The 113114-nt window shown below is 34.8% G+C and overlaps 1 protein-coding gene across 50 annotated transcripts; it reads right to left on the bottom strand.

Moving 5' to 3' along the window:
• Positions 1–34958: 34958 nt before the first annotated feature.
• LOC149780568 (uncharacterized) lies at positions 34959–92631 on the bottom strand. 50 transcript variants are annotated; one of them, XM_089937631.1, is made up of 30 exons: positions 92472–92631; positions 91356–91467; positions 80617–80837; positions 75265–75309; positions 74094–74114; positions 73368–73487; positions 71437–71586; positions 69335–69385; positions 68249–68365; positions 65468–65554; positions 63323–63400; positions 59977–60048; positions 58638–58709; positions 57236–57274; positions 56435–56545; positions 55234–55260; positions 54415–54441; positions 53596–53622; positions 52796–52822; positions 51976–52002; positions 51158–51184; positions 50340–50366; positions 49519–49545; positions 48747–48773; positions 43534–43656; positions 42875–42898; positions 42075–42188; positions 39253–39387; positions 37650–37761; positions 34959–35138 (listed from the first exon to the last, which is right to left on the bottom strand). In XM_089937631.1, exons 1-30 carry the CDS (start codon positions 92542–92544, stop codon positions 35012–35014), a joined length of 2247 nt encoding a protein of 748 aa, XP_089793757.1. In that variant the 5' UTR covers positions 92545–92631; the 3' UTR covers positions 34959–35011. The 50 variants fall into 50 exon arrangements, with proteins under 50 accessions (XP_089793757.1, XP_089793760.1, XP_089793762.1 ...); XM_089937634.1 differs by having other exon boundaries at positions 39253–39375; XM_089937636.1 differs by having other exon boundaries at positions 71461–71586.
• Positions 92632–113114: the final 20483 nt, after the last annotated feature.

Raw genomic sequence — 113114 nt, 5'->3', positions numbered from 1 at the left:
ATCTTGATAATGTTTTTTGGTGTTTGCAGAAGACACCACTGTTGCTAGCACTACGAAACAAATCAAGTTTTTCATTGTTACTGTGTTGCACATGCCCATCATCTTGAACAGTAAACGCAGTCGCTCCGCCTACTAAATAACTTGACTTGATCACCTGTGAATCTCCAACAAACATTAAGTATTTAGCAAAGAAATATGTTTCACTTTAAGTGACATGTTCATTGAAACTGATGTGTATTCTTCTTAAATTGTAAAATTACAAAGTTGCACAAATTATAGTGCGACAGACAATATTTATATTTGTAGTTCAAGTTCATATAACAATAACCTAGATGGTTTTACTTCAATAAATAATAATAATAATAATAATAATAACAACAACAACAACAACAACAACAACAACAATTTTAAAGCTGCTCGAGAACTTTATGTTGTAAAAGGAAATTTGCTCCAAAAATGCTAATGTATTTAGTATGTAATGTTACCCTTATTATTTTTATCTGGTTTATGTTCATGCTGCCTTGGAAGTAATCGAAGTACAAAATTAATTTTAAAAAAATCATAAATAATTACTGTTTAGAAGTATACCGTTGTACATAAGTTTTTTAAGTTCTACTATAATTGTCAGATGGAATTAAATCCGTCTATTGATGTAAACATGTAAATGCTTGCTGAAACTAGCATATGATAATTATCGGAAAACATTGTTTTCGTATTTCTTTATTATTACATTCGTTTATCCCTACCCCTCCTTCAGTCCAATGAGAAAGTAAACAGCCACGCAAGAGTCTGAAAGATCGAGATGATAATTCATTATTTTGGGGATATGGCAACATTAACATGTAAATTTTCAAGCGTTAACAAAATTCAATCAGGGATTCAGTGATTCCTATACGGGAAAAATATTATACATCAAATTGCGAAAGTTAGCAGGATCGTCACCCATGTTCTAGAAAAGTTTATTTTCACATATATGTTTCAATGTAAATTTTCTTTCTTCAAGCAATCGAGGGGACATGCTTTTCTAAATACTGTTATGCAAACAAATAATTTGTAATTGCCATCAGCTGATCGTACACGCGACCACAAAAAAAGTCTTTATCCATCGAAATTTCGTTTATGTTTCGGGAAAGGAATAAATTTAATTCCTCCATTTAGACTATCTGGTATCGACTGTCATAATTACGGGGCTAGCTCCCACGGGCATGTTTTCACTCTTCTCTATCGACAAGTCAACAAATAATGTCAAACTTTGTAAATATCATAATCAAATAATTATTGCTACAAGCAGCTTGTCTGAGGAACATTTCGGACGAAAGCAATGCCTGGAAGTGTGTCTAATTTACGAGTTAAATTACCAGCATGATTGACAAGTGGTGATAGGTCAATTGCGTTTTGGGAGAAAAATATGCTGAGGGAATGGTAAACTATAATGTAAATAATAGGGTCAAGTCTATTAAAGATTTCATCACGCTTCTGATTGTACATATTAGTGGATGAGCAGGCGCTTTAATTTTTGTTCGCTGAGATAGATCAACTCCTTCTATACCCCATGACTTTTCAATTTTTCTTCAACGTCATACGCGAGTGCAAGGGCTATGAGACAATGAAATAATATGATCTCCTCCTGTAACAGCAAATTTCCCCCGGAAAGAATTGGTTAGCTGATTCTTAGCTGCAGAGAGGGTGAACAGCCTCTAATTAACTTATCTGTCAAATCGCAAAATAAACCTTCATTGAATATCACAAAAATTCTAATTGACTCACTCTCGAATCGCAAAAATAAGCCTAGCAGAGAGGGTGAACAGCGTCTAATTGACCTATCTGTCAGATCGCAAAATAAGCCTTCCTTGAAGATCGTAAAATGTCTAATTGACTCACTCTCGAATCGCAAAAAATAACCTTCCTGAGAATCACAAAAAATCGCGGCGGTGACTGGGGTGCCGAGACAGTGCGTCGTTGCTGCTATCAATTAAAAAAGGTTATATCAAATAACAAAAATAGAAGAAGCTTATACAACACGTCTAGCTCGAGAGTGACTATAAGCAATTAATAAATATCTACCACTGAGATATGCTGTGAAGGAAAAACTACAGGCAAGACAAGAATCTCAAGTTGAATATGCAGTAGGCACATAACAATTATTTAGACCTGTTAGAAAAGTTACCGAATGAGTTACAATAGTCATTAGAGAGGGTCTTCTTCCATCAGTCAAACAAACCGCTGAACAAGTTGCAAAGATAGCTGCAGCTCAACCTCAACCATTTCCTCAACTTGAAGATGAAGGTGAAGAAACACTTAAAGGTGCTGTTGGTGAATAACCAAAAAAGGGAAAAATAGGAGTTGATTTTAGGGAAAAATTTACAAAAGAGGGTATAGAAGAAATACCACAAAAAATTGAATTTAAAAAAAAGGAAAAAGCCAAGTTTGGTGAGTTTGCTGTTGAAAATTATCATATAAGAGATAAATTTTTAAAACCCAAATATGCTATAAAAATAAGTAGATAATGACACATGGAACGATTGGGTGTTTAAAATATATCAAAATGTTGATCATGTAGACAAAGAAAATACTGCATATAGAATTTATTCAGAAGGAGTAAAAAGTTATAATTAAACATTAAAAGAACAAAAAGAACAAGAAAAAGAACAGAAACGAAAAGAAAGGGAACAAAAACGAGAACAGAAACAAAATGAAAAAGAACAAAAAAAAATTTCAGCGACAACCTCCTAAGCAAGAGTCTTCCTATCAACTTCCTCCACCTCTGCAACAAGAAGAAGAAATGTACTATCCAGATGAAGAAGAAGGAGAATTTCACGATGCACCTACAGGAAGTGGTTTTATTACCCAAGGAAGTGGTCTTACTCCATGCCCTAACAATATTCTCGATGACGTTCAACGACTAGAAGTTCTCATTGGAGGAAAACGAGCCGGTAACAATTCTCCAGAAATAATCAATGAAACAGCTGATGTTTGTCGACGATTGTTCACAGGTCGTGTCATGGATATTAACATTTATCGGAATGATTATAGTGACTAAATAATTAGATAAATAGCAAATAAATAAGATGATCATACTCAACAATGGTCACCGCAGACCCGTGATGGTCAGAGCAGTCAACTCGCGATTACCTGTTTACAGAGCGTATTACGGAGATGGACACGGTAATATTATTCAGGGATTATTTAGAAGGATGGCTCCCAAAGCAGCACCAATTGTAAAACAATCATCAGTGAAAGCTATCGAAGTCATTCGTGAAAAAGCTACTGGTGCAGTTCCTAGTGCTGCTGGTAAAGCCTTCACATCAGTCAAAGACAGAATAGCACGACTATTACGCAGACGTCAGACTATACAACCACAACAGCCAGTAAAACTACAGTCTACCGAGGTTATGCCCGCGGATGTCAGCAAAATAATAAATCAAGCCGCAAATCAAAATCTACCAACCTTGGTAAATCAAGGAGAACCTAAAGAGGAAAAAATAAACACGAATTTTATTTCAGGAAGCGGAGTTTCCCGAAGGTCTAGGTGGCCACGATTTAAAAACTGAGCAGTATAATAAAGATGTTCAAACGTATATCCGATACAGCATTCGACATGGATGAACCAGTTCAAAAGGATGAATCCGTGCGTGATTGATTATCAGTATTATTCTTATGACGCACGAGTACCCAATGCACGAGGAGGAACTGAGTTGCAGGTCCGTGATACAAGTAGATATTTTCTACCCGCTGAGGCCTTTATTGAGGTAGAAGGTGAGCTTGTAACAGATGTTGGCACCAATACAACATATGGGAGGGATGCCATTGTTGGTTTTGTTAGTAATGGTATTATGACGTTATTTGGCAGTGCCACATACATGATTAATGGAAAAAACTTCGAGACAATTCAAAAGGACGTTGACGTTGCCACAACAATAGTAGGGTTAGCAAGATACTCTGACGATTATACAAGATCAACCGGTCCGTCAATGATGTTTGCCAAAGATAACGCTGATCATCCTGATACCAACCCATTTCGTCATATACTTGTACCACGAAATACTGCGGTTGACCCACAACCACCTGGAACGATAGATAGACCAGCTGCTGATTTTTTTTATCCCACACAGAAATGTCTGAAAAGTTATCTTTGGAGCGAAATACACAGTTGTGCTTGTACGAAAGGGTAACGATAACGATGCCATTTGGCGATCAGATTCAGCTGCTGCTGGTAAAGTAATACTGTTTAAACTCTCACTATGGATGCCAGTAATGACTCCATCGATTGCTGAAGAACAGCGATTACTTTCTTTTATGAACACAGGCGGTAAATCTCTGTTGTCATGGTTTGCAGTATCCACGGATAGTATCCAAAGTAATGTTGCTGGGTTATTTACATGGCAATTAGCGACTCAGCAGGGTATTTCTGCACCGAGACAATATTTGTTGCGCTGCAAAATGCTGGTCGGCTGAATAGTCAAGAACGCAGCCACATGATATTTGACACTCTTGGAGTTAGTGAGGTTTCTTTACGAAGAACCATCCGAGATATAATTTTCAATTTTGAAAACAGTTATGTTGCGCGCTTATCATCGATTGCTGTCGTATATGGTACGTGATCAAATTATAGATACTGGTTTACAAATCTCACAGATGCATTTTACAACACTGTATCTATTATTTATCACTGGAACACTTTGATTTATTTAGGCAGTCTGTCGTTGATATACACTTCGGGGCTAACATGAATCCAGGTGCCGGTGCTTATTAGAGAGCAATCGCGGTCATACTTAGCGACAAAGCAGTGTTACTTGAAGGTGTTGGTGGCCGAATGAAAGTCGTTGATGCATCAGTGGAAAATCATAATATCTTACCTTAATCCACGTGATTTAGAAATACGAGTATTATCATAAAATGTCATCATGTCATCATGTTATTGTCAGTCTGACTCCTGGTCAGATTAAGAATCTTCAAACTGTATCAGTCAATAAAAACCAGCAACCACAATAACGCTAAAACACAGTCAGATTACAGATGGTGAAAACAAGCTATCGTTGACAGAACGTCAGCTTAAACATCTTAATAAAGCCAAACAATCCAAGACTGGAATACGACTTGAACTTTCCACCGGAGCCATTAAAGATACTGCTAAGATAGGCGGTCTATTTCCACTTCTTGCGGCAATACTAGCGCTGATAGCCCCTGAAGCTCCAGCCGTTGCAAAAGCGGCCGCGTTAGGTGCTGTTGGAACCGCTGCTGGAATGACATTAAAACATGCAACGGGACAGGGCTTAAGACTCTCAGGAACTTATCGAGGAAACGTTCTGAGACTTCCAGGAACACTTCGTTAAAAACCATTGGTCTTACGCCCATGTCAAATTGTGATTTACTTCATGCGGCCAAACAAAGAAAAATAAAAAAACTTAGAGGTGTTTTTATGCGAGATCAATTATCACAACCACCAAACAATATTGAGGCCAGTATTATTAATCTCAATAACAACACTAGACCTGAAACTCATTGGGTATCATACGGGATTGATCTTCGTGGAATTGTTTATTTAGATTCGTACTCGTTAGCTCCACAGCAGGAATTTATCAAGTATGTTACGCCATTACAAGCAAACGTTTGGTATTCAACACTACCAACACAAAAATTAACCGATCCACCGATATGCGGCCGTGAAGCACTTGCTGTACTCGATGCTATATCAGCGATATCATCGTTGCCCCCTCACAAGAGTGTGCACAATTCTACAAGTCAACAGTTTTCAATTTAGATCACCATTTGGAAAAACGACGAAGAAAATAATGGTAGATATTTACGGAAGATCCGGCGGTGATATTACTGCGAGTAAAAAAAAATCCGACATAGATCTGTCAAATTACGCGACTAAAGACGAACTCGCTGATGTTATGATCCTCTCTGGAGTTGACCGAGATGAAGTTGTTGTTTTTCAGGATAAATACGGGGTTTTAAAAACGAGTAATATCAAATGGAATGATATAGTTCGTAGAGTACTCGGTGATACCACGGATAACATTCCAGTATTTACTGGCGGGGGTAGAATCAGGGATTCAAATATATCATTTACACCCATCAGAGATAAAATTGCTAATCGTTTGAAGAATACCGGTGACACAATGACAGGCGAACTCAGCATGAACGGAAATAAAATAGTTGTGCTAAAAGATCCAACGTCCGACGAAGACACGGCAACAAAAAAATATGTAGACGTTAAATACAGCACCGTAGATGGTAAATTATCCACGTTGCGGGCCGAGTATGATGTTCACGTAAGTGAGTTTACAAATCTCAGTAGAAACTTTAGAAAACTTAATGAAATCGCAGATGATTTTTGGCACCCCGTTGACCGCTGACGTGAAACTTTCTGATGTCAAGACGAATACTGAAATGATTAAAAAAACACTAGAACATGTCGTAAGTGGAATTCCTGACGTCGTTAACAAAATTACTATGATTAAAATTCCTCACAAACAGATCACCAATATAGTATACACAGTGTCATCATGATTATCAACATGGTCACAGCAAAATAATACTATCAAACATACCGCGGAAGTCACTGGTGTATACAGGTTGTCTGTGTTCAGTGCTGCAAAATTTAGTATATACACTACATATCCTTGGCGTCATTCAACCGATAAATTTTCCGGAGTTGTGTCTATTGTGTTTAACCGCTGAAACAAAGAAACATTTATCCTGGAAGCAGCTGATAAGAAATTAACCGCAGCATCTTACTGGTGGTGTCTGGAATTTGTTGCTCGAACGCCTCAATTGGTTACTGTGTAAAATATAATGGCCGTTCAAAAATTTAAATATGATCAAGTACGTGAATGGCAACCATCGTTGACAAGTACACAAAAAAAGTAATAAAAAATATTGAAGACGTGCAGTTTTCATTGATGTTGTTGTTCATTTGGTATCCGCGCTCACTGCTGGTACTGGTATAGTGTTATCAGCGCTAACACCAGTGACAGCAGCAGTAGCAACAATATGTGTTTCATCATCAGCAATTGCTGGTGTTTTTAATATTATCGCGAAAAAGATATCCACGTGCACGAGCACCAAATTGCAAGATTATTCCGTAAAATTACACACGGCATCAAACGCGTATTCTAAATTGTCGTCGCTGATATAATCAAGCCTTGACGATACGACGATATCAGATTCTGAATTTGACACAATGCTTAAGACATACAATGAAGTAATTGATTTAGAAAACCATGATTTAAATCATGGTGGTTTAAATAATGACAGAACTACTTAAGCAGATAGTCGCAAATACATGTCCGCTGAAAACCACATGATATCAGTAAGCTCAACCAACCCTGAGTTCGGTATTAATTTTTCAACCGCGATTACAGTAAAAGATATCGCTTTTGCGCAGCTGCGAGTATACTACAGTTGGACCAATATCCGGTCAAGATAATTCGGCGGTCTCCAATCGAATAATTAGTTGGTATTTGCAAATAAAAATTAACCAGATGGAACACCTGATTGGGTAGTTGTTGGAATACCGAAAGGCAGTTTTCAAATCGAACAAATCAATGATGAATTCCACCGTATAATTAAATCTGTTACGAGCCGGGTATCCAAAATGACCATAACAGTCCATGAACCAAAGCTATAAATCGCGATATAGATAAATTCACCGGATTACGCAGCTGATATCTATCAGTCAACGATTAGATCAGTGTTAGGATGGCCTGAAGAAGCTCCGGAGGCACCACCGCCAATGTCTGAGCCTACCCAGGCTGATTTTACGACTGATAAACAATCATATTGGGAAATTACCCCATCATACAAAGATCATTTACTTCTATAAAAAATGCAATGTTGGGTAGTGATCTTTGATTCATTAGTAAGGACTACGTATGGTGGAATTTTATTTTTTAACGTAGTAATAGAGAAACTAAGTCTACAGTTGTTCACCTATATCAAATTATTGATTATTTTAAAATTATTAATCAAGAACATAAAATACGAGAGAAACTACAGCAAAGTTTCACTGAATATCTTCTGATATAACAAGTTCATATAAGGAAATCATTTTACAAATAGAAATATTAAATCAGCTTGTATCTGATATCGAATATATTAACCGAAGAGTAATTCAGGCAACAATTAATTATACTGACGACATTAATCGCTATAAACAACGATTTTTAAACGCATACTCGAAAACAGAAGCTGATCTACCGACATTTAAGCTTCCTGAATATAACGCAGGCGAAAAAAAATCAGTCAGTGATATCATTGGTGAGTTTTTTCGTAAAAAACTTGAACAGTGGAGAAAAACACTGCCGCCACCAAGTATTCTCAGATACAGCAATGGCCGCCACGGTGAAGGTCGCCTTATTTCTCCTGGAATTGTAACTATAACCTCAGCGATTGCGGTCAATCTTGTATGTGACGTAATTGATGGCAGCTATCAGACAAACACAGAAATATCAAATCAAGCGCAGCAAGGATATATTCTGTATACTTTTACACCGCAAGTACGACACGGATATATTTTTGTTCAAGAACCGATCAATCCGGTCTATCTACGATGTCATAATCCGCTATTATCAAGAATAGATTTCAAAATAACTGACCAGTCCGGCAACTTGCTTGACTTATGAAATATAATCCTGAATCTGAATTTATATGTGAAATCCATAAAATCTACGATTTTCGAGGATTTTTAATCTTAGCGATTACAAGGGAACATTACATACCTGAGAAATGCCACTGACGCGTGAGAGAGATCAGGCATATTAAAAACAGTAAAATAAAAAAAAATAATTCACATAATTGATTTTATCAAAGGTGAATAATTTTTTTACTGACGAGTCGACTAAAATCAGTGACAGAAAAACTAAAATCTGAATCAAACTTTCACTGTCATTTCCACGAATGACCCTAACTTTCATTACCACTGACAGTTTCTGATATATTTCTCAGTTGTTTTATGCTAGTATTGATTGTCTTTTTTGCCTCATATTCCCGAGACAGTTCTAATCTTTGTTTTCTATTGCGAGAGAAAGAGAGGGATGAATTGAAACATGGAATTTTGATTTCGTGTCACAAACTTGTATTCTGATGGTAGTGTGTATCCACCTTCGTATTTCCGTTCTTGTAATGTTTCAAAATCAGAAAGACTTTTTTCAGGATTTAGTTCATAGGATATTTTTATGCCGTCTTTTTCTAATTTTTGTATTGCAGAAATAATATCATTGATATTTTCATAGTTCATTATATAGTATATAATATATCTTTAAATCATATTTATCAACCATGTGATAAAACGCAGCCTCTAGATTAATGAAGAATTTTTTATCAGTTATCACATAGACATTTACATTGAATATTCGCGACTGCTACAATGACATACAAAAATAATTACTTAGTAACAAACGAGATAAATGCTTAATTAATCTACCGAAGAAAACATAGCCGGACGGAGTTATCTCCGTAGATTTTTATCATGGACGTTGTCCGTATCTAACACTATTGGAACATAATAAAATGAAATCCATTGTTCATTCTTCTACGAAAACGTAGATTTTTGTATTTTATCCGCAACATATTGCACCGCGCGGGGGTTGATACCAAAATACATGACAGCTATTTACATTGGCTGAAATTTTATTTCTTCGCCGGTCTCAATATTTACAGATTTAACTGCCTTCCTTTTAACTGTTCTGCATTTTCCAGTACTACCACGTGCAGAATTCTCGCTCTGTGTAATAGCTTGTAAGTTATTCAAAGAATTTTTTCCGAGTCAATATGATCGATCACAAGACAATCTCTGATCACCCCAAAAAAAACATTCGTATATAAATTTATGAGAGAGATAATTTTTCCCCTTTTCGGCGGTGAACATTAGATAACTAGTATTATTAACAACACCGACTATCTTTTTCCGGTGACAGTGTCTGATTATACTATCACGAGATGCTTCATAATTCTAGATGATAGGACGTCTGGCAATTCTTTTTGCTACATTTTATATACAATATTATTTGTCTAAATTATAATTTGTCTTCAAATCTAGCTATATAATCTTCAGGGTTTTTATAACCTTACCAAGAGCAGAATCCTTGACGAGTCAGGGTTGTTATAATTTTTATCATAGTATTTTTTTCAGTTCTCTGTATCTTTTATCACCACAATGCACACACAACTGCGTTTTGCTTCTAACTCCAACACCACACCGTAAACACGGTTTTGGACCAAGACTCACTCTTCGTACGCTTTGCAAATGCTGTCCGCAGAATTCATTGACGCAAGATTTGTTACAAGGGGTTGAAGACTAAAATATAATATGGAAGAGTTTGAGAGATTATCTACAATCAAGCCCTGGAAAACTTCGTTTCCTGAATCCAGATTCGATCTTGACAGAAGAACCCCTGACTTGCGGAGGCCAGCTTTGTTTGATCCAAAGAATAATCTAATTTATTAATAATTTTCGGAATCCTAAAAAAGAATTTCGTGATGATGGGGCATCTCACACGTGGTCGACAATCAAAATTATACTTGATGATAAAATCATTGATGCTACAATGAGCGATGAGCGGGTGAAAACAATGATCGATTATCTCAACGATGAAAAATATTTTTCAGAGTAAAATATTTTGAGCTATCAGAAACAGATTCCGCTGGGTTGATTATCCGTGACAAACGTGACCCTGTCCTTGCCAATGGAGAAACCGCTGTGCTAAGTAAAAATTCCAAAGCAGGAATGATGACTGGAATTGATAAACCATATTACGCTCGAGCGTATCCTATGACCGTAGTTATTTATGGAATTTATCAACTAAATGATAACTACAACATAAAATATCTTGCGCCAATGAGATTGAATTGGGTAGCCGAACTTGTAATCGAACATTTTACAAATGTGACGGGTTAACGAATCTACGACGTGAAAAAATAAACGAATGGGTCGAATCGGTCAAGGATACCGGAGCTACAAGAAATGATGGCGCCGAGTTAAGAAGTAAATTAAAATTTCCAATAAGAGTAAAAACGATAACCAGAGAGAATAAGTCGAGGGGAGCCCCAATTGAAATGATTGATCATAATGCGCACGCTTGGACTAAAGCAGTAGCAATATTTCCACGAGATCGGACTGTAAGAATTTACCACCACCCCCCACCCACCCCCCAGAGAACTCTGGATAAAACATGTTTAATTTTATTCACGAAATAAATAGAAAGGATCCTGTATCAGTATGGCTGTTTCAAAGTTCCGATGATGAGAAACATAATCAATTTGTACGACCTAACGGCGAAATATATAGTAAAGAATCTCTACACGAAGAAATGAAAAATATTGCGCAGAACGTTTCAACAGAGAATATTGAACAATTATTAAATAATTGTTTCACCGTTCCATCTGTTGCAGTTCACTTTGCAAGAGAGAACATTTCGTGGAAGCCGACACGATTTTAATTTCTTGAAGACGTGCAGCTAAGCTGCTGTGAATACGGACACGGTGGATTTTGGAATACTAAGTATAATTACAGCGACGTTATCTCGGTTGATATGATAGAGTGTTATCCGGGAAGATTTCTTGGTTACGGAGAGTGTTCCGGATATTTAAAAGATTTAGACACCCCACACTCGAGATGACTAGAGTATCGATAAATGGACCACTACCCCATTTTGATCTAACTGGATTCGCTCGTATTGTATCATTCGAGTTTGCTAAAGGTCTTCATTTGATCTGTTATGTTTGGTTTGGTAGGCACTTTTCAGAAAAAATGTGGGCACCAATAGTTTTATTACGAGATATACTTGATTGTAAAATATTAATATCGTTGATTGTAAGTGAAGCAATTATATCATACCGTATTCATACCGAAGTTTGGTTACCACCACCTGATGATGATAAAACCGCAATGGATCTCGGTAGAAGAATAATTGGTAATTTTTCTCAAGATGGGGCATATGATCATTAACGACATTGTGCACGATTAATTCTAGACGATGCTGAATATGATTTTATAATCGCCGATGCAACAAAGAGAGATATATTTGTAAGTCGACAAAATGCCTACTTATCTAACGGAACACGATTAGGTACAATTGTTGGTTATATTAATGGCGAGTCACCTCAGTTTACTCATTTAAGATCTTCAATGCTTGCTTATGTTTCTATCAATTTATTATCGATGATAAATAGATTCCCTAGCAATGCAGTCAGAGTTGCTACGGATTCGTTTTATATCGAAAGAAAATATACAGAATTGCTGACTCAATTTACAAGTGCTGATTCATCATGGGGTAAATGGAGAATAAAACAATGAATGTTATATAATTATTCTGAATCTGCAGATGTTGAAATCAAAGATATTTATTACGAAAATAATCAGATATCAGAATTATCGTCTGCGGCATCTGTGTATGATCCATCATCCAGACACAAGACGGTATATCTAAACGGACCGGGATGTTCTGGTAAAACAACGCGTGTTATTGTATTATTTCGACAGAATTCAGATTATATGGTTGTTTTAACACCTACACACAGACTCGCAAGAGAAATGAGAGAACGAGGAGTGCAATCATGTACTTATCATAGCTTTTTTCGATACAAGGGTGACGCATGGACTCCTGATCGAATGGGAGAGAAATATATAAATATATTCCAAAGATCATCATTTGGGATGAGATATGTACAGTGTCGCTAGATACATTAAAAATGTTTCTCGATTGGCTGTTATTATAAAATACAGCTTTGATAATGTGTGGCGATCACGGCCATCCACCTCCGTTTGTTGGATTATCTACGCAAGGGTGGCTGAAGAATTTTGTGGATTATTACGAGGAGATAACTGATGATCATAGATCTCTTAATGTAGAATTAAGGGAGTTAAAGAAATTAATCAAACAACAACCGAATAAAATTCAATGCGAAATAATGCGTAAAATAATTTCAGAAATTTCTATGAACGGTTTTCTGCAAGTGTGGAGACCAAATGATTTAATAGTGGCAAGTAGACAGATAGTTCATGATACACTTCAACAGCGGTTATTTCAGTTGCATAAAGAAAAAATTTCAGATCTACGTGTACCATTGTGTTATAGACCAGCAGATACACGACAACAGAATATCGATGTTGATATACCAGGACAGACTGAGAAACAGAATCTCGTATTAAATGATGTTGTTTTGGTTGATGTCAGTGTTGTTGAGGATGCGCTACGTGCTGATAAGACTCCATGGACACTGGGATACGCGATGACAATTCACTCATCTCAGGGGTTAACCATCTCTGATACTCGAGTTTAGACTGTCGATGATCGTGTCGAACGGTCAAACTTAGTTTATCTCGCAGTGTCTCGAGTCAGAAGAATATCTCAATTGCGGAGAATTGTCATAGACGCTACAGAAACCATTGATGATGTCCTCAATGATAGTGATATAGTAAGTAAAATATTAGCTGGTTATAAACAAAGTGACAAGAAAACGATACTTTGATCTCGATGTTGAATTTATCATAGCGCAAAAACAGCAGCAGAATAATCATTTGCAAGTTGTAATACAGTAATGTTGTGGCGATATTCAAATAATGATCCAAGACAACTTACCGTGGATAGAAAAGATAGTAGTCTTGGTCATACACGCGAAAATGTGATGCTAACCTGTCTTGAATGTAATCGGCGCAGAGATGCTAGTTAAGTGATCGCGGTGATAATTTTGTGTCTTCAGGAATTACTTGTCATTGTTCGCGTGTAAATCCACGTTGAGGACCACTTTAATCTAGTCTGTAGATTGCAGATCTACCCGCGGATCTTACCACGATGAAAATTGTATGTGTCGTAATACTGCAGATAGGATCAGTCGCTCTTTTTTTACCACCTTCAAGTTCACCGGGTTCATATAAATATCTTACAGTCACATTACCCAATACTGGTTGTTTCGAAAATTCATGTCGTTGTTTTGGCATATGCTTTTTGTGATCGCGCTAATAGGTTTCATAGAAGTTGCACGAGTAATTTCATTATTTAATGCAGCTATCACACTTGGTAATCTTGCAACCCATTCGCGAGATCTTTTGTCCTGAATTATTTCCTTCGCGTATTGATATCCAAATAACCGCTCAGTAAGTGTTCGATTAAATCGTTCAACAATTGCCTGATCACGATGAATTGCAGTATGTCCTCGTCGTATTTTGCCGTTACGTCACTTCATCAACGATGATACTACGCCCTGAAATTCCTTGCCAGGATCAACTTTTAGCAGCTGTGGCCATCGTAGAACACTACGTCGATAAATTCGTTCAAACGCAGTAGGTATTTCAGTTGCTGTCTTTGTTGGTAACGGTTCTGCTTCTTTATATCTACTTGCAACATCAAGGACAGTTAATGCGTATTTGTATGTTACACGACGTCTTCCAATTTGATAGTATCGTGTGGTAAAAAAAAAATATCAGCCTGATGAACTTCATTTGGCACGCCGACATCAAAATGTGCGTACTGCATTGTTTTAGGCTGTGGTAGTTAATTTGCCATATTGCTTGTCGTGCTAAAAATATTCAGCAAGAACACGTTCGACACCTGCTGCTTTAGCGAGCTTACTAATCGCTGCTCTACCCCTCCAATATCCTCTTGGACTATAATAAATCGACTCCATTATAATAATGCTAGTGTCCCCTTCATTGCAGCTCTTACTAACCGATTAGCTAATGATTCTTTGAAAGATTTATTTTTTATGGAATTTAGCTCAAGAATTAAATTCTCATCTGCAATATGTCCATCATGTAGGTTTTTACTTTTTAAGCTACATCATGAGCGTGACACGCTTTATCAATAACATGTATTGGATACTCACCGGGTTTAGGCTGATCTTGGCTTCAAGTCGAATATCAAGTCGAGTTGGCATCCGTTAGTCTCGAGAGACGATGGAACTGCGCCCATGAGAGATGTCCCGGTTGGTGGTTGTGCAGCGTCTGCTGTGGCTAAGTAGTCCAATGCGGGAGTGGCAGTCCCTGCTGCACTTTCTGCACTTGAAGGTTGTGTCAGGTGTTGGATGAAGTTGCTTCTTCTTCCTCTGCGATCGTCTTTCATCAGTTAGCAAGCGTTGCTTGTCCTGTCCGGCTTTCAGACCAGTGATCAGAGCATGTCGCCAGCCTGGGTCTGTCTAGAGCGAGCTCTTCCCAGGTGTTGACATCAATATCAAGGGCTTTCATGACATGCTTACAGACATCCTTGAAGCGGAGATGTGGCCGTCCGATTGACCTTTTGCCAGAGGCGAGTTCCGAATAAAGAATGCCTTTGGGGATCCGTCCATCAACCATCCGACGTAAATGGCCCAGCCATCTGATGCGGCGTTGGCGGAGGAGTGTGATCACGCTGGGAATCTTGGCACGCTCGAGCACCTCGTTGTTTGTTACTCGATCGCTCCAGGTGATCCTGAGTATGCGTCGGAGGCATCGCATGTGAAAGGCGCTCAGTCTTTTCTCTTGTGAGGCGTACAGAGTCCAGGTTTCACTGGCATACATGAGAGTGCTTAGCACGCATGCACGGTACACGGTGATCTTAGTGTTCATGGTCAGCATGCTGTTGTTCCACACTCTCTGCGACAACCTGGAGAGAGTTTTTGATGCCTTTCCGATCCGCTTGTTGAGCTCAGCATCGAGCAAGAGGTTGTTGGTGATGGTAGAGCTGAGATACATGAACTGACTCACCACCTCAAGTTCGTAGTTATTGATGATGATGCTTGGGGGTCCGCGTCCTGAACCATCACGTTTGTTTTCTTTAGGCTTATGGTTAACCCAAACTCATCACATGCTTTAGCAAAGCGGGCCATCAGGCGCTGAAGCTCAGCTTCTGTGTGGGTGGCTAGAGCAGCATCGTCTGCGAAGAGCATGTGCCTGATGGTTACTTCACGCACTTTGCTCTTTGCCTTCAGTCGTGCCAGGTTGAACAGTCTGCCGTCTGATCGTGTGTGCAGGTAAATCCCTTCTGTGGACATCCCAAAGGCGTGCTTGAGCAGGACTGCGAAGAAGATGCCGAAGAGCGTGGGGGCAAGGACACAGCCTTGTTTAACTCCACTGCGGATGTCAAAGGGGTCGGATGTTGACCCATCGTACTGCACTGTGCCTTTCATGTCATCGTGGAATGACTGGATCATGCTTAGCAGCTTTGGAGGGCAACCAAATTTCGCCAGGATTGTGAAGAGTCCGTCTCTGCTGACCAGATAGAATGCCTTGGTGAGGTCTATAAAGGCCAGGAAGAGGGGTCTGTGTTGTTCTCTGTATTTTTCCTGCAGGTACCTGACAGAGAAGATCATGTCGATTGCGAACCCGCACTGCGACTCTGGGTAAACTCTGTCAGCAAGCGTCTGCAGTCTGTTCAGGATGACGCGTGCGAAAACTTTACCCACGATGCTGAGAAGTGATATGCCCCTGTAGTTGTTGCAGTCGCTTCTGTCGCCCTTGTTCTTGTACAGGGTTGTGATGTTAGCATCTCTCATGTCCTGAGGCACTGCCCCCTCGTCCCAGCACTGGCAGAGGAGGTCGTGCAGGTGTGTGAGAAGCACGCTACATCCACACTTGATGAGTTCTGCTGTGATGCCATCCTTCCCTGGGGCTTTACCTAGGGACAGTTTCTCTAAGGCCTTCTTTAGTTCGTCTACAGTAGGTTTCTCATCCAGTTCGGCGATGAGAGGGAGGTTTTCAATGGCGTTGAGGGCATCATTGTTCACGTGGTTCTCTTTGGAGTACAGTTCGGAGTAGTATTCCACCCAACGCTCAACCTGCTTACCCTTGTTGTGGATGGTATCGCCTGTGGCAGACTTCAGTGGTGCTGTCAGTTTCCTCGTGGGGCCCATTGCTTTCTTTATGCCATCGTACATGCCTCTGATGTTTCCAATATCTGCTGCTGACTGGATACTCTGACAGAGCTGAAGCCAGTATTCATTGGCACACTGCCGTGCTAATCTCTGCACTTTGCTTCTGGTAGACCTGTATGCCTGTAGTGTCTTCTGACAGGGGGATCGCATGTATTGCAGGTGAGCACTGCGACGCTCTTCTATGGCTGGCATGAGTGTGGCAGAGTTAGCCTCAAACCAGTCATTGTTCTTTGATTGCTTCTTACCAAAGATCCGTGTGGCTGTGCTGTATACAGTCTCTCTGATGTAATCCCATCTTTCTTTGGCACTGCTGTTGGGGGGGGGGGGTCTGAGTCAAACGTCTTGGAAACAGCATATGTGAATTCCTCAGCCTTGTCTGGATATGATGTCTTGCTCACATCAATGCGTAGTTGACCCTCTTGCCTAGAGCGGTGGATCTTCTTTGGCTGAAGCTTCATTTTGCAGCACACCAGCGAGTGGTCGGTGTCGCAGTCAGCACTGTGAAAGGTACGGGTAAGAAGCACACCCTTCATGGCTGACCGTCTTGTAATGATCAAGTCCAGCTGGTGCCAGTGTTTAGACCTGGGATGCCTCCAAGACGTTTTGTGCTGTGGCTTTGTCTGAAAGAATGAATTGGTGATGCTGAGTTCGTGGTACGAGCACATCTCTAGAAGGCGCTGCCCATTCTCATTCATCTTCCCAACGCAAAACTTGCCAAGACAGGAGGGCCAAGAGTCATGATCGGCACCCACTCTAGCATTGAAGTCGCCCAGCAAAATCAAGTTCTCTTCCTTGGGAATTTTGTCAATGAGCGAGTTTAACTCATCATAAAACTCATCCTTGGTATCTGTGGCGGATCTTAGTGTGGGAGCGTTAACACTGATCAGGTTGACAGGCCCGTTTGTGGTGTGGAGGCGGAGGGATAGCAGTCTTTCATTTCCTTGTTGGCAGGGTTCTATCATTCCCAGCAGAGTGTTCCTGACAGCGAATCCAACACCAAACTCTCTGGCTTCATCTGCACTCTTTCCTTGCCAGAAGAATGTGTAGTTCTTTTCTCTGAGGGACCCAGAATCTGGTAGTCCTGTCTCCTGTAGTGAGGCGATGTCGACCTGGAGCCTTGCAAGTTTGTCGTTGATGACTGAAGTCTTACGAAGATCACTGATTGTCTGGAGATCATCTGAAAGCCCAGTCAGCATGGTCCATACATTCCAGGTACCTAGCTTGAGGATTGAAGTCTTCTTTTTTATTTTTATTTTGTTATTTCTTGGTGCAGTAGTTGCAGTCCGCTTGTCAGGTACTCGCGTACCTTAAGCCTTACGCACCCAGCAAGGCAGGCGAACTGTGGCGGGACGGTACCTTATTGGCTGGGGACTGCCCAGTTTGAGGCGGGAGGTAGCTGTCCAATGAAACATGTTGGTCTCTCCCACCGTCGGAAGCAACCCCTGGCGTCTGGCTCTACGCCAATCGAGCGGTGACTTATAACCGGTAAACTGCTGCTTCCAGTGTTGTGTCGACGCTATGGAGTGAAGCTGGAGTGTCCTCTCCAGGGCGCAAGCCTGGGCAGGGTGATATGGAGAATCAACTGTTGCCCATGCAGCTGATCCCCCCTCTCCACGCAGCTGATGGATCCAAGGGAAAGGACAAGCCGATACGTCATGGCACCAGCTGCGTCGTAGGAGTTGCCGAGATGACACTGAAATCAATGGCAAGTCGCCTTAGGGACTCCGACTCCGGATTTTCTGTTGCGGTTTACTCCCTTAGCCTTTCCTGTGAGACGGTATAGTCGCAAGGCAGCGAAGGTTTGAAATCGGAGTTTACCTTCTCCTAGATGGGCGACCACCCAAGGTTAACGAGCCCCATCTGCCCGAAGCATCTGGTTTTGAGGCGCCAGAAGCTCGCCTGTCATCCCTTCTCCAGTCAGTTTAAACAGGTTCCGCCACTCGTGAAGGCCTGGAGCTGGATTTGGTTGTCAGAGTCTCTATCAGACGCAAGCCATTGGGAGATTTCCAAGGGAAGTGGGTGCTTATCTCCCACAACCGCCCCCGCGATGACAACCCTTGGAACCCAAGTCGAGTACAAGGACCGCAATAGTTATACCCAGGAAGGTGTTTTTCTCCTGGACACTAAGCCCATGGTGTTCCTGGTAGTTTTGCTAACTGCGCGGCAATATCACCTCCTTTTTTGATACTGTTTGGATTAGGAATAAATTTAAAAAATTGTTGGTACCACATCGTTCTCACTTACCTGCAACTGCTGATCTGTTATTTTTTGTTGTAATAGTTGTTAGTCCACCTATGGGGGTACGCGTTCTGCATTTTGCACAATACAAATCCATATTATTTATTATATGTCTAAATCATGGATGTAATTGATTTTATCCGAATGATCATAACTGGGCCACCTGGAAGTGGTAAAACACAACTATTACTTAATTTGATAATGAGGTGGTTGAAATTGGATAAGTTATATTTAGTTGCTATGTCTGTGGATGATCAGAGATATTACGAAGTACTTAAGGATTTTAATGAAAAAGCAAAATTGTTGGATGAAAACGGTGATGATGTTATTGAATTTATTAATGATATTAATGAAGCGCCATCTGTAGATGATATTGATGGATTTATTAATAATTTAGTCGTATACGACGATACATTGCTGGATAAGTAATCAAATCTTGCTAGAATATTTTAACGCATATAAAAACACAGATGTAATTTATGTTACTCAGCGATATACACAAATACCAAAAGTGATCAGAGATAACTGCAATATTTTAACTATATTTAATGGTATTGATACACATACTTTGAGAAATATTCATCAGACTTGGTGCAGCGGAGATATGGACATAATTAAGTTTAGAAATTTATTTAGTCAGGCTCAGTCAACCCCGCATGGATTTATAATAATAAATTTACATGATTCAAGGTCGAGATACCGAGTCGGTCTTGATACAATTTTTGGATAGTAGCAGCAGCGAGGGTGCTGTCTCGGGACCCTAGTCACCGCCGCGATCTTTTTTATTGTTGCGATTTTCAGAAAGGTTTATTTTTGCGATTCGAGAGTGAGTCAATTAGAATTTTTGCGATTTTCAAGGAAGGCTTATTTTGCGATTCGACAGATAAGTCAATTAGAGGCTGATCACCCTCTCTGCTGCTTTCTTTCTGCCTCTAGTTTCTTCCCCCTTCAGCGACAACCAGTTATTTTCTTTTCACTAATAGACTGTTTGGTAATAAGCTTAATGCTCAGATGCGAAATGTCATACATGTAATGGGCCATTTAACAACTGAGGGGTGGGGGTTACAGAATCAGCTAGTTTATTATTTCCTCGCTGCAACCAAATAAGTTATTTTCGTTGATGAGCTCTTTGGAAAAACACTTCAGGCCTAGAAGTGAAATGTTTTACATATAATGGGTCACTTAACAAAAGAGGGGGGTAAGAATCAGTTATTCGATTCTTTCCTCACTAGAGCTCATTGGTTTCTTTTCATTAATGGACTCCTTTCCAATCTGCTCGAGGCCACATGTGAAATATAATACATGTAATATACCACTAGAGTGAAAGATTTTGCCTAGCAAAATCGGTGACACTGTCAAAACGCGGGCCTTTTCTAGGCAGCCAATCCCATTCCGTGCACGTGGTGTACATCGCTGAAGGAGATGCCCATCCCATACATATTGGACTTGCTGCACAAATGATTAGCCGTAAGCTCTGTGGTGAAAGTTACTACAATAGATGTGTATGCCAGACTCATATTATTGATTGTGACTATACTATGACATGTTCTGTTCAAGATTCTTGTACCGTGCAGTCAAATACTACAGCTAGAATAGACTTATTGTTCGCCGCACTGATTATCTGTGAGACTCATTAATTTTCTACGTGTAGCTGTATTTTTTACTGTGTGAATATATTGAAAGTGGCAGGGATTTTATAGGAATATTATACTAAACAATCATGTTAGTGTATCTATGATAAACCACAAGATAATAAAAAATGTACATAACGAGTGGTATATCATTAATACAGCGTATATACTATACATATATTTATTTATTTATATCCCCTACAAATACACATTTGCCCTTAAAACGAAGCTAAGGTTGAGTGTTGGTATATATATATATATATATATATATATATATATATATATATATATATATATATGTGTGTGTGTGTGTGTGTGTGTGTGTGTGTGTATGTATGTATATGTATGCATATGTATGTGTATAAATATGTATCTATATGTATGTATATGCATGTGTATGTGTATGTATATGCATGTCTTTTTATATGTATGTGTATGTATATGTGTATGCGTATATATATATATATATATATATATATAGATAGATATATATATATATATATATATATATATATATATATATATACATATATATGTATGTATCTGTATGTATATGTATGTTTATGTACGTGTATGTGTATGTATGTGTATGTGTATGCATGTGTATGTGTATACATATGTATGTGTATGTATTTATATATTTATATATATATATATTGTATGCATATGTAACAATATGTCTGTATATCTATATGTATGCATATATGTCTATGTATCTGTATGTATGCATATATGTCTATGTATCTGTATATATGCATATATGTCTATATATCTATATGTATGCATATATGTCTATGTATCTGTATGTATGCATATATGTCTATGTATCTGTATGTATGCATATATGTCTATGTATCTGTATGTATGCATATATGTCTATGTATCTATATGTATGCATCTATGTATCTATATGTATGCACATATGTCTATGTATCTATATGTATGCATATACGTCTATGCATCTATATGATACGTTTTCAGAAAATTGTTTGATCTTGACTCTTAGTTTATAAACACCAGGTGTTGATCTATATTCTGACCTTGTTTCAGAACTTGTAGCTACTTTCATAAACAAGTTCTATTTTATTTTAAAATGATTGGTTGTTTCCAAGGTCATGATGGGACTACATGATTTAAGATGTAAACAAATTATTATTTTTTATTTCTTGGAGTAAAATGATTGGTTGTCGTCAGGGTCAGTTTTGGTGTACGTGACATAAACAAGATCACGTGACCCCCCTTTCGATTTCGCAATTCCGGTTTTTTCATTACGCGCATTTGTTAGTTTTAATAGAGACGTTTTGGGCTTTTTACACTGATGTCAAGTTATTTTGTTGTAGCCAGATTTATAGTTCTAATTTTCTCCAGATCAGTTAGATTTCAAAAGGATTTTTAAAAAAAAATCTCTGGGAATATTTTGAGGAGTGCTCACACAGAAATTTTGGAAAGACATTGCTTACAAGCTTAATTTGGATTTCCAACACCGGAGTGCTATTATTTGTATTTCTACAAGGAAGTGTAGATAAGCATACGTCATATCATCATCGATCTTTGATTTTCTATCAGGGTTCGAACTTGAAATTATTAGAACATTTATTACTAGGACTTTTGCAATTTAATTCGTGGATTATTCTTAGATTATTTTTTTTTTTGATTCTTGAAACCGTAAGTTCTTCTCCTTTTTTCCATTTGTACAGAATTTTTCCAGGAAAATAAAGTATTTGTTAAATTTTGAAAAGGTTGTTGTTTTCACTCTTTCTGTATTACTGTTTATTTGAGCCTAAACACGTAACAATATGTCTATGTACTTATATGTATGCATATATGTCTATGTATATATATGTATGTATATATGTCTATATAACTATATGTATGCGTTTATGTCTATGTATATATATATATATATATATATATATATATATATATATATATATATATATATATATATATATATATATATATATGTGTGTGTGTGTGTGTGTGTGTGTGTGTGTATGTATATGTGACTAAACGTAATGTACATACATATATGTAGGTAGTTATGTAGGTAGGTATGTGTTGAATGTTAACGTAAAGGTACACAGCTACTAATTGGTGTACGATCTGGTACAACATTTTGGGTTCTTTTTGTCTGATTTATGATGAAAGTAAATTATATCTGTGTTGGGACCCTACTTATTTGGCCAGGAGTTTTAACGAAGAGCTAGTTCCTTTAGCAGAACCCGATGTGAGAATAACGATCGCATTTTTTGTGAAAAAAGTATCGTACAATTCGCGGCTATCAATTTGAGTACTATTTTCTGAATTATGAAGTGTTTACTCACATAACAATGTATCTAATACAGATAATGAAAAGAGACGAGACATCAAAGCAGATTCATTTAAGGACTAAACTTTTGCATATGTATATATATGTTTAATGCATTAGGACGCGTTCATGCATAGGGGAATGCCTTGGGATCGAGAACTTTTCACCTTAACACGTCATTAGGAAAAATGCAAATCGCAATTACTTGCAAATCGTGTCGTCCGTCCAGTATCCTACGATCGTAGAAACAACCAACCACGCCAACATCAACACTATCGATCAAAAGATATAATTGTCAGTGAATTAATACCCAGTATTGAAGTTATTGCGGTTTGTTATCCTGGTAAAATAAAACTGTACGAAAATTATTAATGGCTTAGCAATTAGGCAACTATTTCCACTAATTTATTAGTATGTCTACCGTCAATCAGTTGAGGCAACTCGCACGATAGCAAGCCGTCTGCGAAAAGTTAGTTTACTTGAGTTATTAGTGTTCGCAACTACTTTCTCCTGATAAATCATAGTCGGTTATAATTGTAACAACAACAGCAATGTTTACGGTACAAAAACTAAAAGAGTTCGCGTTTGAGCGTAACAAAAATTAGCAAGAGACCCAAGGAAAGCTGACAATCCAGTGTTGTTAGGACTCCAGTCGTACCGGGTCTTTGAGACAACTTCGTGAAAATGCATCACGCTTTATGTCAAAATATATCCACAATCCAAGAGGGCGGAAATTGCCTGTATAGTCGAGGATGAACAAAAACTGCCCGATATTGAAAAGATTCTCAGGCCGTTGGAAAAATAAACCTGCCCATAATTTGGATGGACTATTGAAAGATGCATGGAAATCGAACTGGATAAGTCCCCAAAATAAATTCCATAGATCAACTTACATACCAACACCTAAGTATGTTCCGCAACAGTCCATAATAAACGTAACAAATTATAGGAAAAAACGGTGCTTCGCGCATGTGCGGAGCAAGTTTGATCTACTGCTGCTGAGGGATATGAATTATGCAGAGCCGCGGTATCCTTACATACGGATAAAGAATCTTTGCTTAACTAATATAGTATGTATCATAGTAAAATTGTTTTATGCATATGTCATCTACTTTGAATGTTTGAATGTTCCCCTGGGAGACGCATTATCGTCCGCGTCCGCAACCGAGTTTTCCAGCGACGCTCAGTCTAATACAACTCAAGTTGCTGAACGAGCCACACGTGGGTTTTGTTTAGCTGTCTTATGTGAAACAGTGACTGATCAACCAATGTCGTGTCGTGGTCAGGACTATTACGACGCTGTTGCCTCAACTAAGTAATAGAAAAGAGCAAAAACCAACTAGTTTTGTAAAATTCAACGAAGAATTTATTTTCCTAGAATACAAAGTGAACATTTTAAAAGAACTTACAATCGTGCGAATTAAATCCCAAATAGCCACCAGTCATAATGAATAAAGTTCTAATTAAATTATAGTGGTCTTTGAAATAAGATCCAGTACTGAAGGCATCGATGTGTCTGGAGTCTTGAATGTACTAATGTATCAGTTCCCTGAAGTGGGATGATGTACCAACAGTCTTCCAATTAATCACAATTATATCATTCAAAATGTCCTTGTCTTTTTTCACTATAATTCAAAATTCCAAGTTGATGTTTTCTATCCAAGAATAGTATTTAAGAGTAAGTAAGAACACTTTGTGTTTCCAGTCAATAGTAATTTGAATAAAATAATTTCACTCAAATCAAATACACAAAACAACAATTCAAATGATTTTGTTAAAGATGTTAAATGCGAAAATGAATAACTTTTTCAAGCCAACAATATTCTTTTGGAAGACTAAGACACAAAAGAAGAACCTGGATGTTAGTCCGAAGTTTGTTTCTAGAAAATTCTCGGTTTTAGACATATAAAATATGTTACTACAATTATAATAAAGAATGTGCAATAGGTACATGTTCTTCATTTGGGGAACACTAATGTCCTAGAAGCACACCAAAATAAAGATGTTCACCTTTTTTGGTAATGATCTTAATATTTACCTCGCGCTGATAGACATATATTATTATGTATTATTTGTTTACCAAGGTATGTTACTGGTGATGTACAACATGAAATTGATTTTGGACAAGGTCAAGTTCAAAATACAAATATACAGAACATAACAGCTTCCATTTGGATTTGACTGTTTCCATATCGTCAAGTTTAGGAAATAGTTTCTATCACAGATACCCACAGAAAACTATATCACACGAATTCTGCTAACATGCACACACAAAGAAAATATCTATCAATCCCTCCTTAACAGAATTCTGTTAACTCAAGAGAAAATGCTATACATTTCCTTCTTAACGTAATTCTGATATTTGGAAGATCCAGAGAAAACAGTCCCACACAATTGTCTTTTAACAGAAGTCTAATATTAGACAGACCATGAGGAAAGATTATTAGAGTATCACTTCTTGACATATGTACACATTACAGAACTAAAAGAAATGATAGTAAAATGTTTATATGTCAGACATATACATCATGTATACATCTTATTGACAACTTTGTTATCATTATATGTAAAATTAAATTTCAGGGAGCAACTCTTGCAGGAAGTCATTTCTGTTGCTAGACATGCCAATAGAAAGGGTTATCTGAGTATCTTACAGCACAGCAACACAAGTAGGTTATTTCATGCTGAGGCATTCGGAGTAAGGAGCTTATACTAGTAAAAATATCCTTTCTGAAATAACGGATCACTGCCATCTCACCTCTGTCTGCGTGGGTTCGAGTCGCGGGTTCTGCCTATGTTGGTATGTGAGAAAGCTTGCCAGTAGCTTCTCGTGGGTCGGTGGTTCTATCCGGGGTTTTCCCGGGTTCTTCCTCCACCATTAATACTGGCCGCCATGTATAGCCTATCTTGTGCTGAAAAATGGCGTTAAACCCTACAACAACACCAACGACTCTATGGTCTTCAATTTGGTAACAGAAAAGAGCAAAAAACAACAAGTTTCTAAATTTCAACAATAATTTATTTACCTACAATACAAAGTGAAAATTTTAAAGAATTTAGACTAATGGGTCTTAAATCCCAAATATTCCTAAATGTTTTGTCACAAGTCCAAATGAATAGAGTTCTAGATAAATGTCAGGGCAGTTCCAAACAAAATCCAACAATAAATATTTTGATTTACCTATAATGCTAACAGTCTTTTTTATGCATCACAAGTATTTAATCCAAAAATGTCCTTATCTGAATTAATTATATTCCGAATGAAGTCGAAGAATATTATTGAATACTTTGTGATTCAAGTGAATCATTTAAATAATTAAATCCAATTAAAGTTAAAAATTGATAAGACAGTAACTCTGATTCTGCTTCAGATGTTAAGGCAAGAACGTGTAATGCTTCAAGTTAACACATACATGATGTAGGTCAGCTGCTTTCAAAACCTTTGAAAGTTGTTAATAAGTTTAGGATTTTCCAACTGAAAAGCCAATTTTCTAGACTCAGATTTACATAAACATGTTTACCTCCATTATTAATGGTCCTAATACTTAATCTACGCTCACAGAGAAATATTAATTCTCTATTATGTTGTTTCCAAAGTAAATGCCACTGGTCATGAACTTGATTTGGGACTAAGGGGGTCAAATACAGCTTAAAAATATACATATCTGCCTGATAGCAGAATTCTGTTTAGGAGGGATTGGGTGATAATATATTCTCTATGTATGCTTGATAACAAAATAAATCAATCTTCGAATAATTTTACTTATGTTCGGTATTTTTAGAACTTTACGTTCTTTCTTCTCTGGTCCTGGATGTCTTTATTTTTTGAGAACTTTCTTTTCATCTTTGTCTGTGCTAAATGAATAGAGTTTGAATATTGAATTACAGAACTCTCTAACTGGTACGTTATTCATCTCATCCTTGGAAGTCCAATAACTTTATTATTCATCTGTGGTAGTATATTTTTGTCTTTGGTCTTGTTAGATGCATATAGTTTGGATATTAACCAACCTAACTCTCTAACTGGTATGCTATTCATCTCATCTTTGAAAGTTCCAGGACTTTATTAGTCATCGGTAAACCAAGGACATTATCCTTCGAAATATCACAAGTATCTTAGCAATTGATGTCATGCATCATGTCATCAAAGTAGGTTTTAGTTTCAACATTAATGCATGGCTTTAATATATTTTATTGCCAGAATAAGATACAATTTGTTTGGGCACAAGCTCTAACAACCTAAATTAGCCCTTTCCCTCCATGATGCAAGTATTGCAACATATTCAACATGACAACAAGTATCATTATAATGAAGGATGATTGGAGAGAGAGAGTGAGAGAGAGAGAGAGAGAGAGAGAGAGAGAGAGAAGGGGGGGGGCTTAATGAGAGTAATCACGATTTGAGTCCAAAAGCAGTTATATAATTGCATACATGATGCAAAATTCTATAATTGTCATTTGCATCTCCCATTTCCCAAAGCATTAAATGTCAAAGTTAATAGTTGCATATGGAATTGAAAGTAAATTTTTCATCAGTTCAGTTCGTTATCTATTGTACTTGGGACAGATTATGAACAAGTGCAATGGCGGTTTCGTTCCCACCGCAGGAACAAAAAGGAGTGTCAGCAAGTTGAAAACGGTAATAAAGATCAGCTTATAATGAACTTACATTATATCGTAAACTAGTGTGGACAATATCCAGTGTTCGATTAATAAAACTTGGCATTTTGCTTGATACAACTTTTGGACATAAACACTTTTTCAATGCACTGTACGACGTACTACTTTGAGTATCCTGTTCGAGATTGTTCCACAAGATAATGTTGAGGGTATAAAAGATGATTGGATAGAATTTAGCCTGAAACTGCAAATGACCATGTTTGAACGACGAAGGTTATAATTTGTTCGGACACAGGGTGAGCGAGTGGTTCAATGATATAATGTGGAGTTTGGCTCGTTTTAATGTTTTACAGTATTACAATTTTTCCACTTTTTATGAATCAATCAACAAGCATCAGTCTCAGACTATAATTGAATATTCTACGTTAGGCCTGATATAAGTTCTATACAATTTTGACAAAATGTGCCGACTTAGTTTGAATTTTAGTATTCGTGGATTAGCTATTTGAGATAATGCTGTTTTTAAAATACTTTCAATCTGACAAATCCATTTTGGTATTTGATGGAAATAATAATATTGGAAAATACACATATTTAAGTTCGATATTATCTAAAACAAGTTCAGGATTTATTTGTTATGTTTTTGTTCGTGATAAACATAACAATGGTTTTGTCATTAATGCCTAATGACTCTATTTCCAGGCATTTATTGGTCCATGGTCCAGCTAAATGAATTATTGGCTTCTTTAAGTACAGACTGAATTGCTTTGAGCGTAACATTTCGTACCTACCCTGATTTTTTATCTTGCCTTCTATTTCTGAGATATATTTGTTATTTGTTTTTGTGTGCCTGTGAACTACCTCATTTTGGGTGTATTCGTTCTTTGCTTGTATCTGTGTTGTATCATACTAAATCTATGTATGAATAATATTCGTTATTTGCTTTTGCGTATCTGTGTTATATCATACTAATTATATGTATGGAGTAGTAATTTTGTGCCTGTGTTGTATTACGCTAATTCGGTGTCTAAGATGTATTTGGTATTTGCTTTTGTATGTGTTGTATCGTGATGACATGCAATGTTAAGTGTCTATAAAATTATTATGTTGTGCATAAACCGTGATATGTACGTTTGTTATGTTCATCACGATTTCTTTATAATCAAATATGTAAGGGAGGTATATACAGGACCGTCGGCTGCTATGAGACTTGTACAAACTAAAGGAATTCAAGCTATATCTGTCGTTGACTAACAGTATTACCTAATTCTAATCTATTTATTATCATATTGGCATAACAGTTACAAAATATATTAAACAAATAGTTGCTCAAGTTGCATGAGATTCATTGTGTACTAAATATTTAGGGAGGTCTTACTGGAACCTACGACGAATTGTATGGAGAAAATTATCCACTTTTTATGACATCCGGTCTGGCTAATATGAATATCTCTGTGACTGTGAAAGCTAGTCTAATAAGCCCTTTTCCCGTTTTGGTGTCGATCAAACCAAATGCAATCATAGCACATACTGAAGATATAAATCCACAGTCCATCACAGGAATTACTTTAGAAAGGGACAGTGAAGAAAGGAACTGTACCTGGTATAATCAAAGAACCATTCTCCCTGACCAGAAGGGCACCATGAATATATTTTAACTAACGCAAAGTTGATGAATGTAACGTGTTTTAGTCAAAAGTTAAGTATTAAGAAGGCTGTGAAATCTGCAGTAGACAGGAGAAAACATACAGATAAGATACCAGATCATTTAAATGGCCTGTTTTCAGAAGCAACCGATGGAAAATCAAAAGCTAAGAAGGCTATGTTGTCAGATACATTGATAGAATGCCAAAATGTTTCCTCCAAGGATGAAAATGATCTTGAACTGACAAATCTCACAAAATATGATATCGATACGGGAGATACCAATGCAGATAATGCAGCCTATCAGAAGAACACCATTTGCCTTTGCAAGTAAGGAGAAAGAAAATAGTATTCTCAGCGAGTCATCAAAGAAAATGAAACTATCAGACCATGTGTTTTCTATCGGAAACTGAATGCATTAACAAAAGCCAATGTCTTCCCAAATCCAAGTGCCAGTCAAGATGAAGACATTCCAGAAACTTCATTAGCAAACATTGCGGTCTTCTGGAATGCACTCGAATGCCATTTGGATTGACAAATGCAACAGCAACTTTCCAAAGAACCATAAAATTATCCTTGAGAGGTCTTCAACTGACAAACCTGTTTAATGTACATTGACGATATTAATTTCAGTCGAGACTTTGATGAACATAGAAGATGCTAGAGATATTGGAACGAATGAAGATGGCAAATTTGAAGCTAAAGCCTGAATATGTCAGTTACTAAAGTCCCAAAAGGTATTTCCTTGACACATGATTTCAAAAGATGAAATAAAGACTGACAACAACAATATCTTAAAGACTATGCAGTGGAAAGAAACTGAAAATATAACAGGTAACAGAAGTGTAACAGCTCCTAGGTGTTTGCTATTGCTATCGTCGTTTTGTCAAAGATTTCCCCAAGGTAGCAAACTTTTGTTTGATTTGACAAAGAAGGAAAGCAATTTGGTTGGACAACAGACTAACAACTAGCCTACAACAAATTAAAAACAACATTAACAGGTACAGAGGTAGTTGTTTACCCAAAAGATTATGGAATATTATATTGGATACGGATGCATCAGATGAAGCGATTGGCGCAGTTTTGTCACAGATACTGGATGGCAAAGAGAAAGTCGTTTTCTATGGTAGAAAAGAATAAAGTAGAAAAGAATTATTATATCATGCACAAGGAGCTATTGTCAGTTATATATTTCACGGCATATTTTAGGCACTACCTTTTGGGACAAACATTTCAAGATTAAATCAGATCATCAGGATTTGTGCTGGCTGTTTAGCATGAAGAAACCGAAATGTCGCATTGCTCGTTGAATTGAAATCCTCTCAACGCAAAAATTTGAAACTAAAATATATGTGGCACTGTATGATACGTTTCTTCATGATCTGTGTTTCTTGACATATAAAGAAAAATAACAATCCGAATCAGTTGTATTGTGGTTTATTGATACATGTGTAATGAATTTATAATGAATAAATCAATGCAACAAAGAAAAATCTCTTTTAAGACTGCAAAACTAAATGAGTGTGGAAAGTTCAAAGTATTAGCATTGAACCTATGGTTAGAAACCATTTGATCTGGTTAAACGGCATTCAGCTACACTTGACCATTACAGTATTATACTAAATTTATGTCTCAATAGTATTCGCTCTTACCTTTTACGTGTCTACACGGTATCATACTATATCTGAGTAGTATTTTGTTTTGCTTTTGTGTTTCTATTTTGCATCATACTAATACCGTGTATTAGTAATACTTATTATCTGATTGCGTGTGTTCTGTTGTATTGTGCTAATTAACTGTTGTATCATGCGTGTCTGTGTGGTATTAACCTAAACCTATTTCGGAGTTGTATTCGTTATTTAATTTTGTGTGCCTATGTAGTATCATACTAACTGTATGCCTGAGTGGTATCCGTTATTCGCTTTTTTGCGTATCTGTTTGTATCATACTAATTCCACTACTAATTCCACTATTAATTATCGGATAACAGTATATGAAAAGTTCTAATTCAACACTGGATAGGTTTAAACTAGCATCATGATTTAGTCCTGGTGTACTGAAACAGAGGATGGGCCTAACTTAACAGTTTCTGATACGTGCGTTCCTCGATTCTTCGAAGATTTCCACAACATTAAAGTAGTGCACCTAATGCTAGAAGTATAGCACCACATACCTACTAGCAATTGTCGTCAGATAAGTGTGAATCGTTATGTATCAGTAAAATATGTATATTGGAGGTAGCGTTGTTTCATTAAAATATATATGAGCAATTGTGCTTTCTCAGACAATGAGGTTTCACTGCACCAAAATGTTTCATTATCTTGTGTTGTTTAAATTCTTAGGTTACTACTTTAGAAATTAGCCTATAACTCGAAAGCTATCTTCAAGTCAAATAGTTATTTACAGGATCAATTTTTCGCAATTTTTATGAACCTTTCAAATAAGAAATTGTTTCCAAAGAACATATATTTGTCATAATTATTTGCTAGTATCTTTTCCTCTTCACATGGTTAAGTTTTAAATATCGTCCTGATAAATAGATTACTGTCAAACGGAGACAAATTGTGAATGAACAAAGGATGAATTTTATATTTGTATGTTAAACTACAGTCGTTATGCTCAGTACCTCAATACATTACATTTAAGTTGTCATAGACGCAAACTGTATCATCTTTTTATTACAAATATCGCATGTATTTGTTGCGTTAAAATGTGTTTCGTCGTCATTAGCAAATACCAGAAGTTTTTGTTTGTTCGGTCATAATTAGTTGATATTATTTTGCTATCTTTACTCAACCACATGACACAAATAACGCAGTCAGTGTCTCTACAGACGACTAATTCTGCAAAGGTTATGAATGTGCTTAAGAACACACGGTAATATGAACCAGTCTGGAAATGGGTGAAAATAAAATAGAGTATATTTGGGTTTGGCTGGCCAGGATAGGTTGATAATGAAAGCTGTTTTGTAGGAAGAGGATTCTCTTGAGAGCTTATCCTTGTTGTAATTGAAACAAAAATATAGACATTGTTTTATTGATGGAATTTCAGTCCTTAAACAGTCTTGAGTTTGGAACACTCATTACTAAAATTAGCACCTGAATCTTTGGTGCGGAATTGAAAGCAAATGTTTCAAATACATGTAGGTCCAGAAAATGCCGTGGCTCTTATCCTTTTCTCTACACAGAAGCTGACATCCAGGTTTCATCAATACTGATAAATATAGGTTTGATCAAGAGCACTCAGAAATTGTAAGTTATTGAATTTTTAATAGCATCGTGTTTGCATAGGTTTACTATGGGAACTGAATTAGTACCATGAGTCCATAAGGTACAAACATAACCGTGATGGAACATGTTTAGATGTTTTCATTGTCCAGGACAGGTGCATTTGATGCATCTCACTATTGCAGTTTATCAGAATGGTTAAACTTTCAAAATCGCAATAAACCACATAAGGAAAGTTTAGTTGATGATCATCTTTTAATTTGCAACTGATGTCTTTCAGAGCATTATATGTATATATTATATCTGCTAAATTGTGGCATAGTCTTTTGTGTTCTGATACTTTTATTGCATATTATAAATATAATATATTTTTGTATGTTATGACTTTTACCTGTCATGACACCATCCTGTACAAATCTTAAATATCGTTGTAACGGTTGCTTTCATCTTTGCATTATTTTAGGATTGTTTGAAGCAAAACATACGATAAGCATGCCAATGTGTATGTTGTTTCTCTTCAACACCTCGCCACAGGCGATACTTTTCACAGCCTCAATTACTCTAACAGGTTTAATATAGTTTCATTGAGCTGCGCTATTGTCATTATTTATCAAGGAGTCTTGATGAGTAGCATCACCATGTCTTCCTTCCAATATCTCATACACATTTACAGATATATCAAACTCATTCTCACTTTTCTACATAGACTATAATCTCATTGGCGTCTGTCAAATCAATGATTGCATCTATCCAAATTGTATTTTGATGGTCTGCGAGGATTCTGGGTGGGAGAACGTTAAATATTCAGTTCTGTTGAATGTAAATTTTTCATTTTTGCTTATGAGTCTATCCCTATTTGGCATGTAAAATGTCATGTAAACATTCGATGACATTATCCATTCAACTCGCTTCATTAAGCTAATTGGTCTTGTTCCGTGTTATGATTATATGCACCTCTAACTTTATATTCCTTGAGGTTTCTTTTTTCCATCAGTCTGCTAGATAAGTTTAGCCGAACTTTTGTAGACCCGAATTGTATCACATTTTAAATAATGATTGTGTTCTATAGTGCTTCGATGTAATTGAAACAGTCATACAAAATTGTGATTTTTATTGACTTCATGTCTGTATTCGTATATTCATACCACTAAATTTGTTCTTATTGTAGAAACTTTAGTGGATTCAGTAATTTTATTTCTGAATCTATTTGAAATTGTTCATTCAAATATCAGTTTTTACTAATCAGTTATTTGAATATCAATTTTCTGAATTTCTTGAGTTAATAATTGTTTTCATATTAAAACACGTTTTAGTAGATATGTTTACTATCTTGTCTAAAATTTGAACATTTAAATGCATATCAACTCTCTATTTGTTTTATTTAACATTTCAATTTATATTTCCCTACTCATTTTCAGACAAATCAAATAAATAAGAAGAAGCATACAATTATAAAACCTCTTTGTCAAAGGCTTGACTTACCAGTTCAGAACAGGAGACATCCCCACAACTAACATACATATATCATCCACTGACATAAACTATTATGGTGCTATGGTGATAGATAAACATGTGTTGTACTGATTCTATAAATAGATGTAATAAAGAGACCTAGCTTTGAATCACCTTTTGTTATTTAATCCCTGTCTGTCTGCATTGTAGTATTCCTGCACTTTAAAACTGAAGTATATTATCAGCAGAGTTTTTTAAAAATAAGGTAGTTTATTATATATATATATATATATATATATATATATATATATATATATATATATATATATATATATATATATATATATATATATTGGTTGAAATATACAGTGGCTCAATTTGTTATGCAAAATTCTGGCTTTTTTGTAATAACAATTTGCTGGTACTTTATAATTCTATAATAGTAAAATGAAAATCAATAATAGCTTCATTTTGTTGGAGTTGCATGACCTTCGAGTAAAGGCAAAACATTCATATAAGGTGCTTTATACATTAACCTGTTTTCAGAATACTAAATGGTTATTCAAGAGATCAGAATATGGTCCAAGAATTAGAGTATGTTTTTACTTTGTTTCGTATCATTTTTCTAGGTATGTTCACGTTATTCCCTTGCAACGAGAGATATTTCGTTGCAACTACTTCATATTGGAATATAGGGGGGTTTAAAATGGTTTGACCTGGTAATTGCTTGAGAATATTATCATATCTGGCGTCGAGGACGAATAAACAATTATTAGCTTGTTTCATAATTACACTACCGATGGGGTTTACACTATACAGTTTGATTTAACACCACAGTCTCTCAAGGTTTGAGTTTTGTGTTGCATTACTATCTTGTGAATAAGGGTTTGTGACATTGCTTTACCTTTTCAGTTGGGAAATTGCTTCCCTTTCGGTAACACCATTGATAATTGAACATCCATCAAAAAAAACCCCAGAAGAAATACGGTATTTTGAAGTACAAATTTAATTTATTTTCTAACAATTGCAGCAAAACCAACTTAGTTTGACTGGTATCCTGGTGGGTACTGGATGTTAAAGCCAGCGGGACAGTTGGGAGTTGTGCAGCATTTTCCTGGGGCTGGTGGATTGAGTGTACATGATGGCGGGAGTTGCCAAGTTACACACCTGTAAAACACCAATCAGAAAATGTAATAGAAACAATAGTAGGTTAATGCCGTACACGACGTAATATGTCTACATGTCATAATAAGTACACGCCCTTCCTATTTGGAGAGCAAATGAACCTCCTCGGTGAAGTACACGTGATAGAGTCATCGTTTTTCAATGTGCACTTATTATAATGAGCTTTACGCTCATGCATTTGATCGAAATAATAAATTTTAACAGTAGAGCGGGGATTACTTCAAATGTAATGTACCTGTCTTTTATATATTTTATAATTGCTATTGATGTACTACTAAACTTTGACTAGTTCATCATATGAAATATGATTGGAAGAAGCGTAAATAGACCACTTCTGTGACAGGAACCTTGCGTAATGGTATGAATGCAATGTATATCTGGGTCAGGTCCTACGTCATACCTACTTCGCAATATTTTAATTAGTTGGGGTTTGAGAAGAGTGTCCTTGTTTAATAAACGTTGTGTGGTATCGATTTTGTATTTCATCATTTCTTTAATTGCAGTTATCGTTAATCGTTGGCCGCCTATCATGAAAGTGAAACAAATAGAATGAATTTGTCATGATCTCTTCGAATTAAACCTATGATAGCAAATATAGTAATTTGGTCTTAAGGACATCTCTCAATCTTGCAAGGTACATGTACGACTTCACTTTTACTGGATCAACTTAAGCACAATCATTGACAATACATCTTGGTAACATTTGATTTCAAATGCCTTTAACACATTTTTAAAACTCGCACGATGATTGCAGGCTTAATTACTGTGGTACTGATACTGAGTGTATCTTTATTTAAGTGGCAGATTCTAATCACCAATTAAGGTGGAGTAATCCATAATATACGAAGGCAACAACTACAAATAATGTTTGAGAAATGACAGTGCTTGCAGTGTTAATAGTTTATCACCTGTTTAGTTTGGGTTTGTTGACAGCAACATACATTGTCCATTTATGACATATATATTGGCACTGATTAAGAACGAAATTGGTAAAATATGCTTGTTCATAAGAAAGAACAAATTCAGTTTGTAACCATCATGCTTTAGGTTTGCATTGCATTGCTATTTGATATGCCAATGGCAAAATTCAGTCCTTCTAGAAACTTGCATTCTTTACAATGAATTAATTATTCTCAGCCAAAGTTAATCAATATTTAAGTAACCTGCTTAAGATTATTTAATTAAATTTGTAGTGTACAAAATAACATGGCAAGATAACATCTTATATTTTGCTGTGGATTTTACATATGTTATTCGGTGAATTGCTGATGAGATGAATGGATTGGAATAACTGGAATGAGTGATTATTTTCAGTATAATCACCGTTTTGCTGTTCCAATCTTGTTCAAGTAAAGTTGGGAGAATCGAAGTGTCCGGCTTACAAAATTAATCGTATAATTTCAATGAAGAGGACATAATTAATGGCAGATGTTACATCTGCAACTACTATGAATACCTATTACTACTAGTGCAACTATTGCTTAGTTTTCTTCTACATTGAATTGTCATTCTTTTCATCGTCATCAATACTATTACTACTACTACTACTGCTGCTAATAATAATAATAATAATAACAATAAGAGTCTTAATACATATCACCCCCACGGTCATAATGATTATCACCATGAATAACAAGAGTAGTAGCGGTAGCACAACTTGACCTAGTTTCATTTTTTTGCATGCTCTAGAGTACAACAAAATACGATAGCAAAATGATTGAAATGTTGAAAGTCATCAACAGAACTACCCAACACAAAACCTTATTTAGCAAACAGACTAATCCGTATTCAACAAAATCATTCATACTGTGTAGAGATTTGAAACTTTCACATTTTTGACTGCACACTTTATTAAAATTGCTGATTATTCTCACTCTAGTGAATGTGCTCAAATCCAGTTTTTTGTGTTACTTCCAGGACGATCAGTGCGCGACTTGCATCTTTTTTGTTGCGTACCGGTGCATACATTAAGAACTAGACAGTTCAGCATTTAATTTACTAAATCATATATATATATATATATATATATATATATATATATATATATATATATATATATCGTCAAAGCAGATCTGTATAGCCTATCGTGTGCTGAAAAATGGCGTTAAACCCCACAACAACAACAAAGTCAAATCAGATCCAGTACAGTGATACATTATTCATACTGTCACAGCAGTCTTCACTAATCCATACTGTCTTTTAAATAAATAAACCGGGATTTAAAACCATCCGCCAATAGCTTCAGCAGTATTCTGCAGTTAAGTAAGCTGCTTTTAAGCATGTCAAACAAGACCCGTAGTCACGAAACAGTCTGAAAACACAAACTGAACTTAGACTGACCCCGTATTAGCGAAAGAGTCTGAGTCCCGTATAAACCAAAACTGTCTGAACCCTGTAACAGGCAATCGGTCCCAAGTCTTCACCGATGATCTGATAGGATTTTCAAAATAGAAACTGAGCATAACAAACTCCAAATATTGTAAATATCCTTACATTGCAGTACACGTGTATTGACCTGATGTACCATCGGTACACGTGCATTTAAAGTCGCAGCCATCATTCCAGCTCTCGCCTTGCTGGTGCACCTGAGTCTTGTATACACATCCTGAAGGGAAAAAGATGTCAAACATAACAGAAGAATTAACCAGGCAAACATTTAAATGACAGGAATAACATACTGTCATGCCCACTCAAATCTTAAGTTGACCATGTAAGTACACGACATAAGTTAGTGTTAATCTGGAGCCAAGACTTTCATCAAACAAGATTGATTTCCGATAGACTCGGAATCGCACATGCTGTTCTCAATCTTACCTGTCTGTTTAAACCGAGTAAAGTGCATATATTAATAGTAGTGCCTCACGTGATTACATTATATATCTTTGATATATATATATATATATATATATATATATATATATATATATATATATATATATATATATATATATATATATATATATATATATTCAATATGATGCGTAGTTCCTTCCCCAGACTATGCTCTCTCGCTTACGAAAAAAAGCATAAAATAAAAAAATATTTTTAAAAATATTAGTTGTTCTCATTTGGAAAAGTAACTCGTTTACATATTTATTTGTGTATTTACTATTTTTTCGAAGAAAAGCACAATCACACATTTGGTGCCTGCAGGTATAGCGAGCCACAAAATCTATTAGGGAAAGAGGTTGATAATTGTCAGAGATTTAATGCTCAAGGTGATGTCATGATTGTGTGTCCTTTATTGGATTGGAGATTGAATATTATTATTTTAAAATTTTTGTTTAAGGGCGGATCGAGGAGGTGGGGAGTCATGATGAATCACCGGTTAGGGTGTTGGACTCGCAATTGACAGGGTGATGGTTCGAATCCTACCATCGAATCACATTTAACATTTATATATCGCCTACTTGTGAAAATTAAGTTGAAGGTGAGGGCAGAACCTAATACACTAATATATATGTCCTTGTATTTCTTAAGCTGCCTAATAAAATTAAATAGTCTCACTAAAATTATTAATGCATCATTTCCTTTTATTATCTTATTTTTAAATGTTCGAAACTGACTCTGGAAGTACTTTTAACAAAAATGAATCTGAGACAACTGGCCATGTGACCTATTTTTTCCCTCCATTACACCCACTGTACCCGACATTCAGTTGCCTCGACTTTCGCTATCCCAAGGGTTTCTTATCACATTGAAAATAACCAATTACCTGGAACTGAGATCTGATAGTCACCCGTTTTCAAATGTATGGTCTGTTGGAGCAAAAAGCTCACGCGCGTTTGACATAGTGAGGTGACCAAATCACCATTCTTTACCATAATTTAATTTTATGAAAACAGTTAAAACAATCAGGAGATGTTGTATAGCTTTTGAAGAATATCATAGAGACCAACAGCGCGCACACGTTTTAAATAGCCACATAAACAAAAATATAAAAAATAAAAAAGTTTCAAAACGTGAGAAACGTTATATATTTTCAAAACAAGTAACAATGATTGTCGAACCAGACGATCATTTCAACACGAGAATATAAAAATGCCATGCCCACAATGTTAGAAGAACAAATATGTCGTGTAAAAATTGATCCTACCGGATGAGTGTCCAGTCATTCCGCCTGACCCAGTACCACTTCCACCTATCACTGGGATACTGGTTCCACCTATCGTGTTACTACCACCTCCACCCATCACTGTTCCTCCGCCTCCGGTTCCACCTGTCATTCCGGCTGTCAAAGAGCAAACGACGTATTAAAGTTTCCACATAAAATTTCATTTAATGTAGACACATTTTCAATTTTTTAATTGAACTTTGTAAATAGTCACCCCAACATAATTACAGGAACAAATATGGAATTTCTAATGAAGTTTCTCAATGAAAATGAAATAACATGATACAGCTAAATCTTAAAAGAAATAGCGTAACTATTTTAAGTCACGTGTGGAGCCTTGGTGGTTCAGTGGTTAGCGTGTCAGACTTGCGATCAGAAAAGTGCATGTTCAAATCCCGCCCAGACCAGACCTTCTCGGTCCTCGTGGTTTGCCGTTATGAAAGACACCATTCTCCTATGGACCTTACCGGAGATTTACAGAGCATCATAGTAAAGAATCTTTAGAAGACAAAATGTCTCCATTTTTCTGCTCCCAATATGTGCATAATTTTCTTGCTAATATTCTTAATTGTTAAACCAATGTCTGAGTTGACAACGGGGCAAGTGACAAATTTCGTAGAAAGAATTGTCTTACAACGGGGCAAGTGTGAGCACGTCGTAGAATGAATGGTCTTACAACGGGGCAAGTGTGAGCACGTCGTAGAATGAATTGTCATATTTTTATGATTGATGCCAAATTCAATGAGGCTTTGATCACACATTACCCCATGAAAAGAAAAAATTAAAAAATTTCAAAGCCTTAATATAATAGTTATATGACTGTCACGTTAATCGCAAGGTAAAGGGCATGGAAGCAGGTCGTATAATTAATTGTCTCATCTACATAATGGTATACATAAAATAGAATGAGAATCTATAAAGGGATTAAATGAAATATAACAAAATAAATAATTTTAACCAAACCTTAACAAATTGCTAACGACAACGTTATCATTTTTGCCGCAGCAATTGTGGTTGTCGTAGAAGTGGATGCGATTTCTCGCTTCTCTCTAACATGGGCTTGGAGGAAAAAAAATCATTTTTTCTTCAATTTAGTGTAAATATCATGTTATTGAATTTCCGATGAAATCCTCTGCAAGATATAACCTTTCAGGTGCTGATATGCTGTTAAGCCGCAATCAATGCCTTGGCGGTTTTCCTTAAAGTGGATTAATCTAAGGGGACAACAGCAATCCCTCGTAATGTCCTACAGTTGTTTTGCATAAGGACACGTACGAATTTTTCGTCTGTGCGTGGAATATCAATTATATCACATGACTATTGAATTGTTTATTTTAATAAACCTTTATTATATTATTTTACATATACCACAAATATAATAAGACCTCATGACGTCAATTTAGGCAAATGCATAATGTTTTTGAGAAATCTGAATGCTCCTAAAAGCTATTTTACCACATTATGTTGATGTTGAATTATGATAATTTATCGTTAGGTGGTCAACAGAACCTTACTTTGGTATTAATTAGAAAAGTTTGTCACCTTAATAATTGTTTGGATATTTTTGTATTACATTATGTGCTCGCTGCTTGAGCTGTAATCGCTAATATACAATGTGTCTTCCGAGAATTCTCAACTGTTGTAAAACGAATTGTCGTAGCTTATACATGATTCGTGTTTTCTAGTGCTCATACTATTCTACTATTTCTTGTTAGAATAAACCATTGGCATAAACCCTGTCAAACTTTACAATGTCGACCTTCTATTCGCTTTTCACGCAGATGTTAATCCTAAAGCTTCAGCAAATCTCCGTGTTCTGTTGACCAATGGATGCCTATGCGACTCCGTAAGATGTCTGCCTTGTCAGTTTAGATGTACGCAATGAAAACGTTAGGCAAAGTTTGCGTCTTGGATGAGTGTTTCGTCGCAAAGTTAACACTATTTCGGTCACTGGTTTATCTAAAGGTCGTTAAGAAATATTCCAAAATATCTTGAAGATTAAAGCCTATTGATAATTTAACAGAACCGTTTATAGTGTAACAATCACCCTGTCGGACATTGTAGACGTAATTCTCTAGTCAAGAATGCATCCATGGTATTGGCCGGTAGGCCTGGTAGCAAATATATAGATTACATCTTCTTTCCTGTATGTATGTATGTATGTATGTATGTATGTATGTATGTGCACTAAATTGACAACGAACAGTGAAAAACTAGCATCTAACTAGCCTCAGTGCTTTCAACTCTAAATGAGTCTTTTCCAGAGGCAAATACAAAGCAGAGACAAGACAAGCAAAACAACCCACAGAAAAACCGTTGAGATTACAAAACTTTACATTGCAATTTCTGCAGGAATAAAAGATTGAAATTTTTAAAATAATTAATAATAATTAATAATAAAAAATTTCAAGCTTTTATTCCAGTAGAATATTGTGATAAAAATAAACTTAGAGCAATACATCAAAGACCCAGATGATGTCCGTGTTCATTTTATTTTAAATAAGATGATGCCGATTGCAGTATAAAAAAGAATGTTGAATAAATCCAGTGGCATTGCACGGTGTATCAAAACATACCTGTTCTCATTAGAACTCTGTGTAGTTTCTATGTAAACCTAAATCTCGTACATCGAAACAATGAAGAGAATATCTGCCCTGTACGTCTAATTTCTTCATATCTGTTATGTGTCGCTCCTGTGCAAGGACAGCAATTTGAGTATAGTTCTATATCCCTTCTTTCAGATGATTTTTTTAACACTGTGGTGGAGGTAAAACTCGATAAGAATTGGCATAACGAATACTTACAGCATTTGTTGCATGATTTGGCACAGTTGTCAGTCGCCCAGCCGGAGTAGGTTGCATCAGTACATACGGATGATCCATAGGCCGCACAGTTCGTGATTTTGTCAGCACAACTGCCTGAAAGATCAATTGATATAAGAAAATGTATGATGAGCAATGCTTTATGTTATATATTGACGGCACCACATGCTGTGTTTTTATAAAATATTTCATCACTGAAGAGATGTGACATAGCAAGCACCAAATATAAAGCAGTGATGGCTATGATATTAACATAACTGAAACTGATACTCATTCTAACAGAGTAATCAGATTTAAGAGCCTTCCTCAGAGGCACCATGCGAAATCATAATTAGCCTATATTATTGCATTCTCGATTCAGAAACCAGGCTGCCCACCATTGCAACACGCTGTCCTTGGCACGACGGCATGTTATCTCCGCAATCTTCACTGATTAAATGTACTTTTAAGACCTTTTCAGAAGTCATACGATAAAATCTTGGTCGAAAACTAGGTCATACTATGACCCACAGCGTGTAAACGGATCTGAAACATTCTGCGTTTTGGACGTTGAGTCATTTTTGGATTCGTATTATCATTGCTTTCAAAAACTTTCTTCATCATATACAAATAGTGCAATTGTTAACTCCCTATGCCATGAACGTATTTTTTCTGCAGTAAAATATGTACCAAATTGTTACACTTCATTGCCAATAGTAATGTGAATTCATAACTATTAATAAACTGCAATTGTAATGTTGATGTGTCTGCACATGCGCAATTCATCCATTCATGAGACTTACCTGCCACTTGGCCGCCTGTAGAACCTGCAGTAGAATAGGCAGATTTATTAAAATTGGTACCACACAAATATAGAAGAAAAAATTCAAACTTGTGCCATTTGAAGCGAGAAAATCAGATAAACGTATTTACCGCTATTTAAATGTCGAAAATATAGTTCAAAACTGTTACACTGGGTGGATATTAAATATTTTTGTTGAAACAATTGACTGCATTCAACTAAAATGCTAACATTAAATTTAAAGATTAAGTACGAGGCAAACTGCAATGTTCTATCAGCAGCTGCAAAATTCTCGTGCAGACATTTTGTCAGAATATTGTTCATTAATCGCGTTTAGATTCATGCTTCAGTCATTTCAAGTCTGCCCTATGTCTTGCCTGACTCTTTGTGCAGATACTGTCGCGATATATAATAAAATACCTCACAAAAATACCCCACTAGGTTAAACGGATTTTATTTGCCAGAATACTGTACACAATATCTTGAAGCAAAGTTATAACATTTTTGGAAATTATGCATACTTTACCCAATAGGCAGAACATGTACATCGGCAATACCCTTGCACTGTGTCGCAGCTTTTTTTTTGTATCAAGATATAATCTCTTCTTTCAACACATTTTAAAGCTTAGGTAAAACCAAAAGCTAAATCTAAACTCTTACTTGAGCAGAGATTGCATGTACGAGGGCAATTATTTTGTGCGTAGATACGGGCACCGGAGTCACTGCAGATATGCTGCATCTGGTCCAACTGTGCACAATTTGAAGATCTGTCCATGCAGCCGCCTGAAAGATAAATGCTGTATTCATACTTCGAGAGAGCTGCATTCAGTTTGTAACAATATGTGAGAAGACTATAGACTGTATCACGCACTGTAAAATATCTAATGTTCTGTTATTATGTTCAGTGGTTAGAATATCAATCACAAAGGGTTTCTTTTGTCGTGAACAATGCAACTACACTTTTTTAAGATACATATATACGACCCATTGAACTGTTTTGCACTTAGTAGTCCTTTCTAGCATTCACCCGTTGCCTGTTTAATGATGATGATGATAATGGCAATGACGATGATGATAATGATTTCGGTTATCACTAATGAATATCCGCCTTTAATAAAAGTGATACAAACGGGTGCAAATTCGTCATGGTTTCTTACGGTGAAAAATAGTATGGTAAATACAGTAATTTGACCTAATGAGCATATCTCTAACACGTTGAAGGTACATGCACGACTTCGCGGTGACTATGTCAAATTTAGTACAGAGGTTGTGATAACGCACGTTTCAAAAGTGTTCAAGACAATTTTAAGTTTTACGCCGGGAAATCACTAAAAGAAACCAGCTATTTTCAACAAGCAAAGGTTCGGACTTTCACTGCACAGGAAATGTAAACAGCTGCATTTTCGGTCGCATCTAATGAACCAAGAAATGATCAACACGTGGGTAACACGATGTCTCTTAAGCACTTTAAGAGCTTTTTTATTATGTATATATCATTCAGATTTGTTATATTATATATATATATATATATATATATATATATATATATATATATATATATTATCGAAAGAAAGAATACAACTCATATGGCAAATAACAGTCCTTCGAATGCACTGGATCCAGCAAAGGATCACGTGTGTCAGAGATTGATTAAGATAAATGCAATAAACCGACAACTAACAGCGCAAAACTAGTATCCGACTAGCCTGAGTTCTTTTGATTCTTAATGAGTCTTTTTCAAAGGCAAATACAAAACATAGACAGGGCAAACAAATAAAATACATAAACCGTTGTGTATGTATATGACTGTTTCTACAGGAATTAAAGCTTTTAATTTATTATTATAAATATATAAACATAATGATATTATTTCATATATATATATATATATATATATATATATATATATATATATATATATATATATATATATATATATATATCAATCGATCGATCCGAAAACATAAAGCTCACTAAAAGTTCTGTCAGACTGTTACATATTGTCCATTTAATTATGAGTCAGCTCCTCCAAATTTCCTAAAATCTGATTGGTAAGAGGCTATAGTAGTCAAACCATTAGCCTGTATTAAGGACATCACCTCCTTTATATACAGTAACCACAGTAGGTCGGTCTATATTGTACTTTCTTTGCTACGTCATGCCTGGAAAATATCCCTAAACCTAGAATGAAATATTCAAGTCGTTTGTAAATAAAGCACGCCTATAAGGAATCCACTGTCTTCCGGGGTTGGATATCTATCAAGATTTGTCTTCAGAGTTCAGTCTCTCAAAAAAGTAAAGGAATAAACTCCCCATAGCAAAAAAGGACCGAGAAACAAAGATTTCACTTTAAAAAAATTTAAATCTAGCATCTAAAGCCAATATTTACTTAAATCACTTGTGATTATTTGTCATTAATTTAGTTTGTTTACCAGCGCAAAACTGTCACTAGCTGATATGTTGTCATCAACACAAAAGTGATAAAGCTTATAGGCACTTAACACCTTAAAAATGTTTCTGCTTGAGAAAAAAAAGCTAAATTCTGCTAGGCTCACTTTGTTTACTACTTGTTTACATGAAAGTTGCAGTAACTGCATCTTTGGAATATACTGAAATAAAGTGGAGCTGAATGAACAGAACACTATATATCCCCCTTTTATCAGGGTATAAGTTATAAAACCTTTACTGTCTTGACATATTGCGAGATGACAAAACTCCCATTCTGTTTGGCCTCCATTTTAATGTCATCTACTTTCCACAGGTATACACCCAGTTAACACTTACACGAGGGAAAGTTTGAGTGCCAGAGTATATATCAGGAACCAGTCTTCGGGATATACCAATCTCCAGGAAATTTCACCACATTCTTTTCATGCCAGACTGACATTTCAGTCAGATTATCATTTCAGTCTGATAATGCAGAAGCTAAGTCCATATAGTGTACCAGTTTCCTACGATTAAAAGAGTTACATTATTGTGAAAGCTCGTTGATTTTACATAGAGCGTTGGCAAAAATTTGAATGACTTTTGTATTTCTCTCCCGTGCCTTTGAACTCTTTCGATTTTTTCTGCGATTCCAATAGGGTTCTTCGTGAACGCAGTTGAAGTTTTAAACATCAGGCCTCTTGTCATATACTTGAAAATGCATCAATCAGCTTAGGATGAGAATGTGCCTACATTCTCTGAGGATGAGAATGTGCCTGCATTATCTGAGGATGAGAATGTGCCTGCATTAACTGAGGATGAGAATGTGCCTACATTGTCTGAGGATGAGAATGTGCCTGCATTAACTGAGGATGAGAATGTGCCTGCATTAACTGAGGATGAGAATGTGCCTACATTGTCTGAGGATGAGAATGTGCCTAACTTGTCTGAGGATGAGAATGTGCCTAACTTGTCTGAGGATGAGAATGTGCCTAACTTGTCTGAGGATGAGAACGTGCCTTCATTATCTGGCGATGAAAATGTGCCTACATTGTCAGAGGATGAGAATGTGCCTACATTGTCTGAGGATGAGAATGTACCTGCATTTACTGAGCGTGGGAATGTGCATGCATTACCTGAGAATGAGAATGTGCCTGCGTTGTCTGGGCATGAGAATGTCCCTGCATTGTCTTGAAGCATATGAATGAATTGTTCATTGTATTTGTACCTAAATCACGTCTTAAGAGTTTACAATTTCGTAACATCTACAAACCTATGAATTCTTGTACTCGTCAAAATTATGTAAACCAATACGCTGTGGATAAATATATCCGAAATATTTGTAATTGTAGTATATACAGTATATTATCACCCTTGATAAAAGCATTTTATTTAATTCCAAGTAGACATTTGTAATTATTTTTCAAAGATTTTAAAACTGGTGTCCTTTGTAGGCATTTGTATCTGTTTACGTATGTATATACTGCATGAGTGAAGGAGTATCAAACATTCTTCTTAGCAGTATTGTCCCAACTTTGGAAGAGATGAAGACATCAATGTACCAGTTTTGTAACCATCCAGCCATTGGATTGCAAAAACGTCAATGCAGCTCTTATGTAGCAATCCAGCCATTGGATTGCCAAGACATCAATGTCGCATTTTGAAACCATCCAGTCATTGGATTTTAAAGACATCAAAGCGACATTTTTATACAATCCAGAATGCAAAGATACCGGTGTAGCTTGTCTTGTAACCATCCAACCATTGGAATGTAAAGACAACAAATTTAATAATTTTATAACCATCAAGGAATTGGATTGTATATGCTGCACATAATAACATAAGTGCTGCAGCATATTTTGGTTACTCCTCGTATACTTGACTGATCTGATTTGCGGAATTACCAACAAGAACTTTTATCTACACTGTAAACGACGTGGACATTTTATCTGTCCTTGTAAATCTACCGGTAAATGTACGCAGATCTATAGACAAACGACCAATATATGTCTCAAGCTTTAAGAATTAAGCTTATCGCAAAGCACACAGAATCGGGAACAATTTTCCTTCGCCCAAGCCCGATATTCTTGACAGACAGATGATGCATATGAATCACACTTAACTTCCGATTTATCAGCGCAGTATGTCACTTATACAAGTAAAGCAATTAATTATTGACATTTAAAGAAATATAGCAAAGCAAATCACAGTATACAACATAGAAAGCATATAAAACAACAAGCACCTGCAGATTCAGTATTGATAGCATCAAACAATTCCAAGAGTTAGATTCAGAGAAATAATGCATACTAAAGTCGTGATAGCTTTATAAAGCAGATTTCTCGAATGGGTTATTTACTTTTCACGACCTTCAGCATTTTATTCAAATATTCTAATGCTGCTAATGCTGATCATTTATTCTAGGAATAAACGAAGATATTCAACTGACAAGACATGAATGTATGTCGGCAGGTTATAAAAAGAAGACTCATATAAAAACTTAAGATAATTAAGACAGGAATGCAACGAAAACATGAGGTATACTTTATCACAACGGATTCAAAGCAGACACTGTTTCTATATACGTTTCGCTATGCACTCAAAGCATTAAATGCCCTTCTCTATCAATAAATAGAGTAGACAAATCACAAGCATCCTCTGTGGTGTGAATATAATATAATATGAGATTATGGCCATATAATATAATTCACCACATTACAGTACTTTCACGATATCGATACACAGTGTTTATACTTTTTGGTTTTTTTACTTCATTTTGGTCCAGTGAGCTGGTTCGAGGCTCAACGCGTTATCATGCAAACGTTCTAACAGTCACAGCCGGAAGACCGTTCAGATCACCCTTTACTTTGACTCTCCATACCACCACACACACACCCCACCGCCCGAGTTATCCAAGCAGTGTACATGGTTTAGACGAGTAGTTTACATTCATCGCCATATTTTTGATATAGCCGCCACTGAAAAGTACATTTTAAGCAGGCAGCAAAGGTACCAAGCAAGAAGTATCACATTCGTGCTATAAATCATGTTTAGCCACGTTCTTTTGATACACAGTGGAAACGTATATAGAGAAATCATTTTTAAGAAAATTACCCAAAAAATGAATCACAGTCCAAGTATATTGCAACTTACCGTTCACAAAGTTCTTTTTCCATATTTGATATGTAATATATATATATTCTACGCACATTCTGTATTCCAAATAGTCTTTATGAGGTAAGATATATAAACCTTGTGGTAAATTTTCACACAATTTCCGTAGATACTAGCAAGCCAGACATTATTCGTATAAATACGTAAAGTGTACGAATCGTTCTTGTAAAAGCGTCGCTACCATATTTATTTAAAAAATAACGCGAAATAAAATAAATTGTATAAAGATATTTTTAAATTCTACTGTGTATTTCCTATCAACAATGTTTCAGTACCTGTGCCAGTCGTTCCGCCAGATGTGCCTGAAATAAAATGTGCACCACTAATTAGCGTAACATGGAAAGAAATATCTCCGATCAGTCTAAATGCGATTTAAAGCACGGTAGGAGTCCATACATGTTTAATGATAAGGTTTTCTTAGCAGTACAGTCACAGCCGGTGATCAAGACCATTCAGGTTACTCTTTACTTTGACATCCATACCACCACACACACACACACCCCACCGCCCGAGTTACCAAACTAGTTTACATGAATTAGACGAGTAGTTTACATTCATCGCCATATTTTTGATCTTGTAAACTCACTATAATCGCCATTGGAAAGCATAATTTAATCATGTTTAGCCACGTTCCTTTGATACACAGTGGAAACGAACATATGGAAATCAGTTTCGTTTATGAAAAAAAGTTTTCCTAACTTTTAAGAAACTTGCCCAAAAATGAATCACAGTCCAAGTACATTACAACTTACCGTTCACAAAGTTCTTTTTCCATATTTGATATGTAATATATATCTATTATACGCACATTTGTATTCCACATAGTCTTTATGAGTTAAGATATATAAACCTTGTGGTAAATTTTCACACAATTTCCGTAGATACTAACAAGCCAGACATTATTCGTATAAATACGTAAAGCGTACGAATCATTCTTGTAAAAACGTCGTTACCATATTTATTTAAAAAATAACGCGAAATAAAATAAATTGTATAAAGATATTTTTACATTCTACTGTGTATTTCCTATCAACAATGTTTCAGTACCTGTGCCAGTCGTTCCGCCAGATGTGCCTGAAATAAAATGTGCACCACTAATTAGCGTAACATGGAAAGAAATATCTCCGATCAGTCTAAATGCGATTTAAAGCATGGTAGGAGTCCATACATGTTTAATAATAAGGTTTTCTTAGCAGTACAGTCACTGCCGGTGATCAACAACATTCAGGTTACTCTTTACTTTGACATCCATACCACCACACACACACACCCCACCGCCCGAGTTACCAAACTAGTTTACATGAATTAAACGAGTAGTTTACATTCATCGCCATATTTTTGATCTTGTAAACTCACTATAGTCGCCATTGGAAAGCATAATTTAAGCAAGAAGCAAAGGTACTCAAGCAAGAAGTATCACATTCGTGGCATAAATCATGTTTAGCCACGTTCCTTTGATACACAGTGGAAACGTATATAAAGAAATCAGTTTCGTTTATGAATAAAAGGTTTTCCTAATTTTTAAGAAAATTGCCTAACAAATTAATCACAGTCCAAGTAAATTGCAACTTACCGTTCACAAAGTTCTATTTCCATATTTGATATGTAATATATATCTATTCAACGCACATTTATATTCCAAATAGTCTTTATGAGTTAAGATATTTAAACCTTGTGGTAAATTTTCACACAATTTCAGTAGATACTAGCAAGCCAGACATTATTCGTATAAATACGTAAAGTGTACCAATCATTCTTGTAAAAACGTCGCTACCATATTTATTTAAAAAATAACGCGAAATAAAATAAATTGTATAAAGATATTTTTACATGCCACAGTGTCTTTCCTAGCTACAATAGTTTAATACCTGTGCCAAAGGTTCCTCCAGATGTGCCTGAAATAAAATGTGCACCACTAATTAGCGTAACATGGAAAGAAATATCTCCGATCAGTCTAAATGCGATTTAAAGCATGGTAGGAGTCCATACATGTTTAATAATAAGGTTTTCTTAGGAGTACAGTCACAGCCTGTGATCAAGACCATTCAGATTACTTTTTACTTTGACATCCATACCACCACACACACACCCCACCGCCCGAGTTACCAAACTAGTTTACATGAATTAGACGAGTAGTTTACATTCATCGCCATATTTTTGATCCTGTAAATTCACTATAGTCGCCATTTGAAAAGTATAATTTAAGCAGGAAGTAAAGGTACCTAAGCAAGAAATATCATATTCGTGGCATAAATCATGTTTAGCCACGTTCCTTTGATACACAGTGGAAACGAACATATGGAAATCAGTTTCGTTTATGAAAAAATGTTTTCCTAACTTTTAAGAAACTTGCCCAAAAATGAATCACAGTCCAAGTACATTACAACTTACCGTTCACAAAGTTCTTTTTCCATATTTGATATGTAATATATATCTATTATACGCACATTTGTATTCCAAATAGTCTTTATGAGTTAAGATATTTAAACCTTGTGGTAAATTTTCACACAATTTCAGTAGATACTAGCAAGCCAGACATTATTCGTATAAATACGTAAAGTGTACGAATCGTTCTTGTAAAAACGTCGCTACCATATTTATTTAAAAAATAGCGCGAAATAAAATAAATTGTATAAAGATATTTTTACATCCCACAGTGTCTTTCCTAGCTACAATAGTTTAATACCTGTGCCAAAGGTTCCTCCAGATGTGCCTGAAATAAAATGTGCACCACTAATTAGCGTAACATGGAAAGAAATATCTCCGATCAGTCTAAATGCGATTTAAAGCATGGTAGGAGTCCATACATGTTTAATAATAAGGTTTTCTTAGGAGTACAGTCACAGCCTGTGATCAAGACCATTCAGATTACTTTTTACTTTGACATCCATACCACCACACACACACCCCACCGCCCGAGTTACCAAACTAGTTTACATGAATTAGACGAGTAGTTTACATTCATCGCCATATTTTTGATCTTGTAAACTCACGATAATCGCCATTTGGAAAGTATAATTTAAGCAGGAACCAAAGGTACCCAAGCAAAAAATATCACATTCGTGGCATAAATCATGTCTAGCCACGTTCCTTTGATACACAGTGGAAACGAACATATAGAAATCAGTTTCGTTTATAAAAAAAAGTTTTCCTAACTTTTAAGAAACTTGCCCAAAAATGAATCACAGTCCAAGTAAATTACAACTTACCGTTCACAAAGTTCTTTTTCCATATTTGATATGTAATATATATCTATTCTACGCAAATTTGTATTCCAAATAATCTTTATGAGGTAAGATATTTAAACCTTGTGGTAAATTTTCACACAATTTCCGTAGATACTAACAAGCCAGACATTATTCGTATAAATACATAAAGTGTACGAATCATTCTTGTAAAAACGACGCTACCATATTTATTTAAAAATTAACGCGAAATAAAATAAATTGTATAAAGATATTTTTACATTCTACTGTGTATTTCCTATCAACAATGTTTCAGTACCTGTGCCAGTCGTTCCGCCAGATGTGCCTGAAATAAAATGTGCACCACTAATTAGCGTAACATGGAAAGAAATATCTCCGATCAGTCTAAATGCGATTTAAAGCATGGTAGGAGTCCATACATGTTTAATGATAAGGTTTTCTTAGCAGTACAGTCACAGCCGGTGATCAAGACCATTCCGGTTACTTTTTACTTTGACATCCATAACACCACACACACACCCCACCGCCCGAGTTACCAAACTAGTTTACATGAATTAGACGAGTAGTTTACATTCATCGCCATATTTTTGATCTTGTAAATTCACTATAGTCGCCATTGGAAAGCATAATTTAAGCAAGAAGCAAAGGTACTCAAGCAAGAAATATCACATTCGTGGCATAAATCATGTTTAGCCACGTTCCTTTGATACACAGTGGAAACGTATATAGAGAAATCAGTTTCGTTTGTGAATAAAAGGTTTTCCTAATTTTTAAGAAAATTGCCTAAAAAAATTAATCACAGACCAAGTAAATTGCAACTTACCGTTCACAAAGTTCTTTTTCCATATTTGATATGTAATATATATCTATTCCACGCACATTTGTATTCCAAATAGTCTTTATGAGTTAAGATATTCAAACCATGTGGTAAATTTTCACACAATTTCCGTAGATACTAACAAGCCAGACATTATTCGTATAAATACGTAAAGTGTACCAATCATTCTTGTAAAAACGTCGCTACCATATTTATTTAAAAAATAACGCGAAATAAAATAAATTGTATAAAGATATTTTTACATGCCACAGTGTCTTTCCTAGCTACAATAGTTTAATACCTGTGCCAAAGGTTCCTCCAGATGTGCCTGAAATAAAATGTGCACCACTAATTAGCGTAGGATGGAAAGAAAATATCTCCGATCAGTCTAAATGCGATTGAAAGCATGGTAGGAGTCCATACATGTTTAATGATAAGGTTTTCTTAGCAGTACAGTCACAGCCGGTGATCAAGACCATTCAGGTTACTCTTTACTTTGACATCCATACCACCACACACACACACCACCGCCCGAGTTACCAAACTAGTTTACATGAATTAGACGAGTAGTTTACATTCATCGCCATATTTTTGATCTTGTAAACTCACTATAATCGCCATTTGGAAAGTATAATTTAAGCAGGAACCAAAGGTACCCAAGCAAAAAATATCACATTCGTGGCATAAATCATGTCTAGCCACGTTCCTTTGATACACAGTGGAAACGAACATATGGAAATCAGTTTCGTTTATGAAAAAAAGTTTTCCTAACTTTTAAGAAACTTGCCCAAAAATGAATCACAGTTCAAGTACATTACAACTTACCGTTCACAAAGTTCTTTTTCCATATTTGATATGTAATATATATCTATTCTACGCACAACTGTATTCCAAATAATCTTTATGAGGTAAGATATTTAAACCTTGTGGTAAATTTTCACACAATTTCCGTAGATACTAGCAAGCCAGACATTATGTACGAATCGTTCTTGTAAAAGAGTCGCTACCATATTTATTTAAAAAATAACGCGAAATAAAATAAATTGTATAAAGATATTTTTACATTCTACTGTGTATTTCCTATCAACAATGTTTCAGTACCTGTGCCAGTCGTTCCGCCAGATGTGCCTGAAATAAAATGTGCACCACTAATTAGCGTAACATGGAAAGAAATATCTCCGATCAGTATAAATGCGGTTTAAAGCACGGTAGGAGTCCATACATGTTTAATGATAAGGTTTTCTTAGCAGTACAGTCACTGCCGGTGATCAAGACCATTCAGATTACTTTTTACTTTGACATCCATACCACCACACACACACACCACCGCCCGAGTTACCAAACTAGTTTACATGGATTAGACGAGTAGTTTACATTCATCGCCATATTTTTGATCCTGTAAATTCACTATAGTCGCCATTGGAAAGCATAATTTAAGCAAGAAGCAAAGGTACTCAAGCAAGAAGTATCACATTTGTGGCATAAATCATGTTTAGCCACGTTCCTTTGATACACAGTGGAAACGTATATAGACAAATCAGTTTCGTTTATGAATAAAAAGTTTTCCTAATTTTCAAGAAAATTGCCTAAAAAATGAATCACAGTCCAAGTAAATCGCAACTTATCGTTCACAAAGTTCTTTTTTCATATTTGATATGTAATATATACATATTCTACGCACATTTGTATTCCAAATAGTCTTTATGAGTTAAGATATTCAAACCTTGTGGAAAATTTTCACACAATTTCCGTAGATACTAACAAGCCAGACATTATTCGTATAAATACGTAAAGTGTACGAATCGTTCTTGTAAAAACGTCGCTACCATATTTATTTAAAAAATAACGCGAAATAAAATAAATTGTATAAAGATATTTTTACATGCCACAGTGTCTTTCCTAGCTACAATGGTTTAATACCTGTGCCAAATGTTCCTCCAGATGTGCCTGAAATAAAATGTGCACCACTAATTAGCGTAACATGGAAAGAAATATCTCCGATCAGTCTAAATGCGATTTAAAGCATGGTAGGAGTCCATACGTGTTTAATAATAAGGTTTACTTAGCAGTACAGTCACAGCCGGTGATCAAGACCATTCAGATTACTCTTTACTTTGACATCTATACCACCACACACACACCCCACCGCCCGAGTTACCAAACTAGTTTACATGAATTAGACGAGTAGTTTACATTCATCGCCATATTTTTGATCTTGTAAACTCACTATAATCGCCATTTGGAAAGTATAATTTAAGCAGGAACCAAAGGTACCCAAGCAAAATATATCACATTCGTGGCATAAATCATGTCTAGCCACGTTCCTTTGATACACAGTGGAAACGAACATATAGAAATCAGTTTCGTTTATGAAAAAAAGTTTTCCTAACTTTTAAGAAACTTGCCCAAAAATGAATCACAGTCCAAGTAAATTGCAACTTACCGTTCACAAAGTTCTTTTTCTATATTTGATATGCAATATACATCTATTCAACGCACATTCTGTATTCCAAATAGTCTTTATGAGTTAAGATATTTAAACCTTGTGGTAAATTTTCACACAATTTCCGTAGATACTAACAAGCCAGACATTATTCGTATAAATACGTAAAGTGTACGAATCGTTCTTGTAAAAACGTCGCTACCATATTTATTTAAAAAATAACGCGGAATGAAATAAATTGTATAAAGATATTTTAATATGCTACTGTGTATGTCCTAGCAAATATGTCTCAATACCTGTGCCAAAGGTTCCTCCAGATGTGCCTGAAATAAAATGTGCACCACTTATTAGCGTAACGTGGAAAGAAAATATCTCCGATCAGTCTAAATGCGATTTAAAGCAAGGGAGGAGCACAAAGCCATACGTGTTAAAAAATAAGGTTTACTTAGCAGTACATGTTCTTATAACCTAAACTAAATTACTGGAAATTTTAAATTTCAAAGGATTGGTTCTCTTTAAGACCAGAGAGATTACAAGTTAAAATTATAAAAGCCAAAACTGGCATAAGTTTGGCCTACACTGTAAACATTCATAAAAGGGACTTTGGCTTAGATTCTAATATCTTTCGAGCCAACCCTTACAGCCTGATTTCAAGCTAATTGCGTTGCGAGAAAGTAATCTCTCTTTCGCTTCTCTTCGCTATTTGCTAATGAACATTCGTAGCAAATGTATTCCGTTGAGTCTTGAAGATAGTCAGGTGATAATATTTTTTCAAACAGTGAAAAGAAAAAGCAATGTGTAATGCGTGCGCAGTATGACAGGACATGGTATAACCCAATCATTACTAACTAAATGGAAGCTTCGTTTATATTAAATCTACCCAGTCCCGAAGGTGTTCGATTTACCCGTTACGCATGGGCCTTTCAGCTGCTTTACCTTAATATATAGCAGAAATGAGTAGCGTGTATATGAAAGAAATAGTTCGTGTTTAATATCTCACCATTTCTCAAATAAATTCTTATTGCTCTATTCGCTGTTCCAAATTACTGTCAATGCATATGACTTCTTTTAATTAATAGAATGTTTTGATAATGTGACAGTGTTGATTCAGCTTACCAAATGCATGGCTAAACAAATCAAAAATAAGACTCGACAAAGTTCTCTTTGTCATCTAATCATTCTCCAATCTGTGATCCATGTGAACCAAATTGGATGCGCAAAACGGTGAACGATCGCAACTTTTCTATGGACAAAAATATGTATTTGTGAATAATTGTTATATATTACTTACGTTATTACACTGAATACAAACATTAGACATCAGGAATTTGAAGACAATGATAACAGTCAATTCATTGAATCAGTGTCAATAATGACCTTTTCTGTGTTCTTGAAGTGTTAAGATATTATTTTCTTTTGATTGTCAAATTTATTTAATTTTCGTCGGCTACAACTTTGCGGAGAGAGAGAGAGAGAGAGAGAGAGAGAGAGATTTACCGCAAAAGTTGCAATATAACTGGCAGTTGTCGTGGGCCCACCGTTCGTATGTGCCTGAACAAGCGCTTGTGCCATAGGCCTGGCAGTTGCTGATCTTATCAGAGCAGCCTCCTGTTTATGACAAGACAACGGTAGCACACACTAAAAGCTTTAAAAGTACTTCGAGAGCAACAATTTTTTTTGCATAAGAAATATCTTTCTGCATGACTAATAATGACTAAATTGTAATGGAAGATCATTATAAAACAATACCAACAGTTATGGTCTAAATGGAATATATAAATCATTTGATATTTTATCTTCAAGATTTATATTTTTTTTTCAATGACAGGTAAGTCAGAATTTCTTGATTATTAGCAATGAGTACAAATTCCTTACGATCACTTTGTTGGCCAAGAATCTTATCCAGCATTTCTGATGATCTTATTTAGTATTTATGATGATTGGTAAAGGGAGAGAACTCATTTTTCAAGACGTAGAACGAAAACAAAAGAGAATGTATTCACTAAAGATATTGCCATTTATTCTGATAGTTTATTTTAAATGACTTCATAATGCTTCGAATAATATTTCTTTTTTGCGCTGAATAATTTACATTTAGAATTTTTATAAGAATATATTGCTGTAAAACTCACTGCATGCAGAGCTACAAAAAGATTGAATTATCTATCACAAATGTAGGAGCATTAAGGATCACACTGCTTTCATAATACAGTATTGTGTAATTAAGACGGACATTACTTTAACCTTCTATGATCTCCCGCCTTTGGAGGCGAGGCTAAATTGCAAAGGTACCCTTACCCGAAGAGATCTGAGGTATAAGTTGTCCACCGCTGGTTCCTGAAACAACAATAATAAACTTTAGGTTGCAGACAGTCCGTTAGGAGCATAAGAGTGAATGTCAAAGAAGCGTGTGAAGCGTGTGTTCATGGCCGATTTTTTCGGAAATAATAGAATCTCTCAGAAGTATGGAACGTGGGGTTGATTATATTTTCACCCAGTTGGTACAGCTAAAGCATTATAAAGATGCATTTTGCGTAGTCTCTAGAAAGCGTACAATGTTTGGTTCAATTAAGAGCTCTCTGTAAGATCAGAGATGCATTAAACTAACATAGATTACTTGAGATCTGTACTAAAATCCGATGCAAAATAGCAGACGATGTTTGCTGACGTGACATCTTAAAAGCAATACAAGAAAAGTGCAAAAAAATCAAAATGCTTTTCTCTGTCCTAACATAATGTAGGATAACAAACACGTGATGTAGAAGAGAAACACATATAAGCGTGGGTTCTGCATTGTTAAACGGGGAAAAAACACAGTGCCACTTAAGACTGTACAAATACATTTTTTATTTTGTTTTCGTTTTATGTTCTAATGTAATATTCATGCCTGGCCGTATGCATAATTCTTACTTGTATAATATACGAGCATAAAATATAATATATAGCATCTGTAGATGGAAATGCTATCATCTGAATACTAAAATATCAATACTTTGCATCTACACATTGTGTTATCTTTCCGATTGGTACTGTACAATCTCCCAATCATGTAAATAAACTATATTTTCTAATGATGTATAATTGTGTATTGAATGTGCACCTCATGAAAAATCATTATTAACGTCACCATATTTTGTGTAGTTAATTTCCTCAGGCATATTTCTTGCTTCTTTTCATTTCAGTATTCATTTGTGATCACTTCTTGACAAGAAGAATTTATCGAGTTATTAATATTCCTCCACCGCTCTCCTCTAGGGGCTCAGAGATGAATAACCAATGCACCTTCCTACATCTTAAAAGAAGCAACTAATGGAGGCAGAAGATGTTGTGGCTAAGTTGTTAACCTGCCGGACTCATAATCATAAGGGTGTGGGTTCCAAACCATCCAATGGATTATTGGAAACTGTTTATTCTGGATTACAAATTGACACTCTTTATCATACTTGGTTTCCTGTCCATCGGTGTTATACGTTCTAGTTTCCTCCTAATTAATATCGCAATGAAGATATGTGAATTTTATCATCTACACAGTTCCTTTGATTTATCCAACCAGTGTCCAAAATGAAGCATTGGATTACTACAGTAGGAAATCTTAAGTTAAATACCTATCACAATAATATAAAGCACATTAGAAGCAAGCTCAAACGACGGCTACCAGGCACCAAACTTTTCAATAATGATACGCTTCTAAGGCATATACCTCCAGTGCCCGTTCCAGTACCGGTACCAGGTTGTGGAACTAAGAACCCTGTTCCGGTTCCGGTGATTGTGCCTGACGTAAAGGGCGAAATTACGTATTAAATACGAAAACATTCATATAATACTTTTTGATAGTCGCATTTTGTTACAATGTACTTATCTGTTTGTATAAGAATATAAAATATACAATTAACAATAGAGACGATACGAAACCAACATATTTCATTTGATAACTCGTAAATACTTGTTGACGTAACACAGAAAAACACCTTTGACCTTCAGAGTCAGAAATCAGAATAGAAATAGCAAACATTAATTAATCTTCCATGCATTAAAAATACAATATGTACCCCTTTTTGAGGGACAGAAAGTGACATTTTGTAGTAAGGCAGAATGGTTTGAAAATTGTCAGTGTTCACTTTCTTCACAACCATCCGACTCTTTCTTCTTTTATAGACAGGCGGTTGCCTCTTCCACACTGTAATTATAAGCATTCAAAGTAACGTCGTTCAGCATAGCAGTAAAGACTTACAAATGGTTACATATAATGTCCATGTCCATTCTGTGTATATCTTAGAAGGAGATTCATGCCATATTTATACTTGGAAGAATAATCTGTAAAACATCTATCTCTATATATCTCTGGTAATTTGTTTTCCCATCATATCCGTTACCGTTTTTAAATCAATCATCTTGTTCAAGGTACATACGTATTTATACACATTAGATTTTCACAGTCATAATCAAACTCTGAAGAGATGTCGGTGGCAAAAGTTAAATGCTTGTTTCTTTATGGCACCGTTTACGTCATTTATCGAAGCAATTGTGTTTCCAAAACGAAACACCGATTTATAAAAAGCAGTCAAGCTCAAGTCAATTGTTTGTTTTAACTGCATCGCATCTCAGAAGATGCGCAGCTAAAAGATTGTAATGTGAATGTTATAGAAATGGAAGGAGCGTTAAACTCAAAAATGCTCACAAAGGCAGCCAGCACAAAAATCGCATATTACCTAACATTTAGAATAACGTTAGAAGAATTAAAAATGTTTATTCTGGATTACAAATTGACATCCTTTATCATAGTTGGTTACCTGTTCTTTGCTGATGTACGTTCTAGTTTCCTCCGTATTAATATCGCAATCAAGATATGTGAATTTTCTAATCTACACAGTTCATTTGATTTATCCAACCAGTGTCCAAAATGAAACATTGGATTGCTACAGGAGGAAGGTTTAAGCTAAACACCTTTCATAATAATATAGAGAACATTATCAGCAAGCTCAAAGGCCGAATACCAGGCACCCAAATTTTTAACATTGATACTCTTCTAAGGCATATACCTCCAGTGCCCGTTCCGGTACCGGTACCAGGTTGTGGAACTAAGAACCCTGTTCCGGTTCCAGTTACTGTGCCTAGCGTGAAGGACGAACATACGTATTAAATGCGAAAACATTCATATAATAATTGTTGATAGTCGTATTTTGTTACAATGTACGTATCTGTTTGTATAAGAATATAAAATATAAAATTAACAAAGGAGACGATACGAAACCAACATATTTCACATGATAACACTTAAAAGATTATTTATTTATCATAGAAAAACACCTTTGACTTTCAGAGTAAGAAATCAGAATAGAAACAGCAAACATTAATTAATATATTCATACATAAAAAGAAGAAAATATACCACATTTTGATCGACAGAAAGTGACATTTTGTAGTAAAAAAGAATGGGTTGAAAATTGTCAGTGTTCACTTTCTTCACAACCATCCGACTCTTTTTTTTTCTTTTATAGACAGGAGGTTGCCTCTTGCACATTGTGACTCTAGACCTTCAAATTAATATCGTTATGCATGGCAGTAAAGACTTACAGAGGGTTAAATATGATGTCCATGCCCATTTTATTTTTTATCTATCTTAGAATGGTTGGGAATTCATGCTATATTTATACTTGGGTGTAATTTAAGAATAATCTGTAAAACAACGGAAGCGAATGCCTCTATATTTCTCTGGTAATTTGTTTTTGCTATCACATCCGTTGCACAAGATAATAATTTTATATTTTTTAAATACAATCCTCCTGCTTAGGATATACAAGTATTTACATACATTAGATTTTCACAATCATAATCAAACTCTGAAGAGATGTCGGTGCCGAAAGAAAAAAGCGAAAATGAGCAAACAAACCACATGAAGAAACAATTATGCAATAAAGAATTGCCTTTTCTGTTCGTATTTCCAAACTATTGATAATAAATGAGAATTGGAAACAAAAATTCAGAAATTGTCATTTTGTTCATTTTTAAATGCATTTCATGTGACACGCTCTGATACCATAAATTTTGTTCTTTTACATAATTGTTCGTGTATATAAATGTAAAGGTACAAACTTCGAACAGATTATGACTAGTTTTACATTCTGCTATACACGTTTCTGGAGACTGTATTAGTAGCGCACAGATTTGTTCAGTTATGTTGGACGTTGAAATGGTTGATCTATTTGATCTTTTTTGACCAGAAAAGTCAACTTAAAGAACACGTAAAAAGAAATCAATTTTAAAATATCAACTTTAGTCACAATTTATATCCAATTATTCAATCAAAGACTCTAGCAAGTAACATGATAAGGAAGAGTTATATTTAGTGTTATATCCATCGACTCAAAGCCAAAGCCTCTAACGTAAATGTCGCTGTATTTCATCTCTTAGAATCGGTTGTCTATCCTTCACAATCCAATCGTTACTAAAAAAATAACTAATATTTAAGTTCCTCTTTTGTTATATATATATATATATATATATATATATATATATATATATATATATATATATATATATATATATATATATATATTACAGATTGTGTCATCTCAGCAGTCTTCAGTTGCATAATGGCAAGGAGAAGCACTTATAAATATTGCTAGACCGCATCAGCAACTAATTCACTCCCATCAAATGCGAATGTAGCAAAGCATACAAAATTTCATATCGCAAGGTTTAAAGAGTTGTCTTTATAAACCTCGATAATTATTTTATTCATTATTTTCTATGCTTTTCAGTTCGTCCTGTTAGTCTTTTCAAGATTCTTCAACAAACAGTTTTGGATTGGTTATAAAATAGGGGAACATAATCATTTAAATGTAAAGCACTTTAATCATGTAAAGGTAAAGCACCGCAATCATTTAAAGGTAAAGCATTTTAATCATTTCAAGGCAAATCATTTTAATCATTTAAAAGCCAAGCACTTTAATAAATTAAAGGTAAATCATTTTAATCATTTAAAGGTAAAGCACCTTAATCATGTAAAGTCAAGCAATTTAATTATTTAAAGGTAAAGCACTTTAATCATTTAAAGGTAACAATTTATTCATTTAAAGGTAAAGCACCTTAATCATGTAAAGCCAAGCAATTTAATTATTTACAGGTAACAATTTAATATTTAAAGGTAAAGCAATTTAATCATTTAAAGGTAAAAAATCATTTTAAACATTTAAAGGTAAAGCGATTTAATTATTCAAAGGTAAAGCACTTCAATCATTTAAAGGTAACAATTTATTCATTTAAAGGTAAAGAAATTTAATCATTTAAAGGTAAATCATTTTAAACATTTAAAGGTAAAGCGATTTAATCATTTAAAGGTAAAGCACTTACCGGACAACTAGATGAGCTAAGCTGGTAAAGACCTTGAAACTAATTGAAAACTCTCTCTTGCAAAATGATACACGTATAATATTGAAATCAAAATTGTCTCAAACTGAAAGCATCGACTATTATTTCGTAGCCTTTTGAAATATTTCGCAAAGCCTTCTTCCCAATCATGAATTCCTCCCAGGTTATTGGAACACACCAGAAGAGAAGAATTATTTCCAAACAAAGTGCGAAAAACAAGGACAGAAATTCTTATTCGGTTGCAAGTTTGACTTTTTCTCATGTGCGAATACATTTTATGAAACACACATCAAACATCTTCTCCGTCTTATGTCTCCTCCAAATTCAGTAGATTCTCTAGTTACGCTAATATATCATATGCCTGATAGGTTGTTTCTTTATGGCACCGTTTACGTCATTTATCAAAGCAATTGTGTTTCCAAAACCAAACACCGATTTACAACATGCAGTCGAGCTCAAGTCAATCGTTTGTTTTAACCGCATCGCATCTCAGAAGATGCGCAGTTAAAAGACTGGCTACCAGGCATTTACATCTACAAAAATGTGACGCTGGTATGTTTGTAAAGCGTGTATCTCAAGTTCCGGTGCACATTCCAGTATCGGACTTTCCAGGTGACCATTGTAATGTAAAGGTTTTAGAAAAGGAATTACCGTTATACTCAAGAAAGCTCAAAAAAGCAGACAGCACAAAAATCGCATATTACCTACCATTTTGAGTAACGTTAGTAGAATTTAAAAAATGTATTCTGGATTTCAAATTGACACTCTTTACCATGGTTGATTTCCTGTTTTTATGCTGATGTACGTTCTAAGTTTCCTCCGTATTAATATCGCACTCAAGATATGCGAATTTTCTAATCTACACAGTCGTTTGATTTATCCAACCAGTGTCCAAAAATTAAACATTGGATTACTACAGTAGGAAATCTTAAGTTAGATACCTATCACAATAATATAAAGCACATTATAAGCAAGCTCAGGCACCCAGATTCTTAACATTGATATGACTTATACCACCAGTGCCCGTTCCAATTCCGGTACCGGTACCAGGTTGTGGAACTAAGAACCCTGTTCCGGTTCCAGTTACTGTGCCTAGCGTGAAGGACGAAATTGCGTATTAAATACGAAAACATTCATATAATACTTGTTGATAGTCGTATTTTGTTACACTGTACGTTATATGTTTGTATAGGAATATAAAATATACAATTAACAAAGGAGACGATACGAAACCAACATATTTCACATAATAACACTTAAGAGCTTATTTACTTATCATAGAAAAACAACTTGGACTTTCAGAGTGAGAAATCAGAATAGAAATACTGAACATTAATTAATATATTCATGCATAAAAGAAGAAAATATACCAATTTTTGATCGACAGAAAGTGACATTTCGCAGTAAGACAGAATGGATTGAAAATTGTCAGTGTTCACTTTCATCACAATACGACTATTTCTTTTTTTATAGAAAGGCAGTTGCCTCTTCCACAATGTGAGTCTATCCCTTCAAATTAATGTCGATCAGCATGGCAGTAAAGATTTAAATATGATGCTTATGCCTATTTTATTTTATATATATCTTAGAATGGTTGGGGAAATCATGCCATATTTATACTCGAATGTAATTCAAGAACAATCTCTAAAACAGCGGATGCATCTGTCTCTGTGTTTCTCTGGTAATTTGCTTTTGCTACCACATCCATTGCACAAGAAAATAAATATTTTTTTCTTTAAATGCAATCCTTTAGTCCTGAATATGCAAGTATTTACAAACATTATATTTTCAAAATCATAATCAAGCTCTGAAGAGATGTCAGTGCCGAAAGTGAAAAGCGAAAATATGCAAAACAAACCACATGAAGAAATCATATTGCAATTTCTGTTCGTATTTCCAAAATATTGATAATAAATGAGAATTGGAATAAACAAAATGAGATCTCGACATTTTGTTCATTTTTAAATGCATTTCATATGAAACGCTCTACCCATATATATATATATATATATATATATATATATATATATATATATATATATATATATGTCTCTGTCTCTGTCTCTGTGTGTGTGTGTGCCTGACTTAAAGATTATGTTATCTAAGTAGTTCTCAGTTACGTATCGGCAAGAAAAAAAACTTATAAATATTGCTAGACATCATCAACATCTTCAAAATTAACACCTCACCTAAACTATTTTTGACCTATCTCATTATTAAGAAAGCTAAATTTTCTCCAGTCAAATGAGAATGTAGCAAAGCATACAAAAGTTCAGATCGCAAGACGTAAAGCGTTGTCTTTATAAAACCCCATATTTATTTCATTCATTATTCTCCATGCTTTTCAGATCGTCTTTCCAAGCTTCTTCAGCAAATAGATTGGGATGGGTTATAAAATAGGTGAGCATAAACGTTGAAAGGTAAATGAGTTTAATCATTTAAAGGTAATGCACTTTAATTAGTTAAAGGTGAAACATTTTAGTCATTTGAAGGTAAAGTACTTTAATCAATTAAAGGTAAAACACATTCATCATTTAAAGGTAAATCACTTACCGGACAACGAGATGGACTAAGCTGGTAAAGACTTTGAAACTAATTGAAAACTGCCTTTTAAAGAATGATAAACTTGATATGTTGAAATACCAAAAGTCTCAAAATATAAGCGTCGACTAAACGATTCTTGATTTCTTAGTCTTTTGAAATATTTCGCAAAGCCTTCTTCCCAATTATGAGTCCCGCCTATGTAATCGGAACTTATCTAGGGAAGCAGAATTGTTTCCAAACAAAGTGCAAAAAGCAGATACAAAAAAACCTTATTCGTTAACAAGTTTTACTTTTTCTCTCAGGTGCGAATATTTTTTATGAACCACTCATCAACCAGCTGCAATTTTTCTTCTTCTCCAATTTCAGTAAATCTCTAGTTTCTCTAATTTATCATATGCATGAATGGTTGTTTCTTTATGACACCGACTCCATCATCTATCAAAGCAAATGTGCTTTCAGAACGAAGCACTGATTAACAACAAGCAGTCAAGCTCAAGTCAATCGTTTCTTTTAACTGTATCGCATCTCAGAAAAAGCGCAGCTAAAAGGCTGGCAACCAGGCATTTACATTTGCGATAATGTTAAGCCGGTGTGTTTGTTTCGTAAAGCGTGTACCTCCAGTTCCAGTTCCGGTTCCAATTCCAGTACCGGAATTTCCAGGTTGTGGAACTTGGTATATCCCTGTTCCAGTAAGTGTACCTCCTGCCGTGAAGGACGAAAATAAACATCGCATGCTACTATATGCAACTTTTCATTGGTGAATTCAGTTGCACCCACCATTACCAAATAAGCTAAGTTATAAAGGTATAGTCTATTTGCAAACAAACAAATCTTTCATTTAATATGTTCTTTAACTATAGGTAGGCTGTTGATTTTTCATAGGTTCATGATACAAAATGTACATGTATGGAAATTAGCATATCAGTAAGGAATGAGTATATCCTGGCAAGTTCTTTATACGTAGTGCGTATAATCATGAAAGCTCAAATTGAGCCTTTCTCAATTTCAAACTGATAATGTGTGTGTGTGTGTGTGTGTGTGTGTGTGTGTGTGTGTTCATCCATTTTGCTATTACTGTATTTGTTAGAGGTTTTTTAATTTTCAAAGCAAAATTAAATGCGTAGCGCACTTTTCTCATAAACCCGTCTACCCCAACCTGAGATAATTAAATTAATTGCTACGAATATTACGAAAACACCCCCTCCACATAGCATTTTTGTTGCACTTCACTGGGTGTGATTCTTATTTTCATCTTCAATTTCATTATTGCTAGGTGATTAAAACGCCATTTGCACCTTTTCGTGGAAAGCATTTAATGTACGTTTTCTGCATCTTAGTGATAATTTCCTTTCGATACCATATATGTAGGGCAAGAAAGTATATGAACAAAGCAATAAACGGAATCTCTGTAGCTCATGACATTTACGCTGTTATAACTTATATACTGACATGTAGTTCAGGACATGTATACTATTATAATTACTATACCGACATGTAGGTCAGGACATGTATACTATTATAATTGCTATACCGACATGTAGGTCAGGACATGTATCCTATTATAATTACTATACCGACATGTAGGTCAGGACATGTATACTATTATAATTACTATACCGACATGTAGGTCAGGACATGTATACTATTATAATTGCTATACCGACATGTAGTTCAGGACAAGCATACGATTATAATTACTTTAGCGACATTGAGTGCAGGACAGATTCCATTAGAACTGCCTTATGGACGTGTAGTTCAGTTACATATATGCTATTATAATTGCTATATCGACATGTAGTTCAGGAAATATATGCTAATATAATTGCTTTTATGACATGTGGTCATAAATGATAAGTTTCTACATTGAAGTCTCTACAACAGAATACACTGTGAAATACGCAATTCCATACGCTAAGCAAAGTTTACTTTTTTATATAAAAAAAACACGCTAATATCAAATAAGTACAGTGTGAGGACAATACTCATTACAAAAATTAAAAAGTGTGGGAGCTGGGGTTTTTAATTTAAACAACAACTTAGCAAACGTGACATAGAATCGTAAACATGCGTTAACTTTGATATTCTTATTTTTATTGACATGCGACTTAAACAGTCTCTACAACAATCCCAATCAACATTTGTTGCAGCAATATTGCTGTATTAGTTTTAACACATTCGATCTTAAATAATCATTTTTGTAAAAGCTCATTTTGAGGATATATATATATATATATATATATATATATATATATATATATATATATATATATATATATATATATATATAGACTACTAGTTCTTAGATTAAGAGGAAAAATTATAACGATATCAAAAGTATATGTTTATGGATTATATTTTCTAAATCTGAAATGAATAGACATAATGCTCCCAAGATTTAGAAAGCACGTGGACGGAACAGTGATAAAACAGTTTCTTCCAAGTAGACGGGTAAAGTATAATATAATATTTCATAATAAGAAATGGACAATAATATAATATAATATAATATTTCGTAATAAGAAATGGACAATTGCATACAGTATTTTAAAAAATGTTATATGCTACATTTTGATGTTGTTTATTTGCACGACAAAAGCAGATGCATTAAAGAAAAAAGCATGAACTTTTCGTTTCCTGTTTCTTGCTTTTCAAATAATGAATTGCGTACTTCAATATTCGGTTTGAAATTTAGAACTTTCCGTTAACTACTATGATCCAGAGTACCCTGTAATTCTGTACAGTTTAAACACACTCCCATTCTCTTTCTCAGCACATCACTACTTGCCAATATATTTAAGGAAATATACGAAGATGGCAAAGATGACGCCAGGGATTAGCTCTTAATGGAATTTATTTTTAAAAGGTATAAATTATACAAGTGTTCAACTCCTTAGCACTTTGTTAATAATAGATAAAACCAATAACATGGAGTGTACTCTGAAAGCATCATAAAGGTAAGTCTAAAAGAAAAGAGATTTTCATTTATCAAATTTTAACTGATTGATAAAATGATGAACAAAAGTGTCCTTGAAAGCTTCCATTAGTAGTCAGAAAGGTGGCAAACATAATTCCGTTCTAGGAAGAAAATGCAAAGAGCAATATCACTTAATTTTCCCCTAAACATCCAACCAACAACAATAAATCAGCGTTCTTTATGTGAACCATAATTCATTAAATTCCTATAGACAATCAAAAAGGTAGTTTTCAATGTTCTTACTATGTATTCATAATGCTTGGAGTCTCATACCGAGATAGACAACAGATTAACGCTCTGATCTTTCTTTTCAAGCAATTAATAATGCCTGGAGTCCCACGTTGATATAGACAACAGATTTATGTTTTTCTGATCTTTTTTTCAAGCATTTAATAAGATTAGAGAATGTGTTTCCCACTTACCACCACATTTTCCACAATATAGTCCACAGTTGTCTGTCACCCACTTGGAGTACGTAGGATCGGTGCACACACCCTTGCCATATGCATTGCAGTTTGGTATTTTGTCTGTGCATGGACCTGAGGAAAAATCAGCATAATCCATTCATATTCAGACATAAATATTCAAAGAACGGTCGTTTTCAAAACTTGCAGATCCTCTTTGGAAATAATTCTAACGATATGCACTTGGCACTATTTCATTAAACAATGGTTTTTATTAATTGAATCTTTTTTCTTCCAAGGTTTAAACTCCTAACTAGAACTGCATTTACTACTGGTGTCACCTTTGTATTAAATGTACCTATTCAGTTATTTCTAGAAGACTAGTCGATTATCTGTGTAACGTGGAGCCTAACCGAAATAACAAGACAACCAATAATTTGTCTTTCTGAGATAAAAACCGTGTAGGACTGATTACATTACACTTGGTGGCAATCCAACATAATTTTATAAACACACAATGCAACAGTTCACGACACTCGTATTCGACCCAAAGTTCTCGAATGTAAAACTTGATGATAAAGTAATATGTCATCTCTTTAAGTCGAAAAAACCTTGCACGCTTGTGGAAAAGTCGTTTCACAGTGTGGCAAAACAAAATATTATATTTACAGTTTAGTGAATTTAGCTAATTCAAACTGTATTGAGAAATTACCTCAATACAATTTTTACTGCTGTCTTCGTTGCTTTACTTCTATTCAGTTCATTAGGACTATTAACTCCACAACCCTTCAAAATTAGTGTGAAATGATCGCCCACTGTCAAATACTTTTATAAGCATCCAATGCCCATGATGTGAAACAAGTGTTCTACAACGAAATATGAAACTATTTTTATGTTTACTAGCTATCATACTAAATTCAGTACAACTTCAAAAACACGCAACAAATTGAAAGATCCCGAGACTCGTTGTTTTATTTTCATTTTAGAAAAACTATTTTATTTTTATTTTCAAAATCGATGTATTTTCCTTTTTGTATGTTTTACATTGTCTTAGCGTATTCAAAACTAAATGATCTAGTTCAGTGAAAACATGCTGAGGCTTACCTGTACCACTTGAGCCACCACCGGAAGTCAATGTGAATGGATTACCTGATCCTTCAAGAAACATAATATGTATTTCATGTGCAATGTTTTCAAGCAAAGATAGATAAATCTGAATATGTATGAATTATACTGTTTACCTATATGAAAACAATAATGACAAACAATAATGTTTCAGAATGACTTGAAAAAGCATATTTTGATTTTAAATGTTCAAAGTCAATAAATTTTCAAAACTTGTTGATCCTCTGTTGTGATTGTTCTGATGATGTGCACTAGACATTATAATACGAAGACACTAGACACTATAATACAAGACACTAGACACTATCATACGAGACAATGGTATTTATGAACTGGACGTTTTCCTTCTAACATTTAGAATCGTAACTAGAACGTCATTCGCTATAGGTGTGACATTTGCATTAAATTTACCTATTCAATTATTTTGAGAACACTGGTCCATTCTCTGGGTAAATTTACGAACCCTTCCTCAACTGTTAAGAACGTAAGCCTATTTCTTTTAAAACTCATGCAATCACATTATTGTATAACTAATAAGTATAAAAATGTATTCATTCACATATGATTTGCAGATTCTATAAGGATTTTTGTAACTCTGACCAGTAACATCATATGTATTACAATGAAAGCGCAAAGTGTCAGCACATTGTTTTACCTTGTAAATAGTTTAGCCATGAAACCAGAGACACTTACGTGCCATTGAACATCATGTACATCTAAATTCCAAGGTCTCGAATCACATCGATTTCATTGGCCAAGAACAGAGTTCCAACCAAGAGCTTGTTCTTAAATCTCCAACTTTAGCTTACGATTACGAGTAAGCAGTTTAATGAGATAAGAGCATGGTGTCAGAACAATTAATGCACCACAGCGTACCTAAACTATTATATTCGTAACTTAACCCCAAATTTGTCTCGCTGTGGTAAACATTGTATAGGATTGATTGTATCATACATGGTGACACTACAATATAATTATATGAAAATACGATGCATCTTGATGATTTCGTGATATACTTCACCTTCAGTAAAAATAAAAAGCAACCAAAAATTATTTTTACCCTTGCGGAAACATCTTTTCACAATCTCGAAAACCTAATACAATATTAAGAACCTGTTGCATCCAACTAATTCAAAATGCATTGAAAAAACACCTCAATACAATTATTACTGCTGTCTTGGTTGCCTTATCAATATTCATTTCACAGGGACAACTAGTTCTACAACATTTCTGAATTTTACTATAAATGATCGACCATTCCAAAGACTTTGTATAAGTATCATATGCTTTTGTTGTGAAATATGTGTTATAAATTGAGAGATTATACTGCTGTTGGGGAAGAACCAAGAAATAGTGGATTACTTGAGTATGCAAAATTCAGATTTGAACCTTTACATAGAGGAGCAATACACACAATTTGTTTAAATGTATTAGAATGTATAAGACACACACACTAATTTATATTTTGCATGCCATCACAATAGTGTTAATACACACTGTATTGTTGCCCATTACTGTGATGTAGAAAACGTTTAATTTGAGCATATTATATGTTTGTGATATGTCTTGAATCTCTTATTCTCACATGATGATTCGGATAATTCATTTGTATTTTGGTATGTGGGGATTATCCTGACGAGTATGTTTCATATATTTGTGGGTCTGCTTGAGGAATGTATCGCTAGAATTCAAAAGCCCCTGGCCGGTATTTCAGACTTGCTGCACAGTACTTTGTCATGTTCATTTCCTATATACTCTCTCTTTGACCAAAATTATTTCCATTTGAAAATATTATTATTTGCTATATAAATTGCAATGCTCACACATACAATCTTAGTTCGTAATGTCATCCGATTTAGGTTTAAATGTAAACGTTTCTTCATTAAAACAAAATCTGAAAATACGACAAATAGGATTCGTCATAATTTAAAAATTGTTTGAAATGTACCTTAAAACTCATCTTGGGCTCAAAGCCGTATTAGATATTTTTCATTTCTATTAATTACATGGCAGTTAAAAAGAACTTTTTAATACTCTAAAATATTAAATTATAAATTTCAAAATAAATGATTTAAACGTGCCAGTGCCAGTTCCGGTTCCTCCACCTGTTATAGTTCCTGTTCCTACACCTGTCGAAGTTCCGGTTCCTCCACTTGTTATAGTTCCTGTTCCTCCACCTGTCGAAGTTCCGGTTCCGGTTCCTCCACCTGTTATAGTTCCGGCTCCTCCACCTGTTATAGTTCCAGTTCATAAAGAAATGTTGTTTTAAAAATGAAATCATAATTATTGGTCACTAAACTTGCACCAAATAGCAATAATATCTACGGATTCTTTTTAAAAACAATGATTCCACACAAATATGTTTTCAGCATAATTAAAATTTGTCATTTATTTTTATAACTTTAAACCAAATAAAGTGAAAAAAAACTTTATTATGTGCACCGTGATTGAAATAAAAGCAAAATCACAGTGATATAACTGAAAACTTCCATTTTTCGTCACCCATTTTAGTTACCCTGCCATCAGAGCATGTTTTCTACAAGCAAATGTAGTCCTACAAATTATAGGTTCCAGCATGACCTGATCTGCGTCCAATATTGGAATTACTGAATTCTATCTTTCATTCTAAAGGAGTTGGACTGTGTATAAAATATATTTTAAAATAACCTATAAGTTTCAGATCTTTAGATTTGTTTCTATGTTATCGTTTGCCAACCTAATTAATATCCGCTCTTTAATATCTATTGCTCATGGTCACCAGATTTGAGAACATCCTATTAGAGGTCATGTTTAAGCCACCTCTTAACTGAACTTCGACAAATCATGCAAATACAGAACTTTTTAACTAGCAGAACCTGTCAAATGTAAACGTGTATGCTAGGTTTTTGCTGCTTTAAAAAGGGGAGTCTACGTGAATGCAGGTCAAAATTGAAAAGAAAGATGTAGTCTGGTCTACGTGAATTAAAACTGGAGCAGAGAGCGAGCCTAAGTTGCTTGGTTTTCAAGACTGTTATGCCCCGTAAGATGCATATATTTACAGAGGCATGATGTTTGGCTCAAGTTCAAACTCCATAAGCGCAACCATTTTTCTTTGAGATGTTGGAAACTCTGTAATTGTTTTCATTTGCATTCAATGCCTAACTATTAAGACAATTCGTTGTCTAAATCCATAAACTGGTGTTTCACTTTTATCAGACGTTACTAGTAAACCAGCGTATCGATATCTCGTTGTACCTAACACGGCGTGGCAAAGGAAAAGAAGAGTTGGAAAATTTCATTTTAATTATACAAGTGTATTTCGGAAAAAAATCTTCAGTGTAACGGATGTGCTCATATTGTATACTAATGGTTCATCTCATGTGACCACATATGGTGCGATTCAAATAATTTGGTAGACTTGTGTGTGTGCAGACAAGTCTCCAACATTTTTTTTTCTGAACATCGCTGATGTTGACAAGTGCTATAAGTGTACGCGATATTTTAAAATGTCGATTTAAGGCTGTGCCTCTTTGATCTTCTGACTTGTATCCTTCAGAAATTAAACGTTATTTTACCAAGTCAGCCTCAAATAAATTAAAAGGAAGTCAGCTTTTGAAGTCTTCATATAAACCGATGGCAGCTTAATTTAGAAAAGCTTCCAAATAATAGTCATCCGAGTTCATTGAAAACAACTGGCATTTATCAACAGGAGGCATTTATATCAACATGTGAGAGCAAGAGATAAGAGCTGCTGTGTTATGCGCATCTGATGACAAGATTCTTAAAATTGTACTCCATTTTATGGATATGAAAAAAGACTGTTGTTTGAAAATATTTTTCAAAATTGCAAGATTTTACGATTTAGTTGTTTGAGTGCCTTAAAAATCTCACATATCAAGAACGGCAATATCTGTTCCGGTTGTAGAGAGATCTCTTATTTTACAATATTGGGCTACAATTGCAGTGTATATACATGAAATTTCTTGATGATACAAGTCGTTGCTGGACATTAAAAGAGTATATAAAATCTTACCATGTACAAACGTATAGCAATATAAACAGCAATGATCCTCGACCCATTTAGCATACGATTGGTCACTGCAAATAGCAGTTCCGTAATCTTTGCAGTTGGGAACCTTATCGATGCAGGAACCTGGTTAAATCATAAAGAAACGTGCTACTTGTTACAATGTTTGAATGATATTTTCACCTCCATCTATATTCCGACAGACTAATTATAGAATGAACGCAACAACTAATGTATTATGAAACTGTGGTAGATAAATAAGGCCTGGACAAGTGCTTTGAAGAACAATCAAGCTGATCAATACGTCAATCAAATGTGGCAATAATCATCAGTTAATTTTGTGCTTGATTAATTATGTACAAACGACGGAACTAATCGATGGTATGCATATTAATAAAGAAAATCTTTGCTTCGAAAGATTAGCATTTAATTGTAGATAATTATATTTCCCATATGCCACATTATATCACTGGTACATTTATCTTCCTTGACAAGATGACGAAGTATGTCGTCACCTGTAAAAATGAAATAGTCATAGGCAAATAGACCGACAGAAAAAAACATTAAACTAACGGGAAATGAGCTCATCGGACAAGTAGGAACACTGGCCGTTATCAGAATGAAAGAGAGGTATGTAAGTAAAAAGACAGACAGAAAAACCTTTATGCCAACGAAAGAGATTAGCGAATAGAAAGACACATATTGTAACAGGTTGAGGTTTTTGTTGGTTACCTGAAGTACCGGATGCAGACCCTGTTCATAATAGGAAACAAAAGCGAACATCAACAGTTGAACGTAATCGAATACAAGCAATTGTTTCTTCTGAGTGTTACATATTTACTTGCATTTACTTGCAGAATACAGGATGTACAGAAGGAGTTTATGTAGCAAGAAGATATAAAAGACAGGCAGTTAAAATTCGAAGCGGTCAAGGTTTATCGTTACAAACAAACCACACATCTCATTACACGGTCTAATTCTAACGTGTATTCTCTAGCCAAAGGTCATCGATCCGATTCTTTCCACATCAGTCCTCGGCATATTTAGCTAGATGAAACGGTGTCTACTGCTCCGCTATATGACTGACCTAAATAAGCCCAGGTAACGAAGTTGAAAGAAGACCCTTGGCTAGCGAAGATGATTCTAACGCTGTTGACCCTAAGTGATAATTACCTTTAGAATTATTAAAAATCATCAGAATTTTCTTGTAAGAGTCATTGGTAGAGAACTAATACAAAGTCCAATTAGGGGGATTTCGAAATTACATGTACGTAATAATTTATCGACGTTTCTATGAAAACACTTCCGAAATATAAACTTTACTCGCATTAATTAGAAAACATTTTACAGGCCCTGCTAAAATGGCAGTTTATCGTAAGACCTGTTACATTGACAATTTATTTCAGGGCAGCTATTTTGAGGACAGATTAACAAAAAAAAGGCAGAGAGAGTAACACATTTTATTTTATAATATTTTATTTTATAATTGTGGATGCATTTTCCTATTATTCTTCAGTAAGATGAAAAGAAAATAAATGAACACGAGTTTTCATAATAAATGTTTATGTAATGCAAGCTTCCTTGCAAATAAAGGCACATGTTTCGCAATCCATATCAAATGATTGTTTTTAAAAACCTGATATGTATCACAGCTTCAATTTCGTTCAATACTACTAAATGTTTTCACAATTCAACCAATTGAAGATTGTTAGGTTCAAAGTTTTGCTTTGTTTTTCAGACACTCTATTGAAGTTATATTTTCATTCTGATGTATTCTTCTTTGCAATATCTCACCTTTTAAGTTGGATGAGTAATATCTGTTTTATTTTACTGTAGTATATTTTACTTTTCAGCATGCGCAAAACTGAGTGATAGATTTAACTGGCTAAATGTCGAAGCTTACCTGAGCTACCAAATGTCAGTGTGAACGGTTCACCTGTTCCTGTTCCTGCAATGGACATATCGTATGTTTACTACGCAGTTTTTTTTTTCACGCAAGGAGAGAGAGAAAGAAAGAGAGAGAGAGATCTGATTATGAATAACTTAGACATTCTACATACATGACTAACAATAATCTTTTCGGAATAACTTGGAAAGAGCAGTAGTTTGTTACTTCGTTTGGTGGGTGCGGGGTTGCAACCAATTTTCTTTAATACAACATGTTAAATGGCACAGAATAATCACGAAGGTCATATATTTTACAGAGGTTACTGAACGATTCGTTTTAACTGTCTCTAGCGGTGACACTATAACAGAGTAGGAACCAAAACATTTACATAGCAATTCTATAAGATCAATTTTTTTAAACGATTGAGTATCATTACAGATTTCATGAAGAATGGACATAGAAGAGTGAAAAGTAGAGTGTCAAGGGAACTCTATATCGATGTCGGTCCATCTGTGTATGGACATCTGTCAACCAAGCCTCCTCAGAGTTTGACAAGCTGAAAACTCCATGTTTCATTACGTTGTCATTCAAATTTGTCCCGGCTTAACACCAGTCTTCGTCCTATCTGGATTTCCAATAAGCAACAGCGACTGACTTACAGCTGACGGTATATCCTATACTTGAATTAACGAAGTCATTTAATTGTTGTGTATTCGAAATTCAACTGAGTCGTTGAACAGTCTCACTACTAGCTACGAGTGAACAGTAATATAATGTTTTCGACCTCTGCCGTTTGCTTAACGATGGTTAGGCGCGGTCGGTCAAATTTACATTTAATACTATATAAATACGCGTTTATGTTGTAATGGCTTAACATCCTTTCATTAAATTTTCGCGGAAAAGCCACTAGATACTGCCCCCCACCCCACCCCGGTTATCTATATATGTTATTGTTGTTGTCGTTGCTGTGTTTGTTTGATTTTGTAACAACCCCATCACTAACAACAGAAGATAATAACGGTTTTTGTGTTGCTTTTTAAACAGTAATTCCTAGCGCGTGGACATCATAACTAAGACGACCGGACTGAGAAAACAAAAGTAAGGTTAGCAAATGAGGTAGCTACTTTGTCGCATGGGTGAGAAATACAGAATATCAAATGAATAATGATCTAATATTGATTTCAGGAAACTCGTTAAATTATGTTCAGCTTTTGCTTGCCAAGGATAGGAAAATCTTGACATTATTGAACGAGTTTTATAAATTTAATGTATTACCCATTTGGTGATGTTTGTCAGATAGTTTTTATTTTAATGGGAATAGTTTAGAGAGAAAGAAGGAATATTTTGTTTCCCATTAGCTCATTTGTTACGCCTAAAAATAGTCCCAGACGCTAGCTGACTTAGTAATCAGCAGTTCTATAAACAGTAATATCTAAAAGTATCCTGTTTACAAATATTATCTGAATCAGCAACTGTCCTTCCAAATCAACAAGCATTTTAAACACACAACATCATCAGACAACATTGAAATGCATGTGTGATATCACAAAGTGGACTCTATTTAGGTAATTCATACCATACACATCAATTTCCAAGAGAATGTTTACAATGTTTCCACGCAAATTGTGTTAACTCTATTACTAAGCATTCCGGTTGTTGGATACTCATGTGAGCGTACGATTACTGAATGTAGATTTGATGTGATGCATTCGTGCATTATTTGATTTGGAATTGTACAGTATAAATAGACAACGTATATTTAGAGTCAGAATTGTGTCACATAATAAGAAACATTAGCTCTTTGGAGCTCTTTTACCACGTAAAAATTATGTGGTTGGATAAGATCTTGTCAGTTTGGAGACTGGAATGTGGCAATTTCGTTTCTAGACTGAGGTGAGTTTTGATTATTCGTTTAAGCTAACATTTAAACCAAGCTTGGCATAGGGTCGGGTCGAAGTTGCATGTCCCCTTACCCGCAAGCCCTCTATCCATTGACCGATACCCTTAGTTTTATTTGTAACGAGTATAGCTTTTGTTCTACAGTATAACACTAAGGATTTAAAAATAGGCGTGCATAAGCCCCAAAGTGACAAATTACTGCTCTAAAACTAAAGTACTGAGGATTTATATCTGCATTTATCACATAGTCGGTACACATTATATAGAGTGTGTGCAGTTTAATATGCTTGATATGACAACTTACGAACATATCGCTTTATGTGATTCTGATGGGTTCAAATAAACCCATTAAATCCTTGCACAGTAGTCTTTTTACTGACTGGCTTCGATCGCGGGAATTTTCCTTATCCCCGCCTTCTGAAACTTTTTGTTGCCACTATTAGTAGTAATGCTTTGTCGGCCATTTTTCGAATCGATTGCTCAATTGTCCTTGCGCAAAAAGGTCACTTCTGTCGGAATATTGTCAATGTACCCCACATGGGCTCATTATAAATAAAACTAAGCGTATTGGTCAATGGAAAGAGGGCGAGAGGGCGGGGATACATGTAATATGGAATCCATCCTCTGAATGTTAACTTAAAAGTATAATTAAACTCACCTCTCTTCCCAGAAGAATGTGCACATAAACCGGTCCAACAACTGACAGAAAGTGATCCAACTACAGCATTTTCACGCGTAAAATATCTCCAACACGATAATGTTTCTTATTATATGATGTTATTCCGACTCTAAGTAAAATTTGACTTTGTCTACTACTGTTCTTAATCAGAAAATGTAAATATGTGGTCACAAATACATTACAGTAAATCTGGAATTTCGGCATCAAGTAGTCATTCTTTCACATGAATATCCAACGAATAGAATGATTAGTAGTGAAACTTCAGGTGGAAACATTGTAAACACTTTCGCTGAAATCGAAAGATACGGCTCATCTAACCTAACCCGAGTCAAACTGTGTGGCATAACATGAAATTTTCATGGTACGTCCTGTGTTGAAAAATCGTGTTGTCTATGTCAAATGTTATATTTATTGGCGGGACAGTTGCTCTTTCAGTTATAATTTGTAAAACAAAAGATGTACTTTTAAATGTTACAGGGTATAGAACTGCGCATCATTAATTTATCTAGCGTCTAGGACTACGTTTTACCCGCAAGAAATGAAACGTCTGAGTTAGAATGATCAAAATTATTTCTTCTTCTTTCTCCCTAAACTAAAATAAAAATTGTGATAAACAGAATCTCAAATGAGTAAGGATTTAATATTAAATTTATGAAACTCGTTGAATAATGTCCATCTTTTGCCCGACAAGGCTCGCACAAGCTACACATTATTCAACTCGTTTCAGAAATTAAGTATTAAATCATTACCCATTTGAGATTCTCTGTATATCACATCGTCACTCTTCATGATCATGGCGTCATTGACTTTTGGGTGATGCAAAACATTAAGACTTTAGCTTTTTGCAGCAGAAAATTTAATTGCAATTTATTCTTTTGTAAAGCACATAAGAAAACAATATATACATTTACTTTGATAAAAATGAAGTTTTTTGAAACATAATCATCACGTAAAAATAATATGAGGTTTACTGGTTCATAAAACGACTTAAGCCCGTCAAAAAAAGTCTAGAATTATATCGTATAACCTCATAGCTGGTACCCTTCCCGTATAATCGTGAAAACATTATTATAAACAGCAATGCTACGCTTGTGAGAGGTTACGAGAATATAATGCACAGTAGAAGTTCGTCCAGAATAATCTGGTTTAATGAAGTAACCAAACTGTACATCTGAGGCGCATTGCAAGTAACCTCAAATGTGGCGCAACCATCTCGAAATATAATTATGAAGCAGTCCATTGTTAATCAGTTAAAGTGGGTCCTTTTATAACCATCTCTTAGTTTCCAAGACTGTGTATTTAAAACTTCTGTATTTCATACAAATATATATGCATTCTTTTGATGTATACAAAATGGATTATCGAACTGTTTAACCAATGTTATACATCAAAATTGTTAACTTTAACAAACTTTTTTGAGTTGTCTCCCTTCGTCCAAGAGACGGAGTCACGTTTTATTTTTGCTTTTATTAAAAACAATGAAATCGGATCAATTTAAAAGCTATTAAAAGATATAAAACGATAGCATCAATGATGTCCCTGTCATTGTTCTTAAAACTAAGTTGAAAAGTTATGAATTTGAATTTTAGTTTTATTATGCTCAATTAAAAAAGTAAATTTCAATTTAAGCATTTTAAAATACAAATAAAGAACCAATCTTGATATAATTATACACATTTTGTAAAAAAAATCCATTTTCATCTCGAATACTATAAAAACATTCACGGTTTATCAACCTATTTATTCATTCCTCAATTGATTGTTTGATTTCTTTACGGACTCCGCATAATGAGAAGAAATTTACAATTCATTACTGGACAATATCCACATAAAACTCAAACCTTACATAAAAGTAAACTTGTAAATTGAGACCTGTTTACGGCAGGTTTCATGAAATCAGTTAAAAGAAAGACAAAATGCATTTCAACCTTTCAGCTGCTAAATGACATTAATTACACACGTAAAAGGTTATTAAATGTCATTATGGCCTCAATCAAAGATGATTTTAAGTTGCCCAGATCAATTACGACATACCGTAAAGCTGCCTGTCCTTTCAGACAAGATGTCATCTGACACAAGAAGTACGCTCTCGCTTTGCAATCAGACCTGGATATGGTATATTTGTTTAATCATTGACCCATTTAAACAAAAATAAATCCACTGACAAGGAATTAAGATAATACTCTGAATTGCGTGTTGGTATTATCGTTCTTCATTATATTCACATTATTCATTACAGACAAAATAAAATAATGCTGCTTTAGATTTCAACCTTATGGACTTATCGATTTTACAGCGTTGTCATGTGTTCATATGGCTCAACAAATTTCCGCAAAGTATTTTGTTTCTTAATTTGAATGTAATAAGATGTTTGTGAAATAAAGTCTCCGTTCAGTTTTATGCAAAATCCGCTGAACATGATTGATATTACTCGTGATAAAAATAGTAAACTGCCCCGATTTGTTTGTTTATTTATGGGGACTCTGGTGGCCAAGATGTCTAAAGCGCGCGGCGCCTTTATCGATCACTAACATCTCACGTACGTCCGCGTGGGTTTGAGTCTCGGGCTCGGCCAATGTGGGTATGTGAGAAAAATAGCTTCCAGTAGGTCGGTGATTCTTACCGGAGTCTACCAGGTTTCTTCCTCCACTAGTTATACTGGCCGTCATGTATAGACTTTCTTTTGCGCTGAGAAATGGCGTTAAAGCCAACATGACAACAACAACAACATATGACAACTTGTGTATGCTTCTACATCGAAAGATGCATTTCTGCCGTATGATACTTACCTGTCCCTGTCCCTGTCCCTGTTCCTGTCCCTGTTCCTGTTCCTGTCCATGTCCCTGTCCCTGACCCTGTCCCTGTTCCTGTTCCTGTCCCTGTCCCCGTCCCTGCCCCGCTGAAGGTGGTTTGTCCACTAGGGTGGAAGTTACATTGGGGCTTCGCGCAGCACTCGCCAGGAGCCTTTACGAGGGAGCAGCTTGGAGGAAGGTCGGAATATGTTGGACATCTGTTGAGGGTAATTAAATACAAAGAGATATATAATACTGTCAGTCATAAATGTCATTATACGCATTCTCCCCGTGTACTTACCTTTCTGTAACTTCGAGATTTAAATGTTAGATCATTTTATCGCTTTCATGTAACCTTTAAATCCGTGTATAATATGAAGATAATGATCAAACGATGTAAACAGGGAGAAAACCAGTTAAGTATGGCACATGACATACATGTATTTAAACTTAAATTTAAATTTAAAACTAATCTAAAATTTAAAAAAAGGAAATGTATAAAATCAGAATTTTGGTTTGCAACTCAAATCAATATTAGGGAAAAAAAAAAAAAATTTTATATAATTTTTTTTTTGTTTTTTGTTTTTTTTTTTTTTGTTTTTTTTTTCTCTCTACGATTGAACCAATTTTGAGATATTTCTAATTAAAAGATAGACCTGTTCCATGTGGGAGAAGCATAATAATTAAAAAAAATGTGAACCCTTCATGGAGCTCAGCCTAATCTTATTAAGAAAGGTGATTTAACACATACATAAGAATCAATAAGATTCAAAAAATAAGGGGATATCACCGTTCTTCTAAATTCAAAACGTATAAAAAGAATTTCCGTTGTATATGAATACGGAATATAATAGGAAAACTTATGCACTACAAGAATTTGATCCAACAAACTATCCCAACAAAAACACATTATAGCATACATAACCCATAGCACAAACATATAACAAACATGGGATGTAGGAGACCCTAGCAAGGTCACAGAGAAAACGAAAAAGAGGAAGTTTAACCGAGAGGATAATCTAAATCACTCTCGGAGATACTCCTCTATAGATACACTAGGGATTGAATAAATACCCTAACTCCTAAATTCACGTTACAAAAACGATGAAATAATACATTACAACATATCTGGGGGAATACAAAAACACATAAATAATTTATGTAATTAGGAAAGGGGGGGCATCTGTCTGGTGCCCCAAAAAAAAAAAAAAAAAAAATGACATACAAAAAGACAGATACTCTGAATCTTATGTTCTCTTATTTCCACACAACGCAAAACTCTCTCTCCCCCACACCCCGCTTACACATGCAATCAAGTGATTTGATGAAGAAATGATGTGCTTAACTGAATATATACTACTCCATAAGGATAGATACATTGCTGTGTCGATCTAATACAATATTCTGTGTGAATAGTTTCACATATGTGTCAACATAATTGTACTGTGCCTTAACTGATAATCTAACACCACACAAAAATGTAAAAACGCATCCCTTTGTATTTATTTTATCATCATTAGGAACCATTATGACCTGTTTTTCAGAAAACATTCACTCTGTTGTCAAACTGTATTTTACACCAAAGAACAACAACACATTCAAGTAAATGTTCCCACACTATTAATGTCAAACTCAAGATCACTTCCTTATTTTCCTATGTGACATCACACAACAAAAATATTATTGATTATTTGTCTGTTCCGTTTCTGTTACAATTTGTCTCGTAATCGTCGTTGCTTCTTTAATTATTATCATTATTAAATGTATTATTATTATTATTATTATTATTATTATTATTATTATTATTTAAGACAACGTAGGGTAGATTCTATGCAGTATGTATTGACCATGAAAAGGCCTTTGATAGGATAGAGAGACATTTACTGCACCAAAAGCTAGTTAGTGAAAATATTAGTGGAAAAATGTTAAGAATCATTAAGGCAATTTATATTGATATAAAAGCACGTGTTAAGTCCAACAGTCTTATTACCGATGTGTTTAATTGCCCTTTGGGCGTACGCCAAGGTTGTGTTGATTTTGTATGATGCCAATGATATTGAAAATAACTCATTTGACATTTTGTAAATATATCCTTGGTACATCTATGACTACTCCAAATGCATTCGGATATAACGAATTAGGAAGAATTGCTATGCATTGTATAAGATACAAACGTATTTTGAAATATTAGCTAAGAATTCTCAAAATGCCGGAAGACATACTATGATTTACAGTTGGGGGGGGGGGGTGATTGCTGGGCTAACAATGTTGAAAAAGCTTATATTTACATTTGGATTTGGCAATGTTTGGTGTACTCAGGGCGTGCTTGATGAAACTAGATTGTTCAGCCAGAGATGTGAAGATATGTGTTGTCAAAAGCTGCAGGATGAGATTAAGTCGATAGAAAGATTGAACTTCTATAGGTCATTGGAGTAAAATTTGATTGTCAAATATATCTTGAAGTGTTGGAAGATAGCCATCTTTGTTATATAATCACTACGCTTAGAGTGGGGAACTTGCCAATCAGAGGTAATATGGGAAGATATGAAAGTATTTGCGATGTGGAAAGATTGTGTCAAATTTGTTACGCTAACATCGAAAATGAATTCAAGTTTATTATTGCTTGTACGCTATATGGAGAAATACGAAGAAAATATTTACCCACCTTTGTATATAAAAATCCAACTTTTGAAAATTTTAGATATTTTATACACAATGATAATAGTAAAATTCTGATGACTGATTTATCATGTTTGCTATAAAACCTTCAAGATTAGATATCACAAAACGTGCTCCGTCCAAATTTTAGGGTTACCCTTAACTTCGTTTGTTTGATTTCTGTGTAGTAAATACTTGTAACTCACCCGATTCGCAAAATGCAATAATGGTTACTTTCGTGTATGTTACTTCCAGTGGATACGCTGTTACGCACTTCAACATATTTTTGTACTGCATGATGTATGGATATATATCATGGACCACTATTATCATCTTAATAATAATAATAATAATAACAATAATAATAATAATAATAATAATTATTATTATTATTATTATTATTATTATTATTATTATTATTATTATTATTATTATTAGCATTATTATTATTATTGTGTTGTTGTTGTTGTTGTTATTATTATTATTATTATTATCGTCGATCACCATATATATGTAACATAACTCCTTAATTAATCAACTTGACCAGTGATGCGGTCATTCATTAGTTATCGTGCCGGACTTGCGACTGAAATTCTAAGGCTCCGAACATTACTTTCTGACTACCATGGGATGTCCTTGGACAACACAATTCATCCGCTTGATTTACACGATCCGCAAGAGAGAGTAGTTTTTACTGTATTTTCCACAGACTAATATCCTGTAAATTACCTATGCAGATACAGTGTAGGCACGCAAAGTCTGAGCATTCTCGTGTTTTTCAGATACAAATCGAAGTACCTCGACTCTTTCAAAGTGTGTGTGTGTGTGTGTGTGTGTGTGTGTGTGTGTGTGTGATTTGGATTGTTCACGTAGCATTAACAATGTTTCAGTCATATCGATATTATAGTGATATCTTGCACTGGGGCATAAAGCCGCAGACATGTAGCATCATGTCCCACTGAGTCACGTTATCCTGACACCAGGCCGACCAGTCCAAACACGGGCCTCCTAATGCTGAACGCCTAGCGAGGCAGCTGTTAGTACCATTTTTATAAGTCTTTGATATGACTCGGTCAGAAGTTACAACCCGCGACCTCCCGCATGCGAGGAGACTAGTTCACCGGAGCGGTCGACTCTTTCAAAGTGACTCGAAAGTAATCGCAGTGACGCTTCCTTCCCAACTGGATGTGAGAAGAAGAAAGTGATAGGTGTCGATGTTGTCGATGATTTAACGCCATTTTCAGCACACTGTTGGCTATACATGACGTCCAGTATAATATAATTAGTGGAGGAAGAACCAGGGAAAGCCCGGTAAGAAACGCTGACCCAAATGATGCTACGGGCAAGCTTTCTCACCTACCCACATTGGTCGAGCCCAAGACTCGATCCCATGTGGGCAGGTGAGATGGCAGTGACTGGAAAAGGCAAGCGCTCTAGAACACTCGACCACCTAGGGCCCCGACGGGTGTTGATAAAAAAAAATTCGTCAGCGTGTCAACCATCAATGAAATATTTGCACTTTTAAATTTTGTTATTCCTGCACCTTTAAAGAAGAAAAAGAAAGTTTCATAAATTTATAATTAAATCATTACCCATTTGAGATTATTTTATCTCATAGTTTTTATTTATTTCAATCTAAATTATTTAGATAGAAAGACAAATGAATAATTTCTTTAATTCTGACAAACGATGCACCATTCATTTGTTTTGCGTTACAAATAGTCCCAAACAAATGTAGATTATACCTTTTTGCAAACTATAGATCAAAGAACAAGCGTCCATCCGAATAAACAGCATTTTACAAAGTCAGTTTTCAACAAAGATTGTCCAGTGCGTGTGATGTCACATTATTTGATACGGTAAACAGTAACGGTTACAATAGGCATACAATACACGATCCATGTTTACCCTAAAATGTCTCTTTCACAACTAAACATTACATTGTTGCGATATTCATGTGAAAGGAGGATTACTGGATGCAGAAATTCCCATATTTACTGTAATGTATTTGTGACCGGATATTTGCAGCATTTGATTTGGAAGGCTGTACAGAAGATGTAAGCAACTTTCTTTTTGAGTCGGATTTTCATCACATATTTCCTTCTTAAATATGTTGTGGTTGGATAAAGTTCTATTAGCTGGGAGACCGTTTTATGTCCACATTCTTCAGTGAACAGAGGTTAGTTTATTTACTTCTGTAAGTTAACATTAAACCACTCTTGTATATTGGGCGGATTCTATGTTACAGGTTTACCGCCCCCCACCCACCTACAAACTCGCTATCGACTGAGCAATACCTGTTACTTCTTCTTGTTGTTCTTTTTTGGGATTTTGCAGCATTTTGCATGTGATGATATTATTATACATGAATAACAAAAATATGTGGTAAATTGGCCACATTAAGACGGAGACGGACGAGATCATTTTTCCCCTATTCCCTTTCGTGACTCGAGTCGAAAAATACCGCTAAAATATTCATTGATAACATGAATTTCCAGAAGGCGGGATTAGAAAGGTTTCCCGACGATCACGGTCAGTCAGTAAAGAGAATAGTGCACAATTACTTCGTGGGCTTATTTGGACCAATCAGAATCGCATTAAGTGATATGTAACACTTTGTGATATCAAAAAATATGAAACTACGCATACTATAGCAAGCTGTACGGACTATTTCATAATAACAAATACAGGCTTTATGGTGATTCCAAATGGTCACTTAAATTCAAGAGTTTTTCTAGCATGCAAGGGAAAAGACTGAGCACATTCCACGTGTGGATATGCTTATACTAGTTCTAGTTACCAATGCATGTGTAATACCTCATCGTTTTCTGTACGCACACGCCGCAGAAAAAAATAACATCGGAAAGTACGTTCATGTATCATCCTTCTAGAACGCAAAGTATTTTCCTCTTTTTAAAGTTTAAATGTTCCGTGTGTTAGAACTATTTATTTGTCGATGAAGCATATACTAATCAAAACAATGTCGTCTCTTTCTGATGAGAGGCGAATAACTTAAACCCTCTGAGAAAGTACTTGTGGTGATACTTCCCAGACTGGTAAGCACTGGTCTGATAGGTGATGAAATAACAATAGATAATCTTGATTTGTGTTTTACGGCACAGCAGAACGTGTAGGTTATTTAGTTCTGAGGAATCTGGAATAAAGTGCCTTGATCAGGGACGTAACACCATTCTTTCGGTCACGAGTCCTGAACGCTAAACACTGAGCTGACGAGGCCCCTAACACTTGACGACGTTTCAGATATCAGTCAAATCAAATTTTAAATCTAGATAGTATTCATGTAAATTTTTACTAATAAAAATTAGGGAAAAATCATCAGGTTTCAATAGTCTTGCTTATATTGCTATTAGTTTTGATACATCATCTGGTCGTTGTGACATCAATGAAGTTAGTATGACGTAATAACAACAACGGACATTACGGTAGCTCAAAACGGTCACTACTTATATCCGAGGTTTTCTTTTCTAACATGAGACTTTAAAGACTAATGATATTCCAACTGATTGATGAACAAGTGTACATAATGGATCTCATACCTAGGATGAAATAAGTCACGATATGGGAAACGTATTTGTAAATAACAAATATTGCATTAAAAATAACTCGAACGTTACACAACAAAGATGAGGATTTAGTCACCTATGTGGTGTAACCTGTAGCAGCAAAACTGAGCGAACAATATATATGATCCTTGTATTACATATAAATTCTCAAACTGGTATTGTCCAAATCCAATTTGAAAGTATATGTACATTTCAGAGCTCGCGATGTGTTTGTGCAAGAAATATATAACAAAATTCATCTTCCTGCTGTTTGTCCATTACACGGCGGCTTACTAAGGGCCACGACCTCTGGTACCCGGAGCAACTCCCCCGTCAGCCCCCCCCCCCAACTCCCGTTAGTGCGCTACTGTCCATATATGCCAAACTTTGCGTTAACTTTTTTTCACTTTCAACGACTTTTTTTGTTTTAGAAAGGTGCAGGAATAACATCAATAATTGAAAGTGCAGGTCTTTCATCGATCGTTTACACGCTGATTAGTGGTTTATGTTTTTTGTGTTTTTGTGTTTCTTTTTTTAGCAACACCTATGGGGACCCCAGGTGGCCGAGTAATCACATCAACTTTTAGAGTAACCCTACCGGTGACTCAGGGTTCATGGGTATGAGTTGTAAATTGTTTGTAATTTTTACTTTTAACGTCTTAATAACGGTGGGGCCAATATAAATGGAGGACATTTTGTAATCTTAGCCTAATATATTTATACTTATATACCAGTACATTATTAAATGCAGCTGCCTTCAGAAACTATATCATGTATTGTCGTAAGTCATAAAATTGACTGCAGTTCCACTTGGGCCTCTGTTTCTGATGTGTACTTCTTGAGTACTTGCAATGAGATCAAAAAAGGCAATACAAATTTAATTAGTTCTTTTTTTAGCTGTCTTTTGATCCCAAATGGAAGATGAACCAATGTCAGTGTCAGAAACTCTTTTGGAAAATATCGTAGCATTATAACTGAGGGTAAATTGCGGCATATAGAGCAATCCAGTGTCCTACAGTCGAGTTTAGAAAATGATGGGCAAATGAAACTGATAATGCGTTTATGTCTGTGACATTTTTTACAAACTGATTCATTAATTGAACGATTCACATCCGTGTTCAGACGTTGATAAGGTCCTTCAACTTGCTCAAAAATAGAACAAATCAGACAATGGGAACAAAGTTTGTTTAAAGAATACCAATGAACATGGTTTGCTTGGTAAAGCTTAGCGCGCATGACAATACAGAGCTAATCTGGTTCCTGATAACAGGTTTGAAATGACATAACACAGCAGAACAAGACACGCTTCTTAACTAGGACAATAACCTCAAGCAGGATTAGCCAATAAAATCAGACGCGAAGGTATACGCATTGGAAATTCACCAAATCAAACTCGATGAATATCTAACAAGAAATTCAAATGTACTAGGTGAATTACTGGAACGATATGTACCACACTGATAAGATTAAGAAACAAACCTGCAATGGGATAGGCAGTGCAAATATGTTTCATACACACAAGGGTTTATCAAAGTATATGGGATCTTTAACAGCTGTGAGTGCGTACAACAGCGTGAAATATTCAGATAATTATTTTAAAATAATGAATATTTTTGCCAAATGTATTTCTTCACTTCTTTAATGAAGGTTAAACGGAGATGCCACAAATAAAGAGTTTTGTCACAAAATATAATAATTTGTAATTTGTAATGAAGACTACATTATTTACATTGTACCAAGCTCATTGAATAGTTAGATTTTTAATCAATAAATCTATTAAAACTATTAAATACCTTTAAGCGACAGTGTTTAATCTGTAATATACACTCATTGGTAATACAGATTTAGATAAGTTTCGCCACTTGTCAATCATACTGATCAATTAACTAATCAATGAGCGTCAGTTAGACACACCTCTAGGCATTGCATTCGTCCGCAATTTTCCACCGACAAGCTGCTTGCGGCAATAATGAATTATGATAAGTATTTACAAATTTGCAATGATTTGTTGATTTCTCGATCGATAACTGTTAAAATAAGTCAGTGCAAGCCTTGTAATTCTGACAGTCGATAGCCAGATCGTCTAAATGGAAAAATGGATTTATTCCTTTCTCGAAACATAGACAAAACTTCGATAAATAAAGACTCATTTTGTGATCGCGTGTACGATCAGCCGAGTATATAAACAATCGATGGCAATTACAACATGTTGATTTGCATAAAAGCATGTAGAAAGGCATGTCCCGTCGATGGCTTCAAGAATAAAAGAAATCGAAATTGAAAAATATATGTAAAATTAAACGTTTCTAGAATATGGGTGGATAACCCCCTGACTGTCGGGCTCTAATGTATATTATTTTCCTTGTATATGAAGCACTGAAACAAATACTGTGCTGTTTTAAATTTAAACTTTGAAATAGACTTGTCCCCAAAACAATGATTTATGTTCTCGATCTTTCAGAACCTTGAGCGACTCTTTGCTTTCTCATCGGGCTGAGGAAGGGGTGGGGATACAATAAATGTAACAATAAAGAAATATAAAAACAATGGATTCATACAATTATGCGTTTACATGTTTACATCAACATACGTCATTAATAAAAATTCCATCAGACGAACACATTAGAACTTTAAAATTATTATGTACAACAGTGTACTTCTAAACAGCAATTATTTACGATTTTGTTATTCATTTTTATTAATTTACTTCCAAGGCAGCATAAACGTAAGGCAGGTGAAATTAATAAGGTTGCGACAATATAATAAATACACTAATATCTTTTGGAGTGAATTTCCTTTTACATTAATAGGTTCTCGAGCAGCTTTAAAATTGATTTTTATTATTTACTGAAATAAAACACTTAGGTTAAAACTATACGAACTTTAACTATCCATATAAATATTGTCTACTGCAGGATAATTTATGCAGCTTTGTAATTGTACATTTTAAAAATAAAACAAATCATTTTTAATTAACATATCACTCAAACTGAAACCTATTTCTTTGCCATATACTGTATGTTTGTCGGAGGTTAACAGGTCATGTCACGTGATTTGGTAGTCGGAGTGATTCCTTACCGTGGTAAATTTGCAGATAATACGATAGTTTTTACGTTTACTCCCACAAATGTATAATAATCATTTTTAGATTAACACGTGTTTGTGCGTGTGTGTGTGTGTGTGTGTGTGATAAGAATAGTAAAAGTTGATTTGTGTATTGATAATTATAAAGACTTAAAGATGTAAATAAACTCTCTTGTTTTTAAATTAACGCAAATAATGCTGTTTTATTGGAATGTTGTTTGTTCCAAGCTCACTTTTCTTTTGGTGATAGCATTTCGGGGTGATAAATCTGCGGTCATTATGGGGCGTGTTTTGTTTTTGTTTTTCATTCCACAATTAAAGGGGACCAACATGCAAAACTGAAATTCGCGAAAAACTTCATATATAATTTGCTATATGTATAAGGTTTATTTTCTGAAAATTTTTACCTTTTATTCTTACTCGTTACGAAGAAATTTATGAAAAACCGATCATCTCTCCCGATCCGTCTTGAATAGAACAACGCGCTTCCCTCCCCCTGTAAAAATAGCTGGTGTGACGTCATTTGAGACACTGTGTACACACTGGCATTGTTTATCAAGAATTATGGAGAACTCGCCCTGGTTGTTAAGGCTTTATTTATTGTTGTTTTTCTTCAACTAAATAACTTATTAAATCTATAAAATTTGAAACTTTTCAACTTTTCCATTTGATCAACTCCGCTTCTGTACTTAACGAAAAAGAAGTGACATCTATCCCTTTTGCTCTGCTCTTCAAATCATTATATATGCTTATAAACCTTGCTCTACCGAATTCAATATGTCCCACTGCTATTTCAAATTTACAATTTTGCGAATGATTACTATTCCAAATGACAGTGATGTGCACACGCTACAACTTGTTCTTGTTGTGTTTTTTTTTTAAGACCTTAATATTTTTGTGTGGCAATTCTTACCTACTTCTCTTCTTGGACATAATATTGGAATTGCAGGTGACAAATGACAGTCTACGGTAAGCACCACACCAATAAAAATACGTACATTTTATATCATATCATACGTGTCATAAACTTAGAATTTCTGCAACTTCGTACGTAAACAGTCCATATCTTAAAGAAATAGTGTTTGTACGTATGTGTGTGTTTCTAGTTATCAGTTGATCTAGCAAAACAGGCAACGTGAGAGAAAACGCTACATTCCGTCTCGTGTTCTGATTGATAATATGACACACATGAGAACGCTAACTTGAATATTTAGCCAAAACTATTTCATAATCCTGATTCTCAATCGCTGTCGTCTGTAATAATCAGACTAATGGAGATGCTCAGTGAAAGCAAGTATAAGAAAATCAGCACATAAACCACAAGAATGGATGAATTTCAAATTTAGCATTGAGTACTGCAATATTTATCGAAAGAAAAAGGGAAAAGATAAAGAAGAGACAAAGAGAAAAAATATACAAGTAGTTACTCACATGCTGTTACATTGGTATCGGCCGGAACTTGCATCTTGACACACACAGTTCAGTTCACAGGTCTTCTGCCAGGTTTCCCCTTGTTGGTAAGTCCTACCCTCATAGATGCAGCCTTAGTAGTAGTAGTAGTAATAATAATAATAATAATAATAATCTATATATGAAGATTATTTTTTAAATTGTAGCATTATTCTTGTAATAATTATGTGATTTTGCACTCACATTTAAGACGTCGTATTACAAACGCCGTTCCTATATTGTGAAAGTCCTAATTTTCTTCCCAGAGGGGCATTTTGAAATCTGATTTACGGTAGCATAAAATGAATACAGAACACTACCTTCTTTGGAGCGACAGCGCGTTGAAAGGGTCGACAGGCATACCAAACTAGCTTCACTAAATAAACTGCATTGAGAGAGATAGCTCCTAAAAGAGCGACGCCTTTTCCCGCGTACTAGTCCTGCTTCATTTATTCCAATTCATCATATGACGTAGATGATATGTTCAGTCAGTGTTGTGTGAATTTTTGGAAGAGCAGTCAATATGGATACATGCAGACTCTTTGCTTTTTGTTCTCTTTTTTTTAGTTGTTATTTTACATACGTATTGTGGCCGCCCCATTCGTTGATATATCTAATTAAAAGCTGTACGGCAAATGACCTCTTCAGTAGGGAACTTTTCACATAAAAACAGCTGTTACTACGTTTAGTCCGAAAAAATGTTTAAATTTAAAAGCCCTATTTTGGATAGCCCATTCAGGATTCTGTATGGTCTGTGCATGATTTCGCGGTATTTGATGACGTTTAAAGGAGATTCTGCTGAAAATTTATCAAGAAACTTAACATTTGTAATCTCTAACGGCCATACTTCAAATGCCACGTATAATTCATATAGGTCAGCAAAATGCATTATGTGTGAGCAACAATATGCCAATCTCTTGAAAGAATGTACGAAACGTCATCTATAATGCGTAGTAAACCACGAGGATCTAGCGATTCCTTTTTGGTCCTACGGTAGTTTTTAATAATGATTTTTCAAATGGCATCCTAATGATTTCTTTTTTAATTTAATATTTTGTGAATCAGCAATAGATTTGGAGAAGAAAAACAATACATTACCATGAATCTGTCTTTTGATGTTTGCAGAAGACACAGTCGTTACTAGCAATACGAAACAAATCAAGTTCTTCATTCTCCCTATGTTACACAAACCGCTCGAAAGATGTACGAAAATACGAAAATAAACGCGGCTTGCTAAAGAAACATGCTGACGGAATGGTCAATTTTATAGTCGACAGCTGATAACAATGGATCACGTGATCTACACTGCGACCGGAAGTTCTATTAAAGATTTCATCACCCTTCAGATTGTACGTCCTATGAATGGCAAAATTATGCCAAGTCAGATTAAAAATATGGTGTCAACGATCTATTGGATTTTATCTTAAATTTAGGTCAGCGACGTTCCGTGTGCCTCCTTTGGCCAGGAAAGATTATATAATTTGAAAGCTAACTCATCAAATAAAATAAAAATGTTAAACACTGGGATATAGAGTTTGAAAACTTACAATCTCTGGAAGATTAGTTAGTCTTTACAATCTCTGGAAGATTAAGTTAGTTCTTATAATCTCAGGAAGATAAGGTTAGTCTTTACAATCTCCTTAAGATTTAGTTAGTCTTTACAATCTCAAGAAGATTAAGTTAGTCTTTACAATCTCTGGAAGATTAGGTTAGTCTTTTACAATCTCTGGAAGATTTAGTTAGTTTTTACAATCTCATGAAGTTTAAGTTAGTCTTTCACAATGGCAGATAATCATTTTACAATCGTTCTAAAATATTTGAAACACTCTTCAAATACTTAATTCAGTAAATTATTGCTTTCTTTCACGCATTTAATGTATATGTATTGCTCAAGAAAGATGCGATTTAAGAATGTACTATGACTTTATTACACAGGGAAAACCAACATATTTTAGCTGAAGTTTTTACTAAAAGAATATTGGAGATTTTTACAATTAAATTTCAAAACTTGAGGAAAAGAAACCCCAAATTTTATTATAATTTCTATGATCAAGTGCATTAGAAGAAATTATAAATACGCAGGCACGTATTACATGATGTCAACATGTAGAGCAAGATTATGTTATCAAGAACGCCGACTCACTGTTACGGCGGTCAACCATTGCCGACGAAGGTGTGGCCACCTGGAAATCGAGATAAGATAACGGGGTCAAAAATTTTCACGTTGGGTCTTGCTGTGGCCGAATCAAGGTGTTCCATGTGTTGCATGCATTTGTATATTAGTCACATTGACTGGGTGATCCCTTAATGGACTCTAAAATGACGCTAAAAATGAGGCAAATATTGCTAACCATAAATCCGCTCTCACTATGCCAATATCATGTTATAATAATTCTTCATAAGATGGCAAGCTATCTTTGATAAAATACGCAGTTGGTTTGCTGGTCGACAGATTTGGATGAAAATCATTACTTTTAATATTAATATTAATATGTGACCCAAATAAATGTAAATCGGTGTATAGTTTGGTACATGTGTACCAAATTTAAAACGTGAGCAATTTTCAAAGAGTGTTAAATTAACTGACTACACCCACTCGACAAAATGTATATCATTCACTCGATACAAACAAATACTCTCTCTCCCTTCCTGATGTGAAAATATCAATAAAATCAAAGTAAAATGCGTGAATGCAGACTGTCAGAAAACAAGACAAATAAATTGCCCATTGATCCTAATGAAATGAAGATACCCGGATTTAAATTTTAACCCATCGAACGGACGTGAAATTTGACCACCTTCCATGTATAGGGGAACTTAAAACACACACTCAAGCGGTCATTCCGCCGATGATCGGAAAAAATCTCCGAAATGCTAATATGTCTGCCATTATAAATATATATACCTTGTTTACCAAATAACGTCATGGTAACGTCAAACGCTATCATAGCATTCATTTCATTCGACAGCTAAGATGGTTTATTGCTGGATTCCCACGTTTCTTTTTTCATGCATGAACCCACTAAAAACGTTTTTTTAACCGAACGTGTACAAATAATTTCATAGAGATATCGTAATATTTCTGACAGCGTTCCTTTTTGAATAACAAACATTTGTATTTATCTGTATTTCCAAACACAGATAGAGAAAACCATTTTGCATAAAAAGAGACATGCAAACTGTCACAAACAAATATGCAACAAGAGCATAAATATTGCTATATGTGTAAAGTTGTTAGAGACAGATAATCCTGTATGACAACGTGTATGTGTAAATTGCTAAACAAACAGTACTCGCGACATCTTAATAAAATCAAAGTTGAATAATGTAAAACTTTTGCGAGCCTTGACACAACTTTAATATCAAATCATTAACCATTTGAGATTATGTTCATCACATTTGTTTTATTTTAATTTAAATTGTTTAGAAAAAAAAAGAAGAAGGAATAATTTCGTTCATTCTGATTCGGCTGTTGCACCTTTCATTTCTAGCGAGAACAATTAGTCTCGGACGCAGTTCTACAACCATTCACATTCAAAGTAGAATCTTTTACAAATTATAAATCAAAGATCAAGCATCCTTCCGAAAAAAATAGAACACTTTAAACAAAGTCATTTGTCAACAGAGAAAGTCCAATGAGTGTGATATCACATATTTTGATACCGGTTATGATGTATAATCTACATTAACACCAATGTGTGTCAGTTTCACTATTCAGCATTATATTGTTCGGATATTCATGCGAAAGGAAGATTGCTAGATGCAGAACTTCCCAGATAACTGTGACGTATGTGTGGTCATATATTTGTATTATCTGATTTGGAACAGTAGACTACAGAAGACATAAACAAATTTTATTTAGAGTCAAAACTGCATCACACAAGAAACATTAGCTCGTTTGAGCTATTTTACCGCGTACAGTTCTTTCAGTTGGGAGAACTTTTTATGTCCACAAAAAAATTCTTTCAGCTGTGAGAGACCGGTTTATGTACATAAAATTCTGTCAGTTGGCAGACCGGTTTATGTCCACATTCTTCTGTGAACAGAGTTAAGTTTATTTACTTCTATAAGTTAATTTATATAGGGCGGATTCCATAGGTATCCCACTGGCTATCAACTGACCAATAATCTTAGTTCTATTTGTTGCTGTTCTTGTCTTCGGGTTTTACGCTGTTTTTCAGAGGGTAATATGCTATGCCCCAATGGAGTAAATTGGCCATATTCAGACAGACGTGACCATCTTTTTTTACCAATTCCATTTCTAGAATTCATTCTAAAAATTGCCGCCAAAACGTTGATAGTAATAATATAATAAAGAGTTTCAGAGGCGGGGTTTGGAGAATATTGCGCAGGAATTTCATGAGCTTATTTGGACCAATCAGAATCGCATAAAATGATATGTTAATATGTTAATATCTTGTAATATAAAGAATATTAAACTACACACACTATAGGTAAAGTGTACAAACTACGTGATAAATCAAGCATATATATATATATATATATATATATATATATATATATATATATATATATATATATATATATAGGTAAAGTGTACAAACTACGTGATAAATCAAGCATATATATATATATATATATATATATATATATATATATATATATATATATATATATATATATATATATATATATATATATATATATATATATATATATATATATATATATATATATATATATATATATATATATATATATGATTGACTATTTGTATTTGCACTGGACTCCTTTACCTTTGATATATATTTCCCAACTAAATAATATCTACAAAATGTCAGAATCACAACTTCAAAACCTGAATCTGATTTTTAAAAATTTGATCTATAGATACAATATTTTGTTATATTAGCGAGAAGATAAATAACATTTGTAATATCAGTTCCGAATAAAAATGTTTGGTAAAATTTCTTACTAATAATAAATGTGTCGTTCAAACACTGTTCTGACTGAATCCATACATGATTACTTTATCTACGTTCAAATAATCGACTCCTTCTTCAATTTATAAAAACTACATTTATCAATATGAAGGTTTTGGGCTTTGTGTAAGAAATTAATTTTGTATACAAAATTTATGAAATATTTTAAACTGATATTCAATATCAACGTGAGAAAGTAAAGAAAAATAATGAATCGTTTTATCGGAATGCATAATATCAAGCTTTCTATTATATTTCCTGTATAGACTCGTGTTTTTCATGTTTTGTTTCTCTGTTATTTTAGTCTCCAGTAATAACATCGTCAAAAATGCTGCAGCTTTTCTTATTCGTTAAAATATACCATAAATAGAAACAACACAAAATCTTTTTATAATCTTGAATATTCATATTTTAATTCCATTTAAAACTTTCCAATGTTGAGGAATTCTCCTTAGCACCTTAATATTATTTTAAAAGCACCCATTGTAACTGACGGGAAGGGGAGATGGGGCAGGCCTAGTGGCCGACCAATATTCTCATCCCCTTTTGGGAGGGGAGCCTAAAATTATTTTTTTCTTTTAGGGCAGAATTTGTTGCCACGCCAATGAATTTAAATTCATACTTATTTTTAATTAATTATAAGAAGAAAAGTAACTGTCACGTGCAACTATACCGATAATGTCATGGTGGTAAGGATGCCCTTTTCCTGTAAATCTTTTACAGAAGGCTTTTGTGACCCTAATATATTTGAATTATATAATAATACTCGTATTGTGGGAGAACAAAGAACGTTTCAGTTGTGTCAGATTTCATCTTCGAAGCAAATTCTTGCCATGCTTCCAGTACATTTTCCAGAACATTTTAGTAATAGTTTCAAGCAATAAGCGATTACTATGTGATCCAAAAGTAAATAATTTGTTGCAATCAATGGCTTTTTGTGTAGAATTTTTTGTTTTTTTAAATTTATTTGGAAATATTTTGTTAAAAGACAAGTGATTTCTCAAAAATATTAACATGGTGGTATGAAGACAGTTTAAGTTGAATGTATTAAAGCGGCATTGAAAATGTGACTATGATATTTTCAATGCTGCTTCAGTACATTCAACTTTAACTATCTTCATACCACCATGTTCGTATTCTTGAGAAGTCACATGTCTTTCAATAAAATATTTACAAACAAATTTTTAAAATTAAAAAAAAAAAAACAATTGTTCCAGTTTTTCTGTGAAAACAATTGTGGTGGATCAGGCAATGGCTGAGATAGGTATATTCACATAGATAAAACTAAGGATTTAATTATAACAATTTTCCCATACAGAGTAATTTTTCTCCTTCCCCAGATAATAAGAATTGCTTCTTTCTTCTTCTTTGTCTCGGAGGAATTTAAATCCTAAATATCATAGATTTAAACAATTACGCCCAAGATTGTAGAGCTTCCACGAATTTTACTACGAGCTTACCACAGAAGACACCAATGCCTGATTTTGACTAATAAATACAACTTATGAACATGGTCTTCCTTACGTCAAGAGAAAATGTTGCTAAAATGTAAGTTTTGGAGAAATACAAATTATTTCCGTAAGCAATGGGTTCTATGGCATGTAAGGTGACTTGATGTTTGTTTTTCTTACCGTGAGAAAGAAAAATAAAATATTTTTGTATCGTGCAAAGCTTTTTGGTTTCGCTTTCTTTCTGTTACTTAATTTAAGACCATAAAGTCGAAACACTATACACTTTAGTTGCATAATACTTAGTTATTTCATTCATTGATTTATAATTTCTAACCTGATTGTCGCCAGAGGTTCCCAAACACTGTCAACATATTGGCGGTTCGAATCGAAATGGAGTTTTTTTTCGCAATACGGTCACCATATTTGCTTGGGTCAGTCTATGTTTGAAGCAACCGATGTGTTGTAATTTACCGTCTTTGAAAATCTAAATAATTCTGTAAATTTTGTATTTACATCTCTTAGAACACATGTTTACAAGAGTTCCTCATATTTATTTCTTCAATGCGTTTAAACTAGACATGGCAAATATTGAACGCAGACAACATGTTTTTTTTTTAAAACTGAAATAGACTATTCTAGAAAACAAAGAAATGGTCAGCGAGCAGTCTGTTTGCATGTTTACATTGAGAAGTTCTGTTTGCGTCTAAACTACGATAATTCGAGAATGTTATAGACCCTTTGGAGACAATTAGGTTAGAACATACAAATCAATGAAAGAAATTACTAAGATTTGTGCACGTCTTTTACATCCTTGGTGCTTTTTGTTTTTAAAATAGGTAAGGGGATTCAAAGAAATGGGTGGATATGCGAGTACTTATAATCATGTACAGATGTCGACGAATCGTGATGTGCACGGACAATGCAAAGTTGAGTGAATCCATCAGAGGGAAGGTTAATGCCTTTATGATTAACGCAACATTATTATTGTGATAATCATTACATTTTATCTTGTTTAAAACCTCAGAGACGGGATAGCAGTCTGTCACATTGCGTCTGTTTTTCATCTTTTAGAAGTAGTTTGTACCTGCTTCATGTTTTTAATGTTTTCTCTTTTCATTTTGTCAATGATGTTATTGGTTATCTTTCTGGGATATTGCCTACATTACAGTCGTCTTATCAAGTTTTCTATTGAGTCAGTTTCTTATTGATATTCAATGCTTTTTGGTGCAGATTTGTTGTCCTTGGTTTTGTAAAGAACGTAAATGCGCATTACATACCTATGTCATTCTAGAAACTCGTAATCATTCATAAACTCAATGTTTACATGTTCCTTAATAGTACTTTTCGTGCGTTCATCTTCAGTCATATTTAATAGAGATGGGTACTTCTGGCACACCATCTTCAGTCATATCCAGTAGAGATGGGTACTTCTGGCATACCATCTTCGGTCATATCCATTAGAGATGGGGACTTCTTTAGTCATATCCAACAGAGATGGATACTTCTGGCAATTCATCTTCAATCATATTTAATAGAGATAGGTACTTCTGGCCTATCATTCTACAGTCATATCCAGTAGAGATAGGTACTTCTGACACATCATCTTCAGTCATATCCAACTGAGATGGATACTTCTGTCCCATCATCTTCAGTCATATCCAAATTAGATGGGTACTTTTGACACATCATCTTCAGTCACATCCAGTAGAGATAGTAACTTCTGAAGATCATCTTCAGTCATATACAGTAGAGACAGACATTCTGGTGCATCATCTTCAATCATATCCAATAGAGATGGGTACTTCTAACACATCATCTTCAGTCATATCCGTTAGAGATGTATACCTCTAACACATCATCTTCAGTAATATCCAGTAGAGACGGGTATTTCTAGTACATCATTCTACAGTCATATTCAGTAGAGACAGGTACTTCTGCCCCATCATCTTCAGTCATATCCAGTAGAGATGTGTACTTCTGCCCCATCATCTTTAGTCATATCCAGTAGAGATGGGTATTTCTGAAGCATCATCTTCAGTCATATCCAGTTGAGATGGATACTTCTGGCACATCATCTTCAGTCATATCTAATAGAGATGTGCACCTCTAGCACATCATCTTCAGTCATATCCAGTAGAGATGGGTATTTCTGACGCATCATCGTCAGTCATATCCAATAGAGAAGGGTACTTCTGGTACATCATCTTCACTCATATCCAGTAGAGATAGATACTTCTGACACATCATCGTCAGTCATATCGAACTGAGAGTTGTACTTCTGGCACATCATTCTGCAGTCATAGCCAGTAGAGATAGGTACTTCTGGCCCATCATCTTCCGTCATATCCAGTAGAGATAAGTACTTCTGGCGCACTATATTCAGTCATATCCAACAGAGGTGGATACATCTGACACATCATCTTTAGTCATATCCAATAGAGTGGGGTACTTTAAAATATTCCAGTTTATAAACAACTGGATAACCAAAATGCACTAGCCTAATTTCAAATAATTTCTCGGTAAAATTAGAAAGCTAGCCCGTTGCAAATATTAATTTATATTTTGAATTTATTGTGAACTGTTTTATAATGTAAGTATATTTCAAACTAATCATGTCAGTAATGATTGCCTGCCTCTAATCATATGCATGACATAGGTAAACTTGTTTTCTTGTGGGGGTAGAGGCACCAGACAGATGCCCCACCCCCCATTACCAAACAAAAAATGAAAAGTGTTTTATGTGTAAGTGTATCCCCCAGGTATGTTGCTTGTTTTATTTTTATAAAAAGAATTTTAAATCAAAAATTTAATTATTTTAAATTTTTGATGGGGTATTTATATTTCCGAGTGTTATCTGTAAGGGTGTTCATCCGAGCCAAGTTTCTTTCACCTAGCTCGAATTCGCTCCCTTAGTTCGTCTTTGTGACCTTTGCTAGAGGTCTCCTTAGTCTCGTGTTTGCTATATGTGTATTGCTATGTATGTGAATGCTATATTAGTTTCCGTGTTGAGACAGCATATCAGTCAAATTTCCCCAATTTGCCTTAGTACTAGTTTTTATTTATATTTTTAAATATACTTTATTAATCATTGTTGAAAGGGCAACTGAGCGGTGTACTATTTTCAATAGAAATTAAAAAAAAGCCTAGTGTTTTATGTCCGTGCTTATATGTGTCGCTCATCGCATGATTTTGAAATGAGGCGGGCTGTACTCGAGTGAGGGTCCGTACTTTATTTATTTGTTGTATTTCACCCGACTCGAGTTTTGGCCCCCTCTGTTTTTTATTGTGGTCAAAATTCCAATTTGTATTAGTCAGCTATACAGTACGGGAGCTGTATAGTTAAGAGAGAGAGAGAGAGAGAGTTAGAAATAAGTAGAGGTGTTGTGTTTGTTTTTTTGTGTTTTGCATGTACCAGTATTGTTCCATATGGGGTTTTTTCTTAGGTTCTTTCATGGGCCTTTCCTCTTGGCGTGGCGCCTTGTGATATAGCCCCATCACGTCATTACCTCTTACTTTCCCCATACAGATACCCTGTCCTTTTGTGTATTTAAAGGTAAGGAGAATATTCCCTAAGGATTGTTTGATATTTATATATAAACACATGCAAATTAATAAGTGTTTAACGATATATTAGCCACCCTCAATGAGATCAGGGTTGGACATAGATGATAAAAACGTTTTTTTCGTCTTTTATTTTACCTCGAAAAACGCGTTTTTTTTACGTTTTCTATTTTTTTGCATTTTTTATATGACTTCATTCACACTAAAAAGCGAAACCGTATGCAGTGCAAGAGAGTGCGAGATGTAGTGTTTTTGTGCATGCAAATCTTCGCCTAAAGGAAAAGCTGGACAATATAAATTATATGGAGGAAACCATAGAGTGGTCAGATCAGTCAGATGGTGATAACGACATTGAGTGAAAAAAATTTCAATGTTATCTGGACTACGGTTTAAAACTTTTGACATTTTTTCATATTTGTATCACTGAAACTTTAAAACTGGTATGTAGAGTGTAAATAAGTAAAATATTGATTTATGTGTTGCCTAAAAACTACTGGAACTTTTTTTTTTCGTGTTTTATTTATTGAGAAAAAAATGCGTTTTTTTACGTTTTTTATTTTAATTTAAACGTTTTTACATCTATGGGGTGGGAACGAGGTCTTAGCCCGCGTTTGCGTTAACGCTCGTAATGAGCGCTATATCAAGGCCCCTTTCTTACCCCTAATCCCTGTTTGGTATTTGGTATTTAAACACATGCAAAATTTATATGTTTGTTTGTTGTTGTTTTTTTGGGGTGGGTAAATCCATTTTATATTTAATTTTTGAGAGATATCAAGTGATTTTTACTGACTTTAATTAGTCCATAATTTTTTAATTTTAAATAATTCTATCTGTTATTATGGCCTATGTTAGTTATTTTTTAATTGTTATTACCTGGCCACAGGCCATCATTGTTTTTGTAATGTGATCTGTTATCTTAATTACTGTCTTTTTGTCTAAATCCCCGTTCAAATATAGAATATGTTTCCTTTGATATCTCTCTTTTTTACATATCTCCATAATCAGGTAAACGATTTTGTTCGGATTTTTTCCCCTCCGTTGCATGTGCAACATGTACGTAAATCGTTTAGCTTTTACCAAACTTTTATCCAGTCCAAACCAGCTCTTGTCATATTTTATCTAGTCCAAACCAGATTCTACCATACCTTATTCAGTCCAGTCTTGTGATTAAATACGATTATCTCTTAATAGCTACATTGTCGCCTTCATACTAAGGTCACAAAATGTTTTCTACCACCTGTCTGAAAACCGTTGACTTTAGTACAATGTGGTTTTATGTTGTGCCATTATTGTTCGTTCCGTAATAACATTTCAAATTATTTTGCGTTCTCCCCGATGTTGTCTTTGAGTAGTGTCGGCGACATTTATGCAAAACACATGGATATAATTTGTGCTAATCTGTTTTTAGTATACTTATATCTTTACTACTCGCTAAAATGTCAAATGATATTTTTTAAATTTTATTTTGTTGTTACTCTAACCCTACTGGTTGGTCCAGAAATATGATTAGTTGTTACAACTGTTAATATTACACGTAGGATTTCATGACGCAAAATATCAATGCTCATAATATATCGTAATGCGTCGTTGCCCTATCACATGTCTTTGTCCAGTACTTAAGAACCATAAGGGCGTAACGTATTACGTCGTCGCAGGTGTCAAATGCACAGTAAACCATGTCCTAATGGACACCTGATTAAGACGCACAACTGCTCATAACGATCACATTTTCATACAGCTGTTACTATTATTTAATACCTCATAATTAAATCTTTACTTAACAGAGACATGTTTATAACTGACGGAATAGGTCATACATTTGCATAACCACTAGAATCACGTTTCAATGTATCAATGTTTATAAATGCACGTTTAATCAATTAGTAAAATAATGTTCCAAGAATCTTTACTAGGAGCGTAATGTACTTAGAGTCACTAATGGGCATTATTAGAATGCGTACACAAAGAAGAAAAAATGGAAGCAACTTTAAAATATCAGTTAAAAACTGGCTCCATGAATGCTAAATTTTGCGATCTGATTCCGAATTAAGGGTTTCAAAAAGTTTGCAAAATCATCAACAGACAGTATATAACACAAGTATGTTAGTCTCTGCCACAACAAACTCGCTCAGTGCACAACGGAAATGTGAGCAGTGATCTCTCTCTCTCTCTCTCTCTCTCTCTCTCTCTTCAAACACTTATAAATTGTATCAATTCTTTTGATAACTGAAGGTTACAGTACGTATACGTTTGTCAACCAATGTCTTGGCCCTTGACCCATTTCATCGTTGTTCCAAATTTTTAAAAGAAAACAGTTCGTGATTAAAACAATTTACCGCAGTAGATGCTTTCAGGCTTTGCTGTCTTTGACATACTTCACATACGTATTCAGCCCTTCCTTATTACTGTGTTGAATACAAAATAACTAGACTACTTAATTGCAGCGCTTATATATTTTATTCCAGATCGGGTTAGTGGGAAATTTACAGTCAGGGTTACAGGTATTCACTGCAAATATTAATCAAGAAAGAGTTGAAACAGAATCCACGTATTGTCCTTGAATGGAGGGTTCTTAATCAGTTCCATTGCTTTGGAGGATAATAAAATATACAGCGTTAACTTGCTTTGGCCTTTAATATTTCCTTTTCAAGACATAAACAATGTCATTACAAAGGTAAAATGAATACTCTTCGGTGCAATAGAAAAGTGGTTGAAGAAACAGCGTTGTAAAGCTGCATTGGCCTTGAACCCTTCAACCATCCGATTCCTTGGAATTTTCGTTATCTTACGTTTAAGTTATTTGTGCAAATAAATGGCAACAATTCTTCCTTTAAAACAGAAGAAATAACAATTTTAGACAAGTTTTGGCTACAGCTGATTTCCTCTGTTGATGCTGATGTTACTGACTTGGGTTTAACGCCATTTCTTATCGCAAGCTAGGCTATACATGGTGGCCAGTATAATGGGGGAGGGGAGAATCCGGGGACAACACCGGTAAGAACTACCGACCTACGGAAAGTTAATTGACAATTTTCTCACATACCTAAATTGGCCGAGCCTGAGACTTTAACCTGCAAAGAAGTGAGACGGCAGTGATTCGTCTGTAAATTTAACCTTTGACCTTTAAGGTCATCATCCATACGATGATGTTTATACACTGTTCATAAACAATACACCGAGGTATGAGATGTACTTTGTTCGAAATAATTGTATAAATGGAAAAGCCTTTGTTGAAAGCATACTATCATACGTGTACTTTGCCAAGGTTAAAATATAGTTCTGTTATTTGTTGTTTTTCTTTTTAGATCTGTTATTATTTCTCAAAATATTTGTAATTGTAAGAATATTAATTCATATTTTACAGCATTCGTGAAGCCGTGAAGCTTGAAAATTGAGTATACACTGTACATAGTATGAATAATCAAATTTCCAGCTTCACGACCTCATGAATTATGTGGATTATGAAGTTCAAATCTTAAATGCACACTTATATTGAACAGTCATAATTTACTTTTATCTTTCGACCGCTAGAATGGCACACCAGTAGCCTAATAACAATACAGAATACTGCCAAAAGCTATAACCACCGACACATGTTACACCGACCTTTGAACTTTTAGCCCTCATTATCTATGTATGCCAAGAGTAGAATTTGGGAGAAAGGTCTACCGAAGACAAACTGATGACAACAGGATATATATTGCCCTGTTTCCGTAGCCATTACCTAGGAATATACTTTCTTAGATGCGTAAATGTAATTACTAAAGTATGATCACACTCATTGTAATTATACACGTTTTTCATTGCTATTTTTAGCTGTCTATTTGGGTTACAATCTTTATCATTCACCTGCTATCTACTTCTCACAGGCTTGAAGAAAGACCAGTGGACATAGGGGTGGGTGGCTGGCCAAAAATAGCAATAATTATAACAAAAATTGCCACAGTAAAGGTTCCGCTCTACCGTTGATATGTAATTATGAGAGATAAGGTGATTTATTTGCATTGGCAATATACACATTGGAAAGAATGTTGGCATACCTTTATGCCGTTTTCATGTAAAGGGGCTTAAATAATTTTGCATGTGGTATTTATGAAAACCTTGAACAACCTACAGCAGACAACTGATCAAATGACTCATTAACGATGCTCAAGAAATTAGACTGAACTTGTCCAGACTACACGAACTTTAGCAGTTATTAAAATAAAGAACATTAATTTTGCCTGTGTAGATAGACAATATCAGCTTCTGAAAGGAAATCAAATGAATTATAACATATAAAAAAGTAGAGAAATTTATCATATTTTTAACATTTTTGTTTAATTTTCCTTTGTGGTCCAGAAAATGAAAATGACCAAGCGGATGTAGCAGTCTTTCGTGAGATGCATATCTGAAGTAAGGCCAAGCTGTATACTCTGCAACCCAAATTACGCCCAATCAAACAGACACCAAAATAAAGAGAATTAAACGTTATTTTAACAACACCTAAGATATGCAAGGTCTTTTATTAAATAACCCGGACAATCAGTGAGGAAAACGTGGAAAATTCCTGGTCTTTAAAAAGTAAGAAAGTGTAGAGTGGAACCAAAGTGATTTGTCGACATGTTCATCGTCACATAATGTTAACGATGTATATCAAGTTTCTAAACAATCTATATTTTTTTAAAAATGCAGGACTAGTTGCGTGAACGAGAGCCAGACAGAAGGACGAACAGACGCCAGGATTACTATATACGATGAGGATTATTTTTTTTTAAAGTCCAGTGGCAATTTTTCTGCATTATTTTATGTGTTATGTCTCGGCTCAGTGAATAATGTATTCTCCATATTTTTGAATGGCCTGGAAAGATTTCTTCTTGAAAATAATTGCAGTGGTATACACAAATAACTATCAGACAATATGGCGTCACTTTCGAATAAAAACAAAACTTCTGATATTTGGAACTCGAAACAAAGTTAATTATGAATTCACTATTGGTATTCAATTGATTGACAATTGGAGTCATTTTAAATGCCTAGTTCTTATCTTTCCCAAGAATTAAAGATTTTATAGTGCGATATAGCACAATGATAGCCAAGCTAAAACAAAGCTCTGTATTTACTTATCAACAATTCCAATCCTGCATGTGCAAATCGGCTTTCATTTGCATCTTTCTGATCATGCCATTTTGCTTATTTCACTCTATGGATTTGAGGTGTGGAGATTTTAAATATCAAAATCATTGAACATTTGGATAATTAATTTTAAAGAAATATTACAACATTCAGGAAAAGCAGACATATTGATATTTGTTTCTCTGAGCTACCGACGAATCCAACACATTATTATCAAAAAATGAATGATAGGGTTCTGCATTTCCATTATTAATGTCAAACAGACTAATTAATTAAACTCATATGTCCGAGATTATTGCTGATTTAAACGCTTCTTAAAGGATGAATTGTATCAACAATATTTGAATATTTGTATGAAGAACAGTCTTTTAATGAGGAATTTATAAACAATCCTGAAGGAACTGAACATAAAATTACAGAACTCTAAAAGAGTTTTTTATGAAGACGTGGAGTACCTCTGTAACCTGACCCTCTAGGAGGAAGGTTTATTACAGTATTAATATCTAAATTCTGAACTCTACGTGCTACATTAACCTAGATATGTGTTTCTGCTACTGATAAAGTTTAGGACTTCTAATCATCTGCCACTGATAAAGTTTAGGACTTCCAATCATCTGCCATAGATAAAGTTTAGTAATTCTAATCATCTGCCACTGATAAAGTTTAGGACTTCCAATCATCTGCCATAGATAAAGTTTAGTAATTCTAATCATCTGCCACTGATAAAGTTTAGTAATTTTAATCATCTGCCACTAATAAAGTTTAGGACTTCTAATCATCTGCCACTGACAAATTGTAGGACTTCTAATCATCTGCCACTGATAAAGTTTAGGACTTTTAATAATCTGCCACTGATAAAGTTTAGTACTTTTAATCATCTGCCACTGATAAAGTTTAGTACTTCTAATCATCTGCCACTGATAAAGTTTAGGACTTCTAATCATCTGCCACTGATAAAGTTTAGAATTTTTGATCATCTGTCACTGATAAAGTTTAGGACTTCTAATCATATGCCACTGATAACGTTTATGACTTCTAATCATCTGCTACAGATAAAGTTTAGGACTTCTAATCATCTGCCACTGGTAAAAGTTAAGGCATTCTAATCATACACCCTCCATTAAAACGTATTGAAAATACATCACTCGAGGAAAGAAAATATAATTAATATGACAAACACGATATGGTCGACGAGTACCAGTATTTATTTATTCGGCATCATTTTCCAGCTGAAAGAGTAAGAGTTCTAAAACCCTTCTTCTTCTGTAGACCTTTAATTTACAAATTGCAAAGGCTATTTTAACACATAATTTCAGAGTTCTTCATAATCTGTTATAATTTTTCACTTTGATAGTGAAACGTTATTTTAAATTATAATTCGTGTAATTATAAAGTTATGTTTCCTTTATGCATTACCAATGCATTTTTTTTTCTCAATTAATTTATTAAATTCCACGACGGTTAATCTTGTACGTGAGTCATATATCTTAAAACATTATGTACAGAGAGTGTAGCTTACATTTGTAAATATGTGTTATAGCCATTTAACCACACATTGCAACAAACATTTCAAATTATGGCACGCAAACTATTACTTTTATTGTTTATGTCTGGATCAATGGCACGGTTTCAGATAGTAAATCATTATTTATTTGTACTGTCGGATTTAAACTGATACGCATTTGTGGTGCTTTTATATGCCACCTTTGTATGGCCTGAGAGATTTTTCACAGATACATATTTGTTCTGTTCTGGTCGGCATATTGTGAATTTCGATCAATACGTTATAAATGGTTTGTGTGATTATGTGCTAATCAATGACCCTATGTATCCACTGTTTCACGAATTGATTACGGTTAACCCTTCTTGCATACACTTTTGTCGACAGAGCCGTGGTAATAAAACGACCATTGTATTGCCACCCGCATATAGGGGTGGATAGTTTGCACATATAGTATGTAAACATGGCTCCTTAATCAATTTGTCAGACATATTAACCCGTATTGTCAAGTTACTTACAAACAATTATGACAATATTTTGACCCGATTACATGGATAGTGTGATTACAGTTGAATGAAATGTATTGCTCAGTCCGGATTTCGTTTCGACAGCGGTAAATCCATATTCAACATTTTGTTATGAATATACGTCTGGCTTTTGTTTTAGAGTTGGCGAGTACAATGGCTGACAGGGAACCAGATTACACTGATATGAACCCAATAGTTTGAATTTCATTTCATCATAACCTTCAAATTTTAACTTTGGCAGATCGTTTTTGTAAACCATTAGGAACGATTCCCATCGATTAACGGAACCGTTTTCAAGATGGGAAGTTGGATGGAAACATTTTAGTTTTAAATAGGTTTGATAAGTTACCAGTGTCTTGTTATATATATATATATATATATATATATATATATATATATATATATATATATATATATATATATATATATATATATATATATATATATATATATATATATATGGTAGAGAGATATATGGAATACAATCTGGTAGATAGATATATCGTAGAGATATATATGGTGGATACATATCTAGTAGAGAGATATATGGTATACATCTGGTAGATATATATGTGTGGTAGAGAGATATGTGGTAGATAGATGGTAGATAGATATCTGGTAGAGAGATATATGGTATACATCTGGTAGATAGATATATGGCATTTATCTCTTAGAGAGATATATGGTATACATCTAGTAGATATATATGTATGGTAGAGAGATATATGGTGGATGGATGGTAGATAGATATCTGGTAGAGAGATATATGGTATACATCTGGTAGATAGATATATGGTATATATCTGGTAGAGGTATACATCTGGTAGAGAGATATATGGTATACATCTAGTAGATATATATGTATGGTAGAGAGATATATGGTAGATAGATATCTGGTAGAGAGATATATGGTACACATCTGGTAGATAGATATATCGTATAGATATATATGGTAGATAAATATCTGTTAGAGAGATAGATGGTAGATATATGGTGGATATATATCTGGTAGAGAGATATATGGTATATAGATATCTGGTAGAGAGATGTATGGTATACATCTGGTAGATAGATATATGGTAGAGAAATAGATGATATATATATATATATATATATATATATATATATATATATATATATATATATATATATATATATATATATATATATATATCTGGTAGAAAGATAGAAGGTAGATAGATGGAAGAGATATATATCTGCTAGAGAGATATATGGTAGACATATGTCTGGCAGAGAGATAGATGGTAGATAGATGGTAGGTATATATCTGGTAGAGAGATATATGGTATACATCTGGTAGATAGATATATGGTAGAGAGATACATGATAGATAGGTGGTATATATATATCTGGTAAATATCTGGTAGATAGATCTATTGTAGAAAGATAGATGGTAGATAGATATCTAAGAGAGATATATGGTATATATCTGGAAGAGAGATATATCGTAGAGAGATAAATAGTAGATGGTAGATAGATATCTGGCAGATATATATATGGTGGCTATATATCTGGTAGAGAGATATATATGGTGGATAGATATATGGTAGAGAGATAGATTTTAGATAGATATCTGGTAGAGAGATATATCGTAGATAGATGATAGAGAGATAGATGGGAGATATATAGATGGTAGACATGTGGTAGACTGATAGATGGTAGACATATTTGGTAGATAGATGATGGCATATGAATATATGGTAGAAGTATGGTATATAGATACATAGTAGATATAAGGTACATAGATGGCAGAAAGATAGATGGATGATATATACAATGAGACAGTTTGATAACGAAACATTTAGAATGAGGCAGAAGGAGATAGATTGATAGGTGGGTAGGTAAGCTGGTAGAAAGATATTTAAGTGGAAGATGGGTTGGTAGAGAGATGTACGTAAGATGGTATGTTTATTGTTTGATCGATAATTACATAGATAGATAGATAGATTAGATAGATATATAGATAGATAGATAACATAGATAGATAGACAGACAGACAGATAGATAGATATATAGATAGATATAGATTAGATATATAGATAGATAGATAAATATGTAGATAGATAGATAGATAGATAGATTAGATAGATAGATATATAGATAGATAGATATATAGATTAGATAGATAGATATAGATAGATAAATAGATAGATGGATATGTAGGTAGGTAGATAATTAGGTAGACAGACAGATAGATAAGATATATATATATATATATATATATATATATATATATATATATATATATATATATATATATATATATATATATATATATATATAGATAGATAGATAGATAGATAGATAAATAGGTAGGTATATAGATAGATGGATATATAGGTATGTAGGTAATTAGTTAGACAGCCAGACTGACATACAGACAGACACATAGATAGCTTTATAGATATATAGATAGATAAGTAGGTAGATAGATAGGGAGAAAGGTAGATAGGTAGATAGATGGATATGTAGGTAGGTAGGTAGGTAATTAGGTAGACAGACAGACAGACAGCCTGACATACAGACAGACAGACAGACAGATAGATAGATATATAGATGGATATGACAAGCTCATAAAATAAAGAGAATGTTTGAAATGTTTAGTGACAAACATATCCATATTCATTTCTCTTCCTTTTGACTCCGTTAAGGTTTACACGGCATGCAAAGTACCCTACCAACTAGTCATTTCTGAAATCTATATTGTTCGAAAAGTTTATAGAGAAACGTTTTTTATATTTATCTCCCCATAACAAATCTCTGTTTAGAGGTAGAATTTTACGGCATGCAATATCCCAGCCAAGTAACGTTTAGGGGGCAGGGCCAGTTTTTATGTACAAATTTAATGCCGCAATCAACGACCTAGTATAAAAAATCATACAAAATCAAATACAAAAGTGAGGTAAAAAAAGATCCATATTTTTAGATACCTATATTGAAACAAAGCATAAGAATATTATTCACTCGACCAGAAAAGTCAATAGCAGTTCATAGCAGAAGAAGTTTATGCACCCAACCCCAAATTTCTACCTATAATTTTCATGTCCGAAGGTCATTTTTTTAAACCATGTGATTCTCACAGTGCAATCACAAACATTTTTCCGAGAGGACACTTCTGCACCAAAACAGAGTGTGTACTAAACAGACTGATGCAATTGAAAATAGTTGTCATCCAAGCCGTTTTTTTAGATATTCTACTTGCACCAAACCCACGTGTTTACTGTTATGGGAGGCTAGCTCTTCTTCCTAGCCGACTATTGGTATTTCACTATCAACATACTGCAGAGTATGTACGTGCCTGACATCAATTTCAAGAACAACACAAGCCCGAAACACCTACTTCACAAATATATCCATATCTTTAAATAGTGAAGAATAATACCTGAAAAAGTCGCACCATAGCCTTAAGTTAAGAAATTTGCCAGGGGCCAATTTACGAAACTGGACCCTGCCACATTTAGTGCCCCAGTTCCCTCTGGCGTACTGCCGCTAGTGACGTCCCAGCAATTCATCTAAATGTTTCCAGTACCTTGCTAGTGGAGAGGCGATTCTGCTAAGAGCACTTGCTGAGACTAACTCAGTATTCTTCCATATATCTTTTCTTTTTCGAGCTGACTGCTAGACATTAGGATGTGATTATCTGACAGACTTGCTCAGCATGTTATGAAAAACCTCCAGTATAGTTAGTTCTATTATCACTATTCCTATAGAAAATCGTCCACATGGGAGAAAGAAATAGCCCACCAATGTAATTTCCCAGGAAGCAGTTAAAGAAATCCTGAACAGCTGGGCACGTCCATGTAGGACAGGTGATGATAAACGAGTTTTCTATGTTCTCTTTAATAATTTGACTGTTAACAAAGGTATCAGATGTATGTGACTTTCCATATACGTTTGCACAGTTTATGACTATAGGATGGAAAGCGTGAAATCCACAGTTCCTTGCACTTTGCGCCATAAGCTGTAAGAAAAGTAGGCATCATCCACAAATTCGGATCTGTCTAACATTAGTCTGTCTAACCATAAAAAGGATAATTTAAGGCATCAAACAACTTTGTCGGGATGAAAGCAATGTCCAGTCTCTGTGTTTGGGCTTTTACATTTTGAAGAATTTGTCTGCAGTGCCCAATTGTTTTGCCATTCCCAAGAAAGACATATAACAAGTTTTGAAAGTAATATATGTATACTATATATTACCGAACGATTCGAACTGTATGGGACAGTATATATATCTATATCTATATATATATATATATATATATATATATATATATATATATATATATATATATATATATATATATATATATATAGGGGCCCCGAGTGGCCGAGTGGTCTAAAGCGCTCACCATTCCTGATCACTGCCATCTCACCTCTGGCTGCGTGGGTTCGAGTCCAAGGCTTGGCTAACGTGGGTACGTGGGAAAGCCTGCCAGTAGCTTCTCTTGGGTCGGTGGTTCTTCCCTGGATTTGCCAGGGTTCTTCCTCCACCAGTTATACTGGCCGCCATGTATAGCCTATTTTGTGCTGAAAAATGGCGTTAAACCCTAGAACAACAACAACATATATATGTCATGTTTACCCCGACCCAGAGTAGCCCCAGTTTGAAACATGTATAATCA

Source organism: Sinohyriopsis cumingii, chromosome 16, assembly GCF_028554795.1.
Source record: "Sinohyriopsis cumingii isolate HCF-2022 chromosome 16, ASM2855479v2, whole genome shotgun sequence".
In the NCBI taxonomy this organism is placed as follows: domain Eukaryota; kingdom Metazoa; phylum Mollusca; class Bivalvia; order Unionida; family Unionidae; genus Sinohyriopsis; species Sinohyriopsis cumingii.
This window is presented reverse-complemented; position numbering and strand designations above follow the sequence as displayed.

Bases quoted from the DNA above. Each gene is read 5' to 3' on its own strand.
- LOC149780568 (XM_089937631.1), bottom strand. From the start codon at position 92,544: ATGAAGAACTTGATTTGTTTCGTATTGCTAGTAACGACTGTGTCTTCT. The intron at 55,261-56,434 runs GTAAATCTCTCT...ATTTTATTTCAG, and splicing joins GTTATATTGCAACTTTTGCG to GCACATCTGGAGGAACCTTT. The intron at 49,546-50,339 runs GTATTAAACTAT...ATTTTATTTCAG, and splicing joins TGGAGGAACCTTTGGCACAG to GCACATCTGGCGGAACGACT.